The 130,763-nt window shown below is 43.3% G+C and overlaps 5 protein-coding genes and 1 long non-coding RNA gene across 14 annotated transcripts; 4 read left to right on the top strand and 2 right to left on the bottom strand.

The window, feature by feature from the left end:
- Positions 1 to 28,711: 28,711 nt before the first annotated feature.
- On the top strand, positions 28,712 to 35,454 carry prr15la (proline rich 15 like a). Its single transcript, XM_010874628.4, has 2 exons — positions 28,712 to 28,946; positions 33,986 to 35,454. Exon 2 carries the CDS (start codon positions 34,024 to 34,026, stop codon positions 34,357 to 34,359), a length of 336 nt encoding a protein of 111 aa, XP_010872930.1. The 5' UTR covers positions 28,712 to 28,946; positions 33,986 to 34,023; the 3' UTR covers positions 34,360 to 35,454.
- Positions 35,455 to 44,752: 9,298 nt separating this feature from the next.
- LOC105013243 (oxysterol-binding protein-related protein 7) lies at positions 44,753 to 57,976 on the top strand. Of its 5 annotated transcripts, none has more exons than XM_010874627.5 (22): positions 44,753 to 44,852; positions 48,974 to 49,185; positions 49,369 to 49,509; positions 49,720 to 49,773; positions 49,925 to 50,038; positions 50,128 to 50,310; positions 50,526 to 50,658; positions 51,039 to 51,160; positions 51,294 to 51,395; positions 51,913 to 52,075; positions 52,223 to 52,356; positions 53,003 to 53,104; positions 53,376 to 53,559; positions 53,821 to 53,871; positions 54,409 to 54,698; positions 54,875 to 55,012; positions 55,176 to 55,318; positions 55,717 to 55,861; positions 56,022 to 56,172; positions 56,379 to 56,505; positions 57,279 to 57,401; positions 57,687 to 57,976. In XM_010874627.5, exons 2-22 carry the CDS (start codon positions 49,042 to 49,044, stop codon positions 57,796 to 57,798), a joined length of 2,856 nt encoding a protein of 951 aa, XP_010872929.4. In that variant the 5' UTR covers positions 44,753 to 44,852; positions 48,974 to 49,041; the 3' UTR covers positions 57,799 to 57,976. The 5 variants fall into 5 exon arrangements, with proteins under 5 accessions (XP_010872929.4, XP_028978861.1, XP_028978863.1 ...); XM_029123028.2 differs by having other exon boundaries at positions 48,974 to 49,188; XM_020050618.3 differs by lacking the exon at positions 44,753 to 44,852 and adding an exon at positions 48,273 to 48,379 and having other exon boundaries at positions 48,974 to 49,188.
- Positions 57,977 to 59,507: 1,531 nt separating this feature from the next.
- Positions 59,508 to 82,756, bottom strand: LOC105013242 (TANK-binding kinase 1-binding protein 1). 4 transcript variants are annotated; one of them, XM_029123092.2, is made up of 12 exons: positions 74,329 to 74,598; positions 73,667 to 74,028; positions 65,322 to 65,578; positions 64,544 to 64,672; positions 64,340 to 64,444; positions 62,961 to 63,105; positions 62,560 to 62,762; positions 62,168 to 62,229; positions 61,684 to 61,793; positions 60,974 to 61,521; positions 60,619 to 60,876; positions 59,508 to 60,452 (listed from the first exon to the last, which is right to left on the bottom strand). In XM_029123092.2, the coding sequence occupies exons 3-12, from the start codon at positions 65,553 to 65,555 to the stop codon at positions 60,324 to 60,326; spliced, it is 1,923 nt and encodes a 640-aa protein (XP_028978925.2). In that variant the 5' UTR covers positions 65,556 to 65,578; positions 73,667 to 74,028; positions 74,329 to 74,598; the 3' UTR covers positions 59,508 to 60,323. The 4 variants fall into 4 exon arrangements, with proteins under 4 accessions (XP_028978925.2, XP_028978928.2, XP_028978926.2 ...); XM_029123095.2 differs by lacking the exons at positions 73,667 to 74,028; positions 74,329 to 74,598 and adding an exon at positions 82,665 to 82,756; XM_029123093.2 differs by having other exon boundaries at positions 73,663 to 74,598.
- A 190-nt stretch (positions 82,757 to 82,946) lies between these two features.
- LOC105013241 (pyruvate dehydrogenase (acetyl-transferring) kinase isozyme 2, mitochondrial) lies at positions 82,947 to 91,619 on the top strand. Its single transcript, XM_010874624.5, has 11 exons — positions 82,947 to 83,194; positions 83,828 to 83,969; positions 86,171 to 86,242; positions 86,349 to 86,533; positions 87,577 to 87,666; positions 87,837 to 87,914; positions 88,038 to 88,114; positions 88,245 to 88,343; positions 89,192 to 89,302; positions 89,637 to 89,750; positions 89,872 to 91,619. Exons 1-11 carry the CDS (start codon positions 83,077 to 83,079, stop codon positions 90,013 to 90,015), a joined length of 1,230 nt encoding a protein of 409 aa, XP_010872926.1. The 5' UTR covers positions 82,947 to 83,076; the 3' UTR covers positions 90,016 to 91,619.
- An 82-nt stretch (positions 91,620 to 91,701) lies between these two features.
- Positions 91,702 to 115,281, bottom strand: LOC109616353. Its single transcript, XR_004576404.1, has 4 exons — positions 115,106 to 115,281; positions 105,904 to 106,237; positions 105,678 to 105,779; positions 91,702 to 92,130 (listed from the first exon to the last, which is right to left on the bottom strand). It is a non-coding gene; the product is annotated as an uncharacterized LOC109616353 (long non-coding RNA).
- Positions 106,159 to 122,590, top strand: nags (N-acetylglutamate synthase). Of its 2 annotated transcripts, XM_010863888.3 has the most exons (10): positions 106,159 to 106,249; positions 106,420 to 108,635; positions 108,835 to 108,905; positions 115,598 to 115,875; positions 115,988 to 116,201; positions 116,612 to 116,792; positions 118,898 to 118,937; positions 119,081 to 119,212; positions 119,339 to 119,521; positions 121,228 to 122,590. In XM_010863888.3, exons 2-10 carry the CDS (start codon positions 108,308 to 108,310, stop codon positions 121,400 to 121,402), a joined length of 1,602 nt encoding a protein of 533 aa, XP_010862190.2. In that variant the 5' UTR covers positions 106,159 to 106,249; positions 106,420 to 108,307; the 3' UTR covers positions 121,403 to 122,590. The 2 variants fall into 2 exon arrangements, with proteins under 2 accessions (XP_010862190.2, XP_010862189.2); XM_010863887.5 differs by lacking the exons at positions 106,159 to 106,249; positions 106,420 to 108,635; positions 108,835 to 108,905 and adding an exon at positions 113,916 to 114,796.
- Positions 122,591 to 130,763: the final 8,173 nt, after the last annotated feature.

The raw sequence follows: 130,763 nt of genomic DNA, 5'->3' as shown, positions 1-130,763 counted from the left end.
TCACTCACCAACCCACCAAGGCAGCCCCATTCACACATCACAGTCTGCAGACAAGCCATAGCTCTGTGAGGTCACAACACATCACAGTCTGCAGACAAACCGTAGTTCTGTGAGGTCACAACACATCAGTCTGCAGACAAACCGTAGCTCTGTGAGGTCATAACACATCACAGTCTGCAGACAAACCATAGCTCTGTGAGGTCACAACACATCACAGCCTGCAGACAAACCATAGCTCTGTGAGGTCACAACACATCACAGTCTTCAGACAAACCGTAGTTCTGTGAGGTCACAACACATCAGTCTGCAGACAAACCATAGCTCTGTGAGGTCATAACACATCACAGTCTGCAGACAAACCGTAGCTCTGTGATGTCACAACACATCACTGTCTGGAGACAAACCGTAGCTCTGTGATGTCACAAGTTTGTGCTTTCCACCTTTCACATCTGAAACGCAATGCTTGAGAATAATGCTATATAAAGGCCACTGGAATTAGGATTTTGCTGAGAGGAGGGTTATTTTCCTCAAGTCCCAGTAGTGATATTGTGTACTAAACAGAACAGGTTAAGGCTCCTAGGACTTGTGGACTGGAATTCATTCCTCTGGTCTCTTTAATGGCCTCTGTCTGAGAAACAAACAAAACCATTCGGACACTGTTTCATGAATGCCACACCAGAGGGTCGTATAAAGGAAATGACACGTGTTTCTGTGTGTGTGTGTGTTTGTGTAAACTGAGCACACATTTACATACAAAACTGTTAGTATTTTCAAGACCACACCGAAGAATGAATGTGTCTGTATCCAAGCAGGCATACATATTTATGTGAGGGTAATCTCTTTGTCATGGTGCACGGAGTAATGTCCTCTCTGATGTTAACCGTTCCTCTTGGGGATGACTGTGTCTCTCTGCCTGCCTGCCTTTCTGTCTGTCATCCTGCCTGTCTATCATCCTGCCTGTCTGTCATCCTGTCTGTCTGTTAGTTTACCTTCCCGCTTTGCAGTTTTTAGTCATTCTGTTTGTCTGCCTATCTGCCTGTCTGTCTGCATGTGTCTGTCTGTCATTCTGCCTGTCTGTCTGTCATTCTTCCTGCTTGCTAGTCCATCTGTCTGCCTGTATGTCATTCTGTCTGTCTTCCTGTCTGTCTGTGTGTCAGAAACAGGTGACCATCACCCCAGCAGTCAAACATGCAGAGCACTGATCGCCACAGCAGGGCCAGGATAGTTGCCCTGGCAACCCTAGCCCCCTGAGACAGCTGATTGTGTGTAAGTGTATAAGCGTGTGTGTAGGTGCATGTGTGTGTGTGTGTGTGTGAGAGAGAGAGAGAGAGAGAGAGAGGAGGAGAGAAAGATTGGAGGGGGGTTTCTGACTCCGTACCCAGGGACGGGGCTTGAATCCCCCTGCCTCACATGGCCCTTAACACCTGCCTACCCCCGATCTGTGGGGAATAGTGGCAGAGCAGATGAGGACCCTTAAAAATGGAGAGAGAGAGGCAAATTCAGAGGCATAAGGGAGGTGGGCAGGGCGGGCGGGCAGGCACTGGGCCGGGTTAGGGCCCAAATGAGAGCAGCTGTCCAATGAGAGGAGTGGAATTTATTTATTATCTGCTTGGAAGAGGTTGTTCCACAGGGTGGTTTGATTAATGTCCAGCCCTCCATCTTGTCAGTCTGTTTTTGTCTACTGAAAGGAAAACAAAGCGAAGGGGGCCAGGGGGGGGCGCGTGGGGCGGGGGGGGGTGCGGGGCGGCGGTTAATGGCTGCCGCTGCCGCTCCTTTTCATGTCGCCTGGGCCTGTCAGCCCTGATTGATGGGTCCGACAATGATTGGACAGACCCCCAGCTCAGTGCTTATCATGGGCAGCGTCGGGAGGGAGAGAGAGAGACAGAGGGATGTTCATTTATCCAATCATGTGGTTGGAAAATGTACAACTGGCCAATAGCAAGGGAGAGGCGGATAAAGCGAGAGAATAGCAGGAGAGGTGTTTGGTTGTCCAATGCCATTGCCGGGAGAGAGCAGAAAAGAGAGAGAGAGAGAGAGACAGAGGGAAGCAAATGTAGAGGGAGAGAGCAAGAGAGACGGAGAGAACGAGAAAGACAGATAAAGGAAGAGAGTTAAGGAGACAGAGAAAGAGAGAATAGGAGACAGAAAGAAAGAGAGACAGAGTGAGGGAGAGAGAAAGAAAGATAGCGGATGGTGAATCTTGTATTGACTGCCTGATTACTCTACATTATATATTTGGAGACAGGGGAGACATGACTACGGTGACCACATCTTTTGTCTTGGCACAGTGGGTGCGGACACATTTGGTGTTGGTGCACTCATCTGCCAACACAAATATTGCACAGCTTGGCAACGAGCAAATTCCACTCAGATCCACCAATTATGAGGGAACAGAGTGGTGATTAGTGAACAGAAACTTACAGTGTAAAATAAAAATAGAATTTTAGCACGCAAATAATTTCATGCACTTACAGATGACATTGTCCTATGTGAATATGGTGTTGAATTCTGAATTCTGTTGGTTTTGTTAATAACATTTTTGGATCTTCGTGGGAACCAGCTTCAACTGGCGCTTAACTCGTGGAGTCAAATCGGCTATTTACCATGGTACTTCGATTCACCTCTGTTCCAACAACCACTCTGTCAACATTTCTTTATTACACGTAACAATCGGTCACACTTGTTTGGTCTGATCACTTAATTCAAGCAATATTTACTAATCACTATCACTAATTTAAGAACTATCTGTAAGCCAATGAGAATGACCTAAAAACCTTTACACGCCCTGTCTAGTATAGCACTTAATGCATACAGTCTTGTGTCAGAGGAACCCACCTCATAATAATGAATAGTGTCGGAAAATGGAGCAAGAACTACATGGATCATGTTCACCAAATGGAAGAAAACTGAGCTCAACGGGGGAGGACCCCCCAAACCCGTTCAACTCACTTCACTCACTTTGTTGTTGTATTAATGGACACCACACGGTACTAGACAGCACACTGATCCAATTACGATCAGAGGAAAGAAAACAACACGGAATTGTTCAACTATAATTCAGGTAATTGTCACTCTTCCAACTGAATTCTAAATAAACACCCGCCAACAGGAATGTAAAATAAAATAAAGCTAATTGTCCTTATTTATGACACACACAAAACTATGGCACAACCAGCTTCAATTCACTAGCTATGTAGAATTAAGACCGTTACCAGCTGCCCTGATCTGTCCTGATCTGCCCTGATCTGTCCTGATTTGCCCTGATCTGTCCTGATCTGCCCTGACGCTGAATGGACAGATACAGTCAGCGCAGTATGATAGGCAGTCAGCGCTGTGTCTCCTGTCTCTTTCCTGTCCTACCACAATGAATACATCAAAGAGAATGTTGGGCCACCGTGGTTCCTGATCACATGACCAGCTGTGGCACGGTAAACATCTTGCCGTTTTGGTTCCTGATCACATGACCAGCTGTGGCACTGTAAAGATCTTGCCGTTTTGGTTCCTGGTCACACTTCTTTTTTTAACTTACCTGTACTAGCTTTTTGATTCTAATGGTTATTTTGTGCTGAAGGCCATGGGGCCAGAGGGGTGGACCCTGGTGCCAATGCCATGGAGTGTGGATCTGGATGTAGAAGCTATAGATGACACTTGGAACAGCTTCTCTTTTTCAGTATGTCAAGTATTCCCCAACTGTGACACTCCTGCCTGGCCCCCTAGCGCTCCTTAATTTGGAGGAGGGGGTTCCTTCAGGGCCCTCAGAGTCACCGTGATTAGGTTTGGGAGCGGGAACACATACAAGAGGAGCCTTGGTATCCAGGGGGACTCCTGATCTTGTGGCGCTGCCCGGCTCCTCCGCCCCCCTCCCTCCGACCGGCTCTTCTGCCCCCTCCCTCCGCCCCCCGCCCTCCGCGCCCAGCGGGCCAAATGGATCCACAAATTGAGTTGGCTCTGCTTAGCAAATCGGATTTAGCATGGGAGGGCCTACCATTACCGGACTGGAGAGTGTTTAGGGTCATCTAGTTTAGTTCCGGAAATTGATTTTAGCATTTCTACCCTGTCATCCTCCTCCTGGTTCCCTCATTCTGCTGCCCAGGCACCTGTTTGCCCCCCTCTGCCTCTTCCTCCACTTCTTCCAGTCAGTGTGGGGTCCCGAAACGGCTAGAATCTGATGTCCCAGTTGACCAAAGCAGGTGAATTATCCCGAGCTCCATTGAAGGTGGAGGGGCTGCTGAGGTGCCACAGAGCACATTTGCGTCAGGAGATGTACAAATAATGTTTAGTCAAAACTAGGGGGAAAAACTTTATCTGGAGCTGTTGTTTATTCGTTTTTGTCAGCAAGGACACGAAAAAAGTAACAAGAACCGTTATTAAAAACAATTTTACAATTTTGTGTAATTCAGGGGACTTCAAACTTCTCACGTTAATGGTCATTCGGAAAAACATCAGTCGGAAAGATTTCAAAGTTCTTTTTGGAAAATTCGTCCCTGAGCAGAGCAGTTACCTTAACTGCTTCCAGGTTTTTACAAAAAATTAGAATGTCTTCTTAGTTATACTTAACTGTGTGGTTAAATAATAATAAAAGGCAGTAAGTAATATTCTGCAATTGGTCAAGTTTAAGCACTTTTAAGGAATTTATTATAATTTTTAATGTTGTTGTTGGGCAAAACTTTAGTAAAAAAAGGTGACAGCTGATTGGTTTGTTATGGCCTTAAGCCATATGCATTGTACAGGCCTTCCTTCAGTCACATAAATCACTATTCAAACCCAACCTTTTCATATTTTCCTTCCTACCAGTGAAAGTAGGTTCTGACTGTTCCGATAGTTACTTGTAAGATGTACTTACTACCACTGGGCCATGTGGTGGTCCCGCCTAGCTATCATATGAAGACTCCAGATAAGAGTGTCTGCTAAATGATTAAAATGTACATGTAATAGATATGACCTATGCATTGAGTGATTGGCTATTAATGAAAGCCGTGACCACATTAGATAATACACACACAAATTTCATTTACCATGTTGGGACATGCTGTCACATTTTAACATGACACCATTAAACGTGGATTCCTGTTTTCCCAGAATGCTCTTTAAAGAAAAGCATTTGAAACACACATGGTTTTACAGCAGTATGCAGATCTGACTGATGAATCATATGTCAGTTAAAAGCAGAAAACAAGCAAATTAGATGAACCTAAAGAAATCAGAAAAGGAGTTACTAGTTTTGGATAAATATAATTGGCTGTGTGGTTGGACACACATAAATAATAATCACATTAACCATCCCATGTTCTACAGGTAGGAAAATATATTTAATGTAGTGAAACTCTATTATAGAGTTTATCACATTATAATCATAACAATATTTAATTTAGTGAAACATTCCCACAGGGAGGATATTCCTACTCCATTGATTTCCAAGAGAAATTCCTTGAGGGAACCCCGGAGGTCTGGGGACCCCAGTATGAAAATCCCTGATCTTTTTTCCCCAGTATATGCTGCTTTAGGGAGAAAAATAGACACTCCAAAGTGATGTCAAGTCTGCTCACCTTTGGAAGCATCCACACTCTCAGCCACAGCTCTTGGTTCCTAGACGCTAATGAAAGATGAACTCTGCTAGCGGCCAAGTAGCACATCCCTGTTGCTGTTCAAGAGAGCCACACACCGCTGGCACAGCTTTAAAACTACATGGTAATAATCAATTACCCCAAATTAATTAACATCCCTGTCTCACTGCAACACTCCCAACCATCAATCCACCCACACACACATGCACGCACACACACACACACACACACACACACACACAGAGCAACACAAGCTCTGGGAACTCATCACACCCATGCGGTGCACCGGCAGACTACAGTAAAGTTCCAGATCCCATGTTGAGTTGTGGCAGATTCCATCACTAATCATGTTGGAGTAACTCAGGATTACTTTGGTGAAAGTCAAATGATGCTACTTTATGGCATGCAATATTTTGAAAGCCTGTTGTACTGTTTTAGCTAGCTAAGGTATGAAAGTGAATCATATTGTTTTGGCTAGCTAAGGTATGAAAGTGAATCATATTGTTTTGGCTAGCTAAGGTATGAAAGTGAATCATATTGTTTTGGCTAGCTAAGGTATGAAAGTGAATCATACTGTTTTGGCTAGCTAAGGTATGAAAGTGAATCCTACTGTTTTGGCTAGCTAAGGTATGAAAGTGAATCCTACTGTTTTGGCTAGCTAAGGTATGAAAGTGAATCCTACTGTTTTGGCTAGCAAAGGTATGAAAGTAAATAATACTGTCTTAGCTAGCTAAGGTATGATAGCTAATCATTCTGTTTTAGCAAGTGTGAGCCTGCCTCTTGTCTCTCCTCCTGCCGCCCAATCTCCGTCACCGGTACAACCACCACTTCCCATTTACACCGAACGCAGCACATCCTCCCGGTCCCAATCACCCGAATTCTAGACACCTGTACCCATTATGCACTCTGTTCTATTGCCTTGTGGATTAAAGTTACACCTCTGGCTTCACTCTATCTGCGTCTGAGTCGTATTTGTTACAGCAAGTTAATGTTAGTAAACTAATCATACTCTTATAGCTAGCTTTGAGTGAACTATGCCCTTTATCACCTCTTTCTTTCTTTGCTTTTTTCAACCATCTCTTCCAAAAAGGGTTTTTAATGGTTCTAGAAAGCAGAGGTGTTTTTTGTGATTTAGGGGCCCTAGGCAGAGACTGGTTGAGCCCCCAACATCATATTTTTTACCTTATTGTCCTTATCAAAGCCATACCGGCAACATTTTGAACATACCTCCTTCTTTATTGTTTAATGGAACTGCACTTCCAAAGACACTTGCATTGCTGCCCCTTTCAGTAGAGTAAATAAATTAGTTCCTAAATAATTATCTGAACGGTAAATACTACCTTGTAAGCTACAACTACAGTGAAGCACAAAGCATTTAGCCATTTTGTTCAAGTGTACAGTTTCTTAATCATGATCAAGTGCATTCATATACCTTCCTTTTCTCTATCCTGCACATTTCCTTATCTGTCAGCTGGGAGGGCCACATATACCTGGAACAGACATTATATTCAGTGTCGCTACATTGTCAGAGCTTTCTTGGGGAGCCAAGATTTCAACATCTTTAATTTGTGATCAGTAGCCCTGTCGCTATCACCGTCATAATCAACATTTGTGTAATTATAATCAGCATGTGTGATGTTAGAAGAACGACATGATGGAATTGAATCAATGTCATCTTAAATTCGGTCTGGTGTCCATTCGTGATGGTCCAGGTCAGGGATAACGCTTCCTTATGTGACTGTAACCGCTAAGCTATTCACGTTTATGACACAAGTAGTCGCCGCAGCCACTGAGCTACTACTGTTATGGACACTCATCAACACATTTTTCTCCTTCCTTCTCTTTTCCGCCCCACTCACATACGAGCATTTCATTTTTATATTTTTTTAGGATACTGTCCATCTCTTGTGTTGTGTAGCAGGCTCAGGCTGACTGAATATGCTACCTAATGTCTTTTGGGCTGCTTCGGTGGGAAACAATATGGGACAGACCATTTGAGTAAGAGAGGGGGTTTGGTCGGAATCAAATAATGTATTAGAAGGCTTGATTTAATTTAATCATTTTGATCAGATATTATGACCAAAAATAATGACAAAGAACCCTAAAGTATTGTTTTAAATTGTATTTCCGTTTGAACTTTCACGGGGCCCTTGGCCTTCTGGGGATATACAGTAGGTGACTGCCTACCTTGCTTAATGGTACTGAACAACTCTGCCAGCAAGAACAATTTTGGTTCCAGGAGAACCCTTCATATTGAGTCTTCTATGGAAAGGGTTCTTCAAAGGGTTCTCCAACAGGGTCAGCTGAAGGAACCATTTAGGTTCTAAAAAAGCACCATCTTGTGTGTTAGTGCTTTTCTCAGTTTGTTCATATGATCCTTTGCCTTGTTCCTTCAATATGCTTGTTAATTATTTCTCTTTCCCTATATATTCCAAATATGTTCCTTTCTTCTCTTTTCTCAATCTATTTTTCTTTGTGTATTTCTCTCTCTGTATCTCTCTGTATCTCTCCTTGTCTCCATCTCTGTGTTTCTGGCTGTCTGTTTATATGGTTCCTAATATCTATTTTTTCTTCCTTTCCCGCTGTTATTCTATCATCACTTCACCTTAGCTTTAATGTTCATCTCTTTCCCTGTGTGTGTTTCAATGTGTCTGTGTGTATAAGTCTTTCTGAGTGTGCGTTTGTGTATGTCTGTGTATTCATGTGTATGTGTTTATGTGTGTCTGCATGGAAAGAAAGAATGTTGACGGCCCAGAGGGGATTTTTGTGGATGCCAGCAGGGATAGTAACATCCGCCGAGCACCGGAGGAGAGCAAGACGGAGACAGGAGGAGAGCAAGACGGAAACAGGAGGAGAGCAAGATGGAGAAAGGAGGAGAGCAAGACGGAGACAGGAGGAGAGCAAGACGGAGACAGGAGGAGAGCAAGATGGAGACAGGAGGAGAGCAAGACGGAGACAGGAGGAAAGCAAGACGGAGACAGGAGGTGAGCAAGACGGAGACAGGAGGAGAGCAAGACGGAGACAGGAGGAGAGCAAGACGGAGACAGGAGAAGGAGTGATGTATAGAACAGAACACACATGGACAGAAGGAAAGACAGACACACATACACACACACGTACACACACACACAGATACAGACACACACACACACAGACACAGAAGCTTGTAGTCAGCTGCAGGCTGGACAGGGTCAGTGTGGCCGGACCACAGGGGTTCGGAGGGGGGGCCGTCCCTCCCCAGCGGCACGCACAATAAGGGGTTGTCTTTCCGCGCCCCTCGGTGGCAAGGGCCCCCCTTCCTCACCCCTGGGATCCGGGCCCCTCTGGTGTCGTTAAGTGAGCCCTGAGTGAGATTGATGGGGGTCAAGACCACCCCCCACCCCATACCCCGGGGGCAGAGCCCACCCTCCCTTCTCCATACCTCCTTCTCCACCCCCCCCCTTCCTAAAATACACTTGGGCCAGCCCAGCTGCGCCCGCTCCCTTCTCTCTCTCTCTTTCTTTCTGTCCCTCCCGCACTCTTCCTGTTCCTCTCTTTCTTTCATTCTTCCACTCCTCTCACTTACCACCATCTCCATACCATGTGTCTTTCTTTTTGTCTCTATTTCTCTGTCTGTCTCAACTTTCCCTTTTCCTCTCTTTCTTCCTCTCTCTCCTGTCACATATTCTCTCGTTCACTCTCTGTCCTCCTCCCTCTCATCTTTCTTTCTCTACTTTCTTTATTTCTGTTTCTCTGTCTTTACTGTCTCTCCTTCTATCTCTTTTTGTCTCTCCTCTCTCTCCCCTATCATTTTGAGACCCTCCTGCTTTCAATCCCATGTCCCACTGGATTCTGTCCCACTGGGTTTGTGCTAATTGCCTTGTAGCTGGAAGACGGGAATGATGGTAAATTCCACTGACGAGAGGAAATGGAAGCCTCAGTTTCTCTGTGGGTTGTCCCTTTACATCCACTGTCTCTGAGTCCAGAACAGTGAGGAACAAGGAGACTAGAGGGTCTGAAAAAACAGAAAGAGATCATTGCAACATGTTTTCCTTGCTAGCTCTTCCTTGTTGAGTTGAACTTTCAAGTCAATTGGATATTAAATAAATACATACAAATGAATAAAAAAGTATAAATGGGATTGGAAACTGTGAAAAACATTTATGTTTTTATCTGCAAGATTAAAACTCATCTAACCCTTAAGTTAAAATAAAGTCTTGAATTCTAAAACATTGAGATACTATCCCAAAAACCAGAGAATTTATCGACAGTGAATGAGCCACAGTGATGTTGATTAAGTAGTCACAGGATTCCCAATATCTCCAGCTCTTTATGCCTATCAACATAACTCTCCTCTCTTTTTCTTTCCTCCTCTCTCTCTTTCTCTCTTTCTCTTCCTCACACACACACACACACACACACACACACAGAAGGCCTCTTTCTCTCGGCCCAGTGTTAGTTGTTTATCTTCCGCTGAGATGAAACCGCTGGTCCGTTCCTCTCACAGCAGGACATTTGTCTTGCCTGGCAGTCCTGCTCCCCTGACCCCACCGTTGGTCATCGTCCATGGCCAGCCAAGTAGCATTCTATTCCTCTTCCTCCAAATCATCTTAGCCTGCACCCCTCCTCCTACGCCATCCAGACACCTAACTAGAGCTACCACAGTCACTGAGGTTCTCTGTGTCCATCTTGGACGGGGTTCTCAAACACCGTGTTGGTTCTTCCTGGTTCCTCTCCCTGGCTTCCTGCGCAATTGGGTTGACAGCACAGTGGTCAGAATCATAAATGTACCATTTTTATTTACTTAACCATTGTGAAGTGTCCCCAACTGTCATGCCAAGGTGTTCAGAATGTGTGTACGAGGCCTCTTCCTGATAACCGTCCCAGTAGAATCCCTTTTTAGCCTCAAAGAACTGGTAGCCAATTATAAACCCCATTCAGGTTCTCTTTTTCAGTCTTATTTTGTACATTTTGAGGTGCCCTTCTCACTGATACTGCTCGGAGAACATTCTGTAGTCTAACTGTGAGTAAATGCATTTGTGACCCAGGTATCGAAGCCTTAGAGGCAATGCCAATGTGTTACAAAATGTCAATAGATTTAAAACATTTACGTGATTAAAATGGCATACGCATCAATACACTTCAAAATGCATCAATAAAGCATCATTAAGAATGTCAATAGATGAAAAACTGTAATATTGTTAAAGAAACATTAAAGCGATCAAAACGTCAATTTGTCAACAAAAAAAAACAACATCAATAGCTTTGACCAGATGCCAGTTCTTTAAAGGCGGCAATACTTTAGAATAACTAAAGCTTTCAATATGACATCAATACTACCCAGAGATCAATAGCTTAAATCTACCAAAACATCAGTGCACTGAAGACATTTTACACCAGGGAATGGGAAAAACATTGCAAATGATTTGGTTTGAAGTAAAGACATCCCAACAACAAGACAAACAACAAAGCATCTGCCTTGCATTAGACTCTCAGGAGAAACAATGTGGTGCAGAGGTCAGTGGAAAGCAAACCGTGAGGGATGCTTGAAGGATGCTGTCACTGGCACAAAGTGCAAAACACCTAACAAATGGGAGACTCATCGAATCCATCACCACCATTTTATTGTAATACGTCAGGTTACTTAAGCTGTATTTCAATATGTTTGGCTGTTTTTGCTGTGGAAGCATTAGAAATTGTCCTACTCAGTTTTGAATTGACCGCTACCTCCTGTTCGTATTTGCTTGCAGCATAGCTAGCATTCAGAAATCAGAGGCTGTAAAAAGTTGTTTCTAGCTGTGAGTAGGTTAGTGACATGAACGTGCGATATATTGGGGTTGACACACACACTAGCATCGTACTCAGATTTTCACCACAGCATAGTTTAAAAATCGCATGTTATAAATGAAGGGCAATCTTTGCTGTGAGGCAATGAAGAGATTCATGATACCTCACAGCAGACTTCCCCCACGCCATTGTTTCGGTGGTGTTTCATTAACCTCTTTACCTATCTATGTCAATGTGGTTTCTGAATTATGACGCATTTATGTAACACTTCAGCGTTCTCTGGGAGCCATTTTAGCTCATTACCATTATATGGGGAGTATGCGACTTAATGCCTAGAATTGAAAGAATATTCATTATTCTAAAAGTTGGCCAAACCTGCTATAAAAAAGACTCTACTTTTCTTTCTCTCTTTCCCTCTATATAACTGTCTTTCATTAGACAACCACTCTCCATCGCTCTACCAGTCCTTCACTCATTCTCTCACTATCTACTCCTCCCTCTCCATGCAGTTTCCCCACATGGTATTTCTCTCTCTCTCCGTCCCCCTTGCGCTCTCCTCCCCCTCTCTCTCTCCGTCCTCCCTCCCTCGCTCCCTCCTTCTCCCTCTCTCTGCAGGAGCAGTGCTGTAACACAGAGATAATAGCCACCAGCTCCTCAATCTTGGGAGTGTAATGTGTTTCTGACGTGGGACTTTGCCACCAGCCCTGGGGGGGAGAATGGCGACGACACTGTGATCGAGTGTCAGGTGCTGCTAGCAAATATTTCTATGTGGGACTGTTAGTGTGTGTGCGTGTGTGTGTGTCCATGCTGGAGGGCTGCAGCGAATCACTGTGCATATCAAACAGCTACATAATGATGTCTATTCTCTTAGCCTGTATCCTGACTGGTGGGATGACCAATGGGTTTTCCCTCTTGTACAACCCCCCCACTACCCCACCCACCCCTAATTTCCACATGATCCTCACCACAGAAGAACTAATGGAATGCATTGGACCTACTCCGTTCAAGGGTGCTCAAGTGATGCCCACAAACTCCTGCTTTGATGACCAAGGAATCCCCATGTGACACTGTTCTGTTCGGCCTCTGACCGTGTCTGACAAGCTGCGGGTACTCCAGGAGAACGGCGGCCTGGCAGCCCTGCACTCCACCCGATGTGCGGGGGTGTGGACGTGTCCCGTGCCCCAGAAGCCTGTGTTGCAGTGTTTGATTGATTGGCCCACCCAGGTCCCCTTTTTACCTGTACAAAAGGAGAATGGAGAGCCTTTCACCATGTCCCTCAGCACTTCCACTCAGGCCCAGGTAGCCCAATTCCTCTCTGGAGCAGAACGAGAGGGAGACATTCCGCTTCTCCCTCTGTCTCCAATCTTTCACACATACATGCAAATTTCCAGTGTTCATACGTTTCCAAATGTGTCCCCTCCTGGAAACTTGGAATGTTCTGAAATCTGGAAATGCTCCATCTCTGTCTAGACCAGGGACCTAGCAGGACAAGAATTAAACATCACCTGAGACTGCTGTTTGCCTGGGAGTGCTCTGCGCTTTACGACTCCAGGGCCTGTCCTCTGGGAGCGCTGCATGCTTTACGGCGACAGGGTCGGACCTCAAAGTCTTCCTCTGTCCTGCTGACATGAGGCTCCGATCACCTGGCAAATGGTAACACAGAGGGCCAGTGTACTATCGACCTGACTGACACAAATAACCGGATTGTTGAGAGGGCAGACAGGTCTGAGGGGGTAGGTTCACCAGTACTCATTTGTATTTCGGTGTGTTTATCAAAACCAAGCCTTAACTCTTCTAGTACATTTACGCATATTCAGTGTTTGATGTGTGTGTTTAACAGCTGTCACCTCTCCTTTCTCCACATTATTGTCTGCTCTCAATCAAAGACACAGCAGAGGACCTTGGGACCTCATGGTGCCATGGGGCCATTGGATAGGGCTGGAGAAATTTGGGACCTCATGGTGCCACAGGGCCATTGGATAAGACCAGAGCATCCAGAGGGGCCTGATGGTGCCATGGGGCCATTGGATGGGGCCAGAGGATCCTGGGACTAACCATATCACTAATCATATTCTATGTCAACCCTAACCTTAAAACCTACTTTAACCTAACCTTAACCATAAACCTAGCTCCTAATGCCTGAACACTATGCTGGAAATTCCTTTTCCCAACTGGTGAAGTTCTGTGTACTATTCTTATGGCAACTTTAGGTTCTCACTAGTTAAACAAAAACACACACTCAGCACACACACAACACACAATCAACGCAGTGAAAGCGCTACCACGTCCGTCAGTGACCAACTTCTAGTGAAACTACCCAGCTGACCTCAACTCCCATCACCCTGCCCTCTCCTCATGTCAAACTCTCACCCCTTCTCCCCCCTCCCTCTCACACCTGTCACCTGACCTGTGACAGCCCCCTTCACCTCTGACTCCCTACTCCCATGGCTGCCTCCCTGTTCACGATACCAGAAGCTCCTCTGTTAAACATACAGGTACGATACCTCCACTGTCTGGTACCTCACCAAGTGGTGTTACACTGACTGGTACTACAACAACTGGTATTACATCGACTAGCGCTATACCAACTGGTACTACACCGGCTGGTACTAAACCACCTGGTATTACACCAGCTGGTTCTACAACTACTGATATTACACCATCTGGTACTACATTATCTTATGATATACAGACTGGTAAACATAACTATGTAATTTCAATAATATTTATAACACGCAATGAAAGCACTTGGTTATAGCACGCTGATTAGAGACACTTAATAACGTGTTTTTAAGTTTGAAAAGATTGCGACCGCCTCCCATTGCCTAACAGTGGTTTGGTCCTTTCCTCAGCAGTGGCACATCAGGCAGGTACTAACTATAGTCCGTGTGTGGGAATCTGAGGGAGTGTGTCGTTGGTGGTTGACTTTCAGTAACTACTTCAAACAAAGGATATGTTAGACATTCTTTACGTCTACTGCTCAATACAATAGGACACATTTATAATCGTCACCAATCTTCATTTTCACTGCATCCGAATTACAGGTCACACTTTGTTTGCTAGCGGTTAGCTGATGTTGGCTAGCTAGCTACAGTAACATCAACCAGTGTTTGCAGCTGTTTGAATTCGAGTCAACGAGAAGCTTGCAATGTATGTAGTGTTCCTTACCTGGCAAGGTGACAGTGTTCGTGTCAACCGTCCGAATGGCACTCAATGCACATAGCTGACGTGGGGTTAATCCAGTCCGTTTTTTATGTTGGTAGGGCTCACACACACAATAGCTGAATTTGCAGATCTACAGTAGCGAGCAAGTCATCATTAGACAACAATCTTGCCCCCTCGGGCCGCCGGGCCAGGGTTCTTCACCACCTGGTGTTACACCACCAGGTACTACACATCAACCACCTCATTGATTTGTCACCTTAACACAATATTTGTCCAATATGTTTTGTTGTGTGTCTGAGTGCACAAGGTTTCATGTTTTTTGTTACTAAATATTCCATGCAAATTCCCAAAGACACATTATGCTCCTTTGAATTAAAAGAATACAAGACACAAAACACATCATTTTATCATTATATGAAGAAAGCCACTGCTTTCTTACGTCAGACAATTGCTGAAACATTACTTGAAAATATGATTTATTTATAAATGCATCTTATTAACTATTCAGTGATTTGCTATAATTAGTACCAAATTCGCCCACATTTAGAAAATGGCAAAAGGGTAGTAATTACATATTAATTAGCCTCTTTGGGAGTAATTAAACCTAGCACCACAATATATCATTAAGCATGGGATGGTTATTGCTGGTGTTGAATAAAAAAATAACTAATTGTCAATAATTAATAATGTTTGGAAATAAACTAATAGTCTACATGGTAGGGTGTCATGGCAGACAGCCCCAGATTTTAATGAGTTAAATAGGAGCAATTTTAATATATTTAATGATCTCATTTAATGAGACTGTAAAGAGCACTGGTCTGCCATTTTAATCATTAATCTTGTTCAGGCAGAAATGATGTGATTGGTTACCTCTGTGGTAAAGGTGGAGTCTATATTTGAAATAGGCTGAGTGCTTGGAGAAGACATTTGACCAGAGTTATAGCCCAAATCTAAACCAGAACCCGTACCCTAATCTTGTTTTTTTCATTTACTGTCTTTAATGTTAACTTCAGTGTGGTAACTTCACCACATCATTGTTGTTGGGACATGAGCTCTGCCCTCCTTCGCGAGAACCCAATCACATAATTTCTGCCTTGGGGACTGATCTGCCTGAAGAAAAACATGTGTGACGGAAAAGGCAAATGACAGTGAAGCACAGCATTATTCAGAGTTTGGCTTCATTTCACCCCGAAATGTTTTTAGAAATTCTAACACTGCACCTTTTTGGGCTTACAGTATCCGTGTTTAGCACAAATGTTGTCTGTTTCATAACTGTCCTCCATGTGCCTGCTAGTCACCATTTAAAAAGAGCTTTGTCTAGCTCTGTTGTTCTGACTAAACAGGGACCTCACACAGCAATCGGTTATTTTCCGTTGTGTCTGAGTGCGTGCGGAGCTGTCCCAGTGTCATTACAGATCATTATACATCACAGCAGAGATGAGTCCTGTCGTAGCATCAGATCTGCACAAGGCAGACTCTATGTGGAGGAAAACGGGGCCCACCCAGATCGCCACGGCCCTGCGGTGCTAGGGCCTCCCCCTCCACTGACCTCTGACCCCAAACGTAATGTCAACCCTGAGGCAATAGTAAATTGACCCATTGGAGACGGATGCACAAGGACCCTCTGTTTTCTTTCTCGCGGGGGGGGTGGGGGGGGGGGGCGTCACAAAGACGCCTTGGCTGTGGGATGACATCTACACAGGCAAGGAAGAGGCTTCTGTGTGTCCTCGTTTCTCCTCCTCTCCTACTCCTCCCTGGTTTAGTTGCTTTGGGAGCCTGGCAGACGTCCCCAGGTGGAGGCCTCTCTGGCAGATGGGTGAGAGCCAGCCAAGAGTCCATGGTTCATGTGTATGTGTGTGTGTCTGTGCGTGTGTGTCTGTGTGCGCATGTGTGTAGGGGGGGGCTCTATTTCAAAGATGCAGAGTTACACTAATGAACCCGTCTGTGGTCTTGTCTATCTGAGGCTTGGTGACTGCATAGATGGACTCTGACTCGGACCCTGACTCGGAAGCACTTCCCTCAGTGCCGATCAGGCCTCTGATCTACGCCACGGACAAACCCCGTTGAGTGGCTGAAGTGGTGCACGATAAAGGAAATAGGGTGCCGAGCCGCGCATGTCAGGCGAGTGGCTGGAACGTGAACCCGTCATCCTTCTATAAATCCTACATATCTGCGGGAGAATCACTGGCGTGTCCAAGCCAGGCAGAGCTATGGTCCTCATTAACCACTAACGAGGATAGTTTCTATTCATGTAACCCTCCCCTGGCTCTGGTATGAGTATTTATGTGTTTCTGTGTCAAACCGTTAATCAGCTGCCCGGGTCCAGTAATTAGATGTCACTTTTCCATTTACAGTAAATAACCCTACGACGGGAGCACGTGACAGTTTACATACCAACTGATTTCAATTTCATCCAATGAGTGTGGTGTTCCTTATTTATCCAGGTGATGGCTGCGTGAACACCGTAGCCATGTGAACCAGGACGGTGAGTGGACATCGTCTGACTGTGCTGATAGATTTCCTCTGAACACAGTAGTCCTGTAGCGGACCTTTATAAAAGGGATCCATGGCCGTCCAATCATTACGCAGCCACAGGTTTCTGAGTTTTACCTGACGTTCCTGTGAGTTTTACCTGACGTTCCTGTGGGTTTTACCTGACGTTCCTGTGAGTTGGTGTCAGGGCCTCGGGACGGTGATCAGGAACTTAGGATGTTTTCCATGAAGGTGTAGCGGAGGGAGGGCAGGAAGGAGAGGAGAGAGAGGGAGAGGAGCGAGGGAGGGCAGGAAGGAGAGGAGAGAGAGGAGCGAGGGAGGGCAGGAAAGAGGGGAGTGAGGGAGGGGTGCGAGGGAATTCCAGCTCGAAGGCTCCGACGCAGCCGCCTCCTCCAGATGCCGTCGCTATGGCGACAGCAGGCTGGGAACCTGACCTTTGACACGGCTGAGATCTGTACCGAGGGTCGCCGGCTGACCCCTGCTGTTTGTACAGAAAGTCCCGCAGGCCAGGGGAGAAAGGAGGGGCAACCCGGAGTGGGGACGGACATCTGCTGGCATCTGTGTGTGTGTGTGCGCGTTTGTGTGCGTGTGTGTTTGTGTGTGTTTGTGTGTCTGTGCATGCGTGTGCTGAGAAGTCAGTATGCAATGTAGCACATACTGATTACTAAACTTTACTTTGACTACCTAGAAATGTAACTTGACCTACTTTTAGGATTGCTTTGGATCTGGCCAGACTACCTCCATCATTGAGATGTTTCTTGTAACCATACCTTAAGCAGGGCAAGGTGCCAGAACCACCACTGCCAGTCACCAATTTTCTTTTTTCCACACAGCGCTGTACCTGTCAATCAAAGCGACATTCTTAAACCCGATTGGGCACCATCTCTCACTCTCTCACTTTCTCTCTCTCTCGCTCAGACAACGCCCACTGGGTGTGTAGTTAATGTGATTGGACAAGTCTCGCTCTCATTCTCTCTCTCTCTTCATAACTCCTCCTCCGCGGATTCCCCTCTCTCTCTTCTCTTTGTGCCTCCTCTCTTTGTGCCTCTCTGGTTCAGGGGTCAACCAGCAGCTACACACTCACAACTCTCAAAGGGGGGGGGGGTCCCAAATGCCCTCCTAGTCTGCATTTAGTGCATCACTTTTAAACAGTCTCCTGTGTTCAACAGGATCCAATCAAGAGGCACTGGAATGCAGCCTGGGATAAAGGACTTGGCCTGGGAACATGCAGACCCATAATATAGAACACCATAGACAGAGGAACATGAAGGAAGACTTCTGGGAGGGACGATCTGTTATTGCAAAGCACTGTGGACTTGAATATGCAGAGAGAAAAAGAAAGGGAGAAAAGAGAGAGAGAAAAGGAGAGAAAGACAGAAAAAGAGGGAGAAAGTAAAAAGGGAGAGAAAGTGCGCACAAGAGAGAATGAGGTGACCAGATTACAATGTGTGCCTCTAAAAATGGCATCTCTTTTAATTTGAGATGCTTCAGACCCCAACATGGTTCCATCTAGTGCCCTAGGCAGGAAATAAGGCCTCCTTTGAATATCCAACGTCTCTGGTACCAGACATCTATGGACTGGTGAGTTCTGTTGTGTGAGATGCCCATAAGGGAAGAATCAATACAGAGCTGCACAGCATTCAGGGCTGGTTCTGAACTGGTCTGCCATCAGGAACCAAACCACAACCAGGTTGTGTCACTTGCAAACCAACATCCATTTGCTCATTTTTGTGTGGGAAAATGGTGAGTCCGTTGTTGCCGTGGTACTGACTATAAATTTGGCAATGATATTGGACAAGGGAACACAAATCCAAACTTCGTTGTACATAATAATATATTGTTAACAAAGAAACAATGTCCTGCTAATAGTTCTATTTTGAAAATGCTTTGACTGAAGAGCATTTTAGTTAAATCAATTTAAATGTTATTTTATTTTAAGGACGGCCAAATACGATGAGTATAGGATTGTCATGGGGTGGATAGAAAGCAAAAGACGGATCAAGATTTAATGAAGAGAAAAATGTAAAAATAATGAATACAAATGGAAATAGAAATTCAAGATTTTTCACAGACTCATTGTCACCCCCATGTGGACCACAGGGGGACCGCAGACCCCAGTTTGAAAGCCCCTTGAAGCACGTTGTTTGATGCATCCTCCATTAATACAGTATTAATGGAGGATGCATCAAACAATGTGGCCTCTCACTGTTAGCAACATGTTGGATGATTAGGGTCTCCGAAAAACACAAACACATAATCACACACACATTCACACAAAGCTCTCAGGCCTCCTCTGATCCATTGTCCGTCTCTTTATAGAGCAGCAAGCCCTGCTGGGACCTGAGGGGACCAGGACCAATGGGGTGGGGGGGGGGGCAGTGACACTTCCTGTCTGTAATCAACGTTCCAGGTGTAATGGCTGCCATGTGACAGCTGCACACACACACACACACACAAACACTGCCTATAGGTTGGCTCACTATAAGGTCTTGTTTAGCCACAGAGGTGATGTTAAACATACGTCCGAGACACCAGACAAGTCCATTTATTACCAATGGAGTTCATGTGAAAACCGGCAGCACAAGAAGACTTGGATGAATGACTCAGAACTATGATATTACACAGAACGCGTGTATGTGTATGCTCGAAAAATGCTAATCTCTTTTCCTCTGTCATCTCTCTCTCTTTCCCTCTCTCGGTCTCTCTTTCTCTCTCTCTCTCTCGCGTTCTCCCTCTCTGTCTCTCGCTGATGCTGTAAGGCAACAGACTAAGTTAGTGACAGTTTGATGGTGGTCTGATTGAACTGGGTCTCCTACAAGACAACCGTCAGGGTTTGCTTTTATGATTAGCCGCTAATTAATACAGCTGTTGTAGCCCATCGCAGTCACAAGATGACACAGTACAACTACTGGTAAGAACCAAACCATCCAAGTGGAACATGAAGTCTGTTTGCCCAGATGACATCAGTGTAAAGAAGAGGTTTGTCAAGGCCTGCCAGGATCTTTTCCGTAGCCCAGAACATCTGTCCATGTTTTGCATCAGAAACAAATTGAGGCAAAAGAGGCATGTTAACATTGTACCAACAACCTGAAATCAATATTCTTCATTTTTGATAGGTAAAATAAAATCTATTCAATCAAATGACACCCAAAATGAAATCAACTGTTTAATTATATGTTTTATTTTGCCTTTATTTTACCTGGTAATTAAGTTGAGAACCATTTCTCATTTTAAACGACAACCTGACCAAGATTACAAGACAAAAATCTATTACACATAAATACAACGTAATGACAAAAGAATAACTAAGGTCCATATATTACTCAACATGAAGCAACATATTAACCTATGATACAGATGAAAAAGGTGGTTAGCAGACATTAATAACAGGATATATATATATATATATATATATATATATATATATACACACACATAAATGTAATTCAGAAAACATTTCAGAGTTGTTTGCTTTCTAAAATTATTGACACCATAGCCAGGATAGTTGCGTTCAGGTGGATTGATAACAGATAAGTAGCTACTGTAAAGGCATCTGGAATGGTTATTTGTGTAGAGGAAAGCATGGTGATACATTGAGTAATGTCGGCAGATTGGGTATCTACATCATATTTGATCTGCTGGGACAGATACTATCTGTCTCTTTGCTGTGGAAGGTCTATGATATTATTGTTTTAAGAGCTTGTGACACAGGGTTTTTAATATAAATGACTGATGCCGTGTATTCATAGCGCCAATAGATCCTCGCCACTTATCACTGATAATTCAGATTGTGCGTTAACCTTGTCACTTGCCAACTGTTATATTAAACGTTCCCGGCTGAAAGACGAAGTGGATGAAAAATGGAGGCGGTTGTTTCCCTTTATGATGCGTCACATTCATGCCTGTGTAATAATATAGATGCTGATTATTGTATATTTTTACTGAGAGAATGTGCGCTGAAATTTGACTGTTGATGCAGGCAGACACACACACACACACACACACACATAAACACAAATACAGGACAAGCCTACAATTACTTCTAGAAAGAAATATTACAAATTAAATATTTAATATAATTAAATTGTTACCTATTTATGCATTCACATTAATACCCATTTAAAAGCAACACATGTTTTGTAGTATAAATTTAGCATTTAATGTAGGGTTTAAAGACTGAATGTAGGGTTTACAGACTGAATGTAGAGTATAAAGACTGAATATAAGGTATAAAGACCAAATGTAGGGTTTCAAGACTGATTTCTTTACAGACAAAATGTTAATGTTCAGCTCAGCAAATTCAGGCTTTGAGGACCTGAAAATGTGTCCAGATCTGTCCAGCATATTATTATGTAAATGGTGTCAGATACCATGTAATGAATTCATTATCATGCCTTTATTAAGTTCTGATTTACATAGAGCTACAAAAGACAAGCTGGCGAAAGGATCCAGACAAGATTTACATGAGTGGCTCTGTGTGTTCATGTGTGTGTGTGTGTGTGTGTGTGTGTGTGTGAGTGTGTGTGTGCAGGCTGGTGTGTGTGTATTTATGTGTGGTTTTGTGTCGTGAGCTTGGACGTTATAAAACAGTATTGTGCTTTCTGTCATTTATTTGGAAATAAACATGAATGTGATGGTTCCTGGATGTAGGTGACTTTTCATGGTGTCTACATCTGTCCTTAAGGTGATTGCATTTCTCTATGCAGAAGTGTATTTATGTGTGGTCTGAAACGGTAATGAAAATGCAAATGCAGATGTAAATGTGTGTGTGTACAAGTGTGTATGTGTTAAAGTGCCATGTCACTGATTGCAAATTTACCAAAACATTTAAGAGGGACGCTGAAAAATCCATAAAGAAAAAATATTTGGGCGAGCCTCTTATAATCGATAGAGCGCGCACTCGAGCTGATGTGCTTGAGTGTAGCAGTGTGTTCAAGCGCCATCAATTCTGGGTGAGTGTCGAATGCCATGTTGCCTGCTGTTGAGACAGACCAGGCCTCATCAGAAAAAAAATGAGGTGTGTTAACAGTGCATGCATTCATTAGTGTAGCCCACCTCAGTTGAAGGAGGCTAGGCTAACTCCTGGCAGCGCTGAAGTGTGTGTGAAAGTGCTAAATTTGCATTGGCAACAACCTGGGTTGAAAGCCAACCAACACTGATGCCGTAGCTACTAACCAGTGCAAAGCAAGTTAAAGGGACAGTTTCATCAGATGCTTTTACAGTTCAAATGTAGTCTAGGTGTGAGAACAACTCTCAATTTGTTCTGAAGATCCCAATATGCAATACCAGCATTGTGAAGGATTTGTAAACGAATGAGAAATACAATCGAATTCCCTTTTAAATCAACCCAGTCACAGAGATGGCCAAACCACGGCTTACGTTCCCCCGAATCAAGCGGTGCCGCACCCATCCCTAAACCCACAGGTCTAATCCTCCGCCCAGCCACGCATCCAACACAGCAGAAGGGAAAGAGTTAACGCCGATCGGCAGCCATCAGTTTAATCATAATCAGGAGGGCTAAAGAGGAGTAATGGAATACGGGCTTTGGGCCGCGCTCATGTTCCGCCGTAGATTAGCCACCAATTTGCATAGCGCCTTCCCTCATCCCGGCGGTGGCGGAGACAGCCTGTCCTCCTCGGACACAGTCAAGCGTAGCCCCCGGGGCTGCTTTGACAAATGGATCCACGCGGCGCTTGTCTTTGGGCTGGAAGAACTGGGGAGGATGTAGGTGGGGGGTGGAGGGGACGCGGAGGATGTGGGGGGTGGAGGCGGGAACGGGCCAACGGTGTGGACAGTGATTGATAGTCGACGTGGTAAATAGTGCAGAACTTTTTTTTTTAAATAGGAGTACAAGAGGTGTTTAAAAATCGCAGTAATGGAGAAATATGGAGCCACTGGAGAGAATGAGACAGAGAGGGAGAGAATGGGAGAGAGAGGGACAGAATGGGAGAGAGAGGGAGAGAATGGGAGGGAGAGGGACAGAATGGGAGTGAGAGGGAGAGAATGGGAGGGAGAGGGACAGAATGAGAGAGAGAGGGAGAGAATGAGACAGAGGGAAGGTGAGGATTTAGATTTTTAAAGGACAGGTTTTCAGCTGGTGTCCTCCACTGACTTTTGAGAAGTGTTTATGCAAGTGTGAGCGTGTAAGTGTGCGTGCGTATGTGTGTGTGTGTTCCTAGCATGCATGTTTACTTCCATGTTGCCCCTTGTGTCAGTCTTTCTGTATCATTTAAAAACACAGCCCTGAACCTAAACTTCTCCATGTCAGTTTGTGTTGGAGGTCTGTTCATCTGTCAAGATGTGAGGCCATGTTTGTGTCTGCTGACAGGAGCTGATAGCGCTGTCGGAGGCATGGCGGTGGCCTGGATTCTGAAAGCAACCGATTGACCTGCTCTGTCCGGTGCCAGTCAGCACGTTTTTGAAATCATGTGGAAAGGAGAAACCTTCCATGCACTCCATGTGGTTTGGGGTGAAGTGTGTATCTTTACACTTTCAACAAAGTGACCAGCATTTTGTCCTTAGCGTTTCCGGAGTCGTCTGGGTTAGTCAATCATTCGTCAACGTCCTTGGAGTCAGACTGTTTATCACGGATGTCCTGAGATGCCCAGTTGGTACGGGACGGTGCTAACAAGGCCAGGTTGACATGGGGGCCATTTGAGAAGAAAAGGATGTATATTATCATTATAATAATGGGATCTGTTTTTTGAGGGGCCCAAATGACCTGGTATTGGGAAAAGGAAGTACCTATCTAGCTAAACCCATAGAAAATAGGTTCACGGCAAACAGTCTCTAAATAGAAATATAATAGAATATAACAGAACAGAATAGAGTCTAACATAATAGATTAGAACAGAATAGAACCCCCCACTATCAATCAATACAGGTTGCTGCGAAGTGGCCACATCAGACACATTTACAGGCAGGACAATCGTTGGATGATAGAGACTAGAATGTAGCCTGGTACTCCCCCGCGGTTCGGCCCGCTCCACCCTGCCCTCCCCTGTCGTAACGCGTGACACTGGCCAATATCGGACATGAATGGAGAGGAAGTGGTCATTAAAGGATGGGTCACACCTTATCTAAGGCAGCCATGCACGTTGAAGAGACGGGCAGGGGTGATGGAGGAGGAGCGAATGTGTGCGTGTGTCTGGGTTGTATATGTGTACTTACATGTGTTTGGTTGGGGGTGAGTGTGTGTGTGTTTTGGGGGGGGGGGGTATGTTTTTCTAAGGGAACGTGTGGTGCTGGGGTCCTGACGGATGGCTCCCATCACTCACTCTCCCCCCGCCGCCACCCTCCATAACGAGCGACCGGAGTGACGGGGTGGGATGCTGCGGATGTGCTGTAGGTTTGAGCGAGTCCCGAGGACGAGGGGCCGAGTGGGGGAGGGGGGGCGGTCGGGGGGCGTGTGGCCGGGGGTCTCCGCTCCCATGAATACAGCCCTCTCTGCTGTGAAATTAAAATGGAGTCACACACGAGAGGGGAGTGGAAGGAGGCTAACTCATGCTTAAGGGGACATACCTCTATTAGACTCACGTTTATAGAGCATCTCTTTCTCTCTCCTCTCATTCCTCCCAGCCGACAGCCTCCACACACACACACACACACACACACATCCACACCTTCCTCATTTCTCACCTACATGAGCAAAATGTTCCATTAACACTTTTATCCTTACTTTTCTTACATATCAGTTTCTGGGAAAGGGTCTGTAAGTATAAGCTTCCTCTTAGTCGACGTCTGTGGTTAATGAAGGACGTGAAAAATACAATTGCAGTTCATTTGTTGACCCCGAACAATGACTGTCAATACGCTCCACTGCCACCTGGTGTCCAGTTACAGTACTGCAACAAACAGACGCTATTCTGACCTCTCAGCTTCCCTGCAGTGACACTTTGAGACCACAGGGCGGCAGTGTTACCTAAGCCTCTCTTACATATTCCACTGTCTTGCGTCAGTCAACAACAGCTATTGATGTGAGAAAACAAACCTCACGTTAAACTTGGCCTCGTCTCCTGAACAGTCGTCTCCGTGGCGTTGCGGTACAACAAACCCAATCGGTGACCAGTGGAGTCTTCAGTCTGTTACACCCCAGGACTTGGAGCAGGACCCAGGGCTCAGCTGTGCTGGGCTGACCTAGTGGAACCACGGCCAAAGAGCCCTCATGGGTGGGTGGTTTGGGGGGGGAGCACGGCAGTGCCATGGAGGTGCCCCAGCGCCAGAGAGCAGACAGGCCTAATCACTTTAGAGGTCTGAACGGGCACCAGCAGGACGTCACAAGTTAAATTACTGCCAAGGCAGACAGCTTACCCAGTGGGCGATGGCAGACAGCCTAGAGCCCAGTGATGTCATGTAGATGCCCGAGGACGCCCTCTGTTGGCCGGTGTGAATACTACGCTAGGGTTTGACACTATTTGGAAGATCTCGGTAGAAAATGTATCGACCCACATGACAACTGTAGCACATGGGGAAGAGAATCTGTTGTGGCTTCGTACAGCCACATTGCTTTAAAACAGTGGTTCTCAACTCCAGGCCTCGGTACCCAAAGCACTGCTGGTGATCATTATAGCCCTCAAATACTGACTAACTCAGACCTGGGACACCGGGTGAATGTAATTAAATATCTGGGAAATAGAAAACATGCAGCAGTCTGGGTCCCCAGGCTCAGAATTATGAACCAATGCTTTAAAATGCCCTTGGATGTCTCTTTCATTATAGGTTGCCTTTCTAGTCTGTGTCCGCAAGAGGGTGCCACTAGCCCACTATAAGCAAACAGACAGCAAGCAGGAAGACAGACAAGCAGAAAGACAGACAGGTGGATGGGGCTCGTTCTTCTTACAGATGTATCTCGATTATACTGTACATAGAATAATTAGTTTGACACTGGAGGGCATGCTTTGCTCAGGGACACATCCTGTCTTGATCACAGAACCGGTTGTGATTAACGGCAGGATCTATTTGCTTATCTACATTTAGGTCTACAATCATTGGCACCCTTGATAAAGAAGTGCAAAAAATGATCTAAAATAACTAATAACAACATCGATCTGTTGCATGCTAATACATTTTATAGAATTTTACACTTCTGCTGAAAGATACATTTTGTTCAACAAGTAATATCATTTTCTCCCAAAAGTGAGAAAATGATAGGTAGGAGTAGGAGTCAAAATTATTGGCACCTCTGTTTTTAATAAAAAATGTCATCACACATTGACAATCTAAAAATGTAAATGAAAATACACTGGAGGTATTTTAGATTATGGAAAAAAAAAGACAGAGATGAAGACAGAAGAAACAGAGAGGAGTGAGATGGAGGGAATTATAGAAACAAAGAGAGCCAGACAGATAGAGGTATTGAGAAAGATGGAAAGAGATGAAGGGAGGGGAGAGATTGAGAAACATGAAGAGAGAAAGACAAAGACACATACAAAGAGATAAAGGTAGAGATAAACTGGGGGATAAAGGGATGGACAGATAGTAGGAGAGACAGAGCGGAAGATAAAACAGGTGGTGGGATTTACACGTTAATATACAGGGCCGTGAATCTCAGTTTAGATCTTTGGCTTATAATACTGAGGGCCCAGGCACCACACCCCAGATCAGATCTCACAGGACTGCTGTTAACTAGAACATGGAAAGTTACAGCAGAGATGCCAGAGATACGACGATGGAAGTGCTGAAGAATTTGAATGATGTTGCCCAGCCCCCCCCCCCCAAACACACAAAAAAGGGAAATGAACACGCACGCTACAGTGAGTCACACTGGACGAAAGCATCTGCTTCATCATTTAAAATGTGAATGTGCCTATGGAAGAGACTGACAAGAGCCGAGACACTGATCAGGCTACTTCCTGCTCCTCCCTGCCTATCACAATGCTCCTGGTCTCCACGGAGTTCAGGCCATCACAGAATGACAGTGAGGACAGTGTGTTCCCATCTGTCCACCTTACATTGACCATACTGCAGGTTGTTGGGAAAAGGTGTGGCCATTGTTTGTCGTTGTTTGAAGGGAGGTTTTTGGCAAAACATGGATGTTGGCAACAAACACAACCCAAAATACATGCCGTTCCTATTTTCCAGAGGTGGAAAAAGTGCCCTATATATATATATATATATATATTTGTGTAAAAACTATGGAAAAGAGAAAAGTATCAAAAGTTAAAGTATCAAAACAAAAACCTTTTAGGCATCTAGCAGATGCTTTCCAGATTGACTTACAGGACAAAGGTGTCTGAGGTACCTTGCTCAAGGGCATAAAAGATTTTTAACCTTGATGGCTCAGGATTCAAACCGGTGACATTTCAGTTACTGGGTCAAACCACTAGCCATTATGCCATCTAATGCCACAATCCAAATATTCAGCAAACAAGATGGTAGAATTGTATTACGTAGAAAAAAAAAGACATGGTTTACAAGGAAGCATTTGTGTTCAGTGATTCCATCCAATCTGTGGACATATAGATGATCTCGATACGTGTGTGACATTAACCCATTTTCTGTCCTGCTAGGTATACTAAACGTAACCAGTCCTGTTGGTTGTCAAGTAAAATGTGCACTGTAAAAATGTCTTTCTTTTATTTAGGAACGTAATGAAACTACTTTCCTAGCAGCTGAAAGCATTATCTGTCCATTAGTCATGTTGTTTGACCATCTCGCCCTCCTACAGTCACTGATGACATGATCACAGGTTTATGGGCCTTTGCAAACAGATGGGTGACGCCTCCAATCCGGGATCAGGGTGTCTGGACTTCGCTTGCTGAGGGTTAGGTTTGCTTTAATGGAATGGTTCAGTGAGCCCCTACTCTCCACAGTCCCTCGCTATAGTCAAAGTTAACGGTCATCCATCAAAATGACTAGGATAACTGGTCAGTGTGGATGGGGTTGATCATTTTCTGGCTTATTATCCTAGGCTGTTCAATATAGCACCATATAGGTTCAACTGAATGCCCTATCTCTGATGTTATTTACTGAACGAATGCACTGAATGTGGATGACAATGGGTCCTGGATTCATGGCTGCCATTTTGGGTCTTCTCACCAGCTGTCTTGGAGATAATTCGATAGTGTAGTTGATGCTTGTGTTCTGGTGGATTTTGTTGAGCCTCCTGGCAAGGCGGGGGAGTAGAGAACATGCGCTTTGCCCACGTGTTGATTTTGTGTGTGTGTTTCTCTACACCTGTGTGTCGTATGTTCTGTTGTGCGATATGGACACAAGTGTGATTTATGTTTCCAAGAAAGCATCTGCACAACATACACCAACACCACAAATGTAACCCTTGGAGGGACTTCCTTAATGCCTCGGAGGGCAAAGCCATTTGGTTAAACATTAACCAATGTCCTACTTCTGAGGGAGTATTCAAATGATTAAAAATGAACATGACTTGATATATAATAGCGCAGAGATTGATAACCACAAATAATGTTTCAAGTCTGCTAGCGCTCCTTAAAATAACAGATCGTATATAACAAAAAAGCCCTCAGTCTGACTGAACCAGCTGCACATTTGCATTACAGGCAGTAAAGGTGTTGTCAGTGTGATTTGTTAAAACATTTAGTAAGAGGTGCAGACCTATTTATGTATGCTATACTCTGTTTCTTCCTGGTTCTGTTTACCCATGTCCAAGTGGGTGGGATCTATAATGTTCAGCTGAATGTGTGTGTGTGTGACAGGGGGGCGGGACGAAGCTTGCACCTGTACCTTTACACCTGGCTATCAGAGAGAGAGAGAGAGAGAGAGAGAGGGAGAAATAGACTGAACAGGGGAGCAGGAAGAAGACTGAGGATAGCAACATTGCAAAAGAGTGGAAGAAGGTTCTGCAGTAGTTGAGAGTGGATGATAAAGGCAATGAACTGACATGTTGAGGAACTGATGTGTTTGACCTTCAGAGCAGGACTTCTCCCATAAACATTTTTCAAGCTCTGGGAGGAAGGTCACATCCGGCTGTCCACACACACTCAGGTGAGTATCACACACATTCATATGTACAGCACTACACTGTTAACATAACAAATACACACAGTACAAATTCAGCAGGTTTATATATCTTTCTTAGCCCTGTCGAAAAAGTTGCCTTCTGTACTTGGCACGTTGAACCCGATTCAAACTGGACTTTGCTCGGCCCCGCGTGTGATTAGGGCCGAGGGCTTTTGAAAACGGAACTATCTGAGCACACGCGCGGCGAGTCAACAACGCCGTTAGCTCATGGTGCACCTGACTGCCTCCACTGTACCTTGCAGACCACACGCAAGACTCTATTTCTACACTCATTTCTAAGGTGTACGAGGTGCCCGCCAACCACGCCCGCTGTATAAAACACTTGTTACAGCCAAACTTGCCGCGACAAGTATTTAATGTGTGAATTCCCAGATAAGAGCCTGGCAGCGGCGGAGAGTTAACAGTGTAACTTGCCCATCAGTGGCTGTAGCCAGTCTGAACACACAGGACCTGTAGAGAACACACCTTTCATATGGTTCCACCAAACGACTCACTTGAGTGCAAGTTCGCAACCTGCAATTTAAAAGAGAATATATATATATATATATATATATATATATATATATATATATATATATATATTTTTTTTTTTTTAAGCGTGACTAATTGTGTTATGTAGTTTGTTTGATTTATTTGCTGGGCGAGAAGGGAATACATGGAAAAGAGACTGCCTTTGGCAACAAGATGTCAGGGCCATATGGAAACGGGAATTGTGCGTTTTAGAGAATCAGTCATTGAATGTCTATGGCTGACTGACCATCTGGAATTGCAAGTCCTAGACTTTGGCACTTCTGAGCAGTCACTTAGCCAAAGCCATAAAATGACTGATTCCCTAAAATTAAGATTTAGTGTTTCCTTATGGCCATGGGGAGGCAACTCCGATACTGGTGGGATTAAACATTTTCAGTTTTCATTCTCTCCTAATCCCAAACCTTTTCATGTGGTGCAGATAGACTAGGTAATCATTTAGTTGGATGGTTTTGGGGTGGAAGCAATTTAGTATTGTTACGTGGAGGTAGAAGCTGTAGCAGGTTCATGTCTAACAGCCTTATGTATTGGGTGTAGAAGCTGTACAGGTTCACGTCTAACAGCCTTATGTATTGGGTGTAGAAGCTGTACAGGATCACGTCTAACAGCCTTATGTATTGGGTGTAGAAGCTGTACAGGATCACGTCTAACAGCCTTATGTATTGGGTGTAGAAGCTGTACAGGTTCATGTCTAACAGTCTTATGTATTGGGTGTAGAAGCTGTACAGGTTCATGTCTAACAGCCTTATGTATTGGGTGTAGAAGCTGTACAGGTTCATGTCTAACAGCCTTATGTATTGGGTGTAGAAGCTGTACAGGATCACGTCTAACAGCCTTATGTATTGGGTGTAGAAGCTGTACAGGTTCATGTCTAACAGTCTTATGTATTGGGTGTAGAAGCTGTACAGGTTCATGTCTAACAGCCTTATGTATTGGGTGTAGAAGCTGTACAGGTTCATGTCTAACAGCCTTATGTATTGGGTGTAGAAGCTGTACAGGTTCATGTCTAACAGCCTTATGTATTGGGTGTAGAAGCTGTACAGGTTCACGTCTAACAGCCTTATGTATTGGGTGTAGAAGCTGTACAGGTTCATGTCTAACAGCCTAATGTATTGGGTGTAGAAGCTGTACAGGTTCACGTCTAACAGCCTTATGTATTGGGTGTAGAAGCTGTACAGGTTCATGTCTAACAGCCTTATGTATTGGGTGTAGAAGCTGTAAAGGTTCACGTCTAACAGCCTTATGTATTGGGTGTAGATGCTGTACAGGATCACGTCTAACAGTCTTATTGTTTGAGGGTATAAGGATTACAGGATCGTGTTTACCAGTCTTATGTATTGGGGATGGAAGCAGTACAGGATTGTGTTTACCAGTCTTATGTATTGGGGATAGAAGCAGTACAGGATCGTGTTGAACAGTCTTTTGTCTTGGGGGTAGAAGCTGTGCAGGGTCATGTTTAACGGTCTTATATCTCGAAGGTGGAAGCTGTACAGGGTCATGTTTAACTGACTTATATAAGCAGTATAAGCTGTTAAGGATTCCCGTTTGTTCCAGACATGATACAGCAGTACTGGTGATTCTTCAGTAACAGGGAAAACTGCAGGATTGGTTGGAGTCTGATGCTGCCTGGTACAGAGTACATCTGCATAACCCTCTATAGCGCCTTGCATTTTCATGCCATGCTTCTACCATACCAAGACCCCAACTTTGTTACTTGAAAACAGTTGTATTTCTGTTCATTTCTAAAATGATGTTTACTATGTTACTTCAGCCCCTGCCCATCTGCTCAGACAGAAATCCCACCCACAGCTAAATCTAGTTGCTCAGACAAAATGTAATAAAACCCTTTCTCATAGCTAGCTATCTGGCCTGGGTAGTTGTTATTATCATTATACAGTGAATACATTACAATGGATTAGCATCCTTAAAGTGGAGGCCTGTGTTAGCTGGTGAGAATTATTGCAGTGTATAAACTAAAGGAACACACTGCAGAAAGTGTGGTTTCACTAAAACTGTTCAAAAATAGTGTGCCTTTATAAGGATTCAAACCCCATAGCCTTGAGTTCCTGAACGTTTCACATTAAACTGTACGCTATTGAAATAATGAAAGACCTCACAGTGATTTCTTCCATAAATATTTTTTTTTATGCACCTAGATGCCAAAAGCACTTTTTCACAAAATCATTTACTGGGAGTTTAACATACTCAGGGCAACTCATCTTGACTGTGTACCCTACAGTGCCCAGTTCTACTTTCAAAGCCTAAGAAAAAAATCTGAGCTTGGTTTTCTATGTGTTCAGTAAACCCCAGTGTTTAAAGCAACGTAAAACTGTAGAAACTACAGGAACCATGGCTAAACCAGTCTGCTATTTTAGCAAGGCTGGTGGTCAGGTATCTGAAAATGGGGAGATAAGTAGCTTACCATCCTACTGTTAGCACATCTAACCGATAAAATAAACGTACATTTTAGATCAAATCCCAAACCAGCAAGGTGACAAATCTGTAATTCTGTCCTGAGCAAGGCAGGGAAGCCTAAATGTATTCTCTGAATGCAATTTGATTCTTTAACAAACATGTCAGGCTGAAAAATAATTTCATTTTAAAGTCCAGAAAAATATCACCTGTAATCAACAAATGGTCCCACTTAAGGCAGAATGGGGCCAGACATATCTTAAAACATCATGCTGAGGTAGATGAATAAAGGCCCAAACTGTTGAATGGTTCACCCTGGGTTTGGTTTTATACAGGAAACCACTTAAAGTAACTCAAACATTAACATGTTGGCCCAGCGTATCCGATGTCTTGCCATGAGATGAAAACAAAATCAGTCCTGGCTTCTGTTTGCTCATCTATAAACCCAAACCCAGCACCCAGCTATCAGGCCAAAAGTCATCTGCAGCCCAAGAGACCTAGAAAAGAACATTAGCATATTCTATGGAAATGTCCACACTGTTGCTAGGCAACAGGCTGGTAACAGCCCACTCCTTTCTTGTAGAGGGAGTGACAAAAAGCAGTGGCTTTTATCTTTATCCTGCTAGGGATAGAACTCTCTGTGTGTGTGTGTGTGTGTGTGTACTACATGTATTTGCTATAAGTGTGTTCCTCTGTCCACATGTAGGACTTTGAGGGTACATTGTCTGTGCAGTGTGTGTGTGTATGCTGTGGGTATACAGCACAAACCCACAGCATACAGACAATACAACCTGCCCTGTAACACAATGAGCCACCAAACTCTCCCACGACTGCAACCACCATGAAGTCTGGAGTTCATTTATGGACCCACAAAGACACGCCACAAAAGAGTAGGCTACAAAAAAAAAAGAAAACACAACAAATGACAATTGAACGTTTAACCTAGACGCTTGACTTTTATCTGAAAGCCGCCATTGTTTTGTAACACTAAACAGAAACTGACTGTAATGAATAGTTAGTTTGAACCAAGGCCAAGGGAGTCTTCAGCACGAAGGTACGGTTAATTAATGCACAAAACAAACGACTCTGTCAAGATGGAACAAACCCTAAACTCCTGCCTAATCTCAGCCTATTTTGTGCTCTTATAATTCACACAAGCGTCAAATAGATTAAAGTGAGCATTCCCAGAGAAGTACGGCAGCAGGTACTGGCAACAGGTACTGGTACAGACTCAAAGAGCAGCCACCTCAGTGCCAGAGGCTGGGCTACATGTGGATGTCGTCCAGTCCCAGAAAGGGTTCGGCTGAAACACGAGGCGCAACGCTCTATCAGCAGCCGGGCCATTTACCTCCACCGACACAGACCAGGAGTAACCTGAACACTAGCGGGGCCCCGTCATTCCTTCACCATATGCTGGCCATCATGTTACCCTGAAATATTCAGGAGGGCTCGGTCCGCTACCTCCGCCCCTGAGACGGGTCTGTCTAATCTAGGTTTCTGAGGTGGCTGGTGTCGAGACTCAGGTTTCTCTACGATAAGGGCTGATGGTAAGAGGTGTTGCCGGAGTTTTCATGGATAATGGGAGGGGACTACTGTGGGGATTTTTGTAACTCAACATCACATCATCCTTGCCTCAACGCTTCCTCTCGTATCACCTTGTTCACCCCTCCAACCTTACCTCACACCTCTCTCAACATCCTTCATCCTTTTTTCTAATCCTTCTCTCATCCCGCAAAAAAAGTGAATCTCCACCCACGCATGTCCATTGCCTGTGACCTTATACACCTGACCTGACCTTTCAACCCAGTGAAACTGCCCTCTAGTGGTGTGAAGTGACATCTCAAATAAACATAACAATGTAAAAAACTATATTAAAATGGCTCTTACAAGAATGGTCTTTTCACTGCTGCTATCATTGTATATTTGGTTGACTAGGTCTTTGTTTTAGCATTTTCCTGTCCTGCGATAGGAAAATTGCTGATGTTAGCTACCAAGCTAGTTAATATTTAACCTATTCAAATTCTTCCCCTCCCTGTCCCATCTTTATCCCCACACATACCCAGGGTCCACTGCTCTCCTTCCCTCTCACATCGTGTGGCTCATGGCAGACCCATCGCCTGGATGGTGGAAGCTGACCTTCCTGCGGAAGAAAAAGTCGGAACCAAAGGTCCTGTACGAGATCCCAGCAGAGCATGGCAGCAACACCCCGGGCCACAGTGGAGCCCCCGGACCAGGAGGGGGCGCCACAGATGACAGCCAGTTCAATGCCCGCCTGGAGAGGATAGTGGACAAAACAGCCACCAAGGGACGCCACGTCAAAGTGTCCCACTCTGGCCGATTTAAGGAGAAGAAGAAGGTGCGAGCTACGTTAGCAGAAAACCCGGATCTGTTCCCTGGTCATGAGCCTAGCGACGAGAACGTCCGGGCCGGGAAATAAAAGCTCATATGCATAGTTTGCTAAATGACTAAAATGTCATTTAAATGTAATAATAATTATGATATGCCATTCAGCAAACATAAATACACAGAATGGCCACACAAACACAGATGCCTTCCCAAGCTCTCTTTCAAACACTGAGGCCTTCCCAAGCTCTCTCTCACTCTCTCTAGCAAAGAGGCCTTCCCAAGCTCTCTCTCAAACACAGAGGCCTTCCCAAGTACTCTTTCAAACACAGAGGCCTTCCCAAGTACTCTTTCAAACACAAAGACGTTCCATGCTTCTCTCCAAAACATGCACAGTGATTAAATCACTTCACACAATCTTTGTACCTCAGTCAGTAACACTCAGAAGCAACAACTGCAATCCCATTGGAACACGTCAACACAGCGGATCTATTCTGTATCCCCACACAAGGCTGACTGAGGCTCTATGTAGGACGTATTTTAGCATCGCTCTTTCTTCAGTCCATATGATCAATGTCTGTCTATCTCATTCCTCGACCAAATGTACACAAACCTACTATATTTACAGAAGAACACTATTAGTCTTCCCCCACCTTTAAACATTTAACGTACCAGCAGAGCTGGTAGGAGTTTAGGCCACCCAAGACAATATGGAAGGTACAAAGTGAATGTTGTTGCCTAGGTTACTGCCTTGTCACCTGGGGGGTCTGTCTCCCTAACGACCAACTGTCATGTGTCATTCAACATCATAAGGAGTGGGATCAGAGAGGCTTCACAGATGAATTTAAAACCTGAGTTTATATATTATTTAAGATAGAGTATATATACTATTCATGGGTAAGAAGGCTTCTCTTTTACTTTGGAATTTATCCTCAAATGAGACAAGTAATATTAATAATATTATCAGTATAGTAATAGTTTTTCATACTATTGCACTTTTTAATGTAAACACGAAGGACTTCTATATAAATAAACTGCAAGCTTTACAAATAACTCTTTATGCATTTCATCTGTGACTATGTCATTTGACTTATCAAGACATTGGTGGAGGCGGTCAAACAAAACAATACCAGACAGAAGGGACATTTTCCCTGCAAAGACAAAAAAAGTACTGTATATTTCATTTCATTTGTACATTCTATGCTCATTTACAAAATGTTTGTTATTTTGTAAAATACAGATTGGTTTAACTGTTTTATAAATAAAATCTAAGTCTGATTTTATTGAAATTATGTTGCCTTGTCCTGTTATTTTTAATTACCAAATGAAGCAAGAAAATGTATCTGATTAAAAATGGCATATGTGTGAGCCATTTATTGTAGTGTCAGAGTTCACTGCAAAAGTGTAAATATACAGAACAAAATGATGAATTCCACATTTCTTGCGCTGAGATAAAAAGATCATGTAAACAGAAATGTTCTTTTCGAGAGAAATAACCTCTTCTACAGTAACTAAATTATTTGAAAATGTTACATGTTGCATAACTGGGATTGTAAAGTTTGTGTTATCGAATACGTAGTTTCCAGGATGACCTGAAGAAAGTATACATCACAGACATGTTGAAGATGAGGCGCCAGAACATGGCCACCGCTGGCAGCACTCCAGTTATCAACAAAGCTAATTGGTGAAATAACACAGAAAGGGAAAACCTCAATAGCTTGCACCTCACATTCTGTTTTTATCTCTCCTTATCTCCTTAAACCCCATAGAAGGTAAGAGGGAAGGGACCACTGGCTTTCTCATCCAATGGTTTTGAGATGGAGTCTAGGAGTGTTTGTTAGAGATCTCCTTCCAGTGCTGCCCTCTAGTGGATACAACTCCATTGTCCATCTCAGGATGGTACCGTGAATAGGCACTGCAGTGGGTCCAAAATTGAGAAATACTACTGATGTTTAAGAACATGAAACAACACACAGTCCATATAGCCTATTAATAATACAGATTTTATCCATGCCAATTTTCATGCTTGTATTGTCCTTTGCACCTGCCGTTCTGGAATTATTCACTACTGTGTTTCAAATATAATGTGTAAATCATATTAGGGAATTATTTTTATCAACCACACTGTGCAATTTAAAACAGTGGAAACGTTTGATATGTCTCCTATATAACATTGAGGATGTTTTATGATTGACCACTAGAGGGCAGTGATTGTACAAGGCTTTTACAGTGACTATTGCTGTGACTATTACTATGACTATTGCAGTGAATCTTAGGAAGACAAAAATAAAGGTGTGATCCACACGCCAGGACCAAAAACTAATTTCAATGAGTCACACCGGGAAGTTCAACAAGCCAATCACAAAATGCTGGTGGTTTGGAGCCCATTTACAAGGGATTATAAGTATTTACCATCATAATATTGTAGTCTCAAAGTACACCAAACATGACAAATGAGTAAAAATACGAATCAAATATGAATGAATGAATTTTGAAACACTGAATAATAAACCCACCCTGATTAAAAAGTTTGTGGATCTGACAGTAGGCAGGCAGTGTCAGAGACAGACAGACAGATAGATGGACAGAGACAAATAGATGGACAGAGACAGTAAGACGGACAGAGACAGAGAGACAGACACAGACTGAGAGACAGACACAGACTGTCAGTCCTAAGTAAAAGCCAAATTGGATTCCTCCCCAAAAACCGAACAACAGAACATATACACTCACCTAAAGGATTATTAAGAACACCATACTAATACTGTGTTTGACCCCCTTTCGCCTTCACAACTGCCTTAATTCTACGTGGCATTGATTCAACAAGGTGCTGAAAGCAATCTTTAGAAATGTTGGCCCATATTGATAGGACAGCATCTTGCAGTTGATGGAGATTTGTAGGATGCACATCCAGGGCACGAAGCTCCCGTTCCACCACATCCCAAAGATGCTCTATTGGGTTGAGATCTGGTGACTGTGGGGGCCATTTCATTACAATGAACTCATTGTCATGTTCAAGAAACCAATTTGAAATGATTCGAGCTTTGTGACATGGTGCATTATCCGGCTGGAAGTAGCCATCAGAGGATGGGTACATGGTGGTCATAAAGGGATGGACATGGTAAGAAAAAATGCTCAGGTAGGCCGTGGCATTTAAACGATGCCCAATTGGCACTAAAGGGCCTAAAGTGTGCCAAGAAAACATCCCCCACACCATTACACCATCACCATCAGCCTGCACAGTGGTAACAAGGCATGATAGATCCATGTTCTCATTCTGTTTACGCCAAATTCTGACTCTACCATCTGAATGTCTCAACAGAAATCGAGACTCATCAGACCAGGCAACATTCTTCCAGTCTTCAACTCTCCAATTTTGGTGAGCTTGTGCAAATTGTAGCCTCTTTTTCCTATTTATAGTGGAGATGAGTGGTACCCGGTGGGGTCTTCTGCTGTTGTAGCCCATCCACCTCAAGGTTGTGCGTGTTGTGGCTTCACAAATGCTTTGCTGCATACCTCGGTTGTAACGAGTGGTTATTTCAGTCAAAGTTGCTCTTCTATCAGCTTGAATCAGTCGGCCCATTCTCCTCTGACCTCTAGCATCAACAAGGCATTTTTGCCCACAGGACTGCCGCATACTGGATGTTTTTCCCTTTTCACACCATTCCATTCCATCATTCCATCATCTTCCGCTTATCCGGGGCCGGGTCGCGGGGGCAGCAGTCTAAGCAGGGATGCCCAGACTTCCCTCTCCCCAGACACTTCTTCTAGCTCTTCCGGGGGGACACCGAGGCGTTCCCAGGCCAGCCGGGAGACATAGTCCCTCCAGCGTGTCCTAGGTCTTCCCCGGGGTCTCCTCCCGGTGGGACTGGACCGGAATACCTTCCCAGGAAGGCGTTCCGGAGGCATCCGAAACAGATGCCCAAGCCACCTCAGCTGACCCCTCTCGATGTGGAGGAGCAGCGGCTCTACTCTGAGCTCCTCCCAGGTGACCAAGCTTCTCACCCTATCTCTAAGCCACAGGTGTCAAACCGGTTCCACGGAGGGCCGAGTGTCTGCAGGTTTTCGCTCTCACCTTGTACCTGATTGATTAATTAGTTCACTAATTGGTTAATTTCTACCCCCACCTGGTTGTTCAGGTCTGACCTGGGAACCAATTTAAAGGAAAACCCAAAGACCTGCAGACACTCGGCCCTCCGTGGAACCGGTTTGACACCCCTGCTCTAAGGGATCGCCCAGCCACCCTGCGGAGAAAGCTCATTTCATATCTTGTCCTTTCGGTCATGACCCAAAGCTCATGACCATAGGTGAGAGTAGGAACGTAGATTGACTGGTAAATCGAGAGCTTCGCCTTGCGGCTCAGCTCTTTCTTCACCACGACAGACCGATACATTGACTGCATTACTGCAGAAGCTGCACCGATCCGTCTGTCAATCTCCCGTTCCATCCTTCCCTCACTCGTGAACAAGACCCCTAGATACTTAAACTCCTCCACTTGAGGCAGGCACTCTCCACCAACCTGAAGTGGGCAAGCCACCCTTTTCCGACTGAGGACCATGGCCTCGGATTTGGAGGTACTGATTTTCATCCCCACCGCTTCACACTCGGCTGCAAACCGTCCCAGTGCATGCTGAAGGTCCTGGTTTGAAGGAGCCAACACGACAACATCATCTGCAAAGAGCAGAGACGAAATTGTGTGGTCCCCAAACCTGACACCCTCCGGCCCCTGGCTGCGCCTAGAAATTCTGTCAATAAAAATTACGAACAGAACCGGCGACAAAGGGCAGCCCTGCCGGAGTCCAACATGCACTGGGAACAAGTCTGACTTACTGCCGGCAATGCGGACTAAGCTCCTGCTTCGGTTGTACAGGGACCTGACAGCCCTTAGCAAAGGACCCAGGACCCCATATTCCCGAAGCACCCTCCACAAGATGCCGCGAGGGACACAGTCGAATGCCTTTTCCAAATCCACAAAACACATGTGGATTGGTTGGGCAAACTCCCATGAACCCTCCAACACCCCGTAGAGGGTATAGAGCTGGTCCAGTGTTCCACGGCCCGGACGAAAACCACACTGTTCCTCCTGAATCCGAGGTTCTACTATCGGCCGTATTCTCCTCTCCAGAACCCTGGCATAGACTTTCCCGGGGAGGCTGAGAAGTGTGATCCCCCTATAGTTAGAACACACCCTCCGGTCCCCCTTCTTAAAAAGAGGGACCACCACCCCGGTCTGCCATCCCAGAGGCACTGTACCCGACCGCCATGCGATGTTGCACAGGTGTGTCAACCAACACAGCCCCACAACATCCAGAGACATCCACCCCCGGTGCCTTGCCACCGAGGAGTTTCTTGACCACCTCTGTGACTTCAGCCCGGGTGATGGACGAGTCCACCTCTGAGCCCTCATCCTCTGCTTCCTCAATGGAAGACGTGACAGCGGGATTTTTCACACCATTCTTTGTAAACCCTAGAAATGGTTGTGCGTGAAAATCCCAGTAACTGAGCAGATTGTGAAATACTCAGACAGGCCCGTCTGGCACCAACAACCATGCCACGCTCAAAATTGCTTAAATCACCTTTCTTTCCCATTCTGACATTCAGTTTGGAGTTCAGGAGATTGTCTTGACCAGGACCACACCCCTAAATGCATTGAAACAACTGCCATGTGATTGGTTGATTAGATAATTGCATTAATGAGAAATTGAACAGGTGTTCCTAATAATCCTTTAGGTGAGTGTATATATATATATATATATATATATGCTTCACACCTAGATCAAAAAACATGTCCACGAAACTACTGTAAAAAGGGGAAAATATTTGCCTGTTTCATAGACTTTATAAAAGCCTTTGACTCAATATGGCATGTAGGTATGTTCTTAAAACTTCTTGCAATCTCAGTCCAACCTTGTTCAATATTTATATAAATGAACTGGCTACCAAATTGGAACATTCTACATCTCCGGGACTTTCACTTGAAGACAAATAAATAAAGTATATTTTATATGCTGATGACTTAGTTATATTGTCACTGAGAAAACAGGGTCTACAACAGTTTGCCTTTACTAAAACAGTACTGTACGGATTGGGCATTATCAATACGTAAAAAAACAAAGCAATGATCCAGATGTCAGGAGAGCAGGTACCATCTCATCCTGGGAGAAACAACCGTGAAACACTCCACCAGTTATACACACCTAGGTCTGACTATAAGTTAATCTGGGCATTTTGTCATGGCCATAAATTCTCTAACAAAGAAAGCATGCAGAGATTATTTTGCCACTAGTAAGATGATACATAAACTTAACCCCTATTCTTGGTGTTCACAGAAATTCCTCTAACTGAGCTTGTAGGGCAAAACTTGGGAGATTGCTCTTAGCACTCCATGTTGAGAAAAGAGACACTCGATTTTGGATTCACGCAATGTGATCCAGGATATTATTATCAAAAGTTATTTACTGTATGTACAAATACACCAACCATACCCTGGCTATAGACACAGGACTCAGTGACCATAGCCTGGCTTTAGAGACAGGACTCAGTGACCATACCCTGGCTATAGACACAGGACTCAGTGACCATACCCTGGCTATAGACACAGGACTCAGTGACCATAGCCTGGCTATAGACACAGGACTCAGTGACCATACCCTGGCTATAGAGACAGGACTCAGTGACCATACCCTGGCTATAGACACAGGACTCAGTGACCATACCCTGGCTATAGAGACAGGACTCAGTGACCATACCCTGGCTATAGAGACAGGACTCAGTGACCATACCCTGGCTATAGACACAGGACTCAGTGACCATAGCCTGGCTTTAGAGACAGGACTCAGTGACCATACCCTGGCTATAGAGACAGGACGGCATTAAAAAAAAGCAGTCAGAGAAGAGAGATTTTGTAAACACTGTTATTCAATGGACAGAGACAGAGAGGCGGACAGAGAGACACAGACAAACAGAGACGGATGGACAGAGACAAACAAACAGAGACGAACAGAGACAGACAAACAGAGAGACAGACAGAGATAGACAGAGAGATGGACAGAGATAGAACTGGACAGAGAGCGATATATGTGTTTATTAGGATATGGGTGTGCGGGGGTAGCCTTGCATTAATATAGAATATGTAGAGTGTGTGAACAGAAACACTCAGCCCCCCCCATGCTGATTGACACAACCTATTCACCGTTCAGGTCATATAATAGGGGAGGTTTTGTTACTGCTTCTTGTCTTCTGTAAAATGCTGTATGGTGACACAGGAATAAAACAGAACTCAACACAATGGCTTTTGTGCTTTGACAAGGTTATGTAGTTCACCAAGTTCCCCTGGAGACCGGTATGTGGTAACTCTGCCATTTGTCTTTGTTTAGACTGGTTGAAGTTGTTGAGAGACCACATTCATTGAGTCAGGGCTGCACATTACTGTGAGCACATTCTTCATGAAGTTTTTTTGTTGTTCTTTTGAATGTAAATCAGTAATGATAACCTGTTATTGCACCTTCTACTGTTTGTCAACAGTAACTATGCAGTTGCTTCACTCGTGATTTTCAGGAGCAGTAATGTGGCCTAGTGGTTAGGACAAGTGACTGGTTTCCTATCCAGGCCTGTGTGTTCATGTGTGCATGTGGTGACCAGAACACCCCCATAAGAAACCCAGAAATCCACAAGGATAAAAAACACCAAAAACGAGTAGATGCATGTGTGGTGTAGGTTGGAGTGTTTCTAGGTGAAAAATAAATATGGGTCAAATGTCAAATCAATCTCTAAGGTTTATTGATCTCAGGGCAACTGATTGTGACTACCTGTTGGTCCACTGACAATAGACAATAGCAGCCAAACTTGAAGGATCTAGGTGATAAGACTTGACTTATGATTCAGTAGGAACAACAGACATTGTTTCAATGCTTGACATGAGTCATGTCATGTTTTCAGCTGTGAAATACACGCCCGAATTCAGATTCATTGAGCTTAAGAAATTAAATTGGATTGGTTGGAGTAGGGTGCATAGATCAATTGGTAAAAACCTAGTCTAGGTGGCCTCATATGCTGATCCTGGCTCTAAAGTGTAAATCTGCCCTGCCCATTGCCCCCCACTTTTCCTATTTTCTGTGTCTTCAATAAATGAAACAGTATATGGGAGTGGGGCCGCTAAAGTTGTCAGGTGGTTTGTTTCTGCACAGTCACCTGTGGGCAGCAGAGTTACAGTATGTCCCACAACTAACCAAATCACGTGCGATTTTACTTCCACATTTCAGACCGAAATTATTTTCCCCATAAGAGATATCGGTCACTGAGTTCCCAACATGCCTGTGTTCAGTACGCATACTTACCGCATTCATTCCGTCCATGACAAGCCTGCGTTTACCTCACACACGTGCTCTCAAATCACCATTACATACATGTTTATACCTGTATTTCAGAGTTGAGTCGCATGGTCTGGATTTCCAGAAGTAGCAGAGCCTGTTGCTAAACGTCGATACCTCTGGCAGCCGCTGGGAGAAGGGAGAGAAGGCTGCACATTCCATTGTCAGGGCAACCCTTATTGGAACATTCTAGGCCCGGCTCTCCGTGGCAGACTGTGAGTTCGGCTGATGATTGACAAGTTTGTCATTCCGGTTTAGCCAGGCAACCGACTAGCAGTGCATCCAGCAATCACCAAGGGGATGGGGGTTACTAGGTGAAGAGTCAGTACCTAGATCTGGCATGCAGATACAGATTTGATTGATGGCATGAAAAAGGCAAAATAATTTTTGTGTCTCTTCTTTAACCATGGTTCTTCATATTGTGCAGCATTTCATCATTTTAATTATAATAAAATATATAAAATATACGTATAACTTGATGGATCTTCACACGACATGTCACCCAATGGGCATGTTTGGAATGCTCTGGATCGACATGTCAGACAGAATTCCAGAGTTCATCCTACATCCAGCAACCTCGCATGGGTGTTGAGGAGCGGGACAACATTCCACGGGACCCAATCAGCATCCTGAACATCGCTATGCTAAGGAGGTGTGCTGCACTGCACAAGGCAAATGGGAGTCTTTCTAAGATGAGTGTCCATATTTTGAGTCATGTGACATCATTTGTTCATTAAACTGTCTGACTGAGTACGAACTGCAACTCAGTAAAATCTATTAAATGAATGCATGTTGCATTCGTATCTGTGTGTTCATTCGCTCAGCTTCTTTTGAGGGAAACGTTTTTGTTGTACTCTATGAACTTTTTTTTATTATTAAAAGTAATCAGAGACTTTTTGAGCTATTACGTTCTACATGGGCCACCCACAACTTACATCTGTCTGTAATACATTGGTATAACTGTTTTAAGGACATGGGGTGAAGTGTTATAATGTACCCCATCTCCCAGGTGGGTTAATGGAGTGAAATGTTATAATGTACCCCATCTCCCAGGTAGGTTAACAGGGGGGGTGAAATGTTATAATGTACCCCATCTCCCAGGTAGGTTAGCAGGGGGGGTGAAATGTTATAATGTACCCCATCTCCCAGGTAGGTTAGCAGGGGGGTGAAATGTTATAATGTACCCCATCTCCCAGGTAGGTTAACAGGGGGGGTGAAATGTTATAATGTACCCCATCTCCCAGGTAGGTTAACAGGGGGGGTGAAATGTTATAATGTACCCCATCTCCCAGGTAGGTTAGCAGGTGGGGGGGGGTGAAATGTTACAATGTACCCATCTCCCAGGTAGGTTAGCAGGGGGGTGAAATGTTACAATGTACCCATCTCCCAGGTAGGTTAGCAGGGGGGTGAAATGTTACAATGTACCCCATTACCCAGGAAGGGCTGGTTCTAGGCATAAGCTGCTGCTTAGGGAGCCCTGACTGCTAGGAGAGACAGGACACCAAACCAAATTTTGCTCAAGGCCCCCAAAAGGCTAGAGCCAGAATTGCTCCCAGGTCAGTTAACAGGGCATTACATTTTAGTTAGGAATAAATAATACATCTTGACATTCAACTAAATATCAAATGGCTTGTTGAGAACATCACCTTTATGTTTAGCTTCCTTGTGTTTGCATAAATAATAAAATCATCACAAAAATCATCAACATTAGGTAGGTACCAGCTTGGTAAGCCCATACCTTGATAGAGGCTTCATGGCAAAACTTCAGAACTGCTAACTTACATCAAATATACAGTATATGTACTAAATGGTTATAAAATTGATACATGCTAGGTCTGACAATAAAGCAGGTGTCACAAAACACATTTGCTCGGAACTCACCACACATCTGCAGTGATTAATGGGCAGTGGATATATTGAGGATCCTTATTAAATCCTAAATTCTTCACGAGTGTTGAGGGATTAAGTGAGCGTGTGTACAGTGAGACACGTTGTTCTAGTTTTGACCATGTTTACTCTTACCTCAACTAAAGCGCGTTTCGACTTGTTATGTATCGGCCACACCTCTTTCACCTGAGACACTCGAATTTCGAAGATTGAGTGACGTAGTGTTGCGATGTGACAAATGGGAAGACGCAAATAGGACTTCTGCTAGAGATTTCGGCTTTTTAAGTTTGTCTCGTGCTGCTCGGTGATTTGGATTATCCAGAGTTTCCTGGTGAGTTTTTTGGTTTTCTATCATTTACAATAGTGAAACAAGATTAAATCTGCATTAGATTCGATTAATAGGGATGCTAAATTTGCAAGAAATATTTATTCTCGGAAATAAACTAAATAATTTCAATATTTATTTCCCCTGGCTTTCACTTGATTAGGCCTTTAACTTGATTAGGTTTGAAAGGAAAACATAATTCTAATTCTGAGACCCTAAACGTCAAACGTGCCAACTTATGAAATTTGAATTTAAGGGACTTTTCCACTTCCACTTTTTTAATCTTCAACATTTGAGGTGTTTGTACAACAAATGTAGGTAATTGTAGGCTAAGTAGTTACCCGTTTTGAGACGCAATTGCCATCTGGGGGTATTTTTTTTGTTACCGGCGTGCAACCCAGGTGTCAAACAAGTGTTAATTAACGTGCGATCGAGTGGGCCTGCATCGGTTAACACAGATGTGTCTCATGTTTTTTGTTACCTTCTGATAGTTTCTCATTGCTATGCTCATAACTTCCCCCAGATAACATTCTGTTAATAGGTCTTCCAACCATGCCTGTAGCCGCCTGCAGCTATGATTCTGTTTGTAGATGTTTCTAGGCAGTTTGTAATTGAACGCACATGGTAAAGTGTTAAAAAAAAAAAGGAATACAATTTATGGAAATATCAACCACCCAGGACCAGACCTCTTGTTGGTATGTCAAAATAACACCTGCGATTTATGGTATTTGGCTGCGTCCATGGTTTCTGGCATTCTAACGAAATTTAAATTATTTCAAATTGTAATTTATCAGGAGCCCATTATCCCAGATGACAAGGAACTAGTATTTCCAAGCTTTACAGAAATATCACAATTTAATGACTACATTCAAACCGGCTCATTGAAGATCATAATCCATGTTATTAATGTGTGAGTCACTGTACAGGATACTGTCTTGATCCTCAAGTGTAGTGTTGACTACATCATATTGTGACAATGCCTAATGCTTATCTTTGATCTCTGTGATTCAGTTCAGGAATGCCATTGTCAGATGGGTGTCTTTTCATGCACTTTAAAACGACTTCCAATCCACCCCTTATAGATTAAACATTTCAGTTTGGTCACTTAACTGTTTGCCACATACAGGTGCTGGTCATAAAATTTGAATATCATCAAAACTTTTATTTATTTCAGTAATTCCATTCAAAATGTGAAACTTGTATATTATATTCATTCATTACACACAGACTGATATTTCAAATGTTTATTTCGTTTAATTGTGATGATTATAACTGGCAACTATTGAAAATCCCAAATTCAGTATCTCAGAAAATTAGAATATTAGTTAAGACCAATACAAAAAAAATTTTGTTTTTAGAAATGTTGGCCAACTGAAAGTATGGGCATGAGAAATATGAGCATATACAGCACTCAATACTTAGTTGGGGCTCCTTTTGCCTGAATTACTGCAGCAATGCGGCGTGGCATGGAGTCAATCAGTCTGTGGCACTGCTCAGGTGTTATGAGAGCCCAGGTTGCTCTGATAGTGGCCTTCAGCTCTTCTGCATTGTTGGGTCTGGCATATCACATCTTCCTCTTCACAATACCCCATAGATTTTCTATAGGGTAAGGGTCAGGTGAGTTTGCTGGCCAATTAAGAACAGGGATACCATGGTCCTTAAACCAGGTACTGGTAGCTTTGGCACTGTGTGCAGGTGCCAAGTCCTGTTGGAAAATGAAATCTGCATCTCCATAAAGTTGGTCAGCAGCAAGAAGGATGAAGTTCTCTAATATTTCCTGGTAGACGGCTGCGTTGACCTTGGACCTCAGAAAACACAGTGGACCAACACCAGCAGATGACATGGCACCCCAAACCATCACTGACTGTGGAAACTTTACACTGGACTTCAAGCAACGTGGATTCTGTGCCTCTCCTCTCTTCCTCCATACTCTGGGACCTTGATTTCCAAAGGAAATGCAAAATGTGCTTTCATCAGAACATAACTCAGCAGCAGTCCCGTCCTTTTTGTATTTCGCCCAGGCGAGATGCTTCTGATGCTGTGTCTTGTTCAAGAGTGGTTTGATACAAGGAATGCGACAGCTGAAACCCATGTCTTGCATATGTCTGTGCGTGGTGGTTCTTGAAGCACTGACTCCAGCTGCAGTCCACTCTGAATCTCCCCCACATTTTTGAATGGGTTTTGTTTCACAATACACTCCAGGGTGCGGTTTTCCCTATTGCTTGTACACTTTTCTACCACATCTTTTCCTTCCCTTTGCCTCTCTATTAATGTGCTTGGACACAGAGCTCTGTGAACAGCCAGCCTCTTTAGCTATGACCTTTTGTGCCTTGCCCTCCTTGTGGTCAATGGTTGTCTTTTGGACAGCTGTCAAGTCAGCAGTCTTCCCCATGGTTGTGTTGCCTACAGAATTAGACAGAGACCATTTAAAGGCCTTTGCAGGTGTTTTGGGTTAATTAGCGGATTAGTGTGGCACCAGGTATCTTCAATATTGAACCTTTTCACAATATTCTAATTTTCTGAGATACTGAATTTGGGGTTTTCATTAGTTGTCAGTTATCATCAAAATTAAAAGAAATAAACACTTGAAATATATCAGTCTGTGTGGAATGAATGTATACATACATTATACATGTTTCACTTTTTGAATGGAATTACTGAAATCAATCAACCTTTTGATGATATTCTAATTTTGTGACCAGCACCTGTATCTGTACATTTGTTAAAAATTTTTTGCTAAATGATTGTGTATATGTACAGTACAACTTATAGTATTTTTTTTTAAGTAAGCTGGAAAGCTTTGTACAGAACTAGCTACACTACATGGAGCTGTTCAGAAGTGTCCATTTACAAAATGACATTTTGTGTCCCTTCTAAGTCAATAACGATCAAATTATAATTGACATGAACAGGTTTACCAAGTATTACCCAACCATTTGTTTGCAGACCACCGGATGTTTCACATTTGTTTTACCTCTGCATAGATGCCAGATTCTGTTAGCTAACAGCTTGGTTGTAGTGGTCTGTTTGAATCGGGTGTGCCACTTTTAAATTGGATATGTGGAAGATCTAGTGGTCTATGAAGAGAAGCTTGGGCAACCCCTGGACAAAGTCCTTTAAAGATAGGCCTTCAAGCAAAATATGACAAGACTAATGAGGTCCTAGACAGGTATTGTGAGATACAAAGCAGTCAGGGGATGTCTTTAATTTAGTTTTGCATCATCAAATCATAGTGGTCTACTCCTGAACGAGTAAATTCCTCAACCTAGCCTTCTGGTTTGGTTGCCACTCTAAATAACAAATAAGATGATGACACTGTTGCTGTGTAACAAATCCTTCCACGTATTTGTGTGTCACCTGCTTTCAGCCTTGGCTCCACCTACTCACCAATCCCCATTGTAATGTACCTGCCCTTGGGAGAATATAACACTGATATTAGGGCATTGGTATGTCGCTGTTGTCTTGAATACTTGTTGGAGTCTAATATAAGAATGAAGAGAGTCTTTTCCCAGGACTATTCTGACAACTGTAATGTGAGTAATTGTATGGATTGTGTTTTTATTTATTTAACTAATTGTTATTTCTGTAATGTAGGGATGTCTCTACCTTATTCTGTGTGTTAACTGGTTCAGGTCACTGGTTCAGAGTTTTTGAAGTCTTCTCAGGAGTGTGTATTTTTCAGAGAAATGTAAAACTGATGTGCTGCTTGATTTGTGGTTGATAGTAGTATTTGTAGTAGTAGTAATTGTCATGTTTTGGGCCCATATTCCCAGACCTTGTCTAGAATATGGGTTTGTCCACCATGGGCTTTTAAAAGGCAGAGCCAATCATAGAAGCTAGGGGGTGGATGAGTTCAGGTAATGGGGTTGTCTCCCTCATTCCTCTCCTAAGCCTGTGTGAGGTGATGTGCGCTGCTTAGACTTGAATTTCAACAATTGAACACTTCCTCCTTGAGGACATTTTTATCTGATTACATAAGGTTTGAAACGTGGAACAGTTGTGGCAGCAAGGAAAACTGCCAAACGTGCAAATGGCAACGTGTCGCTGATTAGCTTGAGGAAGTGCACAGGCAGTTTTTTCCATGTTTTTTAATGTATGCTCAAATCATGTTTCCTTTGTCTCCCCAGAGCTGTATTTCCTCTGAGTGAAAGCCTTTCCAAAAGGCAGATTTCCTTGCAAGGTACTTGGTCCAATCATGATGGAACCTCAGGTGTGTCCACCTTCTCTGAACAGCAGCCAATCGGTGATGAGCGGTTTGGACAAGTCTCCTTCAGCAGGCGGTTACAAGCCCGGCCACACGCGGAACCACAGCAGCGGGTCATCACGCCACTCACGCCAGGTTGTGTCTGAGTCGTTCCAATTTATTGTCTTGGTCTTTTTAACTGGTCAATATCACTGGTTTCATTCCAACGGTCTTAATTTGTCTTTCTGATGGCCGTGTTAGTATGTTTAACTGGGCCATGTCTGGAATATTGGGCATGTCTGTAATCTAACAATTTATGATAAACCTTTACCCCCACAGCACTCCAGGAACTGGGAGGTTCTGGAAGACCATGCAAATGCGTGTTCAGGGATTGGGTCAGGGCAGGACATGAGTGTCCCAGGGATCTGTGAAGGCTTCCTGCTGAAGAAGAGGAAGTACCCGATGAAGGGCTGGCACAAGGTAAGGGCAAGGCAATTAAAACACATTTGGAAAGTGACATTTTATTGTTTTGGTAAGCCTCGAACTGCTGACGTCTTGTGGTTTACACGCTTCTACGGAAACAGAAGCAGACAGCCCAAACCCAGGAGGAGATTAGTAAAAACAGTTTTTTGTTTTGCTACTGGTTGGCACTTATTACACTGTCTAAAATTATTTTGTCTCTTCTCTCAGAGGTACTTCTTTTTAGAGAAAGGGATCCTCAAGTACTCAAAGACGAAGCAAGATGTATGTATTGCACCAGAAACACATACCTCTAATGTACATCCAAGTATGTACAGTCACATGTGACTCTGCAACTGTGGAGTGCTTGAATCGATACCTCTACTGGACAGTAAAGTTAGATGTTTTCATTTGCTGTCATTTGTCCACCTGTCAGATCCAGAGAGGAAGGCTCCATGGCACGCTGGATGTTAGCCTTGCTGTCATGTCCATCAACAAGAAGTCCAAGCGCATCGATCTGGACGGAGGAGAGTATTTATACCACCTCAAGGTATATTTCTGTTCCATTCCTTTTCAGTTCCACAGCACGCAGCAGGTTTCCTCTGTTTCCTATTGAAGTCCAATTCCCTCTGGTCTCAGACCAAGAACAACGACCTGTTCTACATCTGGCTGACCAAGCTGTGCGCGCACCGAGTCTTTAAGAAGAACGAGGCCATGAGCATCCATCACGGGGTCCTGAATGCCCTCTCCCAGGGCAACAGCACCACACTGCCAGCCATGGCCAGTCTGGCTCAGAGAAACAGAGACGGTGTGCCAGACGCGGTGAGTAGTCAAACTTGTCCGCCCAGTGTGCCCTGCGTTGAGTAGCCGTCTGAATCCGTAAACCTTACCGGCCATATTAGTGTGGGGCCAATGAGTGTACCGAAAACCTATTTTATCTTGCCTATCTTATTATTATCCTGCCAAATCTTACATAAACAATAATACAAAGTATAATACAATAATACAATTTGTTTCCCTCTCACTCGTGGCCCCAGAATCCAACCTACGCCAGCTCCGCCTCAGCATACCAACCTAGTGTGCAGGCTCCGCTCACAGCTGCCCCAGGGGTCAACAGCAAGGTGGCGGCATGGCTCCAACAGACCCATGATGCTGATACATGCTCCCAAGGTAAAACCCTACCGGACTTAATCTAGGCAACCAAGGCCATTAAGCAGAGTCGTGTGCAGACCTTTCGAGGGGCGTGGGCCAAAATCACGGACATCTGTAGGCAGCGACGCGTATTATGTGGCCGGACGATGCATTCCCGTCAGAGTGAATGACACCTGTCATTCAGAATGCGGGCACCGATGACCAATGGGCAAAAATGGCACTTGTTGAGTCTGAAGGGAAAATGGCATGACCCCCCCCCCCCTCCCCCAATATGTGCAAGTGTCTGCCGTTAAGTTGGGATTCAGCGTTAAATATGATTTCAGAATCAGGTTTTCTTCCTGAAGCTTTGATTCCAAAGATTTCTCAACAACCTTTTTCTGTCATTTTGTCACTCGAAGAGCTAAGTCGTTGTCAGTCAGAGCTGACCGAGCTGGCCCAACTCATCCAGAGACTCAATTGGCTGGAGACCGGCCAGCAGCCAATCTCTGACGCCGACATAGAGCGACGAATCAACATGCAGGTAACATCACCAGCCCCACTTTACACACTGTGGTCTGTTCCCTGTGAACAGCCACACTTAGCAAGGCATAATGTCAATATAGTCATTACTTCACATTCTTCATTCAATGCGTATGTATCTGCTGGTCTCTCAGAATCTCACACTGGACAACCCCAAGGCCAAGAAAGACAAGAAGATGCCATCCAAGATATTTGGTCACTCCCGCACCATGTCTGGAGTCGAAGCCCGCAGCGTGGTGAGTTCTTCTGTCCTGCACCAGACGAGACACGGGTTACTTGCTACCAGTGTTGTTTGGATGCATCACGGGCCACTGAGAATCCTCAATGTCCCTGCTCGTTCCCTGTCCTTTACATTGTTAATTCACACTTTAAGGATGGGTATTAACACTGAATATAATATCTAATGCTTTGCACATAGTATGTTTATAGCTTATGAGGTATTCTTATTTAAAAAATCTGCATTACTAGTCCAAAGTCTACAGCTCCATCAGGCTAATTTGCCAAAGGGTAATCTAAAGCATCTCATGTCAACGGAGGATGCATTATCAAGCAGGCCAGTTATCACACATACAGCTAGAAGAAGCTAGGATGACAATACTGTGGAAAACATCTCCAACTGTCAGCCGGCTGCATCGTAATGGGGATCCGTCTCTCACAGCCTAGTCAGTCAGGGCAGGTGTGTGCATCATTTGAACATGGCATTCTCCCACCTAACAACTCTTCTCCCCCCTCCCCCCCCTCCCCTCTCCTCAGTTCACCTCCAGCCACCTGAGCACGTCGTCCAACCTCCTGAATGTGGGAGCGTCCTCTGCACAGTCCATCCCGGACTACGTGTACTCTCAGCTCTCCACCCCCGTTGTCACCTCCCCGGAAGCCAAGAAGATCCAGCAGGACATCTGTGTTTTGTCTCAGAAGGGTACGGGGGACGTCTCTGGGTTTTCGCCGTTCATTTCGTTCCGTGCGGTTTGTAAGGGTTAAGTGGGTCAGGTGAAGACACAGCATAAAGTTACTTTGAAGTCAAGTAATGTGGTTTTTTTTATTTTTATTTTTTTTATTCTCTTAGTTCATGCGTCTCTGAAGTCCGTCCACGAGGTGCTCACGCAGGAACGGGAGCGAGTCCTACAGGCTTGGAGTGGTCCCGACCTTCGCTCATCCACCTCCAGTCAACTGGCCACCTTGTGTAGTACACTGTCTGAGGTTAGAAGTGACCCTGGACACATTCACACGGGCCAGTTGATATCCTGCGGCTCCTTTACCAATGGCTCCAAATGTCATTAAGAACCTGTAGAAGTTCAGCGATCTATTGAACAATGGAACTACTTGAAAAGATCATTGTTTTTGCGGAAACCACAGCACAGGTTTCTGTGGGCCGCCACGCCTGTGTGCCTCTCTGCTTGCCTGCGTGTCTCTGTCTTCCTGCCTGCCTTTAGATTTGTGAAGGTAGCCTTAACTGGTTTGGGCTGTCTGTTCAGGGCTTGGCCGTATGGATTCATAAGCCGCTGACAGAATTATTCTCCCTTCTGTTTTCCACCTAGTCTGTCAGGATTTAAGAGGGCAGGTTTAAATCCAGCTGATTCCTCAAGTCATTTTGTCTTGCTCTAAATGCTGTGCAAACGAAATTGCTGTGTTTCCACAGTTTTTCAGTTGATAATCTGTTCTGTGGATCTAAATAACTTAACCATCAGTCCGATTTCAGGGCAACCACTCACCATATTAGTATTCACATTGTTTCATATTTAATGTAATAATGTGATGATTTGTCAAATGGGGGATGTTTAATATTAGTCTTGCACATGTTCTTTCATGGCATTGTAATAAGTCAATTTGTTGTCTGTGTTTCCAGTTGGAGGTGCAGTCTCGCCTGACCAAAGTTCACTCGCTGTCCCTCTCCTCTGGTTCATCTGGTGATTCAAAGGAGTCCTACAACACTGTTCGTCAGGACCAGGTTGGTCTCCAGTCAGTAAGGCAGGCTGTCACTAGAGAATCCAAAATGTGCTCCAAACTTGTTTGTTGTTGTAGCACAACAGCTCTGCAAAAACCTGGGCAAAGTGTGTAAAATTGCATGAACATTTTATATAAAACTGCAAAATGTTGACTCCGTGGCCTCAGTCTCTGTGCCCATTACCCCTACATACCCCCCCCCGCGCCAGCCCTTCCTGCAGTATGTCTCCATCTCATCCTACCCTCCTCCCATCCCCTCCCACAACCATGAGAAGACCCTCTCTGTGGGTCGCCCGGTACAACGTGCCCCCTCAGCAGCCGAATCCATGAGTGTGTACTACGATGCGACCGACGTCATCGCCTGTGAGAACTCCTCGGAGAATGAAGAGGACGAGTCGGACGAGTCTGGGCTGAGTGATGTCACCAACACCACAAACTCTGAGCCGGACGAGGTTCAAGGTGAACAACCGCTTTTTGGATGTCATTGTTCATCTGCGGCAGTGGCAGTAGAATCACTGAAAACAACACTAGTTGAAAGATGTCTTATGTTTATATTGCTTGAGCAGTACAGTTATTCCTAATGAGTTCAAAGGTCTACTTTGATCTACTTTCTTTATTTTATATAGATATAGAGAGAGAGAGAGAGAGAGATACTGCCCCATTAGGGTTATGTAATCCATTATTGTGTACATGTCATTCTATACCGTTTTCTTAATATAGCTTCAACTCTGCCTGCCCAGGCAGAATCATCGGACCAAGCTGAGATTAAAGGTATTTTGTGGCCGGTCAACATTAAGGATTAATTGAGGTTTGGCAAATTGCAGCCAAAGTATTTCCCATACTGATTGAAGAACTTATGATGCACATCACCCTTTGAAATACTTTGCTCTGTTGTACATCCGATAATGTGGTTCAGACCATGGACACGTCCTAAAAGTCCACACCTCCTGTTAGTGATTTACAGTTCTTCCTCTGCTCTGCTTTGTGGATTTTGTTGGACTGTTTCAGTTCTTTTTTTAATTTTTTTTTTTTACTAAACATAGTCTAATTAGTATTGGTATCATATTCTTTAAACTTCACACCTTCAATTCAGTCCAACTCTCATTTGCTAAATGGAATTTGAGAAATCAAGACCCATATTTTTTCCTTCCCCTTCAACATCCTAGTTTTCTCGACAGCTTTGGCCTTGAGTCATTTGAAGGTCCAGGTCTTCCGAATGGTGTGCTCATTTGATAGTTCAGGCTTTTAGATTTGCAGCATAAAAATGTACCGTACTCCCATTCAGTCTGTCTGTTCTCCCCATGGCAGCCACAATCACCCGGAACTTCCGCGCCAGTGTGTCCAATGCCCCGGACAGGCTCAGCCGGGTGCCCACTAACACCGGCCGGCGTACCGTCCTGCCGGCGCACTGCGTGGACAACAGCCACATCGGCATCATGAGCATCCTGTACAACAACATCGGCAAGGACCTGTCCCGTGTCTCCATGCCCTGCGGCCTGAACGAGCCCCTGAGCCTCCTGCAGAGGGTGAGCGAGGAGCTGGAGTACTCGGAGCTGCTGGACATCGCCAACCACACGGAGGACCCCTTTGAGAGAATGGTGAGGCGGCCCACCTTGTGCCCCAATCCAAACGGAGCCATTTTAGAATTGCATACATTTTTTGTGTGCGTGCAGTGGTGGTCTTTACAACATGCTTGTTGTCGAGTTGTTCGTGGCTTCACGGCATTATAGGTGATATTGTTGGATCTCACCCCTCCTTTACCATCTCTTGTCAGTTGTATGTGGGTGTGTTCTCCATCTCCGGCTATGCCTGGGCCACATGGAGGAACCGCTACAAGCCCTTCAACCCAGTGCTAGGGGAGACCTATGAGAGTGTCCGTGAGGACCGTGGCTTCCGCTACATTGCTGAGCAGGTAGGACTTCACCCCAAATTATTTTGACCCCCCCACTCCCCTAATAGTCCTAGTATAGACACCACGTGCTGCTTTGGAGGAAGGCACTATACCTCCAGAAACATCTCCAAGGTATCTTGCATTTAAGACACTATTATTTAAAATGTTCCTTTTGTTTTCCTAGGTTAGCCACCACCCACCCTGTTCCGCTGTCCATGCAGAGTCAAAGAATTTCACCTTCTGGCAAGACCAGCGATGGAAGAACAAGTTCTGGGGGAAGTCTTTGGAGATCATATCCTCTGGGCCAGTGCATGTGACATTGCCAAAGTGAGTATTAACCAAATTCCATCATGGTTGTCTTTGCGAGTAAGGAATCTAACCCTTTTACGATGTGGTTTTGAATGTCTTCATCAATGGCATTCAAAGTCAATGACAATGTTCTGGTGGCAGTCAAGTATAGCAGTCATTGGTGTGGCTTTGTAACTAACGCTGTTATTTAAATAAAGGTTTGTTAGTGTGGGAACTGGCTTGGCCAGGGCTGGTTCTAGGTATGTGACATAAGCAGTTGCTTAGGGCCCCTGCCCGCTAAGGGCCCTCCGACTGCTTGGGGAAAGGGGGCCCCCAAATCAAATGTTTTTAGGGCCCCCAAAAGGCTTGAGCCAGCACTGGGCTTGGGTGGAGAGTCCGCATCGGTTTGCGGTAAAGCCTTTTGCTCCACCTTGTAGGTCCGGGGACCACTATGAGTGGAACAAGGCGGTGACCTGCATTCACAACGTCCTGAGTCAGCAGCGGTGGCTGGAGCACTACGGAGACATCACCATCAGGAACAACAACAGTGACATCTGCACCTGTAAAATCACCTTTGTCAAGGTGAGGCTTCATCTAACAACCCACCTGGACTGGTCTGGAAATGGTTTGAATCACTGTTGCTTTACATGAGCTGTTTCACTTGGGGGTTTCCTCACTCGCTGTCCACAACGACCTACTGAGTTTCCCTGACCCGTGTCTTACTGATCCATCCTCTCCTCAGTCCCGCTACTGGGGCTCCGATAGCAGTAAGAACGAGGTCCAGGGCCAGGTTCTGAACCGAGCAGGCGAGGTGGTCCACCGGTTCGGTGGCCTTTGGCACGAGGGCATCTTCTGTGACACCCTGCCAATCCCGCAGTGCCTCTGGAAGCCCAGTGAGTACCGCCGTAATCTGATCCTAACCTCAGTAGTCCATCCTGAAATATAGCGCGGCTAATTGTATTTTGATATTTTGACCTAACTAATGTCCTGTGGTGTGATCCACTATGAGAGCGTATAGAGGTTCTCCTCCATCCTCCAGTCAGTAGTCCACTTTCCAGTACAACATGTCCTTACCCAGAGGCCTGTTTTCCCTCTCTAGGCGTTCAACCTGAAGACCACTACCAGTACTATGGCTTCTCTCGCTACGCCAGAGAGCTCAATGAGCTGACCCCTGAACTCCAGAAGGTCTTACCCCCCACAGACACCCGCTTCAGGCCAGATCAGAGGTGAGACTGCTGGCCGGCTGCTCCTAAAAGTGCATTGGTCTTCAGCAATGTCAGATCTTTCTTTACTATGACTAGGGCCAGGAACATTTATTGACCATGTGACAAAGGACTAGGGACCCAGTAGGGTTACATGGATGGAACCGCAAATGTCAGAGCTTCCATCAATCTCAAATCAACCCTCTGTTCCCTACATGCTTGCGTGTACTGCCCTCCACAGTTAAGTGTGACTCATGGTTCAGTAACTTCCATGGAATGGCTAAGGGTTTAATAAAAGTACATTCCGGACACTTATGATGCGATTAATGGTCCACTGTTACTTAATAACACAAGCATGACTTTTTAATTGACCAATCCCTGCTACCACTGAAGAAATAATCATCCACAAATGACCTGCATCTGTGCAGACTTGGTCGAAGGGGCCACTGGAGACTGTAATTAGCACCCACACCCTCACTCATTTATGCTCCCTCAGATTTGGGACACTTGGGCAAATGGAGTGCAGAGGATGGAGGTGTTCATTTAGAATTTACCTCTTTTAATTACTGTGCATTGATGTGATGGCCTATCCAAGGTGGTATCTGGACACCCAATCAACATGAAACACATTTGACTCGTGTCATGTGTGATGGAGCTGATTTATTACTGTACACTTCCATTTGAGCCATTTAGCTGCCACTATAAGTGTTACTTATTTAGTTGTGAATGGGGAGGGGCTTCATAGATGTTTTAAGATATCACCCCTTATCAATTACCCCCTCTTTGTGGCCCTTCAGGATCCTGGAAGAGGGAGATGTGGCCGGAGCTGACCGTAAGAAGGAGGAGGTGGAGCAGAAACAGAGGGAGCGGAGGAAGGAGCTAGCCAAAAAAGGAGAGGAACACATGCCACGTTTCTTCAGGTGAATTAACAGAATGAAGATGAATACTCCGTTATGTTAGTGCTGGGTTAGAGTTAAATCAAGTGTTTAAGATGAATACTCCGTTATGTTAGTGCTGGGTTAGAGTTAAATCAAGTGTTTAAGATGAATACTCCGTTATGTTAGAGTTAAATCTTGTAATTGCAGCTTTTCCTGGACTAAATTTGGGGGCCATTGATGCAATCGTAAACTGTGTAAGGCTGCTATTGCTGTTTTTCCCACTGCTCACCTGTCAGTCTAAAGGAACTGGGTGGTTCTGTCCTTCAGGAATGAGGTTGATGCAGCTGGGAATGAGATCTGGCTGAGCAACGACACCTACTGGAAGATCCGGGAGCGTCCCGGCTTCGCTAAAGTGGAGAACCCGGATCTGTGGTGCTGAGTGGACCTGGCAGAACCTCCAGTCAGTGGCCCCAAAAGACTCTTACAGCCCCATGACTGTTTAACACTGGAGGGCCCTGCTGATTCCTCCAGAGAGGGGTGAGGTGGGAAGTGTGCTTTGGGCTGCGTGAATGAACCACTCCAGGACCGCTGGCTGCCGGGGGGGGGGGACTGGGCGGTGGGGGGACTGGGCGGGGGGGGGTTACTGGGCGGGGGGGGGACTGGGGGGGCAGGAAGACTACCGTTGGAAATGTTCCCACATGCCGATCCATCCACGCCCCAGTCTCTGCAAACATGAACTGCCTTGAAAATCGACAGGTGGAAGTTAATGAATGTGGCTAACTGCCACCTTCACTGAATTACATAACGTTGTTTGCATGTTATAGAAATGCATGATCGCTCTTGTCAATTTTAAGATGTTTATATAGCTACTGTATTTAAACACTTTTACTTATGGACTTTTTGAGTCTTCTGATGTTTTTTTGTACAATTGAAATCTCTCTGTATGGAGGGAAACTGACTGGGCAGGGGGTTGCTTTGGGAAGACGTTGCTGTAGATTCATGGGTGTTATTGGGGTAGAGGGACTAGCTCTTGCCCTCTCAATGGTTCTTGCTGTGTATTTGTAAATGTGGTTGTGATGCCGAGTTGTTTGTGTTCCTTTCCTTTGGACTTGTTTTAAATGACATATTTGTATGAGTCACTGAATGCCTCGTTCTACCTCCAGGGGTGTATTGAGCACTGTTAACTGCCTCCCGCGCCATTTTAGTTTTTCTCCTGATGTCTGTAGTTCTTCAGAGTGAGTTTCATTTGCTTAACGTCGAAGGGGTTGTCTTTACCTTGCTTTAGGTTGATTCTATGAAGTAGTTTTATGGATGTTTCAGCTGTGGGTTTTTAGAGGAAAAGAACCATTGTTAACATTTCAATGTAAAAAACTATTTTAGGGGTTTAGGTGTCTTTTTGAATAAATACTGAAATGAAAAGAACTTGTCTGATACTACAGTGAATAGAACATCTGTTTTACGCAATTGATTATCTGTAAGGATCTGTTTCAGTATTGCACAATGCGAGGAGGGTGTTAACTAAAACCTAAGCAGGTGTGGAACCCAGTCAAACCAGTTGCATTTAAGCAGACAACTGATTGATTGATTGAACACTAGTGAAGTTAACCATTAAAGCTATGATTCAACTTGTTTTTGTTTTACCCAGTTTTTTTATTACAGAAAACCATAAGACATCAAGAATAAACTAACGCTCATGATTCTATGATTCAGTAGTAATGGTGTAGAGTTACTGGTCGAGGAATAAGCTAGTCTTCTGGTTGTGTGTCAGGTTATTCTCTATTGGGTTTCTGTGAGTTATGACAACCATTTGGTTGCAAGGGGGACGACTATATACAATGCATCAGTATTCTGGGATTCACAGATCACCTACCTGAGAACAATAGCTAGGAATATCTATTAAACAAATCAGAAATGTCATTGACCGGTATCACTAGTTTTAATCAGAATATGGTACAATATCATGAAAATCCCTGAATGTCCAAATACAAAGGAGTTATGAGGTACCAGTGGTGGCTCTATCCTGTCCTATCCCATGCTATCCTATCCCATGCTATCCTATCCTATACCCTCCTATCCTGTGCTATCCTATACCCTCCTATCCTGTGCTATCCTATACCCTCCTATCCTGTGCTATCCTATACCCTCCTATCCTGTGCTATCCTATACCCTCCTATCCTGTGCTATCCTATACCATGCTATCCTATACCCTCCTATCCCATGCTATCCTATACCATCCTATCCTGTCCTTTTGAAAGTCCTTGACATACAATCACATCTACTTATAGCCGTTCTCATTATCCCCGTCTGTAATCCTTCATGTCATTTGATGAATTATACTAATACACTTGGGATATGAACTATTCCTACATTTATATATTGGGTTTCATCAAGATTCTGTGTTCTTCAAATTTTGTTATAACTGAATTCTCCAAGTAATGCTGTATCAAAATTATGAACAGGCCCTTTCAAAGAAAATAGTCAATAGGTGAAGAATTCCTTCTGGTTTGACAAAAGCGTGTGTGTGTGGTGGGGGGGGTGACCCCTTACTGGATGGTCGTAAAAACAGCTTGAGGTAACCGTGTCGAAGACTGTACCACATGACATGGGACATATGGGCAGCGTTCAGAAACCGGGCATCATTGTAGCCCTAAACTAACAGTGTCAAATACAGAGCTAATTGAGGACCACTTTCCTGGGTTTAGAGACTAAATCACCTACCCCCAGCATTTAGCCAGTGGATCCCGTGTTCTCCCAGAGGACTATACTGCAAAGGGAATCTGCAATGGTGGTGTTATTTCTATTGACGCTGTCATTCCTGTCTGGTCCAGCAGGTGACAGTCTTGACACCACGGCAGTCTGGACAAAGTTGCCCTAGCCCCTGATTAAAGGTCAGTTTTGTGTTGTCCTGGTGATAGGTTAGGTTTTGGCAGGGTAGGCTGATCCAGCTTCTGACAGCGGCAGCGGTTAGATCTTGCTGTTCTCCAGGTGCGTGTCGATGTGTTTGATCAGGGCATCGTCAGGGTAACCAGTGGGGAAGGTCAGCTGACACAGCGGGCAGCTCCGGGCGTCGTTCTCCTCCGTCTCCATCCACAGCTTTAGTCAGCCAATCAGAAAATGGCACCGGGTAGAATGCGGCCAATCAAAAAACGGCGCCCATAAAGATGTGAACACAGGCAAATTCAAGAGAGGTTTAAGCGTAAACATGACCATTGGAATAATGCTAATTAGCGTTAGCGCTGCTTCAGGTTTGGGTACTCACATTGATGGAGGGCCACGACTGGGCGTGGTCAGGGTTCAGGTACCCAGGCAGATGACAGGACAGGGCTGCTGGGCCTTCTGGTGCCGGAAAGGAGGGGCAGGGAGGGGGCTCACGCAGGCCAGCCAGTGTCCTGGGAGGGCTGGAGACTGCGGACGGGCACCTCCAGTCCTCTTCCTCCTCCTCCTCGTCAGACGACTGGGGCGGGGTGACCAGAGGGGTGGGGGCCGGCGGGTCCTCCAGACGACAGAAGTGGTGCACCTTGGGAAAATGGTTCATCTTTAAAGATAAAAAAATGCTACCGGGTGTGAATTGGAAAACGTTCTGTGAAATGAGTGCGTCAGGATGTGTCGGATACCTCTGCCGGCAGTGGGAAACCCAGGTCCAGGGCGTGGTGCCGGGGGCTACTGCTAAGACTGCCCCCACCTCCTCCACCTCCACCACCTCCACCACCTCCTATAGCCCCACGGGCCGAGGCCGGCCGAGGGAGCCCCACCAGGGAGGTCCTGGACGGGCGAGGATAGGCCCCGGACTCCCCCACGTTCCTGGGCTTGGGCAGGGTGGAGACGGGGTCGCGAAGCAACCGCAGGGCAGGCTTCTGGTGGGCAGACGAGTCGGCTGCCTCCGAGTAGCTACGGCGACCCTGGAAGCGAGCGCGCAACCGGTGGCTGGTTGGGCGGCAGGAGTAGGAGGCCGGGCCGGCGGGGGGGTAAGAAGGGCCGGCGGGGGGGTAAGAGGTGCCGGTGGGGGAGTATGATGGGGGAGTGGGGGAGTAGGAAGCAGGTCCGGAAGGGGGTGAGGAAGGGGAGAGTGGGGGGGAGGGAGAGGAGTGAGGGTGGAGGCGGTCTGGGGAGAGGCGCTGGGAGGCAGGGGAGCGACGCTGGGCAGCTGGCGAGTGTCTAAGTCCTGAAGGGAAGGCAGGGGAGGATGGGGGAGGGAGAGGAGGGGTTAAATGGAATGGTTATTACAGCCCATCAATGCTTTGTAAGGTCTTCTTCTCTGCATGGCTTTGGCGCTTGCATCAGCGTGAAGCACAGTCTCTTAATCAAACACGTGTCTGCTACTCACCAGTTTGCTCGTGGGAAACCCTCCTCAGGATGTCAGTCTGTTGGCCAGCCAGGCCACGTACACGGCCCAGCTCCTCAGTCAGCTCTGTGTAGGCCAGAGCCAGGTTCACCCTGCCCAGAGCACAACAGATCAGCAGTATTCAGTGGCACAACCCTCCCAAATGACGTCCCATTTCCTGCATTTGAAGTGCACTACACCCTACGGCCGCTGGTCAAACGCAGTGCACTCAAAAGTGAACAGGGCACCAGTTGGGATGTATTTCGATTCAATAAAATCACGGGTTCTAGACGTCAACTTTGCAACACTTTGAATGGCCCTGTTTCAGATTTTGCGAAGATCCTATTTACGGTGAACCCCGCTGAGGTGATCTCAACGGGGCCTTTAAAAGCCTGGCTGGTGATGTGCCAGGGACTGAACCCCACCCCTCTCTGGAAGCCCCCTGACACGGAAACATGGCCGTAGGGTTAGAAAGTCTGTCACTCACTGTTCGTCTCCCGCCTTCTTGATCCACTCCACGTCACAGTGCTCGCAGGGCGTGGGCCCGTCCTGCAGTACAGGCAGACGGATCTGTACATCTCAATCTGTCTGTCTGTGTGTGTGTGTGTACATATTTGTATGGGTGTGTGGGGGCGTGTGTCTGTGTGTGTGCCTGTGTGGGTCTGTCTGTCCGTGTATGTGTGCGTGCGTGCGTGCACGCGTCTGTCTGTCTGTGTGTGTGTCTGTGTGTGTGTGTGTATGTGTGCATATTTGTCTGGGTGTGTGGGGGCGTGTGTCTGTGTGTGTGCCTGTGTGGGTCTGTCTGTCCGTGTATGTGTGCATGCGTGCGTGCACGTGTCTGTCTGTCTGTGTGTGTGTCTGTTTGTGTGTGTGTCTAACCTGTCCCTGGCCATCCTGCTGTAGCTGTTTGATCTCCGTCTGCAGCCTCTGTAGCTCCTCCTTCATCTCCTTCTCTCTCTGACATGCCCCCTGGGCCTGTTGCCACGCCCCCTCCAGCTCCACTTCCAACCGCTGCAGTTTCAGGTCAGACAGGGCGTCCAGACTCCGTGAGCTCTGCAGGGTCGGACCGCGCCCGTCCCGCTCTGAAAGACATAGACAATAAGAAACACACACACCCATATGTCTACTCTACACACATCTGCATAGACATGAACACACCCATATGTCTACACACATCTGCATGGACATGAACACACCCATATGTCTACACACATCTGCATGGACATGAACACACCCATATGTCTACACACATCTGCATGGACATGAACACACACACTGACCGCGGGGAACATCCAAACTGGGGTGTAGCTGGAGGTGGTTCTTGCTGTGTAGCTGAGCGCTGAGTTTCTGCAGCGAAGACTCCCTCTGCCTCAGAGCTGACTCCAGACTGGAGATACGCCCCATGTGCTGCTCAGCCAGCGTCGTCTGATGGAGGACACACACACATACACAAATGTACATTATACACACACACATACACAAATGTACATTATACACACACACTGTAGTCTGAATAGAGGCAGTGTTTTCCAGTGAGGTCAGTTGTCTGAAAAGAGTCAGTGTTTTCCAGTGAGGTCAGTGGTCTGAATAGAGGCAGTGTTTTCCAGTGAGGTCAATGGTCTGAATAGAGGCAGTGTTTTCTAGTGAGGTCAGTGGTCTGAATAGAGGCGGCGTTTTCCAGTGAGGTCAATGGTCTGAATGGAGGCAGTGTTTTCTAGTGAGGTCAGTGGTCTGAATAGAGGCGGTGTTTAACAGTGAGGTCAGGGGTCTGAATAGAGACAGTGTTTTCCAGTGAGGTCAGTGGTCTGAATAGAGGCAGTGTTTTCCAGTGAGGTCAGTGGTCTGAATAGAGGCAGTGTTTTCCAGTGAGGTCAGTGGTCTGAATAGAGGAAGTGTTTTCCAGTGAGGTCAGTGGTCTGAATAGAGGCAGTGTTTTCCAGTGAGGTCAGTGGTCTGAATAGAGGAAGTGTTTTCCAGTGAGGTCAGTGGTCTGAATAGAGGCAGTGTTTTCCAGTGAGGTCAGTGGTCTGAATAGAGGCAGTGTTTTCCAGTGAGGTCAGTGGTCTGAATAGAGGAAGTGTTTTCCAGTGAGGTCAGTGCCTGAATAGAGGCAGTGTTTTCCAGTGAGGTCAGTGGTCTGAATAGAGGAAGTGTTTTCCAGTGAGGTCAGTGGTCTGAATAGAGGAAGTGTTTTCCAGTGAGGTCAGTGGTCTGAATAGAGGAAGTGTTTTCCAGTGAGGTCAGTGGTCTGAATAGAGGCAGTGTTTTCCAGTGAGGTCAGTGGTCTGAATAGAGGAAGTGTTTTCCAGTGAGGTCAGTGGTCTGAATAGAGGCAGTGTTTTCCAGTGAGGTCAGTGGTCTGAATAGAGGCAGTGTTTTCCAGTGAGGTCAGTGTTCTGAATAGAGGCAGTGTTTTCCAGTGAGGTCAGTGGTCTGAATAGAGGAAGTGTTTTCCAGTGAGCTCAGTGCCTGAATAGAGGCAGTGTTTTCCAGTGAGGTCAGTGGTCTGAATAGAGGAAGTGTTTTCCAGTGAGGTCAGTGGTCTGAATAGAGGAAGTGTTTTCCAGTGAGGTCAGTGGTCTGAATAGAGGAAGTGTTTTCCAGTGAGGTCAGTGGTCTGAATAGAGGCAGTGTTTTCCAGTGAGGTCAGTGGTCTTACCATCTTGTCCAGGTCTCTCTGAACGTTACTCTTCTCCATGTGGATCTTTTCATAGGCCTGGATGACATCCTCAAGCCGTTCCTCTCGCTCTTTACTCTTCTGAAGCTAACAGGGAGGGAATGGGTTATGTGTTAACTGTGCAGCTTCCCTCCTCTCTCCTTTCTTCTCCTCTGTTCTATTCTCCTCCTCTCCTCTGCTCCTTACCTCTTGTGTGAGTGAGTTGACTCTCTGTTGCAGGTTGGTGGTCTCTGACTGTAGCAGGCTGGTCTCGTTGGGTTCACAGGAACAACACTGCAGAGTCCTCTCTTCCCCAAACTCACTGATCACAGGAAACTGAAGGAGATGAGAAGGAGGCCGGGAGGTGAGAGGGTAGGAGGGGACAAGAGGGAGAGAATAGAGGGAGAGGAACCAAATGAAACAGGAGAACGAAGAGGGAGGGAAATTACAGAAGAAGAATGAAATGCATTACATCAAAGGAGACACTGACAATAGAACCAGGAGTGCCACATCACCAAAGAGAAAACGGAGATTAGAAAAGCAAAAGGATCAAAAGAGGAGGAAAAATAGTGCAAGTGGAGGTCAGGTTGTTATTAGAGGTTTGAGAATAACCTTCCCTTACCATAATGTTTTCCTCATACCCTGATTCAGGTACAGTATGTTTATATGCTTCAATACTTAAGAAACACTCGACACTTCTGTCCTGCAGGTATTCACTGATCAAACTCAATTATTGGAAAAAAAGACTGCATAGAAAAGCATCAGATCAGGATCAGGAATGGCTGAAATGGGACATTAATTAAAAAATAAATTTCTAAAAGGGACATTCAACAACTTATTTTGAACAACTAAATCACCTGAGTAAATTTCCCAGTCCCAAATGACATTCTGTTACCTATACTGCACTTTAGTTTAAAGTATAGCACTCATAAGGCAAAAGGGCACCATTTGGGATACAGTCATGCACCACGCTCTGTCAACCTACCTTGATCTCATAGTTCTTCAGCTTCCTTTTGATGCTGCTGTTCTCTCGCTCCAGACTGGCCAATCGCGTCTTGATGTCATGGTAGGCGGCAGCCAGGGCGAAGTGCGAGGGGTACATGTCGTCTTGGATGGGCGAGGCTGTCCAGTTGACCCCCGACCCCAAACCGCAGCCATCATCCCTGAGGCCCTCGCCCCCGCCCAGGAGGCCCAGTTCACCCCCAAAAAGAGACTCCATCCCTCAGCCGGGTCAGCGGGTACCTATGAGGAACCACGGCAGGACGGAAAGGTACTGTAAGCCGTTCTGTGCCAGCATCTGTCAGAGCCGAAACAATCTCAACAATGGGTGTCAAAACGAAACTCGGTGTCAGATGAAAACATTTCTCCTGCAGACTCCAGGACCAGTAACATTTTGGTTGCTTCTGAAGTTTAATAATTGTATGCCAAGGACAATAGGACTTTTGAGAAACACAGGATTTTTCCTAAGAATCTTTCTATTTTAGAGATAATTGTTTTTGGACCACTGAATGCTTGGATAACACAACAGAAAGATGTATCATTTCATGGCAGCACAAAGGCACACAGTACATCTGCACCACCCACAGCGGCCCTTCCAGTTCGGTGACAGGAACATTGCTTTCCCCAGGCCTTCCAAAGGAACAAACGGCTGTGATTGTTCCGGGCGCCGGGCCCCAGCCGCCCGCCGCCGGCCACTTCCTTTCACGACAGGGGGCGCTAATGAGGCACAAACAGCGCAGCGTTGGGCCCTGGCGCGACATCAGTGTGTGTGGGAGCCGCGTTCCTTGGGGGCCCCATGCGGAGAGGACCCGTCCTGGCCCGTCTGTCCACCGTCTGGACACGACCATACACTGCCCACCCCATCTGCCACCGACTAGGTCCGATTGGCTGCCCCTGTAGGTGCTACACAGTCCCAAAATATTGAAACCATGGAGACGCTTGTAGCCCCCGCCCCTCACCCAGTTGGTTGGTAAATCTGGAATACTCCAAAGATATAATAGATGCGTCATTGGGCTCTGTAGCCTATATAGGTTAGACCAACTGTCACATACTGTACGCAGACAGCCAACTGTGTCCGCGTGTGGAATGTCTCCCAGTCTGAAGCACATCAAGATCAACAGCGCTAGAGCGTCATTATCCAAAGTCAAGTCTCCCTGCCACACTCCAAACAGAATGAGCGTAGCGGTTTATTTCATTTTGGTAATTTAGCCGATGCTCAAGAAACATTACCAAGTTGTTCTGAACCTTTCCCCACCCCACGATCACAAAGACAGATTGTACGCCCACACATACATTATACATCCATCCACCATCCATACAGTAATCATGCAGAAATCCCCTGTGGTTCAAAGGTCACAGGGCTGAGTCATGGTGTGTGTTATTTCGCTCAGCCTGGCTGATACTGGTCTCAGCTCTCACTAGCAGGCACATGAATGGAAAAGAAATAGCACAGCGAAAGACTGTCTTGAACTTCACACTGGTACAACTGAAACAGTATTAAAAAGAAATAGTTACTCCCTGCCTGTAGAGCTCCAAACTGCAGTTACCACATTGCTCCAGGTAGGGGGCGCCATTGCTTCCCGGTATACCCATGCAAGTTAACCATTGCAGACGTGCCTCTTTTGGCATTAACACAACCAAGCAGCAAACGCTCCCTGACGACCCTCCGCTGTTTGAGTATCTATAACTTATTCATGGATTCCGGGAGGATACAGCTGGTGGAAATTAAACGAGACGCACTGGATTGGTGCGGGTCTGATTACAACTAGAGTAATGAGTTTGTTTGATGCTCTACTGTACACTAGACTAGAGAACGATAATGATGTTTACGTTCTGAGTGGGGCTATCGTGTCTGCTCAGGAGTATGTACAACAGCAGGAGCCAAGAATTGTTCGGTTTTAATACAGAACATTAATCCACAGAACAGTGCGCAGGTTGGGGAATGTATTAAAACCAAAACATCCACCATGATTGCCTGACTACACAAACTGAAATCTCCCGCTGCTCTGTCATACGCAAATTAGGGGTAATGTGCAAACATTATGGCTGTGATGCAACCAATCGGTTTCTGGAACCAACGGGAACAGTCATTCCAGAGTTCTAGAAATCATCCATGGATTGGGTGAGGACTAGCCAAGCAAGTATCAATTGTGCATGATTGTGTCCATGTGTAGCTATTTAAATATGTTTCTCTACCAATTTTGCTCTTTCTATCTCTCCTTCGGTTGTATTAGGTTTGCAACAGAAGACAGTTTCTACTGCTGCCGGGAAGGGTCAAAGATCCTCCCTTTACCAACACCTACACGCACACACCCACACATGCATCATCTCAATGACACACACATGCGCTCACTCTCTTTCACACACACACACACACACACACACAGAGGCATACAGCTTCTCTCTATTGAGAAAGAAAGGACAAAGTGGCAAATGTGAAACTGGATCCCCTAATGAGCCCATTTACCCCAGGGCTAGAACAAGCCCATATGTTAATGTCACATGGCAAACTCAAAATTTAATGTTTCTGATATCAGCCAGAATAGACCATGTCCCTACCGACGCCCCCAAGCAAACACTACGTACTGTAGAGATGCCATATGCTTCTACTGCTTTAGGTTCAGAGTTAGCTTAGTGCTATGCTCGACCTGCTTCGTCCAGCATTAGCTTAGCGCTTTGTGCATACTGCTTCGGTTCAGAGCTAGTTTGCGCCATGCTTCAACTGCTTTCGTTCAGCGTAAGCTTAAAGACTATACTCCCACTACTTCGGTCAAGTATTAGCTTAGCGCTATGCTCCTACTGCTTCGGGCATTGTGTTAGCTTAGCGCTATGCTCCTACTGCTTTGTCATAGTGTTAGCTTAGCGCTACGCCCCTACTGCTTCAGTTAAGTGTTTGCTTAGTGTTATGCTCCTGATTCTTTGGTTCAGCATTAGCTTAATGCTATGTGTCTACTGCTTCGGCATAGCATTAGCTTAGAACTATGTTCCTACTGCTTCAGTTCAGCGTCAGTTAAGTGCTATGCTTCAATTTAAGCTATCTACTAGTTTCCAATTACAGTGTAACAAGATGCTTCAGTGCAATATTTGTTCACTGTATCCATGCAGCTTCTACTCTTGTACATAGATTAAAATGCTTCATCAAACACATTATGCATGGATGGATGGCGTCCAGCTATACTACGACACCACATACAGTGGGGAGAACAAGTATTTGATACACTGCTGATTTAGCAGATTTTCCCACTTACAATGTATGTCATTTTTATCATAGGTACTCTTCAACTGTGAGTGACGGAATCTAAAACAAAAATCCAGAAAATCACATTGTACGATTTTTTTGTCATTAATTAGCATTTTATTGCATGAAATAAGTATTTGATACATCAGAAAAGCAGAACTTAATATTTGGTACAGAAACCTTTGTTTGAAATTACAGAGATCATACGTTTCCTGTAGTTCTTAACCAGGTTTGCACACACTGCAGCAGGGATTTTGTCCCACTCCTCCATACAGACCTTCTCCAGATCCTTCAGTTTTCAGGGCTGTCGCTGGGCAATACTGACTTTCAGCTCCCTCCAAAGATTTTCAGGTCTGGAGACTGGCTAGGCCACTCCAGGACCTTGAGATACTTCTTACGGAGCCACTCCTTAGATGCCCTGGCTGTGTGTTTCAGGTTGTTGTCATGCTGGAAGACCCAGCCACGACCCATCTTCAATGCTCTTACTGAGGGAAGGAGGTTGTTGGCCAAGATCTCGCGATACATGGCCCCATCCATCCTCCCTCAATACGGTGCAGTCGTCCTGTCCCCTTTGCAGAAAAGCATCCCCAAAGAACGATGTTTCCACCTCCATGCTTCAAGATTGGAATGGTGTTCTTGGGGTTGTACTCATCCTTCTTCTTCCTCCAAACACGGCGAGTGGTGTTCTATTTTTGTCTCATCAGACCACATGACCTCTGGATCATGCAAATGGTCATTGGCAAACTTCAGACGGGCCTGGACATGCGCTGACTTGAGCAGGGGGACATTGTGTGCGCTGCAGGATTTTAATCCATGACGGCGTAGTGTGTCACTAATGGTTTTCTTTGAGACTGTGGTCCTAGCTCTCTTCAGGTCATTGACCAGGTCCTGCTGTTTAGTTCTGGGCTGATCCCTCACCTTCCTCATGATCATTGATGCCCCACGAGGTGAGATCTTGCATGGAGCCCCAGACCGAGGGAGATTGACTGTCATCTTGAACTTTTTTCTAATAATTGCGCCAACAATTGCTGCCTTCTCACCAAGCTGCTTGCCTATTGTCCTGTAGCCCATCCCAGCCTTGTGCAGGTCTACAATTTTATCCCTGATGTCCTTACACAGCTCTCTGGTCTTGGCCATTGTGGAGAGGTTGGAGTCTGTTTGATCGAGTATGGACAGGTGTCTTTTATACAGGTAACGAGTTCAAACAGTTGCAGTTAATATAGTTGAGTGGAGATGAGTGGAGAACAGGAGGGCTTCTTAAAGAAAAACAGTTCTGTGAGAAACAGAATTCTTACTGGTTGGTAGGTGATCAAATACTAATTAATTATAAAAAAATCATACAATGTGATTTTCTGGATTTTTGGATTCCGTCTCTCATGGTTGAAGTGTACCTATGATAAAAATTACAGACCTCTACATGCTTTGTAAGTAGGAAAATCTGCAAAATCGGCAGTGTATCAAATACTTGTTCTCCCCACTGTAGAGTGTGATAACAGTAACTTCAGCATACATATGAAGGAGATGACTGGCCCCGCATATTTAGGATGTATGTTGATGTAACACAGATTAGCAAAAAAAATATTTTTCTTTTTGTGTTATTTGAATGCAGTTAACAGAGTGTGAGAGGACCAACACAGAGAAAGGGATGGTGCTAAAACAAAAAAGGAGAGAGAAAAAAAAGCAAGAGAGGAGGATGAAGAGATAGAGGTGTCCTTGACGATTGGCAAAATCCTATAATGTGAGGAGAGAACTGAGGCCAGTTCTCTGGGAGGGATGGCACTCACTCACTCACTCACTCACTCACACACACACACACACACTTGGTTAACAGCTAATATAGATGTTGCCTGTGCACTTTGTGGGGGGAGAGGGGTAACCTAGTTCTGACAGGACAGACTAACAGAAAGATGGGGGGCAGGGACACAGAAAGAGTGAGAGAGAGGGTGAAGAGAAAGCGAGAGAAAGGGAGGAGGGAAAGAAAGGAGTCAGAAAGAGGGAGAGAGAGGGGAGACGGTGAAGACAGCGCGAGAGAGGGAGGTTTATCCCAGAGCTAGCCCAATGTGTTGTCACACCCGGGGAGCCAGCGACCTCCTCCACAGTCGCCCTGTACAGAAAAGCCTCTTTCCGTCAGGCACAGCTGACAGAAGGACAAAGAGAAACAGAACATGCACCACACAAACCCACACACTCACCCACACACTCACCCACACACTCACCCACACACACATATACACGCCTAGCCTCAACAGAGCCCTGCACTACAAATCACATTAAACCTCAGTAGTGTACTATGAAAGCAGTGGACTTTAAAGTAATAAGGTGCTATTTGGAACCCATTCTGTAACAGTTCTTTCAGCAAACCTGGTGGAAAGTCTTACATAATACATTCCACAATAATCATTATCACTGTCAACGGCCCGCAAGAATTTGAATTCTATTATTTCTCAAGAAGGAATTTGGGAATGCTCCGTCATGCTGAGGGCGCCCCTGTCTGCCTGTTGGGCATATCTCTACTGTTTACTCAGGTCATTTGAAAAAGACACTGAAATGCAATGGGTGTCCTGCTGTAGGGGTCAAAGATCATTGAGGAGTGTTTATTTATGAAGCATGTTAAAAGCACCATTGTGGGATCGTTGCTTAACCGAAAAGTTATGACAAACTTTTTAAAAAGGGTTCTATGGCCATCAGCATACTTGATTCCTGGTGGGACATCTTTAGAATTTGTAAGACATTAGACATTTGGACTCGAACATTTCATAAACGCCTGTATTGACATATATAATTGAAATTATTTTAAAATATGAATTCACTGTAAGAATTTGACTCTACATTAACATTCGACCCATTGAACCTATCAGATGCTATTAGATATTTGGCTTAGAGCCTGGGGCATAGCTCATGGGTGACTGGTGAATTGGAGAAAGACGACATTGGTCTGTATCACAGTTGTATCAAGTTATAATACCATTAAAGGTTATGCTAATCATACTGGGTTTAAGCTTAATATGGATAATTCAAAGCCTATTTCATATGCTTACAAGTCCATTTATTTCTATGAAATTATAGAATCATTAGGGCCTTACCTCATGTAATTATTAAAGAAACTATACAGAAATTGTTATGAACACGTTTTTAACAGGATCTTGACCATATAGTAGCTTTGATTGCATTTGTATATTTCCTAAACTAGAGCTGGCTTTCAAGTATCTTACTTTTTAATTCCATTGCCGATAAGCACGCTACATTCAAAAGAGCATGAGTGGGGAATAGATCAAGCCCCTGGTTTACCTCGGATATATCTGATGGTATCTACAATAAAAATGTGTCATGGGCTGAGGCTAGAAAAACAGCTTCACATTCTGATGGCTAGCTATTAAGAAACTGAGAAACATGTGTACATAGCATATTAGAAAATCTATGTAACTAATGTGCTAAATTATAATGTGAATCCAGACAAAACATGGAAAACTGTAAAAACATTGAAGAACAGTTCATATACTACCAAAACAGTTATTTTTTCGGGTGATTTTAAAATTACATCCCTGGATTATTCAGTCTCAGAAGGTGTTCCTTCATACACCTTGGAATTTGGTTGGATTACAAAATCTCTTTTAAAAGCAATTTACAGAAACAAAGCACGTCTGTCATCTCGACATAGAAGTGAAATTGTTCAGGCCACTTCTATGTCAGTTCTGGACTATGGTGATGTACTATACATGCATGCTTCAGCATCTGTTTTAGAAAGTCTAGACACAGTCTATCATGCAGCATTACATTTTATTACTGGTGCAAGCTTTTGTGCAGACCATTGCCTTTTATACACTATTGTTGGTTGGAATCCCTTATTTTTTGGATGGGCCAGACATTGGTTAATACTTGTATATAAGGCCATCCTGCAGAAACTACCCTGACTAATTTTCCCTTTAAAGATAATCTGAGAAATAGCAACTTTCAAACACGATCACAGGACTGGCTAGAACTCGTGGTACCTCAAGCTCATTCCGAGATGGGTTAAATATTGCTCAGCTACCCGCTTCCCTCTCTATGAATCTACTGCAGGAAGACCTTGAGTTCAAGTCCCTTTTGCCTATAACGCAGTTTAAACAATTGTTGAATGACCATTTTGCAGTGAATTGTGTTTGCAATTCTTGAAGGGTTTTCAAATACGTTTTAAGTCTGTATTTTATTGTATTAGTTGTATTAGTAGGCTACAGGACATCACTGTAAATGAGAAAACTCAGCCTCAGCTGGTTTTCCTGTATGAATTAAATCTAAATAAAGAACGTAGTAAAATCAGATTCTGTTTCCATCTCTATTTGTTTGGCAGTAATGTTATAGTCTGTCAGAACAAGTGTACATTTAATGTAGAAACAGGGCAACGGGTCAGTAAAGGACCCACCCTGCAATGTGTTTACATAACTGAACCAAAAGTTCTAATAAACTTGCTTTGAGCTTTTCGTTGCATAAAATAATGATGCAATTTAGTGTTGGTTAATTAACAAAGTTGATAGGTTAACCTCGTTTTTAGCCTTTACGTTAGCTTCGATTTCTGTAGTGTGTATGTGAGACGACCATTTTTTTCTTTTTCATTATCATAAACGTACATCACTGGCAAGTGAGCAGCGCAAGTTTGTCTGCGACGCGAAGCTAGTCAGGAGCTGTCCAGCGTACTATGGTGCTGAGCTCTTAAAGCCACATGAAAGCATCAACATCGGGACAATGCTCTTCTAGTCAGGTGAAGACAGCTACCAAAACAAAACAAATCACATGCCTGTATATCCGGTATCAACAACTGCGTCGTATGTTCTTTCTTGTTGTGAAAGCTAGATTTGTCCGTGATTATGTCCTTGCGTCAAGACACTGGCGCTGGTTTGTTGCCATTCTCACTCCAGCGGCGGCTAGCAGAGCTTACAACATGGCTGTACATAGCGACGCCGCTCTCCCAATGTCTCGCAACCAACAGAGTGAGCTCGCGTTTTGCTCTTTCTCTTCATGTGGATCTCATTTTTAACAAAATAAAAACGTATCAGTTAACGTTATTAATATCTTGGCAGACAGTACACACTGTTAAACAAACACCATGACTTACTTACGTTTCCTAAGATGCTGTGGAAAAGCCATGAAGAGAAAGAGGGTCAACGCCACCGTTCATTTGCGGTTTACATCGGCAGTGCTTTGTGGATGCTTGTGACGCCCCCGAAACACTACTCCTGTGATGAGCCAAGCATTTTTTTTTACAAACAGGAGACGGTCAAAGGCGTTGGAGCGGCGTTCAGATGTGACCATCGACAAGCAAATCAGATGATCGCCGACATATAGTACGAGAGTTATCGACCAAAGTATAACAGGGAAATATGAGGTGGGGAATCAGAATGACATTCCCATTTCGTATCAGTGATCAATCGTCATACTACTCGCCTCATGGATCCCTTTGCCTCCCTGGTTGCATAACTTCCTGTATCAGCAAAAAAAAAAAAGACTTGTTCTGGTACATAAAGCGTTGACGTCGAAGCTTAATTAGATATTTGTAAAAATAGGTTGATGATTAAGTTTATTTCGAAACATGGAAAAAATGATTTTTCAATGCAGCTCCAACTGAGAGTGATGGAGCGTGCTACTTTCCGATGAGAATTGTATTCTCTTTGCTGTCTTATATCAGGTCTTGGAATGAGAATGGGGGTATTTTGTTTATGTTTGTCAAGTGTATGAAAAACAGAAGCTGGTGAAGCCTATCGACTGCATGTTAAACACAGACCTGTATTGGTACATCCTCTTCTGGAATAATGAACAAAATAAAATAACATTCTCCAATAAGGCCTACTGGATTTACGATTACCAAAAACAGGACACAGAGACCACCAAGTTGAGGTCGATGCCTGATAAACGTCGATCTGGGCGCAAAATGGTTAATAAAGGAAGCGCATTTGGAGGACGAAACAGACCCCCTTTCTGGTCAGTTGACACCTCTTCGTTCCACGAGGCCAGCACAAAAAAGGACAAGGCCGCAAAGCGCTTTTCTTTACCTGAGCTACAATCGACGACGACTAAGCCAAAATATACCTAAATTATAGGACGCTAAAGACCGTACAGATTCTCCAATCACGCCTTCGTGACCAAATTGCAGACAGCTTTCACTGACAGTTACAATTAAGCCACGTCATCCAGTCGGCAAGGGGGTTGAATACTTGGAATCAACTGTTTCCAGTTTTGTAGCCCCAGATCTTTAATGAATAGCTCCGAATCTCAAATTGACCAAAACAATTATAATAATAAAAAATATTGCCCCTGATCTATTCATCTATAATTCCGATCGCGCATTATGACAATGTAGACGTGTAGGCCACTAGCGTGTACATGGACTTCAATGTCCGGGGTAACCTCTGGATAACTTCTGGCCCCAGTATCTGGACCCCTTGTCCCAACCCCTAGTTTTACGATGCTATATTATTCGTTTTGACTATACTAGGGAGGTTTTCCTGGCCACTGTGCATCAACTCTGTTCGTGCTTGCTCTTTGGAGGTTCAGGCTGGGTGTCAGTAAAAGCAAACTTGACGACTTCTGAGGTAAAAACGGCATTATGAAATACATCGCATCGCATCGCATCGCATCATCTTCCGCTTATCCGGGGCCGGGTCGCGGGGGCAGCAGTCTAAGCAGGGATGCCCAGACTTCCCTCTCCCCAGACACTTCCTCCAGCTCTTCCGGGGGGACACCGAGGCGTTCCCAGGCCAGCCGGGAGACATAGTCCCTCCAGCGTGTCCTAGGTCTTCCCCGGGGTCTCTTCCCGGTGGGACGGGACCGGAACACCTTCCCAGGAAGGCGTTGCGGAGGCATCCGAAACAGATGCCCAAGCCACCTCAGCTGACCCCTCTCGATGTGGAGGAGCAGCGGCTCTACTCTGAGCTCCTCCCGGGTGACCGAGCTTCTCACCCTATCTCTAAGGGATCGCCCAGCCACCCTGCGGAGAAAGCTCATTTCGGCCGCCTGTATCCGGGATCTTGTCCTTTCGGTCATGACCCAAAGCTCATGACCATAGGTGAGAGTAGGAACGTAGATTGACCGGTAAATCGAGAGCTTCGCCTTGCGGCTCAGCTCTTTCTTCACCACGACAGACCGATACATCGACCGCATTACTGCAGAAGCTGCACCGATCCGTCTGTCAATCTCCCGTTCCATCCTTCCCTCACTCGTGAACAGGACCCCTAGATACTTAAACTCCTCCACTTGAGGCAGGCACTCTCCACCAACCTGAAGTGGGCAAGCCACCCTTTTCCGACTGAAATACATCTAATTGATTTTACTGTTTTGTGTTGATCTGCGGCAAAAAAAAAATCCTAATTAAATCAATTTTCTTTTCTTAGTGTAACAGAAGAGAAGTGAATACTGCTGAGAGGCACATCTTCATTCTCTGTCTAATGCATATAAAGCATTTTTTTTCATTAACATCTCTGTCCTCAACCTGTGTGATAACACAGCTACGTATACCAGTATATCTAAATGCACTTAGCGGAGAGAGGCGATTCCGATGTTGCACAGTGCTTCGTCTGTCTCCTGGCTTTCCTTTCACTGTTCAGACTTCATTGATCCATTCAGGCCATAGATTAACCTTGACGTCATCTCTCCGTCTTTCTCTCTCAGTATGTAAGCAGGCAGTTCGTGTCCTGAATGCTGATTAGGCTAGTTGAAAACTGTGGTATATAAGGTCGTATATACTATGGATATAATAAAACATTTATTTCACCATTGTAATTGTTCCTATAACCAGTTTTATTTGCAACAACATATGGCACCTCAGGCGTTAAGAGGTACATAGCCAATATACCACGGTAAAGGGCTGAATCTAGACCCTCTGCATTGTGTCGTTTCTATGAAGATATGGCAGGTTAGGTTAATTCATATGTCAGGTTAGGATAATTAATGTGGCGGGTTAATAGGCTATAATTAATTTGGTAGATTAGGATAATTGATGTGGCAGATTAGGATAATTAATACAGCAGGTTAGGATAATTAATATGTCAGGTTAGGATAATTAATGTGGCAGGTTAAGATAATTAATGTGGCAGGGTAGGATAATTAATGTGGCAGGTTAGGATAATTTATGTGGCAGGTTAAGATAATTAATATGTCAGGTTAGGATAATTAATGTGGCAGGTTAAGATAATTAATGTGGCAGGGTAGGATAATTAATGTGGCAGGTTAGGATAATTTATGTGGCAGGTTAAGATAATTAATATTGCAGGTTAGGATAATTAATGTGGCAGGTTAGGATCATTTGTGTGTCAGGTTAGGATAATTAATGTGGCAGGTTAGGATAATTTATGTGGCAGGTTAGGATCATTTGTGTGTCAGGTTAGGATAATTAATGTGGCAGGTTAGGATAATTTATGTGACAGGTAATGAGAACGAATGGGGTCAGCCAGTGGTGTACCCAATGTAAAATACAGTTTGGGATTTTACCAGCAGGTGGCGACCTTGTTTAATAATTCCCAGGGAGGTCATTTACTTTCATTGTACCCTAATCATATAGCCAACTTTTTATTGTACTACATTGTCAATGTACAATGTTAGCTGGTAATGATATGGGATTGAGGTTATTTTATGAATTTGGTGAATTGCACTCAAGGTCCAAACCAAATGTATACTTCCCCTTGTTTTGGTGGGGGGCTGTCACATTGGGCCTCCAGGAAGCAATTAGGATTAACTGCTTTGCTCAAGGAGAGAGCTACACATTTTCACCTTACCTACTCTGGGATACCATCTATCCTTTCAGCTACTGGTCAGATGCTCTAACTACCATGTATCATACTAAATCAGTTCTTGCATAAAACAATGTTTTTGTGGGGTTTATGTGCAGATTTACATGTGGTTAGAGGATCCATTCTTAATTATAAGGTTGTGAGTTCGATCCCAAGTCACACCAATGATCAAAAACGAGACCCGATACATCCCTGTTTGGCAATCAGAGCTAAAGCCACAGTCTGTTGGCTGTTATGTTCAATACAGGGAACACAGTGGGTAGAAAAGAGACCAGGGGTTTCTCAACATAATCAGGCAGGTTTTTTTGTTATTCAGGACATAGCCTCTGAGATTTCCATTAAATATTTTAGTCATTCCGCAGATGCTCTAATCCAGGGTCTATCATCTCCCCTGAATGAGCCTGACCCACACCTCGCCCTTTGCGAGTAGACAATCATTTCTTAATTTTAATCAAGCTCTCATCCACATATGAAACAATTGCTTTCCACTGTCATTGATTGTGTTTATAGTGCTGAAAATTCAAGTTTTGAGTGAGGAACAGAAGCGTTCAGTTTGCAGTGTTCTCTTAATTTTAACCCTTCTGTTCCTCACTCAAAACCTCCCTTTTCGACTTTTTTGGAAAGGAAAGAAAAAGGTGCAGTGTTCTCTCTATTTTTTCCAAAGCTGTAGAACACTGTCCATCTTGGAAACACAGCTCTTTCAATCAAATGCACTTTTCAGTAATGATGGTGTAACCGTCTTGCTCCAACTGCCCCATGAGGGGCTCAAACCAGCGATCCTCTGAGTACAACGACCATGGCCACCTTCAGGGTGTAACCGACTGAAATGCTACCACTTGACAGGAAATTTCACGCCTGTTACAATGGCATTCAGACAATACTATCCTGATAAAAACAGTGCCTACAGACCCTGTACACCAGCCTGACACACCAACCATATTTTGAAAACAGTGCCTACAGACCCTACAGTACACACCAGCCTGACACACCAACCATACATTAAAAACAGTGCCTACAGACCCTACAGTACACACCAGCCTGACACACCAACCATACTTTAAAAACAGTGCCTAGAGACCCTGTACACCATCCTCATACACCAACCATACTTTAAAAACAGTGCCTAGAGACCCTGTACACCATCCTCATACACCAACCATTCTTTAAAAACAGTGCCTAGAGACCCTGTACACCATCCTCATACACCAACCATCCTCATACTTTTTCCACAGTTTACACTCTGGGGCATTGTAGTCAGTACTTTTAAAGCTGGTTTTGATGTACAACAGAAGGAAAAAAGATATATATAAACAACATGCTCAGGGTCAATTCCAGTTAAGATACAATCAATCCCAAAAGGTTAAACAATGAAATGTAACCGTTCCCTTGTTCCTTCACTGAAAAGCATTGAAGAGAATCAATTGGAATTGGAACCTCTTGAGTTTTTCCTGATTCTGAGGGCTATTGACCCTGATAAGTAATTAATTCAACATAATGAGAGAAAGAAAAAAACGATCTCCACCAGGTAGACACTGACACATCGATTGGTATATTAATCGAGGATCACATTCATTGTCCTTCAGGGGGAGGTTCTCTCCTCAGCTTACCAAGTAAAAACATCACTGACTCCTTACATGTAAACTCTGCGTCATTCATTCCAAAGGGTGCTAAATGCTTGGCATTCCTATGTCACATCATCGTGTTGTATGTCACTTCCAGCTCGTCCCTTCCATGTCAACAAACTATATTGGTCTGGGTAGTGGGGAGAGGGGGTTGTTTTCAATGGAAAAAAAGGCAAGAGGGGCTATCTGAGAACAACTGTCTGTAGTGGGCATTCTTTCCCAACCAAGATTAAATGTACACAATATACTACTGTCTATTAATAAATAGATTAAAATATTAATAACACTTGTTTATTTAAGTCACCCGATTCGAGGTTAAGCATTTGAAATATGCATTTGAAAGAACGTGATGCTGTGTCTTGAGGATTATTCCTTTGAAGGTACTTTTAAAGATACTGGGCCAGTGTTGAACTGTATCTGACACAAATGTAAACAAAGTCTTTCGTCATGAAGGAACAGGAAGAGGATGCATCCGTTGTGTTCATGTTTTTGGACCAATTTCATTTCTTAGAGTTTGCTAATTTTGTAAATATATTCATTTATTTATTATACAGCTCCGGAAAAATACCACTGCACCTTTTTCTTTCCTTTCCAAAAAAGTCGAAAAGGGAGGTTTTGAGTGAGGAATAGAAGGGTTAAAATTAAGAGAACACTGCAAATTGAACGCTTCTGTTCCTCACTCAAAATGTTCCTTTTCAACTTTTTTGGAAAAGAAAGAAAAAGGTGCAGTGGTCTCTTAATATTTTTTGGATATGTATATCAGCATTATTTAGAGAATCCAACAGAATCCCATCTCTCTAGCCTATTGAGAAACTGTTGTGTATTTTGCACTGTTTCATCTTGGCCACTTTAACATGCATGCCCTGATTTTTGTAAAATACACAATGTCGCTTTTGAGCCCAGATAGGTTCCCGAAAATCACGTGCAATGTGATGCATGCTCCAAATATGTTCCCCCACCATAAATTCCTGTCCTTTCAAACTTGGAATTTCATAGCTAACTTATTCTACTGATAAATGATGAACATGTAATAAAATAGATTATAAGTCCAACACAAAATGGGATGCTTTAAAAAAGCATTTGACTGTGTTGTTTGCAAAAGTCCCAGAATGCATCTTTAATAGGGAGTGTAACCCAGGTAAACTGCAGAGGGTCACTGTCGGCCAGTAGGTTACTAAAGCACTATTCTAGACACAGCACACAGCTAAGGTTATCAAATGTTTACTATGAGCCACACTGAGGACATAGACCACATAGACCCACAGACACAACAGTCCCCACAGACACGACAGACCCCATAGACCCACAGACACGACAGTCCCCACTGACAGAATCCAAGGGACTGTGATAATCCTGCACTTGCACCATGGTTCCACATTGGCCAGGGTGACTGGAGAAGAACACATGGATCCCGGCCTTGTGTTTGCAGGTAAAATGTCCTCGTGTGTGACACTAAGTGCCGAGGATTAAACGGTGTCTGTGAAATGGCATATGTATCCCATACACACATGTTGTGTTAAGAGTTATCATCCACACTCCCTGGCTCAATCATGCCCAGACTCTGCCTGCCTGTCTGTCTGCCGTTCTGCCTGTCTGTCCGTCTGCCCACGCAGTTGCTGCCTCTGACCATAGACCCAAGCCCCTCTCTATCCTCCAACCTGTGCTCTGAACTGTGCTTTACGTTGTTGACGGCAACATAAGCTGAGGTTGTTATGGAAACACAGTGGTATGAGACATGTCATGAGGCATGTCTGTATGTTAAAAACAAGGTTAAGAACACAATTAAGAAAGGACACAGCATGCCTGGTCTGAAAGTCTGTCACCTTGTTGTGAATAAACTCCATGAAAGGCTTATGATGGCGTGTTGCCAAGGCCTACTACAGCACAGGGGAGCACTCAGAGGAGCACACAGAGGGCGGTGTATGATCTAATGGCCTGGTTTCATTTGATTGTGTGTGTATGTTGTGTATGACGCATTACATTAGTGCCCTGTTCAAGTTTATATCAACCCAATAGTGACTCAACGTCAAACTTGATCAGTTTTGTTTTTGCACAGACGTTACCAGACGTGTAGTGTGTTCTTTGCTGCCCAGGTTACCAGACGTGTAGTGTGTTCTGTGCTGCCCAGGTTACCAGACGTGTAGTGTGTTCTGTGCTGCCCAGGTTACCAGACGTGTAGTGTGTTCTGTGCTGCCCAGGTTACCAGACGTGTAGTGTGTTCTGTGCTGCCCAGGTTACCAGACGTGTAGTGACCGGGATGTGAGGAAACACCTCCACACTCTGACCGGGCTGTGAGGAAACACCTCCACACACTGACTGGGATGTGAGGAAACACCTCCACACACTGACCTGGCTGTGAGGAAACACCTCCACACACTGACCGGGCTGTGAGGAAACACCTCCACACACTGACTGGGATGTGAGGAAACACCTCCACACACTGACCTGGCTGTGAGGAAACACCTCCACACACTGACCGGGCTATGAGGAAACACCTCCACACACTGACCGGGCTGTGAGGAAACACCTCCACACACTGACCGGGCTGTGGTTAAAACACGGCTTGTCGCTGAGGCCCACCTATAGGATATCCTTTTCACTGTATCTATTCACCCACGATTGCATGTACAGACACAATGCAAACTTCATCCTTATGTCTGCTGATAACATTAAGGCTGGCCTAATTACCAACAAGAATGAATCAGCCTACAGGGAGGAGGTAGATCTGGCGTTGTAGGGCAGCGACTTCAATCTTTATCTCAGTGAAACAAATGGGGAGATTTTTTTTTACTTCAGGAAGTTGAGGGTCATACCCCAATCTACATCAATGGGACGGCATAGGGGACAGGAAGCAGTATGAAGTTCCTCTGTGTCCATATCACAGAGAACGTGTGAGGATCGACCACAACACACACAGTTTGGTCAAGAAAACGCTGCACCACTTCTACTTCTCCAGACAGCTGAAGTCAGGATGGCCCCTCAGGTTGTCTACAAACAATATGTAACACGATGGCCTTATTCGGGTAGTGCTCTGCATGGGGAAACGACCACAAGGTCCTCCAGTGCTTGAAGACAGCCTGGCAAATCCCTCGGCCTGTGCTCCACACAATCCAGGACACGCACTGTATTTGCCTTCACTGCACATCTATAAATTCCACTTGTACATTTCCTGCCCTCTTCTCTTTGCACTTCTGGTTAGATTCTAACTGCATTTCGTTGTACTGTACTCGTACTGTTCAATGACAATAAAGTTGAATCTAATCTAAAACATGGAAGTAAAACTGTCGCTGAGACTGTTCCTGTGGTGATCAGGCACAGAGACAGTTTATATCTGTCCGACTGCTTGATGCCCTGACCCACACCCAGGCACTCACGCAATGATTCACATGCGTGCACTTAATGTATTTCAATCCACAGGCTCCCACTCACACACACAGACATACATGTGTGCTATATACAAATATCACAACTTCTGTTGTTAAAATACATTTTGTATTTATTATTGCTATATTGCATGCTCAAACCCCACCTCTCCGATTTCAACTTCCTCAATACAAGTAGGCCTATTATAATGTAGGCCTACATCTCGTGTAATACGCCAGATTTTGGAAGAATTTACGTTATATTAATACTCTCATCTTTCAAATAGATGTTTCTTATTGTTGAAATGGAGAGCGAACCATACTATCGAGACACCATATCCTGCACAATACCTCGAAACCATGAGACGTTGAAGCACGCTTCTGTACGGCAATGGGCTATATCAACAAACGAGATTTCATTAGGTTGTCAACAGCATAACGGAAAATCTTTCTACACAAATGTGACATACCCAAGCGAACACTTACGACCTTATGTAATCTGAGTGAACCCTGTTGTTGACAGTTTCTGGTTGGGTGGGCTAGCACGGACAGCCCACCGTTCACTCTTATTGGCCAGTTTCGCACATTACGCAATTCTATTGGCTATAGAAGTATACTTCAAGACTAACTCCACCATCGGAATCTTCAGATAATTAACAACTGAATAGATATGAAATTAAACTGAACTGATAGGAGCTATCATACACTGTACTGACATTTTAACTTTTCTTCACTATCCCTGGATTTATTTTTGCCTTGAAAAATGAAGTTTGTCAGATTCTTGATGAAGAACGCGGCTTTGGCCAACGTGCCAAAGCATATTGACCATTTCTCCAAATTCTCACCATCACCTTTGTCAATGAAACAATTCTTGGATTTCGGTGAGTAGCATCTCAAACTGTGTTATGCAGTATTATCAGTGTGTTATGCAGAAATGTATAGGAATCCACACAATGTTTCAATACCAGATTTATAATATCTTGCACACAGTAATGTTATTGCTTGTTACATTTAAATGTAAAGATAATGTCCAATAAGACCATACATATACAATACAAAAATGTAGCCCCTGTGTATCTTTATTACAACACATTCGCTATCACACCATGCATATTATATATGTAAGTTTTTACTGATGCAGCTGATTGAAGCAATTACTGGATGGGGTGGTTCAAGTTCACGAAAAGCAGCAATATACTGAACACGTTTACTTCAGGCTAGGGAAGCTTCATTGCTCTAACAAGCTAATCATAACGTTTAAAAAATGCGATGATTTAACCGATAATTTGCAGTAACCTGACGGACTATAGCCTGTCCGCTAATTTGGCAAGTTTGGGGTACAAATATGTGTTGATTCCAATGATGATTCAGTAGCCTATGTTTATTATTGCTATAGCCTATGTTTATTATTTCTATGATTATTATTACTAGCCTCTAATAAATAATAATAATATAATTGATGTTATTAACCATATCGTATTCCGCTAACTTTAACACGCACCATTTATCCTCAGGTTCTATTAATGCCTGCGAGAAGACATCTTTCGCCTTCCTTAGACAAGAACTCCCCGTACGGTTGTCCAACATCATGAAAGAACTCAACCTTTTACCGGACCGGTTGCTGACCACACCATCCGTGCAACTCGTGCAAAGCTGGTAAGAGTTTTGAGTAATCAGGAACTATTTTGCATATACATTTGAGTAAGAGGGTACTGCCGCAGCACTAAAATATACCATACTCGGATACTGTGGCCCACTGTCGGCAAAAAAGTGTTTATGTTTTGCAGAATATCTCAGGGTGGGCCTACATGGCGATACACATGCCTGTATGTACTGTAGCTCTAGTGTTCCAGGCCAGCTGTGTCTCTGCGCACTCGCACAAGCGGTGAACTTTGTCCCAGTTTCTACCCTAGTTGTTTTTGAACCACTGAAACGTGCGTCTCCAGCAGGCGCGCGGCCGCTATAAAAGGGGAAGATGTTTTTAGTACCACGGTGGCAGGAGTACATATTGTTCCTAAGTAGTAGTACACTGCAGCATCATTCTAACCGTCTGCTTCAGCTGGAGATGGAAGACGTTTACTTCAATTTCACCTGAGACAGATTTTCAAACAAAGAAAAAACTATCAATAACCCAGATTCCTGTGGTGAACAATTTCATTTAATAACCATAGCTATATCACCATGTATTTAAAAAAGTTTATTACATACTTTTTTGCGAGTGTAGTAAAACAAAAACTGTAACATAAATGATACACCAAAGTACAATAACACATTTACAACTACACATGTACAGCATGTGTCTGAAATTAGGCCTACATAATAACAATCTATTGTGTCACCCATAAATAGGTATTATTATCTCAATGTAATAAGTAAAGGATTGGAGTCATCACTATTTACAGTAAACATCAAACACCATCATCAAAATGATCACTGCCACATCATAGTAACTACCACATACTGTAGCGGTCTCCCATAAGGTTAGAAGACACATTAGACTGCTCTGATGTACAGTTTGTTTTCCCACAGAGGGTTATAGGGAACTGCTGGGGCTGGGCGTGGATTGTTCTTGCCATGCTGCCCCATGATTGGTGGAGGAGAGGGGCTGGGACCACTGAAGTGTCTTTTGTTCTGTTGGTGGATGTATAGGGTGGTCTGGAATGGTGAATGTTTAACCTAGACACACCCTGAGTGAGCACTACACAAGGAATGAGTCTGATGACAATTTATGTTAAACAATCTTTAGTAGAAATCTATGGAAATGGGAGTTGGCCAGAGGAGAAACAAAGCAATACATTGTTATTTTTGTATTTTGTATCTTATCTTAGTTACCCCTGTTAACCTAGATTCCCTCGCTAGTAGACTGATTTAAACCAAATGAGGCTTAGTTGCAGATAACTATTCAATCCATTCTTTAATCAAACTTTATGTATGCACTTCAAAGTAATTGACACATAAAATAATACAAATAGATACATTTTAGGATAGAAAGAATTAAAACATATATAGAAAAAAAAACAGAAAAAATAAAACCAAATGAGTGATTGCCGGTGTAATAGAAGACTTGAATGCAGGTGTGATAGAAGACTTGAATCCTGGTGTAATAGAACACTTGAATCCTGGTGTAATAGAACACTTGAATCCTGGTGTAATAGAAGACTTGAATGCAGGTGTAATAGAAGACTTGAATCCTGGTGTAATAGAAGACTTGAATGCAGGTGTAATAGATGACTTGAATGCAGGTGTAATAGATGACTTGAATGCAGGTGTAATAGATGACTTGAATGCAGGTGTAACAGATGACTTGAATGCAGGTGTAACAGATGACTTGAATGCAGGTGTAACAGATGACTTGAATGCAGGTGTAACAGATGACTTGAATGCAGGTGTAACAGATGACTTGAATGCAGGCGTAACAGATGACTTGAATGCAGGTGTAACAGATGACTTGAATGCAGGTGTAACAGATGACTTGAATGTCGGTGTAACAGATTACTTGAATGTCGGTGTAACAGATGACTTGAATGTCGGTGTAATAGATTATGTGGATGCTGTGTAACATATGTGTTGTATGTATAGGAATCTCTGGAGTATTGAGACACACAAACACACACTGGATGTGCTCAGTGATTTAAAAATTTAACAAGGATGTTCTGATATCAGACCGAAGCTGGTAGTCCTGTAGCAATGGTGCAAAGCTAGTACCCATAAGACAACTGGATAAGTACCAAGGCAAAATGTGTCTGCCTTCTCTACAAATAGAGACCAACGAAATACAATGTTTTTTTGTTTATATGATTGCAACATGTCAAGTAGGAAGGTCACTTGATAATGAACTGTCTTTCCCTTGCTGCTAGGTACGTCCAAAGCCTTATGGAGATCTTGGACTTCCTTGACAAGAGCCCGGATGACCACAGTGTCTTGCAATCGTAGGTTTTGCACATTCAAATCATCCAATCAAGTCTATTGAGTATATAACAAATCATTGTCAGAGATGAACAACTGCCTTGCTCTGATCCCTGTACCTCCTTCCAGGTTTGTTGAGTCTCTGGAGACGATCAGGAATAGACACAACAACGTGGTGCCAACCATGGCCCAGGGGATCATCGAGTACAAAGACACTTTCGGACATGATCTTATGACCAGCCAGAACATCCAGTATTTCCTGGATCGGTTCTACACGAGTCGCATCTCCATCCGCATGCTCATCAACCAACACAGTAAGTGCCACCTCTTAGGTCACAGGGCATTGGTCAGGTCAGATTCCCATTTGACCGTTGAAAATACATTCCAGGACGTTTAGAGGAATGGGTACCAATGTGCATGTATTTTGTTCATTGTATTTGTAACGTATATGAGCATGAAACAAACCATAAAAAGTGGATGCGGTGGTACACAGGGATCAATTATGAGTTTGCAGCAACACTTTAAAATCACTGACTGAAATGAATCAAAAGGGTCAGTGTCCCTTTTAAAGTGACATAGTCGTTTTCAAAAATACCTTACGGGGTGTTTTAGGGGAATTGTCATTGAATAGCTGCTGAACCTCTCCACAAGCAATGCTTGAAAATAGCCATTGATGATGATCGACACGGATTCACTCAAATCAGTCGGGCCTTGTCCAATCCGACTCCCTTTAAACTGAATCTCGAGCTCAAGTGGAATTGAAGGGAGCAATTTGGCCCTGGCAAGGAGTGGAGCAGTTTGAAGCAAAGATGAATGCTCACGCCGGCAGTCTTGACACACATCCAGGTGGTGTTCTAATTGGGCTGGCCGGCCCGGTGTCTGCTGACCACATTGTGCTGGCAGTCAGTTACTCATGGATTGGCATGAAAACACTGGCAGAATTACATCCGCATGCCGAGGGTAACCGTGTATTGAGGTTTGGGCCCAGGGCCTGACTGTAAGGACGGGACAGGGTTGTTTAGAAAATGAAGGCCTTTACTTGTCTTGCATCTTGAATGTCCTGCCTTATGAATGCTGTGTGTCAGATGGGCACAGTATTTTAAATTACCAGTAAGTTGAAACAGGTTAAACTTGATGACAAAAAGTTCAAACTCCTTCAGGGTTGGCCTACTTTCATTTGCCATTTATTACCTCGGAAAAAAGTCCACATTGGCAGTATCTGTCGAACGTCAATCAAACAGAACTGGGCCTTACCGGTCCGCACCTGACTTGCCCTTTTCAATCATTCACCAAGTTGTTTTGGACCGGGTCCAGCTGACGTCCCAATCTAACTCCCTTTTCAACTCTTTCTCTGCAGCTCTTGTTTTTGATGGCAACACCAACCCAGCCCACCCCAACACCATTGGTTGCATAGACGCCCTGTGTGATGTCAATGAGGTGATTCGAGGTAAGACCACCAGCCTTCAGGGAAACAGGGACTTCAAAGTGGTAATTTAGTCTATTTGAAGCCAGTAACCCACCACGAGCTGCCCAACCTCCAACCGGCTTTGCTTTCATGTTTGTTTGGGTGGTGAGAGCTGAAAACTTGTAATTACATTATCGACTCTCCCTCTACAGATGCGTTTGAGAGTGCCAAGATGCTTTGTGAGCAGTACTACCTGGGCGCACCGGAGCTGGAGCTGAGGGCAATGAACGGTAAGAAGCACAAGCCTTGACACATCCTCACTGGCAACGGCAGTCAAATTGCGTTGATGTCTATGAATAGGGAGACAGTTGTAATTATGGTGGCTTAATAGACAGCTGTCATTTCCTTCTCAGCCAACAATGCCAGGGAGCCAATCCAGATCTCTTATATCCCATCACATCTCTACCACATGCTGTTCGAGCTCTTTAAGGTGAGTCAGATGTATAAGAGAAAGGACATTTGCTTCATTACTCTCCTCTGGTATCATTCAACTATGATCAGGTGTGGTCAGATTTTGTCTTTTGAAAGTAATTTTTATATTTTCCTTTGGTGTCCCCCAGAATGCCATGAGAGCTACAATTGAGACCCATGAAGCCAGCCACAACCTCCCACCCATTAAAGTGATGGTGGCCCTTGGCGGAGAGGACCTGTCAATCAAGGTGAGTAAAGGGCGTACTACCAATACAGCGACCATGTAGACTTAGAACAGCCTTAAGGGAATTAGAATAGCGATGCGCATGAGAACCGAGGCAAAGTGGGAAACCTGCCGTGAAAAACCCTTAACTCATCGATGTGAAACAAAAACCATCTTATATACAATCTGTGCAAATACCCCCATTACCCAACAACTTGACCTGCTTAGTAGAAACCACCCTGCTGTTGGTTGGTGACATGATGGCGGCTGGCACCGACCTGACATTGTACCTCGCCCCCACTGTGGCCTTCGCTCCCTAGTACCAACTTGATCGAGTTTCGCAAGGCGTCAGTGATTAACGCAGAGCCTCTGTGCCAGGCTGTCAGTAACAAAACGGGGCAAGGTATTCAAGAGCCATATTTAGTAGGGGATTAACTAAAGCCACTTTTGGTTGATATCGTCAACCCTTTCCCCTCTTAGAATACTGGTGTTGGTTAGTGTGAAATGATGGCCCTCAGAGTGAATGGAGCAAAATCTCCTTTACACGCACGCCACAGTACCTCCAACACTTGGGTCGGTCTGCTCACCGCTGCACTTTCCCTTCTCCAAATGACCTCCCATTAGGGTTCCGTCTACTCCGGCCCAATGTCCTGTTCCCAGGCTGCAGCCTTAGCCAAGCTGTGGGGCAAAGCCCTACTTAATTAGGCCCATAATAAAAATATCATATTTGAGACATTGATAAATGTTGTTGCCGAATGCTTAATGAGCCAAAGTTAGTGTTTGTGTGTGTCTGGTCTCATCCTTAATGAGCTGAAGTGTGTGTGTGTGTGTGTGTGTGTGGACTCAAACTCTTAGCCTCTTCTCTGTCTTCAGATGATGGACCGGGGAGGTGGTGTCCCATTAAGGAAGATTGAAACACTGTTCAGCTACATGTATTCCACAGCTCCCAGACCAGACTTCGGGGACAATCACCGGGCACCATTGGTGGGTGACACACACTTGTATGACTACACAAAACAGACTCCACTGAAGGACTGTGTTGCTCAGCTGATACAACTATACAACTATTTTCTTTAGCAGTCTGTACCTTGAGGCCAATATATACACAACTGTAAGTTGCTCTGGATATAAATATCTGTTTAATGACAAAAAAAATTATAATAATTGAATACTCACAACTAGATAACAATGTTTTCTTTACCGTTTCTTCTGAGGAAGCCATACAGTTCCCATTTTCCTCAGTGCCAATAATTCCAACCAGATCAACGTATGGTATTTACGTTTGCCATAAGATCTCCTCTCTTGTATGTCTCTCCAGGCTGGCTTTGGCTACGGGCTCCCCATATCCCGCCTTTATGCTCGTTACTTCCAGGGAGACCTGCAGTTATACTCAATGGAAGGCCATGGCACTGACGCCGTAATTCACATGAAGGTAAGACACCTAGTGCCTCCCCTATACACAGCAACGATACTTCTAAACCTGTCAACCTGTCACATGGCCAGACATGCTAATAGCAAGCCGCTAAATGACATCCTCCTCTCCTCTCCCTCAGGCGTTATCTACAGATTCGGTGGAGCGGCTTCCTGTGTTCAACAAGACGGCTCTGAAACACTACAAAGTCAGTCTGGAGGCAGACGACTGGTGTGTCCCCAGCAAAGAGCCTCTGGACATGGCCGTGTACAGAGTCGCCAAGTGAGCCCAGGCAGTTCAACTGGCTTCCTCAGAGGACAGAGGGAAAAGGGCAAAATCAAAATGGGACCTATCACCTAGGTGCCCGGTGGGGGAGAGACACATCGTAACCAATCCCGGAGGGAGTCGAGAGGCGAAGAAGCCCCGATTGGACAGCTTTAGGGCTGCTTGAGGTTTCCTGTTTCAGGAAGTTAGAAAATCCACTTCCTGTCCCAACTAAAGTTACATTTTTAGGGGGGCCGGTGGGTTAGGCAAGGAAGGACTGAAGGATGCCCGCGTCCAACCTCATTAATGTTCACAGCTGACTGTAGCTCTAAAACAACCCTGCTCCTAAACCTGCCTTATGGCACTGTGGGTCGTTTGATGTCAATTTTATCCACGCACATAACACTGTTGCTGGGAGTCTCTAGCCTCAGGTACAGCACTTGGATTTTGGGGGCTGATAGAGGCCAGATCCGGAATTGGAAAGTGGTTAGCCCCGGGGAGGGAAATATACTCTGGCAAAGATAGATGGTCACTGTAGGAAGAAAGTGAAAGATCTTGTTTGAGTAGAGCATGGAGTTTCCGGGAAGTATGTAGTGACAATTGGGTTCATGGAGGAAAAGCCATTTAGTGTGTGGAGAGTTTCAGCGGAAAAAGTCGGATAGTATGAAAAGCTTACTAGTGTATGGAGGAGAAACTCTAGCAGGTAAACATGATGTTGCCTTGTTGGCACCTCCATTTGTTTGTTAGAGCAGCTATGTCCAGTTATAACCTCAGTTTGAAGTTATAGCAATAAAACTCCTCTACTGTATCATATAATGGAGTTAGAGTTCATTAAACTCTAAAACAAATTAATTTTTGTACACTGTGTACCACCAAGATATGAGAGACTCAAAGAAAAAACATCCAGAGCTGATTTCACAGACACAGAGTAAGCCTATTTTCACAGACACAGAGACAAATATTTTAAAACATAATGGAGTTGTCAAACATTTAAAGCATAATGGAGTTGTCAAACATTTAAAGCATAATGGAGTTGTCCAACATTTAAAGTTCACAAGTGTCTTTTCCTAAGTGGACCACAGTTAAAGCATATAACCTTGTTCAAGAAATTCTTGATAATACATGCAGACAAACGATTGTTCATATGCATTTGCCAATGACTCATTAAATTCCTTTATCACATATGGACCTACTATTGTGTACTTAGGCTGGTTGAGAAGAAAAATCCTATGCAACCTTGTTTACATTCCTTCTGCTTGAACAAAAATTTCCAAAGCGAAGGCGTGTAGAGACAGCCAGTATTTTGTTTGCCTGTGTGAAAAGCTTGATGTACATGTAGAAGTGGAAGAAAATGTAGAGCTTGCAACTCCTAAGATGGGCCACTGCAATATGACTGTAACTGCCTGGACTGAAGTGATTGTCTTGCGGTCTCAGTGGGGTGAACACTGATGGTCCAGTTGTGAACCTGCATAGTTTTAAGTGATCCAGTTGCTCATAATGTAGCCAGGAAGCCAGTTTGGTTTGTGTTGTACTGTACTTGAATTAACCACAATGTACATTTCAAAGATCTTCTATTTTTTATGAGAAAGAAAAACAAATTATGCAAAATAAATTGTCATAAAGTTTTGTTGCCTTGATTTTCAAATTTGTTTATAATACATGAACCATAAACATCATCACCCCCCACCCCACCACAACCAGGTGGTACGTCCTTCTATTGAGATATCATGTGTTACTAACGATGACTTTAGTCTCAGGCTTATCAGTGTCATTTTTAAATGCTGGACCTGGCAACAGTTTTCATGCACACAAGTGGCATCCATAACAAGCCAGTGTTTCCTGTGAAATGGTGAGTGATGTAGGCTGGCCCCCCGATTTCACTTTAGAAGACAACAACATACAGTATTTCAATGCTGTATCAGCAGAGTTCAAAGATCAGTCATAACTGCTAGCTCTACGGTCAACATCAACTTTAAGGCCGATTGAACCGTTTGTGGAACATTTCAATGTACACACCAAGGAGGGGGTGGGTTGGAGGGACTGTGCTGTAGGAAGCAATCAATCTCGACCCCTGTCAGGCAGCACCCTTGTAGTAACCAATCAGAGAGGAGTGTACGACTCTGCATTATGTAACCGTCTGTTAGAGGGAGAAAAACAAGGTTAGCAGCCAACAGCGCGTATCCAGAAGCCACACATAGAGATCCTGTATAGAATAGATATGTACTGTTTTCAAAGGCGCCTCACAAATGTTGACAAAAGATATACCTGTCTCACTAGAAATATACAGAATACAAATGTTTTATCAACTTCAGTTGTTGCTGATAATATACACACTGCATAAATATAGTGTGTAGGGGGCTGAAAGAAATCGTTGTACCATGTTCCCAAACATTCTTTGACTGTGCAAGATTTCAGCAGGCGACTTGGGACGGTTTCATAACGTGTTTCTTATGCAGACGTTTAATCCATCACTATCCATTCCTGGAAAGAGAACGTGCACGGGTACACGTGAGTGTGGTTGTGGCCATTAAATCGCAATTCTACTCCAACTCTAGAACATTATGTACAGTAGCTGTTAGTGGACATGTGGGGGTGTATGGCAGGGGTCAGTGCAATGTCAACGCAGTTCCTTTTTCGGTCAGACCAGGGGAAGATTCACAAGTAGACATTTACATTTGATTACGTTGTTTGTTTTTTAAAAGCTTTTCCCACACAACAAGTTCTCACTGGTCTTAAAAACAATGATAACATAAACCGCACTAAAAAGCGGCAACATAGTGAGGAAGAGCCCTCTTGGACACATTACTATAACCATGTATATTATTACTAGTCTGTGTCCTGACAGAGATGGAAACAACCACATTAAACCAACTATTTTTACTGATTTCAACCTCATTGTGCCCCCAGGCTGTACTCCTCACCTGGAGTAGGAACATGAATGGGGCAGTGATCTAGAGAGACGTGAGGTACAAGGGGAGTTTCAGGGGACTTTGGATGCCATGCGGCATGTTAGTGGAACTTTGGCAGCGATCGGTCTTTATGACAGCAAACACTCAGCTGTGCCCTTTTAAGGTACGTCAGTCCGTGAGATAAGAGCCAGGAGGAGATCTGACGCACAGACAGGTTACATAAAAATCTGGCAAATCTAGTGTCTGCAGAACAGTGGGGTTATAGTTCTGGCACCGCAGGGTGCCTGCGTCTCTGCCAAAGGTTCAACTCACCGCTGTTGGCAATGTCATTTTCCCTGGCCACTGCATGGCGAAACAGTTTCACAATAAAGGATCCAAATTAAAATGGATAATAACCAGCTCTACACTCTGGGCTGATAGATGCTCATCTGTGGTTATTTAATAGGGTTGGCCAAAATAATATCCTGTCTAACTTCAGATGACAAAATGCGAAGTGATGTGTCACCTTAAGCTTTGCATTGTTGGTGTTAACAAGTAATAAGACTACAGTAGATATTAACTAACCGTGTTATCCTAGAAAGATGGGTTTGTGCGCTATTATTTTAGATTGTTGTTGTATTGGCTTTGATAAACAAAATGAGAGTGTTCTGGACCATTCTTAGCCTGTGAACCTGTGAACCTTAGCCTGTATATAAAAAAATAGTTTTTTTAAATGTTTCTGTACGTGCTGATTTCATTTATGTTGTTTCACAACATGCTTATATCCACCTTGAAATGCTTTTTTACAGTTGTGTTATTAAAAAGTTACTGGTATACTGACTACATCTAACTCTCCCTTTTCAGAGCAACAAGTCTTATCTGTGTCAAAAGATAACAGCTATCTCAGAGATACATGTGGGAGGGTGAATCTCTGTTTTTCTGTGAACAAACTGTTTAGTGTCATTGCTAGGTGTAGTTGTAAGACATATGAACCCAAGTTGCAACATTGACTATGATTGATTGAAAATTGATTTGAAGAATATTTGCTTTGGATTAGAGGAATAACATTGGGAGAGGGCTGCTTTTCTCACAACTGTTCGATCTCTGTCATGTCTAATCTCTAGCTTTGACACTAGAAAGGCTAATTCTCATTGGAACACCCCTTACTTTAAATAAGGACCAATTTTGAATGAATTATTGTAGCGGTATTTTAATATTCTGAGTTTAAATAAAGACCAAATTAGGCTAACACTTCCCTTTGGACCCAGCTAAAAAAAGACAGCTGTATTAAAAAAATAATTACTTTGGTTACTTACACCTCCTAGACTCAGATGTTCTGTTAGAAGGGTGCACAATCTACAGAGCAGACAGAGTGGGCAGAGGTTGATGATTTGCCATATATGTTAAATGCAGCCTAGATGTCACTGTGTCCATCTCAACCTCTGTCCCGAAACCGTACGAATGCTTAGTTCTGAATGTTGCCTTTGGTCATAATGCGCTGTTTACGCTAGTGGGAATTTATCGCCCACCCTCAGCTCTGGTATCTGTTCTATGCAAATTGTCCGAGTTAATGTCCAATTAATGCCAGCATTACTTAAACTAAAAGACATTTGTAACAAACTAAATCTTACACATCTAATATCCCAATCCAAAAATCTACGTTAATAGACCATATTCTAACAAATACATTTCACAAATACTTCATACAGCTGTTGGGTTATTTGAAAAGTATATCAGTGACCACTGCTCTATTGCATGTATCAGAGACACTGGGCAAAAAAAACCTGACCGACGTATAATTTTAAAGAGAAACTAGAAACAATTCAGTGCAAGACTTCATGATCTTTGTCATTCAGAGCTTTTATCCACAAATTGCATAATGGACCCAGTGTTAGCGTTTTCTTCTTCTCTTCAGTTTTTCCCTCCATGGCTGATAAAACCCCCCTGCTAAAGAGACATAGGGTAAAAAAAATCTGACTAGAAAAGCCTCTTCCTAAATAAGAATCAAGCATGGGCCTTGGTGAGGAAAACTGATGGAAACACTGGATAAAAGCCTTTGACACTGTAGACCATGCGATACTTTTAAGTAAGCTGTCGTAAATAGGACTAGGACTGTACGCCTGTTGTTGGTTTGATGACAATGTTAAGGATAGAAGTCAGGCTGTTAGAAGGAATCCAGTCGGAGCCACTGGAGTTGCCAAAGGGGTCCCACAAGGTTCTATACTTGGTTCAATATTGTTCACTCAGCGTAATGAATAACGGTGATGAAATAAGACAGTAAAATTCATCTATACTCTGACGACACGGTCATGTACTGTACTGACTCGACGGCTGACCAAGCGTTTTTGCTGCTTTTTTACAACATAAACTGGTTTTAAATGCAAAGAAAACACATTTTATGATTTTCAACAGGTACAAAAAGCTGGTTGAATATACACTTGCACTCCCGTGCTTACAGTAGATGGCTCAAATTAATCAAGTCTGTGCATATAAATACTTAAGGATATGGAAAAATAATAAACTGTCTAATCATACATTATAACAATATTATTGTGTTTGTCTATAATGCACTTTTAAATAAACTACCTTCTTATTTCTAATCACTTATCAACAATAGAAATATAACTAATTGTGCTAAGAAATACACTCAGCGTTCACTCTGATCGTTTTCCCGTACCTGATTTTTATGTTTGTGTTCTACCTAAACATATTTTTCATGCAAGTTCCTGTGCTATCAAGTGAATAGCCTCTGTGTGGATGAAACAATCTGATGAACTATCTGCTTAACACATCGATGCAGTATTATCTCACTTAAGGACAAGACAAGTTAATCTAAGCGCTGGGAGTGCAAGGATTGAGATACCGGGATATTGAGATATCTGTGTAAATTGAAACAATCTGCTGCTGAATTTCATATATACATATTTACATTTTTCATATTTTACTTTTGTGCTATCTGTGGTTGTTCTGTTTTGTCTGTTTTATGTAATTTCTTAATCATTGTACAGTCTTGTTTTGTCTGTACTTTTTGATAATTGAACCTAAACTGTATGTAAACATGTATACGCATGGCCCAGCTGTAAAAGAGACCTTGGTCTCAATTTGTGTTCCTTCAGAACAATGACTGTTCCTCTAGGTAACATGTTGGGGCATTCCTGTATCAGAACAATGACTGTTCCTCTAGGTAACATGGTGGGGCATCCCTGTATCAGAACAATGACTGTTCCTCTAGGTAACATGGTGGGGCATCCCTGTATCAGAACAATGACTGTCCCTCTAGGTAACATGTTGGGGCATCCCTGTATCAGAACAATGACTGTTCCTCTAGATAACATGTTGGGGCATCCCTTTATCAGAACAATGACTGTTCCTCTAGATAACATGTTGGGGCATCCCTGTATCAGAACAATGACTGTTCCTCTAGATAACATGTTGGGTAACAGTGGGAAAATCCCAGGAATATCCCTGACTGTAAAACATTGACCAATCTATAAATATCTTCTAATTGGTTCTCTTTCTTAATCATTTCCATTGAACAATGCAAGGTTTACACAGTGTTTTGCGTGCAGGGCATATTTCGTTTTAGTTGGTGTGGGTCATACTTTGTGTGGGGTGTTTTCAGGTAAAGATGAAGACAATGGAGGCAAAGGAGTTGTTTTATTTGTTTTATTCCTGGTGGACATTTTATTATGTGCCTATCTGTTAATAATGGGAGGATATTGAATAAACACGTAAATTGCCTTGTCTTTTCCAACCACTACTCGTCAACAAGCGTACGTGCGTCCAACTTGCCAAAGGAACTTTCCAAAAGGCCATATGAGATGTGGCAGTGATGTAGCCATGCTGCCTGAAACACAAATCATATTTCCCTTTCACCCAGTGGGCTGATGACTCACGTCACTTCGTCACCATGCAGTCAGCCACACTGTAACAGAACCCCAGAACCTGACCAAACTCACGTAGGGCTGGCGTGCGTACGTTTTTGAGTGCCTGAGCTAAAAGTGGCAACCTAACCTCACACTGTTGTAGTAAAGCCTGGCCAAGAAAACAGATTGACGGGGATGGGGAAAAACAGTGTACTCCTATAGGCCTATCTAATATGACATTATTGCTACATTTTGCCTCTGCCAGCTCAACAGAGCTTGACAGAAAAAGGTTGTTTGATTGAGGGGAGGATCAGTCCTGTTGACTGTTTTGGGGGTACCTGTTGATCACTGGAGGCTGGTGAACCTTAATAAAAGAACAATGGGCTCATATTAAAGTCTGGACTGGAGTTAATGGAATGGAGTTAAACAGATTACACTCAGCATGAGACACCCGTCCAGTTCCTCCATTTCAACCATTTATATGGACCCATTCTCCTCACTTAACCTTCACCTGCCTCCACTGCTGCTGTTAATTTGTTTTCTGATTTTGTTTGCAATATTTGTTCATTATAAACGGTAAATATTATGAAATCCAGGGCTTATGGTGTACTTCGCATCATGGGTCATTTACCAGTGAATACATTTTTAGATCTTTCTAGAGTACACTGAATTGACAGATAAAATGTAAAACCGAACATAAACATAGCAAGCAACGATTATCAGTTTTTTGTCTTGTAAAGCCACCTGGGGGTGAGGTACTGAATAGAACCTCCACAGAGACGTATGGACCATGACAATCATCAAAGGATTGCGCTCTCATGTGGAGGTGAAGCGTAAGTGCAGTGGCACTAAACTAAACTCCCAGGGGCAATGGACTTTATATCAGGGGTGCAAACCCATCAGGGGTGAAAAAGATGCACCCCCCACCAAGGATATTATAGTTTTGCATTTTTTATTAGTTTTTATTTTTATTTCGTTTTGACTTTTTGTTTACAAATTCAGTTTAGTTTTAATTAGTTTTTTAAAGTGTTTGTGAGGGGCAAGATTCAAAAAGGTCAGAAAAAGTATTGTGTAATAATAACTCAACAAAAACGATGTTGTTTAGGGGCAAAGTGTTATGATATGTATAGCACTAGTTTTGTTATGACCATTGCCAAGAGCATAATTAGATAAAACTCTAAATGCAGATGAAGTTTTTAGCCATCTGATCGCTATTTAGTAGATTTGCTTTAATGTTTTGAAAAAAGTATCTGAAAGGGATAGTTAAAATAATTCCTTCGTTAATAATGTAACACAGAACTCACGCCTTCACAAAATATACACATTTAACACCCGTCTAGAGGCCTACCAAATTCACACCCCATGGAAATTCCTTTGCCGTACCAAAAATCTAACGTTACACATCTTCTAAACAGAATTCACACTCTATACAAATACCACAGCTGTACAATTTTCACACCCTATTCCTAATTTATACAATAGCCTTCTGCCTACTCATCTGGATTGAAGCAGCAAACATTCAGTGTAAAAGTGAAAATGACATAACATTATTTAATATTTGAATCACAGCTTAGTGTTTTGACATCGACAACCCAAGTGCATTTTACCTCAAACTTGCGACTAGTTAACTTTCTAAAGAAGGCGCAATCGCTTCTCGGGTAGACATTAACACACTGACAAAATTATATTCAGAATTAAAATATATTTGTATACCACTTTTTAATGTGTGATTGTGTAAAGGTGTTATCTGCGTCTTGTGAGCAACATTAAAGAAACACTTCCGGGTCATGAAAATCTGGAATTTTTCAAAATAAAAGAGACCAACGAATTACTTAAAAACGGAGATAAATTGAGTTTATTAATTGTTTGAGAACATGTAACTCTCAAAACATTGACAACAATTCACATATGATCATATTTAAGAGTAATTTCGATAAAAAGTGGGTGTTAGTGGGTGTTAAAACACGTCCCAAGGGTAAAATTCAGACAATGCCAATGACAGAATATGGAATACATATTGCCTCATAACTAATAAACTATTGAATATTCCACAGAGAATGCAGTGTAGGAAATGTCCAGGAGAATGTGTAGAGTAAGACAAACCTGTCTAATCATGGGGAACAGTGTGCTACATCTAGCAACACAATATTTCCACACCCTCTTTTTCCACAATGCAACTCAATGGATATGAAATACATATTGGCCTATAAAAAAAAACTATTCTACACGCCACGGTGAATGTATTGTAGGAAATGTTCAGGAGACTCTATAGAATGATTATATGCAAAGAAATCAAGGGGCACTCTGTATTTGCAATTGTTGCTGGTGTTTTACTCCACCCATTCCATTGGCCACAATGCAACTCAATGGATATGAAATACATATTGGCCTATAAAAAAAAAAACTATTCTACACGCCGCGGTGAATGTATTAAACACATTCCAAATAGCTGAATAGCCTTTAGATCCATTATTCCTTTTGTTAATGGAGGTGATTATCACCACTTGGTGATTACTTAACAATTCAGCCAATGATCTAATGTAGTTGTCAATTACTTATATTAACTGGCCATTAGCCTGCTGTCTTTGCTTGGATCAGCTTACATTTGTTCTGAATCACTGTTAATTTTTTTTAAGAGGCTTTGTTTCTTCATCAAGTTGGCAATTTCTTCTCAGTTTGTTTGTTTTGCTGTTTGATTCATGTTGGTATGCATATGTTGTTAATTTTATTTGCCTGAGCAAAATTCTGATTGATTGAAGGATTTTTATAGCCAAATGCCAAATCAATACACACAGCTTCTCCTTATTGGCTTATTTAGATTATTTACAATAAAACTCTTAAAAAGTATTCATAGCAATATTCCCAGAGAGGTCTTTAAAGCACCATGGACATCTCTATGTTAACAAATTTATAGCATATGGCTGCCCTGAATGTTGGTCGCGTATGGCCAAAACCCAGGTCTTCATTCTCACATTACTGACTTATTTTGACCGGGGATACCATCTGAGTACAGTTGAGTTGGTCTGAGTGCTAACTTCCTCTAAGAAACAAAACAGAAAAGTGTTTTGCCCTTCCAGGACCAACATTTTGCAGTCCTGTAGTATATTTGTCTCCAAGCAAATGTTCTCGTTCTAGACAGACGGAAATAATATTGACTTTTCAGTCATGACAGGAATGTCATGACCGCAAAGAATTGGCCACATTCGTAATACAATGCCCATCCTAAGCATCATAAACTCTAAGACAGCCAAGACGGAAGGAGATCAACTTGGGTAAAAGGTTGAGTAACTGGTTTGATTAACTATATGTACTGTGTACCCTATCCTGTTATGATTTAGTACATCATCTTTTATATTGCATGTTGTTTGATGTAAGTTTGGAGTTGTAATGCCCCATATTAGTTGTATTTAGATAAAACCTAACAGCCCACATTCAGAATTTACTTTGAAGGTTTTAGGATGCACATATTTTCAAATAATTATATTTAGATTTTTTAAAAATTTAATTATTGGGATAAATCTCTAACTTTCTTTCCTTTTAATTTGTCCTGGTCATTGGTAATTCTCATCTCCGTGCCTTAGTGGATAACATTGTCCCCATGCCAAATCAGATTGATTCCACTGGTCGATCTACCATGGCTTTTGGCTTCATGTCCACTACTGGAGCAAGAGTTTCACATCGGATGGCAGATGTTTGTGGGGAGGTGTTACCCAGAGGCCTCGTCCCAGTCATAGTATGTCTGATCATTCCTGGTAACAACCTTGAAGCCAGCCCATCCATCTCCCAGGCAATTACCAAGAACTGCTGGCCCTGGAGTATGAAACCCAAGCATGGGATCTGGATGTGACTTACGGATTGGAGACGTCCAGGGCCTTCCAGGCCCTATGAGCAGTGGCTAAAAAGATTCATTTGAGCAATGATTTTGAGATGCCAATTATGGCTACCCTGATCAAGGACACTTTGTTTAAGGAAATACAGGTAATCGATTCAACTAGACCTCGTTGTGCTGGGGTTCAAACTCCTCTTTGCAGATCTTCTCCAAGTCATTAAGGTTTCGAGGCTGACATTTGGCAACTCAAACCTTCAGCTCCTTTCACAGATTTTCTATGGGATAAAGGTCTGGAGACTGACTAGGTCACTCCAGGACCTTAATGTGCTTTTTCTTGAGCCACTCCTTTGTTGCCTTGGCCATGTGTTTTGGGTAATTGTCAGGCTGGAACACCCAGACAAAACCCATTTTCAATGCCCTGGCTGAGAGAAGGAGGTTCTCACCCATGATTTGACGGTACATGGCCCCATCCATCGTCCCTTTGATGCGGTGAAGTTATCCTGTTCCCTTAGCAGAAAAACACCCCCAAAACATAATGTTTCCACCTCCATGTTTGATGATGGGGATGGTGTTTTGGGGTCATAGGCAACATTCCTCCTCCTCCAAACACGGCAAGTTGAGTTGATGCCAAAGAGCACGATTTTGGTCTCATCTGACCACAACATTCCTCCTCCTCCAAACACGGCAAGTTGAGTTGATGCCAAAGAGCTCGATTTTGGTCTCATCTGACCACAACATTCCTCCTCCTCCAAACACGGCAAGTTGAGTTGATGCCAAAGAGCTCGATTTTGGTCTCATCTGACCACAACACTTTCACCCAGTTCTCCTCTGAATCATTCAGATGTTCAATGGCACACTTCAGACAGGCTTGTACATATGCTTTCTTGAGCAGGGGGACCTTGGGGTCGCTGCAGGATTTCAGTTCTACACAGTGTAGTGTGTTACCAATTGTTTTCTTGGTGACTATGGTCCCAGCTGCCTTGAGATCATTGACAAGATCCTCCCGTGTAGTTCTGGGCTGATTCCTCACTGTTCTCCTGATCATTGCAACTCCACGAGGTGAGATCTTGCATGGAGCCCTAGACCAAGGGAGATTGACAGTTCTTTTGTGTTTCTTCCATTTGCGAATAATCGCACCAACTGTTGTCACCTTCCACACCAAGCTGCTTGGTGATGGTCTTGTAGCCCATTCCAGCCTTGTGTATGTCTACAATCTTGTCCCTGACATCCTTGGACAGCTCTTTGGTCTTGGCCATGGTGGAGACCTTGGAATCTGATTGATTGATTGCTTCTGTGGACAGGTGTCTTTTGTACAAAATCAGCAGGGGATGAAATATTTTCTTTCCTCACTGTCTCATTTAAAACATGTATCTTTCAATATAAGGACAAATACATATTATTTTTACAAATTAAGCTAAGGCTGGAATGTAGTTGCAATAACATATAACCTTCTAATAAGTTGACTTATTCTAGTACGTAATAGTTGGATATTGGTTATGATTTGACTCTGTTGTAAAAATGTGTTTGCTAATCTAAAAGGTATAAAACTGTAAATGGTCTTATGGACTCCCCTACATCTCTAAAGGTGGTACAACAGGTTAATGACCAGTTAATATATGTCATGGACAACAACATTAGATCGTTGGCTGAATTGTTAGGTAATCACCAAGTGGTGATAATCACCTCCATTAACAAAAAGAATAATGGATCTAAAGGCTTTTCATCTATTTGGAATGTGGCCAATGGAATGGGTGGAGTAAAACACCAGCAACAATTGCAAATACAGAGTCCCCCTTGATTTCTTTGCATATAATCATTCTATAGAGTCTCCTGAACATTTCCTACAATACATTCACCGCGGCGTGTAGAATAGTTTTTTTTTATAGGCCAATATGTATTTCATATCCATTGAGTTGCATTGTGGCCAATGGAATGGGTGGAGTAAAACACCAGCAACAATTGCAAATACAGAGTGCCCCTTGATTTCTTTGCATACAATTACTCTATCCACCTTCCTTGACATTTCCTACAATACATTCACCGCGGCGTGTAGAATAGTTTTTTTTTTATAGGCCAATATGTATTTCATATCCATTGAGTTGCATTGTGGCCAATGGAATGGGTGGAGTAAAACACCAGCAACAATTGCAAATACAGAGTGCCCCTTGATTTCTTTGCATATAATCATTCTATAGAGTCTCCTGAACATTTCCTACAATACATTCACCGCGGCGTATAGAACAGTTTTTTTTTATAGGCCAATATATATTTCATATCCATTGAGTTACATTGTGGCCAATAGGATCTAGGATGGGTGGAGTAAAACACCAGCAACAATTGCAAATACATAGTGCCCCTTGATTTCTTTGCATATAATTATTCTATAGAGTCTCCTGAACATTTCCTAGAGTACATTTTTACAATATACACTAAGCAAAGTGTCAAAATAGATACATTTAATATTATTAAAATCGCGTTTTACCGCGGACTTCTATTTTGAAGGCAAAATCCGAAAACCGGAAGTTTTATTGTTGCTACGGAATCTCTAATGTTGCCTGCATGACGCTAATGAAGGTGTTCACCAACCTTTCGCGAACTTGCTTCAACGTCATGGAGACGCGGTGTGCACGGAGGGGAGGGGTGTGTGTATGTGAGTGACAGAGACCGAGGGAGAGCAGGGAAAGGAAACACAGCTGAGCGAATACTCTGCGTGTTTTAAATAGCGTTAAAAAAGGAAAGACATTGACAAAGACGAAAACTAAGAACATTTACTCTATCATTTTATTTTAGTTAGTTTTGTTTTTGTTAACCACACATTACAGTTTTAGTTAGTTCTCGTTTTTTTGTAATGCCTCGTTTTAATTTTTATTTCAGTTAACGACAATGTTTTTCACACCTAGTTTTTCGTTCGTTTTCGTTAACGATTATAACCTTGCCCCCCACCCGCCCGCGAGGCGGAAATTTAGACGAGTTACTACGTCCCATTCGGTCACATATACTGGATGGAATATTGCCTTCCTATACTTTAAACAGCACGTAATTCGGCAAGTATGCACTGTGCGATTCGGCATTCTGCCCTTAACTGTTAAATGCTGTCAAAGAAATCGCTTTCCGGGAGGTTGGATATGATTTGCGGCCGTCTGGGAGACGCATTAAAAATGCGGGAGACTCCCGGCACTTCAGGGAGAGTTGGGGTGGCTGCATTATGATTGGCACTTCTCCATTACCTTGCAGGCAACACTGCACGGGTTAGATACATGCTTGCGGTCCTGTCCCGTGCTGGTGAATCGAAATGCGCCATAGCCAACTTAGCTAGCTTAGGAAGCTACAACAAACCTACGTTGACAAGGTAACCTTACCACCCGCATAATTACTTCAATTACAGGTTGCTTACTGTGAGTGTGTTCATAGCTAGCCGCCCGAAGCAGCAAAATGATATTCAGAGTTTGGGGCACGAGACGGTCTGTCCAGCAACAGCCAGTTTAGCAGGAAAAGCACGAGAGCAGGCAGTAAGATTCTTCTAGCTCGAGCATTATGTGATGACACGGGGTGGAGGGGTTATCCATAGAGTGAAGTGGATTCACGAAACGAAATATTGTATTTCTCCTCGCAGATGACCTAGATCAGACATAGACCAGACCCCCCCCCCGTCTGTTATTGCTGATCTACAATTCACGTGGATCTACAAAAATCTCACAAGAAACTGAAGAATATTCCGTAGCGAGCCCACGCACATTTCATAGATCTCACATCTGTATTCTAACTGACGACTCTGGACACATTTTATATTTATTATAAATTTAATTAATTCATTTTGTCATCTTTCAGATTGTTGTTTTAGACTTCCCACACTGAAGAGTAACAGATATAAGGACTGTTTTCCCCCACAGGCTGTACAGTGTATAAATCTACACATTGATTTTAATAATGCATACTTTGTACATTAGCATAACCATAGTCAGTTTGTTTATTTATTCTTCAACTGTAGCCAATTGTATTTTAAATCTGGTTTGTACATTTTATACTGTCTCTGTTACAGTTGATCCCTGATTGCTCAACACTGTTTTTCCAACTGTGACAAGAAAAAGACTGATTGATCATTTGAAGCAACTGCAGATTGAAAACAAATGCAATCAAGAGTAATTTTAAATGTCCCCACGTAATTCAAAATTCAATGTACAGTCTAAACTATGGATTGTTAACCCATGAAATTAGAGCTCACCAAATTAAGTGAATAAAGATTTTGGTTGTATTGAAGAAACTAACATCATATGTTACTATCCATCTTTAATGGTCTGGGTTTTGGTGCTGATTAAATACCAGTTTGGTATAAGATGGAGGAATTTGTTTGAAATCAGTATTATAGTGAGGTCTCTGAGTATTTCAAATCTGTATGAAAAGTGTCAAAATAGTGGATATTGGAAACTATGAATGCACATCTAACAACTAAATAACAAAAGCAACCTTTCATTGCTTAATGATCATAAATGAATGGTTTATAAATACGAGTTATCAAATATATATTTTCGTGCTTTAATGTTTCTTTTGTAGTATGTTTTCGTTATTAACGTTACCATGGCAGTCGTAAAGAACGTATGTGATTACGTCACGCTGTTCTTCAACACAGAACCTCTCTTGTCATTAAGCGCCATCTAGCGGTTGTGTCATAAAACACATCGTCAATGTTGATTGTTGCATCAATTATTAGTATTTCTAATTGGAACTCTTTGAGTTCCTGTTAAATATTGCATTCAAACTCATTTCTACCGTTCGTAGATGGATAATCTCTGACACAAGGAAGGCCTTCATGAAAAAGTGAGTGAGACCCCAACACAATATGAAACATAATAAATAGATAAGGCTAGACAGCACAGAGAGAGAACTGTAGAAACATGACCCATGCAATTGAAATTTATCATGTAGATTTCAAGAAATGGCAGAAGGGACCTCATTGAGCTGGTGAGGAACAGTAAATACATAACACTGTGATAGACTGTACAAAGTCACTGTACAAAATCAGTTGTGTACCTTTGTTAAGACTGCTACTAATGCTAACATCAGACGGTCTCTGTGTGTACAGATGTTGAAGGTAAAAGCTCACCATAGACTCCTTGAGATCGAGCAGGGAGTTTGTAGAGAGCTGAGCATTACACAATGTCAACATCACCAGTCTCCAGTGGAGGTATAATCATGTCATAATTTCCTATAATACAGGACACCACTGTTACCATCCACAAAAACTGTTTATGAACTTGTTATTTAGATTAGGATTATTATTAACCATTCACTTCATAAAGAACACTATGAACTAATGTGTCATTCCTTACCTTCCATTTCAAGGTAACCATGGAGGGCCAGCAGCTCCTGACCAGCAAGCCCAAGCCATCGGTTCCTTCTCATGAGCCTCTGGGCTCTACGGCTCTGATGAGTGCTGATGTTGCAGGTGGCCTGTCAGAGAAACAGGCCAAACCTGAGATGAGGTCAGAGGAGATGCTCCAGATGAAGCCCCGCTGTCAAACTCGGGGAGAGGTCCTGGGTAGCCTGGTGGACAATGTGACTCATGGAGAAGACCACAAGAAGGAGGATGAGGTCCTTGTGGCAAAACCAATCCCCACTCCCACCTTATCCACAGCAACAGATGTAAGAGAGGTCCAGGAGAGCCTGGTGGACAAGGTCAGACTGAGTGTTCTAGCAGTACATTAGTACTAGACCTCTCCATTTGGTTAACATTTACATTAAAGCATGCTATACAAGATGTATGATAGAGTGCTTTAAAGTATAGTAAAATCCTTTGAGAGGTAAACAGAGCTAACATTACCAAGCCTTTTTTCTTCCACATTAAGGAGAAGACGGTTGACGTTCTTGACCTGAGCATTTCTCCAAGGATCCAAAAGGCCCTCAGAGACATTGAGGCCATGGTGACCTCCAGAATGAAGACTACGGTCATGCCAAAGCAGCTTGTGGTACTTGGTTCCACCACCAAGCACATTGTCACTCAGGTACTGTCTCACTTAGACTTCCTCCTGAAAGGCTGGTTGGTCTATTTGGAGACAGCAGCTATCGTGGACGACACCCCAGCTCTTCTGTGGTCTATTCCCTGGGTTCAAGTCATGGAGGAGGAGCTGTCTAACTTCCAGTGCATTGATTCCTATGAAGTGACCAAGGCTGTCATCAATGACCTGGATCAGGTGCTAGGCTCCAAACCACTGTTGGGAGAACTGGGTATAGGCTCACAGAGTTTGACCTGGTACATTGTTCATCTTGTTGGTCTGTCCATTGCTAAAAGAGTACCTGACGTTCACGCTGTCAAACAAGAGGAGAGACATTAGCCAGCATATGCTGAACATCTGTCCTCTACCAGCTAAATTTCATCAGCGGAGAATTATTAGGTGACTTTGTGGTAAAGTTTATGCTTCAACTTCACCCAAGAACAGACCTGGCTCCAAGGAGCTCAACCAGCAGGCTCTGCTCTTACTGGCAGTTAAAATGGCCTCAGTTGCATTTAACATCTTGAGGAAGATACCAGGTGTTTCTGTGGATGAACAGCTGTGTGCCCCCATCTGCAATATGAGACAGACGGTATTCCACATGCAGAGTGCCTTGGTCCAAAGGTTCGGCACAACAAACTTGGTTGCTAATAAGGATCCGCTGGTTATTTCCACCATACCCCAGGCCATCTGTGAGGGAATCTTGATTGTATACAAGGGCATCACTTTAACCCATCCACTTCATGTCCCCGGCCCACAGCGTCCAATAGCCAAGAGCTATGAAGAGGCTCTGGAGACAAAGCTGTTAGCAGTAACTCTACCCGAGGACCTGAAAAAGACTATCTACCATCATTATGGGTCCCGGGTCGGGAAACCGCCACTTTTCCAGAAAGCTTTTCCACCTCTGACTAGCCTCGATAAGTTTGAGTACATCCAGCGTGTTACTCCGCCTCTCTCCTCCAAAAGTGTCACAGTGTGGATCCATCCTAAATACTTCTTTGGGGACGACGATGACGAGGAGGAGATAACACGGTCCCTAACAACCCTCTGGCTCTTAATGTCAGCCAGGCTGCCTTTTTAGACCAGTTTCCACTAACCGACGTATTCCAATCCACCACAACAGACTTCACTGACTGCAAATCAACCCCTAGGTATGTGCCAGTCATGGTCAAAGTGCAAAAAGAGGTTATGACAGATAACTCAGATGAGGCTAGTGGTAACTCGTTTGACCAGGCTCTGAGGGAGGCAGAGAGAAACAAACCAAAGATTACTATTGTTCCTCTGTAACGTGTGGCGGTAGTGGAGGAACCAGGCGCAGGCGAATATACTCGATGTAGTTGTATTTAATGAAAAAACTAACACCGAGCATACAAAAAACAAACTCAAAGGGGCTGAATCTGTAAACAGCAAACCACTCACCAGTTACATGTAGCATACTGACAGCAAACAACAACAATCGACAAATGTGGGGAGCAGAGGGGAAACATTTAAACACATACTAACGAGATGATTGGGACCTGGTGTGAGTAGCTGAAGACGTGACACGAAGACAAGTCCGGGATGTGTTTGTGGAGTGATGGGAACTGGAGGTGTACGGGACAGTGGCACCGATCCTCACCGCACCGTGACACTCTGGTACTAGTCAGGAGCATCTTTAATGATGCATTCTTGACCTGGAAATATGTGTCGCATGACGTCGGTCTTTGCAATGATATGGTTGATCACATCCACATAAAAATTCAGAATGAGGCACTTAAGTACAAGGACCATAGTGTTCAAATCCACACTGAACAAACTTGAGGAGGATCCAAAGATGATGAAACGCTTTGTTATGAACTGCAGTCAATCTTTTGGGATGAAATACTTGAATATCGTCAGGGAACATAGAGAAATGAAAGCCCAGCTGCACCCAGACAAGCTGTCTCTGCTGGTCAGTGACCTCATGGTTGGGGAGATTATGGCTCATCTGAGGCCTACCTTGACCTTCTCCAAGGACATTAAGGAGGGGGACAACCGGACGTACTGCATTAATGTCCCGGTCAAAAGAGATACCAGCTTCCCAGATGATGCAGGTAGAATAACACTGTTACTGTTGGTGTGTTACATTAATAACCAGGCCTAGTCTAATGAAAATAACACACAGCACAATGTTCTTTCATTAACAACTGTACCACAATATCCATTGTCAATCACATGGCTAGGCAACAGTCAGCTGAAGTTCAATAAGTTAATTTCCATTTGTAATATTCTACTGTATGTTGTCATCAACAGACAAGACCACTCTGGAGCTTCGTATTGAGAAAGCTAGTGCTGACCGAATGAAGGAACTTCTCATCCCATCTGTAAGTTCCACTGTATTCTGTATCACATCATCCATAGATAATATCAGTCAGTTTGAATATGGTCAGCCCAAAAACCTGTGGGGACTGGTTCTGTGGTTGGTTGAAATTAAAAGACATCATTTTAAAAGAGAGTGGAGGTTTTCAGAAAATACTGTCACAAGGAGCAGTTAGAGTCTGACACATAAACCAAATGAATTGATGGACACAGATTAGACTGCCTCCGACCTCAAACACACAAACCAAATTAACGAATATACACTCATTTACAACATAGCCTTCCTCAAATCACACACAAATCCAATGGATTTATACAGTACACACGTTTAAAACTGAGACATCCTCTGAACCACAACCTTTTTTCACTGTTATTTATAAAAAAAATATTGAAAACAACTCCTCTGTCTTTGTGCTGTTGTAATACTTTTAATATTCAGATTGATATTACTTCATAGTATTATCAATTTTGACAGACTATATACTACAAATGTACGGTTTCTATGAACAATACAAAGTATAACATTAGTCCTCTTGCCCACGTACTTAAACATCAAACTGTTATTCATTTGGAATGCCACGACCACCTCTTCACTTTGAGGTGACTCACATGTTTTACCCCACATGTGCCCTGGTACGCTTTATTCAGTACCCGTTCTCTCAAAAATACATCATGATGAAACCTAGAAAATGGTACCAGACTAGCCCCTGTACATAATTACATGTAATTACATAAAGAATAGCTACTGTAGTTGCAATTGATGCTATTACAATATCAACACATACGAGCGCCTGTTATCACTTTGGAAACCCGCATAGGAGTCCATATGCGGTTGCTTGTTTTTAAAAAAAATTATTTATTGAGACCGAGGTCTCATTTACAGTTGCCCTGTATTACAACAACGAACAATAAAAACATGAATAAGAAAAGATTCAGTCAGACACTTTAAAATGTGCCATGGACACGGTGTCCTTCAGCCAAAGGTCATCCTGCAGGTCATTCCAGGTTTGAGGGGAACAGAAGGAGAAGGACGTTGTACCTATCATAGACTTGGCCCGGGGTACCTTCGAGAACTATCCAATCTTGCGATCGTGTCTAAGAGCTCTTTGTCAGTATAATTTTGGAGGTAAGATCATTTGGAGGTTTCTGCAGGACGGCCTTATAAACAAACAGTAAAAAGTGTATTGCCCTCCTGGATTGCAAGGAATCCCAACCAACAGCAGTATATAAAGACAGTGGTGTGTATAAAGCACTGTGCACTGCAATACACACTAAAACTGGTCCTATGAACAAAAAAAAGCCCTCCTGTTCTCCAGTCATTACCTGTATAAAAGACACCTTTCCACACAATCAAACAGACTCCAACCTCTCCACAATGGCCAAGACCAGAGAGCTGTGTTTTGACATCAGGGATAAAATTGTAGACCTGCTCAAGGCTGGGATGGGCTACAGGACAATAGGCAAGCAGCTTGGTAAGAAGGCAACAAATGTTGGTGCAATTATTAGAAAATGGAAGACGTTCAAGATGACGGTCAATCTCCCTCGGTCTGGCGCTCCATGCAAGATCTCACCTCGTGGGGCATCAATGATCACGAGGAAGGTGAGGGATCAGCCCAGAACTACACCACAGGACCTGGTCAATGACCTGAAGAGAGCTGGGACCATAGTCTCAAAGAAAACCAATAGTAACACACTACGCCGTCATGGATTGAAATCCTGCAGTGCACACAAGGTCCCCCTGCTCAAGTCAGCGCATGTCCAGGCCCGTCTGAAGTTTGCCAATGACCATCTGGATGATCCGGAGGAGGAATGGGAGAAGGTCATGTGGTCTGATGAGACAAAAATATAGCTTTTTGGTCTAAACTCCACTCGCTGTGGAGGAAAAAAAAGGGTGAGTACAACCCCAAGAACACCATCCTAACCGTGAAGCATGGAGGTGGGAACATCATTCTTTGGGGATGCTTATCTGGAAAGGGGACGACTGCATCGTATTGAGTGGAGGATGGATGGGGCCATGTATCGCAAGATCTTGGCCAACAACCTCCTTCCCTCAGTAAGAGCATTGAAGAGGGGTCGTGGCTGGGTCTTCCAGCATGACAACGACCCGAAACACACAGCCAGGGCAACTAAGGAGTGGCTCCGTAAGAAGCATCTCAAGGTCCTGGAGTGGCCTAGCCAGTCTCCAGACCTGAACCCAATAGAAAATCTTTGGAGGGAGCTGAAAGTCTGTATTGCCCAGCGACAGCCCCGAAACCTGAAGGATCTGGAGAAGGTCTGTATGGAGGAGTGGGCCAAAATCCCTGCTGCAGTGTGTGAAAACCTGGTCAAGAACTACAGGAAACATATGATCTCTGTAATTGCAAACAAAGTTTTCTGTACCAAATATTAAGTTCTGCTTTTCTGATGTATCAAATACTTATGTCATGCAATAAAATGCAAATTAATTACTTAAAAATCATACAATGTGATTTTCTGGATTTTTGTTTTAGATTCCGTCACTCACAGTTTAAGAGTACCTATACAGACTACATGCTTTGTAAGTGGGAAAACCTGCAAAACTGGCAGTGTATCAAATAATTGTTCTCCCCCCTGTAAGCAATCTAGATGATGGTATGAATAAATAGAGCAACAGGTAAGATCACAGGTGTTTTGGAAGAATGGATGACAACATCACAGAGAGAGGCAGATGAAGAATAAGGGGAGGTGGACGAGGCAGGGGCTGAGCAATAAGACATTTGTGACACTGTACTTGATCATGTTTTTGTACATGATGTGACAATGAGGGAAGCTGAATAAGAGTACAGCCAAAGCTGAGACGTTTCACTGCTGCATCAACTGACTGGACTTTCAGAAATACATCAACTGTAAACTATTCTGACTGCTGTGCCTGGTTGTGCAGTTGATCTGCATTCTACCTAAAGACTCTGGACACAACCCCCCTATATACACTCACCTAAAGGATTATTAGGAACACCATACTAATACTGTGTTTGACCCCCTTTTGCCTTCAGAACTGCCTTAATTCTACGTGGCATTGATTCAACAAGGTGCTGAAAGAATTCTTTAGAAATGTTGGCCCATATTGAAAGGATAGCATCTTGCAGTTGATGGAGATTTGTGGGATGCACAGCAAGGGCACGAAGCTCCCGTTCCACCACATCCCAAAGATGCTCTATTGGGTTGAGATCTGGTGACTGTGGGGGCCATTTCAGTACAGTGAACTCATTGTCATGTTCAAGAAACCAATTTGAAATGATTTGAGCTTTGTGACATGGTCCATTATCCTGCTGGAAGTAGCCATCAGAGGATGGGTACATGGTGGTCATAAAGGGATGGACATGGTCAGAAACAATGCTCAGGTAGGCCGTGGCATTTAAACGATGCCCAATTGGCACTAAGGGGCCTAAAGTGTGCCAAGAAAACATCCCCCACACCATTACACCACCACCACCAGCCTGCACAGTTGTAACAAGGCATGATGGATCCATGTTCTCATTCTGTTTATGCCAAATTCTGACTCTACCATCTGAATGTCTCAACAGAAATCGAGACTCATCAGACCAGGCAACATTCTTCCAGTCTTCAACTGTCCAATTTTGGTGAGCTCGTGCAAATTGTAGCCTCTTTTTCCTATTTGTAGTGGAGATGAGTGGTACCCGGTGGGGTCTTCTGCTGTTGTAGCCCATCCGCCTCAAGGTTGTGCGTGTTGTGGCTTCACAAATGCTTTGCTGCATACCTTGGTTGTAACGAGTGGTTATTTGAGTCAAAGTTGCTCTCTTATCAGCTTGAATCAGTCGGCCCATTCTCCTCTGACCTCTAGCATCAACAAGGCATTTTCGCCCACAGGACTGCCGCATACTGGTGTTTTTCCTTTTTCACACCATTCTTTGTAAACCCTAGAAATGGTTGTGCGGGAAAATCCCAGTAACTGAGCAGATTGTGAAATACTCAGACCGGCCCGTCTGGCACCAACAACCATGCCATGCTCAAAATTGCTTAAATCACCTTTCTTTCCCATTCTGACATTCAGTTTGGAGTTCAGGAGATTGTCTTGACCAGGACCACACCCCTAAATGCATTGAAGCAACTGCCATGTGATTGGTTGATTAGATAATTGCATTAATGAGAAATTGAACAGGTGTTCCTAATAATCCTTAAGGTGAGTGTATATATACTGAAATGATCTGTATTCTACCTAAAGACTCTGGACACAACCCACCTATATATATTGACATGATCTGTATTCTACCTAAAGACACTGGACACAACCCATCTACAGTTAGTTCCATAAATAATTGGACACAATTTATTTTTTGGTTGTTTACCGAAATATATACAAGTTACAGTTAATTAAAGTGTTGGCTTGCATGGCTTCCAATGGCACTGGGTCACTAGTGTTTATTGATGATGTGACAAAAGAGAAGCAACTGGATGAATTCTGAAGTGTATAGGGATAATTTGTCTGCTCCGATTCAGCCAAATTCAGCGAAGCTGATTGGACAGCACTTCAATTAACTGATGGACAGTGACCCAAAACATACAGCGAAAGCACCCCAGGAGGTTTTTTAAGGCAAAGAAGTGAAATATTCTGCAGTGGCCAAGTCAATCACCTGATCTCAACCTGATCGAGCATTCATTTCACTTACTGAAGACAAAACTCAAGGTAGAAAGACCCACGAACAAACAACTGAAGATAGCTGCAGTAAAGGCAAAGTTGCACAAATGTGGAAACCCAGCGTTCTAGACTTCCAGCAGTGATAGCCAGCAGAGGATTCTCGACAAAGTATTACAAATTAACATTTTATTTATGATTTGTCCCATTACATTTGAGCCCCTGAAATAAGTGGACTGTGTTTGAAAATGGTTGCAATGCCTAAACGTTTCATACGATATTTAGTTCAACCCCTTGAATTAAAGCTGAAAGTCAGCACTTCAATTGCATCTCAGTTGTTTCATTTCAAATCTATTGGTGGCGTACAGAACCAAAATTCTGAAAATAGTGTCAGTGTCCAAATATTTCCAGACCTGACTGTATATTTATTTTTTTACCTGATCTGGAAAAAGGTCTAAGCGGCACAGGAGTCAATGCCAAACGCAATAATATTTTTTCCCATTTACAAATCCTATTTTTATTTGTGAGTTGTGATTAATATACGCAGGGACTTTCTAGTTATATTTACGAATATTGAGACACATTTAACTCCATACCCCGGTTCTCAAATTAACCAAAGCATGTACATGCAGAACCCTGAAGCATCGGCAGGTAATAAAAGGAAGTCGTCAGGGTTCCATTCGGTTCGGTCCACGCAATTTAACTTCCCGAGTTTAGTCTGCTCAGCGAAGAAGAGTGGTCTCCATGGCAACCACGTGGGAGGCAGTAGCCACGCCTTACGAGTATCCAGGAATTAGACCCTCCCTCCGCTGTCCACCGCGGGTTAAAATCCTGTAGCTAGTGGATGTTGGTGACACACGAATTACAAGAGGTCTAGAAGCAGTTCCACTACCAAACTATATTTCTGAACCTGAAAACATGGCTAAAGTTAACAGTGGGACCTCCAGTTGCAGAGCTATGGTCATGGCCGGCAAATACTTTGCAAACCCCTTACCGGGGCTTGCCCCAAGCACAAGTCACCAGCGGATGTTAAAAATTCAACGCCGTTTGGGAAGTTCACAAGCGGCAGGCAAGGGAGGCAAAACCCCGGCTTTGGCCCAGCAAGAGTTTCCTAGTTCTTTTTCTGCTTCTGATCGACATGTTCTTTCAAATCGCACATTAATTTATCGGGATGTGAAGGCTTTCCTTAATGAAATAGGCGGAGACCCTCGAGAGGCTCGGTACTGGTTGACCCAATTTCAGAAAGCAAACTTGGCGCAATCACCGGCATTTGCAGTTCTAGAGGTAAGTGGCTAGTCAGGCTAATGCTACGGTAACTGCGTGCTAGGGAATGAATTAACTATCGTCGGGAATAGCAGAATCACTCATGCCACTGGTTTATAAACAACGGACATCACAATGCTTAGAGCTGTTGTAGTTATTTAGTAATTTCGTTTAGTATTGTAGTTATTTAGTTAAAATGCTGATTCCCTTTTTGTAATCAGCATTTTAACTTTCTGCGGAGTGGATACTGTACTACACAAAAACGTTGGAAGCGAAACTACTGCTGAGGGCAAAATCACAGCTGTTAGTCTCGTCAAGTTGATAGCATACCTCGTCTTTATGGTCTGTACTAGGAATGTAGCTCGTCAAATGCAGTCTGGAAATTTCGAAACTACATGTTGGAAGGGATGGTAAAATGTATACCACTGCACTGCAGATTCACCAATTCCGAAGAATTTCGTAACAGGTCGAATTCGCATTATTTTAATCTCACCCGGCACAGCCAGGAGAGGAATGGCCACCCGAACCCGGCTCCTCTAGGTTACGTAATAGTTTTCTAACCTTTTAAAGACGTTTTCCTTGCCACTGTACATTAATTTCTTGTTATTACTTGCTCTTTGCGGTTTTAGGCTGAGTATCTGTAAAATTAGTTTGTGACAACTGGTGATGTAAAAATTACTTAGAAATATGATTGATTATAATTTAATTGTCACACAATCAATCAAACATGATGAAATCTTGCCCCAGCAGTTCTTGCCATGGCTGGGCAATTACAATGTCTAGCATTTCTTTACACTCATTTGAAATGTATCTTTATGTCAGGTTGACAAATCTGTGTTTGAGAGCCGAGAGATGGTGCAGAGTCTGGCCTTCGGACTCTCTTTCCTGCAGCGGATGGACATGAAGCCAGTGGTGGTGATGGGGCTGTCACGGCCTAGGGTTGATGACGCACCAGACGGGTCCACTTCAAACTCCAGGGCTGATATCGTTCAGCAGTGCCAGATCCTGACAGAGGTCCTACAGCACCACTCAGCTAGTGTAATTCCTTTCTTCAGTGCAGAGGCCTTGCTGCTGGTTCAGGACCCCCCCCAAGGCAGCAGGTCAGCTCCTCCACACAGTGCCAAACCGATTCCCTTGAATAATCACTCGTCTCTTTGCCTTTCTGACTTTTGCGGGGGTTGGACTAACGACGGCCCCCGTTTTCACTGTCAGTGCAGGGTCCTCCATTGCGGTGGACAAAGGCCTTCTCCAGTGGAGCCTGGACTGCGGCGCCATCCCCCTGGTGTGCCCTGTGGGGAGGGATAGCGCTGGCCGCTCTGTGGCTCTGGACTCTGTTGACGTCACGGCTGCCATCTCCAAGGTCCTGCAGCCACTCAAAGTCATGTTCCTGAACAGCCATGGGGGCCTCTGCAGCGAGAGCCACAAGGTGCGGGTACTTTAAGTGGGGCCCTTTGGGGTTGGTACAGTGGGATAAGTCTCCTCAGTGAAGATGTTTCTGATATGGGCACTATGTATTAAGGAACTGAGCACATTCTGTTCTTTGAAAGTAATTTATCATTTCACATTAAAGGTTAACTTTTAGTTAACCCTTTTCCCTTATTAAGCCCTCCATTCAAAGCGTTTTTTTTGCAGGAATTAGTCACAACTTTCTTATTGGTTAAGGAAGGCCAAGTTGGATGGAATGTTCCAACAAAACTTCCCCAGATTGGTGTGGAAGCAAGATTAGATCTTATTTAACTAATTGTCATGCTTGTTGTGGATCCTTGGCTATTACTTACACCAGTGTTACTTTTTGACATAATAAAAAGATGTGCCACTTTCTTCACAATATGCCAGGCATTGGACTTAGTGTCTCTACCCGGTGATCTTCCCGGCCTGTCAGGCGCGCCGTGGCTGAGCTTGGCGGAGCGCCGGCGGGTGGTCACCATCGCCCAGCTCCTAAACCAGCTGCCCTGCGAGTCCTCTGCAGTCATCACATCTGCCAGAACGCTACTTACTGAGCTTTTCAGCCACAAGGGTGAGGGACATGTCCGTGTTTACTTTCAGCTATCCAGGTTGACTCTCTGTCAGTAGGTTGAGTCTCTTCTAAGAGGGACATTTTCAACATAACGTGTGCTTAAATGTTAACTACAACAACCTTAAACTCCAACTAAAGTTTCTACTTATACATAAAGCAGGTGTGGAAGGTACAGTGGGAATAAGAGCTCATAACATGTACATATTATTAGGTACAGTGAGAATAAGAGCTCATAGCATTAAAATGTCATTGTCCACTGTATATTTAATTTGATTAGATTCATTTTATCATTGAACAAGTACAGTGCAAACGAAATGCAATTAACTTCTAACCAGAAATCCAAATAGGAGAGGGCAGAAAATGTGTGTCAAGTATGTTCAAGTGGGATGTATAGATGTGCAATGAAGGCAAATGCAAGTACAAATGGCAATTCTAAATGTGCAGTGAAGGCAAATTGAAGGTGCAAGTTGGCATGTGCAACTGAAATGCAGGGATAGCAGTAATGAGTTTCCTGAGGTATACATGTACATGTAACAAATGTATATCATAGTATTACAATTATACAATTAGATGATATTTAAAGACCTGTTGTTGAGGGCAGAGAACTGGAGTTTTTATATATTTTGTCAAATTGGACATGGGCGGCACAGGCTGTTGTCGGTGTACTTCAGGCTCAACTTCAGCTATAAACAAAAAATAGCTGTCTGTTATAGGATTCTCTGAATTGTCTTACCTTTCCTTATTCCTCCTACTGTACATGCATGTGAATTTTAATGTTAAAGCATAGTAGTGGTATTTTAGCATACTATTTTACATTGTTTACTCTATTGGTTATTTAACAAAAGGAGTTTAGAATTGAACAGCTTCGTAAAACATCTGCAACGTGCACTTCATAAAACCCTTTATTTGTGTTATTACTACTATCAAGTTGATTGAAAGAGAACATTAAGTAAGATGGGGGGCGAGCACTTGCATTTATCCTGAAATATGTTTAATTAAATAAATCACAATAATAGTTGTCAGGTGAATGATTATCATAATAGTTGTTAGTTACAGCCCTAAATGGGAGACACTCTCCAATAAACTCCATTACCTACAATGGATAAACACTGTTGTCCTGTCCTGCGTAGTGGCTATACCTAGAAGGTTCTGTAGTTTTAGACAAAAAATAATAAACTTTCTCTTGTCAGCATTTAAATGTAACTTCTGCTGACAGAGCTGAGCCTGGCCAATAGTATCGGCAGACTGCAGGTATTCGAAGTCCTTTTTTACTGTAGCTATACAACAATAAATACTGGATCTCAAGAGTATTTTCCCCTCTTTGTCTTTTTCACATGTTATTGTGTTGCAAAATCAAATCAAAATAGATTTAATTAGTTTTTGTCACTGATCAAAACAAGTCTGTATTGTCAAAGTTAATAAATAAAAACTGCAAGTTCAAAATAAATTAGATATATAAAACACAAAATAATTGATTGCATTAAATTAAAATTGCCTGGTGAAGGCAATTAGTGACTTTAATTGATACTGGTTCAGCCTTCTTACTTCATTAATCGCCAATTAGTTCTGAAGTAATTTAACTGGAAAGCTAGCTCTTAATTAGGAACTTTCCTAAACTTGTGAACACTGCTGAACCCAGCCTAGTGGGTCACGCCAGCAGCTGGTGTCGTGTGCATGGCATCCACGAGTATCTGTGACACCTTGAATCCAATCCGGGGTCAGGTTTAGGGTCATGTGATGTGTATTCTGAGAAGAGACCTTAGCACAGCAGATACCAAAATGGATGGTTTTTAAAATGTATTTATTGACCAGAAGGTGGCTCCATTTCTTTATTGTACAACACAAGGGCGGAATGCAGATTTACACAGCGCTGATCCTTTACTAACCCAACAGATTAGATCAGGGCTTCTCAAATCAGTTTTAGAATAAGCCTGTAATGTAACACAATGTGGAGAAAGTGAAGGGGTCTGCATACTTCCAAATGCAGTGTGACACAGCGCAATAATCCTTGGGTAGTACCCTTGTCAAGCTAGTCCACCCTGCACATCGAATATTAGTATGGCTGTCTTTGAGAGAGAATTTTTCAACACTTGTTCTTTTGTCAGGTTCTGGCACCCTGTTCAAGAACGGAGACCCCATTCACAGGTGAGTATTTCACTCTTCTCTGTCCGATTCCAATCTTGCTTTTGACGTCAGTGGAAAAAATGTATCCAAGGTTCCGGTTTGGTGAGTGTGAACTAAAATTATATTAGAAAAAAAAAAAAAAACCCCGAACTCTCCATGTGCAGATATAGCAGTCTGGATGGGATCGACCTGGACCGCCTACTGTCCCTGATCAACACCTCATTTGGGAAGACCCTGAGGGAGGATTACATTGATTCGCTGAAAGGACGCCTCCACTCCATCTATCTGTCTGAAGGGTAATACATACACACACTTCCTTCCTTATTCCCTTTTGATACATGGGTACGCACAGAGTGGGAATGATGCAGGGTGGGCTCTGCAAGCACTCGAGTGGAGACACCGCAGCACGTTATCTCCCGCAGGTACAGTGCGGCTGCCATCATCACCAGGGAGGCAGTGAGCAGCGCCACGCCCTACCTGGACAAGTTTGTCGTGAGTGGCAGTAAGCAGGGCCAAGGCACCAGTCAGATCCTGTGGGAGTGTATCAAGCAGGACCTAGGCAAGCTCTTCTGGAGGTCGCGCGCCACCAACCACATCAACCCCTGGTAAGAGGAACACGACTGTGTTGGCGACACGAGACATATGGACTTGTCTGGTTTTCCACTCAGCTGTTTATTAACCCAACAAGTTCTACTTCCTCCCATATGTACAGTGGATATAAAAAGTCTACACACCTCTGTTAAAATGCCAGGTTCTTGTGATGTAAAATAATTAAATAAAGATAAATCATGTCAGAACTTTTTCCACCTTTAATGTGACCTACAACGCGAACAATTCAATTGAAAAACAAACTGAAATCTTTGAGGGGGGAAATGTAAAAAACTCAAAGTAACCTGGATGCATGTGTGCACACCCTTAAACTAATACTTTGTTGAAGCATCTTTTCATTTTATTACAGCACTGTCTTTTTGGGTAGGAGTCTATTAGCATGGCACATCTTGACATGGCAATATTTGCCCACTCTTTGCAAAAGCGCTCTAAATCTGTCAGATGCTGCCACCATCATGCTTCACTGTGGGTATGGTGTTCTTTGGGTGATGTCCAGTGCTGTTTTTGCACCAAACATACCTTTTGGAATTATGGCCAAAAAGTTCAACCTTGGTTTCATCAGACCATAACACATTTTCCCAAGTGCTTTTGGGGGACTTGATTTTTGTTTTTGCCAACTTCAGCCGGGCTTGGATATTGTTGTCACATGTAGTACACAGCCAGTACTTGCCAGAAATTCTGGCAGTTCCTTTAATGTTGGAAGCCTCCTTGACCAGTTTTCTTCTCATCTTTCATAAATTTCTGAGGGACGTCCAGTTCTTGGTAATGTCTCTATTGTGCCATAGTTTTTCCACTTGATGATGACTCTTCACTGTGTTCCATGGTATATCTAATGCTTTGGAAATGATTTTGTACCCTTCTCCTGACTGATATCTTTCAACAATGAGATCCCTCTGATGCTTTGGAAGCTCTCTGTGGACCATGGCTTTTGCTCTGAGAAAAATCCTACTAGAACAGCTGGACTTTATTTGTGATTAATCAGTGACTTTAAATGATGGCAGGTGTGTAATGACTTCTATTTAACATGAGTTTGAATGTGATTGGTTAATTCTGAACACAGCCGCATTCCCAGTTATAAGAGGGTGTGCACACTTATGCAACCAGGTTATTGTAAGGTTTTTATTCTTCATTTTTCCCCCTCGAAGATTCCAGTTTGTTTTTCAATGAATTGTTCACATTACAGGTGATATTAAAAGTAGAAAAAGTTCTGACATGATCACAAGAACCTGGCATTTTCACAGGGGTGTGTAGACTTTTTATATCCACTGTACATAAATCTAATCAACACATGTTCTAATAAAACATTTGACAAATCTGAACTTTGCAGAAAATCCAACTGAAATTGGAGCTTTGAATGCTGTACATTACAAAGGGAACATTATTGGACCATGAATACATTCTTAAGACCATTCAGAATAATTACATTTTTTTATTAAATTGATTCATTTTTCTACATTCAGTCATTTATCTGGCCACTTTCTCAAACTGTACATGTCCATTCGCTTTCACTAAACAAACTATTGCCTCACAGTTTAGCCCAGGTATTAATTTAAATAACATCACTGCTGCTACAAAAGCCATATTGGAAGCCTGCTGGAACCGAAATACTTTTTTCTGAAATACTCGTCTGGGGGTGCACCTGAACCGAAAAACTGTTGTGTACAAGCTGTTTAATGCTTGCCCCCCCCCCCCCCCCCCGTAGGTACTTTAAGCATTGCGACGGAAGCTTCGTCAACGGCAGCTGGATCGTCTTCTGGTTTGGCCTCCCAGATATCCGGGAGTCCTACGAGCTTGTGGAGTACGCCAAACGTGTTCCTGACTCCTTCCTTGGTCCAATAAAAGAGGGAACGCCAGAGCAGCCACCTCCAGGATCCTGAACTCAACATTCCCACTTCACGTCTGAAGGGTCGCAGAAGAGCAAGCTAAAAGAAGCAGTTCTACCCATTGACACACTGCGTGTTGATTAATCTGTTGTGGCATTACTAGACGTTTTTAGGGCGTGGAGCAGTAGGTTGTTAGTTTTTAGTGTCAGGGAACCCTTTGGCTTAGATTAGCGGTTAGATTTGAATCTGGCAGAATTGTCTTCCCACATTCATCCTTCTTTGGCTGATGAAGGTTTGTTAGGTGGAAAATAATCTGTCTCTGGTTTCATCTTCCTCATAGCTGAGTTGATTTTACTACTGCCTTTGAGGTAAATCCTTACATGCTGGTAACTTGCACTTTGTGTACTTAGCAATGTCAGTGGGCGATATGACAGTTGCAAGCAGATTTTAAGTTATGATTTCTCCCTCCCCAATTTTAAGAATTTCATAAGATGTTATTTTAATTTATTCTGAATTTTAAAGAGTGACTTCCGTTTTTTTTTATTAGTTATTTTATTAGTATTTTTTTTCTATTTAACCATTTCAGAAAACCTTAAATACTAAGACATCGATATGGTGCTTTTATCTGACAGTGTTTACAATTCAATGGCTGGGAGATGTTTCATTGTAAATTACCATTTCATACTGGATTCATTTATTAGCAACTTTGTCTTTATACTATACATCAAATGTTAGGTTTCTACATTCATGGGAAAAACTTGACTCTTAACAAGAATGGCACTGTGGTAGGACCACAGTGCAATATGCAAAAAGAAGCTCCCCTTTCATGTGGCAGATCTCTGTTAAAATGTGAAAAATTACCTATCATGATGATTGAATTAAAATGGGGCGTTATGCTTTTAGCAATTCAGAGAACTCAAGCTGGGTGATTTCATAAACACTAACATTCTGAAAGTTTACAAAATGCATATTTTTTGCAATAGTTGAGATGTATAAACACAATAACCATTGTTCAATTATAATTTTTTTGTGAAATGAAAGTTTACACATTGACACACAGATGAGCAGTGTTCTGTCATATCTATGAATGCCTTATTCACTGCAACAAACCAACGTAACATGGAGCAGCTTTTTAGGGATGTTATGCTCATCAGATCGATAGTGGGTATAGGATGTCAAATCCCTCTTGCAAAATGTTCACCTTTTGATGCTTACAGGCCAAAATAAAAACACAAAATCTGACATTTTCCTGGCTTATTTTTGCACTGTTAGCCACAACATCGTATAATTAAAATAAAAACAAAATACCCTATAAGTGCACAAGACCCTGATTTAATCAGTCTCTTTCTCACCCGGTTATCCAGTTTGGAGGGAAGGCCTGATCTATTCAAGGTCTGGATTGTGCCATACTTCTTTATTAATTTTTTTAATTAATAAAGAAAATAATCTTCAAATACTGGTTTGCAGTCTTTTTTTCTTGGTTGAAATATAAATCGTGATTCTGCATAGCATTCTTAGTATAAGATGGTAAACATTTTAAAAATAGGTTTTAGCAGGAAAACAGTTGTTGGTAACACTTTATTTGGCAAGATGGAAATAACCAGGGAATAACTAGGTTATTTCCTTGAAACAACATAAACAGGAAGCAACTGGGTAACAACATAGGGTGAATTGCCCTAATGTGGGAACATTTTTGCACTTCAGACTTCTGTGACATATTGCAATGTGTAACCAAAACATTAAATCCAAAACCAATTAAAAAAAAAACAGGATGTGTCCTAATTAAATCAAAAGAGAAAATTCAGATAACCCATTCATAAGAGAAATTATAGACATATTAGTGCTCTTATTGCAAGTCATCTGAGACAATCTGCCGCTCTAGGGATATTTTCATACAATTTTATTTCACATTAACCTGATGAAGAGTAGACAGAACGTCTCATGTGATCACCTGTATATTAATTGAGTGTTAATTGATAAAACATTTAACCAGGACTCATATATTTTCCCAAACAGTTTAATTGTTAAGAGAGAGTGATGAACTATTGTTCCCATGGTCAGTGTAATGAGTGGTTGTTGAGGACAGAAGGACCTGTAGCTTGTCCTTGACTGTCTTGGCAAAATCTTGGGAGGATTTCAGAGAATATGCTGAGTCATGATGAGTAGTGGCTGGGGGGAGCGAATCCCAGAGGGTTGTAAAAAACATTGATGGAAGATTCGAGAAGGATCCATCCAGAAATAAGGATAATAGGAGGACGTAATATCATTGTATAACCATACTGTATAAAATGTGTGTTTAATGTTTGGAAGTCGGTTGTTCTGCAGACCAACATGGCTTGGTTGCTCTGCAGATCAGCACGGCTTTATGACGTCAATAAAGTCTACTTTTGGATTCGAAGGCTCCTGAGTCTTTCATCTTTTTTTGTCTGGAAATCTGAAGTGTTTTCCACGACACAGCTTCCTAATGTGGGACAGTTGTGTTCCCAATGCGGGACACTGAAAACTATGATAAAAGACCAGAAATCACATTGATACAGGTAGAATAGTAAAATCTTATTTTATTTTAGATTAAATCTTAAATATCAAACACAGCTTGAACACATTTTTATTCATAAACTTGCTGTTAACTCCAGTTGAAAACGTTTAATCGTAACAGTATTTATCTCCAACCTGAACAGCCTTAATAAAAACAAACTGCAGAGGTTAACTTTGGACTCCTACAATTCTGGAAACAAGCAGTCCTTGCATGGGTCACTCGTCGCTTCTCCTTTATCGTCTTTAACCCCATTGTTCTCTGCACAGCTTTCATGGAACCATTCTGAACAGACTGAACAAGAAAGCCAGTCCTCTGTGACCTTAGGGTCCTTTATGTTACTGTACAAATGCTGACAGATAGCACAAGCATCCTGGTTCACCTGTCTGTTGTTTGTATTTTTCTTTTTCCCTTTGTTCTTAACCCCTCTCTCTTTGATGAAAGAAAAATGGGCATCGCTAGTCAAATCATTTCCTAATGTGCATATAACTTGCCCCAGTTCAGCTTCATCTTCCTTGTTAATCAGTGGTTTTCTTCCTATTGTATGGTGAAAGTGGCCATTGCCTTTTATCCTGCGCTGGAGAGTAGATTTAGGGACATTCCATGCCCTGGCCAACAGTCTCAGATGAGGGACCCCACCATCCTCAACAATCTGCCTATACTCCTCTATGGCTCCTTTCATCCTGTCCTGCCTCCACTGATTAAGTTTCTTTCTCTTATACTTTCCCTGTTTCTGCCTCTTTTTCTGCGTCTGACAATCTGTCCCTGTGTTTCTCACCTTTGCCATTGTGATCTGAAATACATTTCATTGAATTACGCACACACACATACACACAGAAAAAAGAGCCTTCAAACCGCCCTCCAAGAATAAAAAAATCACATGACTAAAAATGTTGTCCCACAAATCATGCCCCATCACACATTTTTGGCTCATTGAAGTATTGTCCCAAATTAGGCTGATCATGCTGTCCCGGATTTGGAAACCACATTTCCTAATGTTGGACACTAGGAAATTTGATAAAAATATGAAATATATAGTTTATACACACTATTTTTTGATGGACAAAGATTTCATAAGCATTTTAGGCTAAAAAGTAGCAGGATTGCTTTGTTTAAAATTTATTTAACTCCTTAATATAAAATGTGTTAAAACTCTGTCACTCACCTTCGGATGGTCTTCACACAAGGTGCCTCCAGTTTGATGATTGCTCCACCCTCAAATATGATTGGACATTTGATAGGTCATGTGATTTTGATAACATGACACCACAGCTTTGTCTAACCCATAGTTTCACTGTCATGCATGTATTTATGGGGGACCTACAAACACTAGACCTTAGGTGTCTCACATTAGGCAGTGTCCCACATTAGGGCAATTCACCCTACTACATATCAATGGCATGTTTCGGGGGAAAATAGTAACTGCTGAACGTGGTAGAGAAAAAGCTTTGTAACAAATAAGGGCATGCTTCTTAAGATGTTTTACTCTAATGGGTTTTTATAGCACAAATAGTCTATTTAATGTCTTGGTTAGGCTATAGTTTACAGTGTTATGTATATCATAGCGTTATTTTTTGCTTAATTATTAATACGTAGATGTCGGGTGCTATGTGGCGAGAATTTCATTCTGCAGGATGGCGCTAGGATGTTTTTCAGTGCGTTTGATAAATAAACTGAATCTTAAACCTTAAACTTTCTTACTATACCGCAAAAAAACATAAATAACCCGTTTTCCAAGTCTCCTTATTTTCCTTCCCATTTTTGTCAGGTCTAAATAATAAATAATAGTAATTTCTACATTTCAAGTTTTAATAAGACTCACAAAAATATATGTTTTTGATTTGTTTAGATTTTAAAAATAGAAATTTACAACAAAACAATAACGGTAGTTTAAGTCCTACAAATATAAAATAATTATTAACAAAGAAATGTAAATACAATTGCACGTTGCCTTATTTTAATGTTAAAATATAAATACTAAACTCCACCAAAACAATGAAAGCATTTTAGTTTTGCATTTTACTAGTGTCATTGTCACTACTGGTAACTGCAGCCCATTCAGGTTGCACATATGTCACGTCGCTAGAAGATTTGCTGTGTCTCCAAGTACAGTCTCAAGAGCATAGAGGAGATACCAGGAGATGAGCCGTTACACGAATAGAGCTGGCCAGGGCCGTAGACCTTGTTGTGCGATAAAATATGCACTGTTGAGGCTTTTTTGCAGATATCCTCCTCAGGCGAAAATGTTTGCACTGTTTTAAAATACGAAATGTTTTTGAATACTGTCGTTCAATACATTTCATAGTTGACAATGTTGAAGAACAGTCCACTACTCTAATCACTTCTGTAGACTATATATTTGTCGTGGTTGTTCCTGCTAGTATCATAACACTAACAATAAAATGATTGTGCCCTTCACAGCCTTACTTATTATCAATTGATAAGGCACTCTGTTTTTCCAATATATTAACGTAGTCAATTGTTTAAATATATATTGTCATGGTGTTTTATTGTTGTTAGTTTTTATATTTAATTAAACACAATATGTGACAAATTTTGCTCGAGTGAGCAACAGGTTGCTGTGCGCGCCCTGGTGGTACCCTCCACCGGCTTGCATTACAAAACATCACTCATCGCGGTCTGCCCTGCTCAACTTCCCGTGATTCACCGTCCGTCCAAACATCCGCTCCAGGGCTCCCCCTAGCGAGGACGTCCATTTTTTTTTTGCCTCTCACGGATCCCACGTAGGAGGACAGCAATTTGCATTTAACTACGCAAGGTATGGCTCTAACAGGTAAGTACCCAGCAGCTTTCTGCCGCTGTGGCCGATGTGTGTTTCTGCCGCCGGTGGGCCACTTTCATTACAATGCCTTCTAACAATACACAAGGCTGGGATGGGCTACAGGACAATAGTCAAGCAGCTTGGTGAGAAGGCAACAACTGTTGGCGCAATTATTAGAAAAAGGAAGAATTCAAGATGACGGTCAATCTCACTTGGTCTGGGGCTCCATGCAAGATCTCACCTCGTGGGGCTTCAATGATCATGAGAAAGGTGAGGGATCAGCCCAGAACTACACGGCAGGACCTGGTCAATGACCCCGAAGAGAGCTGGGACCACAGTCTCAAAGAAAACCATTAGAAACACACTAAGCTGTCATGGATTGAAATCCTGCAGTGCACGCAAGGTCCCCCTGCTCAAGCCAGCACATGTCCAGGCCCGTCTGAAGTTTGCCAATGACCATCTGGATGATCCAGAGGAGGAATGGGAGAAGGTCATGTGGTCTGATGAGACAAAAATAGAGCTTTTTGGTCTAAACTCCACTCTCCGTGTTTGGAGGAAGAAGAAGGATGAGTACAACCCCAAGAACACCATCCCAAACGTGAAGCATGGAGGTGGAAACATCATTCTTTTGGGATGCTTTTCTGGAAAGGGGACGACTGCATCGTATTGAGGGGAGGATGGATGGGGCCATGTATCGCAAGATCTTGGCCAACAACCTCCTTCCCTCAGTAAGAGCATTGAAGATGGGTCGTGGCTGGGTCTTCCAGCATGACAACGACCCGAAACACACAGCCAGGGCAACTAAGGAGTGGCTCCGTAAGAAGCATCTCAAGGTCCTGGAGTGGCCTAGCCAGTCTCCAGACCTGAACCCAATAGAAAATCTTTGGAAGGAGCTGAAAGTCCGTACTGCCCAGCGACTGCCCCGAAACCTGAAGGATCTGGAGAAGGTCTGTATGGAGGAGTGGGCCAAAATCCCTGCTGCAGTGTGTGTAAACCTGGTCAAGAACTACAGGAAACGTATGATCTCTGTAGTTGCAAACAAAGGTTTCTGTACCAAATATTAAGTTCTGCTTTTCTGTTGTATCAAATACTTATGTCATGCAATAAAATGCTAATTAATTACTTAAAAATCATACAATGTGTCACTCACAGTTGAAGAGTACCTATGATAAAAACGACAGACTTCTATGTGGTTTGTAAGTGGGAAAACCTGCAAAATCGGCAGTGTATCAAATACTTGTTCTCCCCACTGTACCTCCAGGGCTGCAATCCACAGGGTGTTGTGGTTTAGATGTGCGTGCTTGGGGTGGTAGGAGCCCACGCTGGAACGATTTTCACTCCTCTGGCGACACACGTCCGGTCTCTCATGTGTCTAGGAAAAGTTAAGGTTTTGTAAGCATTTATCCTGCAAAACATATTTTCCTTCCAAGTTTCAAATAGTTATTAAGTTTTCAAATTCACCTGCATGCTTGATGAGCTTATAAGGGACAGCCTCCCAGGTGTCTTCAGGTGGTGAACAAGTTCTGGCAAACTTGTCGTGGCTGAGGGACTTCCTGCTGGTGATGCTGTGTGGGGGCCGATAGCAAAGTCCCCCTCAGAGCCACAGGCGTGGAACTACTGCCACACAGTCATCCTCCTCCAGGAACAAAAATTACAGAAAACATCATGACCTGAAAGCAATGTTTAGAAAAAGTTTAAAAAACTGGCAGCATAAGACACACACAGGTTAGCTAAGTACAATGTGGATACACTAAGACACATAAGACACCTCAGTAACGGAATTGTAACAAGTGCAGGTTTATCTAGTTTAAATTTACTGCCAAGAGAAACGTTATCCACATGATGTGGATAACGTTACACAAAGAAACACGATTTAGCTAATGTTACGTATCAGTTGATAAAAGTTACAAGGAATAAGCACATATTATAACATTCTAACTTGTTGATACACTAAGAAACACAATTTAGACAAGTTAGCTAACGATGTTACCATACCTGTTCAACTGTTGATATGCGAAGAAGCACAAAACATCCGAACTTGAGGATAAACGAAGAAACAAAAAATAGTATGCTACCAAACTTGTGGACGCACAAAGAAACAAGGGTTACTGTAGGTATTTCATCTCAGGCCAACGCTGTTTTTTTCAATCTCAGTTGTTTTCCCGCCAGTGGTTTAGAACTTGCATTTAGCTACCAGTGACATTGACTAAAGAATTTAAATGTTAATAGAATATTGCAAACAGTCATTGTTTAATACAAAACAGTCACGTGGCGGGAAAATATTATGGTAAGCAGTGGCAAGAGACGGCTGTTTCTATGTGTTTACTGTACATGTCTACACAAAGGTCCTTTCCACAAGCAATAGTGCAAAAGTCAAAGTCTATTTGATTTATAAACTACCAATGTTGACCAAAATTATGTACACTAAAAAATTAAGTTAATACAAATAATCAGTACAAGAATAAAAGGGATACAATAGCATCTCTGCTGGAAGAAAATGGCAACACAAGCAGATACAGAAGATCACAGCGCACGCCCTCTCTTTGGTGGCTAGCCACCAGCGTAAAGCAGTCAGGCCGCTGGTGGAAAGTGGGATGGCAATTTCATCGATCAGAACTCTTAAAGGAGGAAGTACAGAGACAAAATTATCTTGGCATTACTACGTTTTATTTGCAAATAGGGAGACGCGTCAAATGCTTACAAACATAATCATCTGAGGAGTCTCTAACTTAATACATGAACTGTTCGTATTTATAGAGGAAAAAAGGGGTGTGGTAAGTTGCTGGCCATCTGTCTTGTGTCACATAGGTTTTACCTAAAGGGAGGGCTGTCCCCCCCACTTATCCTTCCTGCTATAATGTTTACTGTTGTCTTTATCTAAAGGGGCCAACTGACTTTTCTTCCCCCCAAGGGGAAAAAAAAACAAACTAAATGTTCATGTAACTCCTTTTAAGTACCAATTTGATTTGCTTTGAGCCCTAAGCTCAACTCTTTCCAATCATAATCAGTTATCATATCATACATCCCCCCTGCTTTCACTTCATTAAGTCAACGGAAAGCGACACCATGAGTGAAAGCAGAATCATGGCGAATATGGCCACAGGAGGCACCATCCTGAGCCCACACTGGCCATCATTTTGGGACAGACATGTAAAAATAGAGAACTGGTAACAGGGACGGATCTAGAATCCATTCAATATGGAGTTGCATACTGTATATTCATCAAAAACAACAAAGTGAAAATGTTAAAAACACAAACATTCACTAACATAATCAAAGACCTCAATGTGCATCAGTCTTGTGCGAAGGAATTATAAACCATATAACCCAGTGACACAGCTAAACAGCTCTCAAATTATTTAATTGGCTATCATGCATTTATAATATCCTGAAGTTTCTCGGCACATGCCTAACTAAATTGGTTTGCACACTAGGGGATAAGCTGTGCAACTAAGTTGTAGGAGAAAAAACTCCAGCCCATGTTCCAGTGGTATACCTACTGCAACCACCAGGGCGATTGTATTAGCATATCTACAACACCCAAATTTAGCATTTAGCATTTCCAAACTACCTTGTGACAAACAATGTCTTGATTAACCTTCTGCATTTGAGTAAAATTCTCCACCTTTGATTATTTTTTTATTCCAAATAGTTGCGGTCAGCCAAAGACTAAATCACAACTTATATTTGACCACGTCTGTGGTTCTATTGACATTAAAATGACTCTGTCATCAACAATGGAGGATGATTTTTGGTCAAAAGTCATACATTTCAATGTTAAAGCTATTGAGTAGAAAATGTCTCTAACCTCTACTCAATGTTTGATCATCCCAAAACTGAATTTGCTTACGTTGAGGAAATTACCACAGTTGAGACCAGTCTGAACACTCAACTTTAGAGATAGGCTACCTTGATTTAATGGGAGAGGTTGTTTGGGGTAATCCTAGGGGACTGCCCCCCTTCCTGGAGTCCTTGGCTTCACCCACTCATGGCTAGCCATAGATAAAGGTCAAATGGATTATTTAAAATGTATATGAAATTTAGGTTTCCACATATTAAAAATCCGTACATGGTCCTCAGACTGTCTGTAGCAACATATG

The sequence above is a fragment of the Esox lucius genome, chromosome 11 (assembly GCF_011004845.1).
Source record: "Esox lucius isolate fEsoLuc1 chromosome 11, fEsoLuc1.pri, whole genome shotgun sequence".
NCBI classification, from domain to species: Eukaryota; Metazoa; Chordata; class Actinopteri; order Esociformes; family Esocidae; genus Esox; species Esox lucius.
This window is presented reverse-complemented; position numbering and strand designations above follow the sequence as displayed.

What these genes read in the sequence shown, in the direction of transcription:
- prr15la (XM_010874628.4), top strand. Translation starts at nt 34,024, where the DNA reads ATGGCAGACCCATCGCCTGGATGGTGGAAGCTGACCTTCCTGCGGAAG.
- LOC105013243 (XM_029123028.2), top strand. Translation starts at nt 49,042, where the DNA reads ATGATGGAACCTCAGGTGTGTCCACCTTCTCTGAACAGCAGCCAATCG. An exon ending in AGCGACGAATCAACATGCAG is followed by an intron (nt 51,161 to 51,293) that starts GTAACATCACCA and finishes CTGGTCTCTCAG; the next exon opens with AATCTCACACTGGACAACCC. An exon ending in CTGTGTTTTGTCTCAGAAGG is followed by an intron (nt 52,076 to 52,222) that starts GTACGGGGGACG and finishes TTATTCTCTTAG; the next exon opens with TTCATGCGTCTCTGAAGTCC.
- LOC105013242 (XM_029123095.2), bottom strand. Translation starts at nt 65,555, where the DNA reads ATGGAGTCTCTTTTTGGGGGTGAACTGGGCCTCCTGGGCGGGGGCGAG. An exon ending in TGAAGAACTATGAGATCAAG is followed by an intron (nt 64,673 to 65,321) that starts GTAGGTTGACAG and finishes CATCTCCTTCAG; the next exon opens with TTTCCTGTGATCAGTGAGTT. An exon ending in AGCAGGATGGCCAGGGACAG is followed by an intron (nt 62,230 to 62,559) that starts GTTAGACACACA and finishes CCTGTACTGCAG; the next exon opens with GACGGGCCCACGCCCTGCGA.
- LOC105013241 (XM_010874624.5), top strand. Translation starts at nt 83,077, where the DNA reads ATGAAGTTTGTCAGATTCTTGATGAAGAACGCGGCTTTGGCCAACGTG. An exon ending in GGAGCTGAGGGCAATGAACG is followed by an intron (nt 87,915 to 88,037) that starts GTAAGAAGCACA and finishes TTTCCTTCTCAG; the next exon opens with CCAACAATGCCAGGGAGCCA. An exon ending in ACGCCGTAATTCACATGAAG is followed by an intron (nt 89,751 to 89,871) that starts GTAAGACACCTA and finishes CCTCTCCCTCAG; the next exon opens with GCGTTATCTACAGATTCGGT.
- nags (XM_010863888.3), top strand. Translation starts at nt 108,308, where the DNA reads ATGAGGCACTTAAGTACAAGGACCATAGTGTTCAAATCCACACTGAAC. An exon ending in CAGCTTCCCAGATGATGCAG is followed by an intron (nt 108,636 to 108,834) that starts GTAGAATAACAC and finishes TGTCATCAACAG; the next exon opens with ACAAGACCACTCTGGAGCTT. An exon ending in AGGAACTTCTCATCCCATCT is followed by an intron (nt 108,906 to 115,597) that starts GTAAGTTCCACT and finishes TCTTTATGTCAG; the next exon opens with GTTGACAAATCTGTGTTTGA.